The sequence below is a fragment of the Pelmatolapia mariae genome, linkage group LG14 (genome assembly GCF_036321145.2).
Source record: "Pelmatolapia mariae isolate MD_Pm_ZW linkage group LG14, Pm_UMD_F_2, whole genome shotgun sequence".
Taxonomy (NCBI): domain Eukaryota; kingdom Metazoa; phylum Chordata; class Actinopteri; order Cichliformes; family Cichlidae; genus Pelmatolapia; species Pelmatolapia mariae.
Genome location: NC_086239.1, coordinates 25,898,631 through 26,040,963, shown reverse-complemented (window position 1 = coordinate 26,040,963; position 142,333 = coordinate 25,898,631). Strand labels below are relative to the sequence as shown.

The following is a 142,333-nucleotide window of genomic DNA, read 5'->3' as shown; positions in this document are numbered from 1 at the left end:
TGCCAAGGCTCCAGTGATTGCAAAGTGCCACAGCTGTGCCCATTGAAAGGACCTCTTCCTGGCTTGCATTGCAGCATGTCATCAAGGGAATATGCCAGAGCATAAACAGCTTTGTACACATTATACTCAGGCCGGAGGTTGGAAATGTCCAAGAACTCAGTGTTCACATTTTCTAGATCTTCCTGTCCAGTGCATAATGTTCCTCCACCTTCCACCCAGCCTGGTGGAGCTGGCGCAAATCTACACTGAAATGTGAATTCCCAAAACTGATTCACCTGAAATATATGATTGAAATATATTATTAATAGCTGTGTTTGTGAATAGCTGTGTGTGTGTGTGTGTGTGTGTGTGTGTGTGTGTGTGTGTGTGTGTGTGTGTGTGTGTGTGTGTGTGTGTGTGTGTGTGTTAATAGCTGTTTTTTTTTTCCAGTAATGACAACATACAATTTTTGGAGCTAACACAGTAAAGTTTTGAACTATCACCATTGTCTTTCCATAGCTATTACTGTGAAGTAGATCAGGGCGTATCTGTAATAGGAATTCCCTGAGCCCTGGTATTTCTCCTCGGCGAATAGCAATGCCCAGTGTACCACCCAGGTATGGCATGAGCTGAGGTGTTTGGAGCACAGCAGCTGTTGCTGTCCAGCCTTCACTGGCCAACCACTGTAGGCCTGTTACATTCTGCCTTTCTATCTGTGCATTGTAAAAAGCAATAATGTAAATAGCAACGACTGACATCAGCATGACATTGAAGTACTTGCTTGACTTAAAATTAATTCTATATGATTATTTTTCTGTACTCATTCAAACCAAGATGTAATATATTTATTAACCAGTTTAGAGAAACAAATTCTATTAAAACTTCACCTCTTCCATAAGGTTTATCATGTGAGTCTCAAACACAAAGGCAATGACTACATGAGCTGTTGATTTTTTCATCACATTCACAATCCTTCTGAGTTCATCTGTGTCATTGTCAGTGGGTAAAACCTCAACATAGGCAAGGCAACCTTCTCCAGACACACTCAGCTCAGATTGTAAGGTTCTGGCTGCATGAAGTCCATAATCATCATCAGTGATAAGCAGACCTGCCCAAGTCCAGCCAAAATGTTTTAGAATGTGAATCATAGCACGCACCTAGGTGAATACAGATTAAAACATGAGTGCTGCTGATCAGCTGCTGTTGACTTTTTATATTTGTCCTGATTGATTTTTAACCTGGAAAGCATCACTTGGAATCGTCCTAAAGAAGGATGGATACTTTTGACGGTCACTCAAACAGGAACATGTGGCAAAATAACTCACCTGTGAAAAACACAGACTGTATATTGTACATTGTTTTAAACATTTAACTTACAATTAAGTTAATATAAACAAAAATAATATTAAACTGAAAACTTACCATAGGTACTCTGTACAAACCTAAGACGCTGGAGATAGCAATAGAAGGAGTAGAGGAAGAATCGCCAACAATCCCTACAACTGGAGGATTTCCAACACATGTATTGTGTAATATAATTTGTTCCTCTTGACCACTGACTAATGACAATGCTCCACGGAATCCAATTCCAAGTTCAACACAATTATCATAAAGAGTGTATCCCAACGTCACATTAGGTAGTAAGTTGGAGTTGTTGTTGATCTCATCAATAGCAAAAGCCATGGTTTGAGCTTGCCTAAATCCTTGTACATAGAAACTAACAAAAAACAGATTTGAAAAATACATCAGGATAATTAGAAAACAGCTGATCATTAATAATCAACACAAAATTAAAAAAAATAATAAAAATAATCAACACAACATAATTACTTTAGATATTACAATTATGTTTATATTAGCATTAGGTTTGTCCTGTTTCTCTCTTTTATTCTGTTGTTTCCCTGTCATATTCACCTATGGCAAGTAGGTTGTTGTGGCTGTGAGATAAAAGACAGGTCAGGAACGCTTGAGAAAAAGTGGACTGGAAACAATCCTCCCAGAATGACATCTCCACTCTTCTGCATTCTGTTTAGATGAAATTGCTCCTGTAGTTGGCACGAGGAGGGAAACAGAGAAGAGGGTATAGTATGAGAAAAATAAGAATACAGCAAAATGAACAAGAAAAAATTGCTTTGTAAAGATGAGCTCATGACAGCTTTCAGATTTTCTGACCCTAATCATTCCATTTTATTGCTTTGCCATTCCCTTTTATCAACATGCTGTGTTGATGAATTTTTGATACCACCCATCTGGGAAAAAGAAGGTGAAAGGGCAGGGCCTGAAATACATTTTGATTAGAGATTGGTTCCTCACAAGAAGTGCACAATCTATAGATCTATATATCGATCTGTGACTTGAGAGGGTGGAGTTAAGCACTTCTATTCACTGATTTGAAAGGAGGTTGTACCACTTACAACCACAGAGTTGTGGTTGTCAACAGTAAAAAAATAAATAAATATAAGTAAAACTTTGCAGGTCTCTGTATGTTAGTGTTAATATCAATATATACGCTTGTGAATCTTTGTCTGTAACTGTAAATTTTTTAAAAAGTGTCTGAAAAAATTTTACAGGTGTCGATTTTAAAATATAAGTTTACATTTTTTCTACACATTCTCACTTCCACATAGTTACCTTCATACAAATCCTTCTTGTGGCCAGGACCTTGGTCAGAGGCAGCAAGAAGGCGTGGTTATTTTTCGTTTCCCTCAGCTTGCTTCTTGTACATTGGGCCAGTGGAAGAGAGGGTGGTTTTGCTGCATCTGCAAAATCAATAGGTCAGAGAATTCAGCCCTCTTGAAGTTGCTGGGTGGGGTGCTCAAGGGTGCTCCATCTGGTGACTCTGCCATCCTACTGGGAGATTTCAATGCTCACATGGGTAATGACAGTGAGAACTGAAGGGGCATGATAAGGACGAATGGTTTGCCTGATATGATCACGAGTGCACTTTGACTTTGACTTTAACTCCTGAGAGTTATTGTACTTCTGTACAAATCACAGTTTGTCCATAATGAACACTATGTTTGAACATAAGAATGTGCATAAGTGTATGTGGCACCAGGACAACCTAGGGTACAGGTCAATGATCGATTTTGTAATGGAAAATTCAGGAAATTTGGGTGAAGAGAAGCTGAGCTCTCAACTGATCACCACCTGGCGTTGAGTTGGTTCAGGATGCTGGACAGACCTGGTACACCCAAATGTATAGTGATTGTGCGCTGGAAACACAAGGCAGTGGTCCGGGAGATTTTGAACACCCACCTCCAGCAGAATTCAGTAGCATTCCAAGGGAGGCTGGGAACATTGAGTGTGAATGGACCATGTTTCAGACCTCCACTGCTGGGGCTGCTGCAAGGAGCTGTGGCTGCAATCCTGCAAGAAACAAGCCAAGCAGTGCAGATGACTGCTTGAACAGATGTAAGGCACATAACTGTTCCTCCTTGCTGCATAGGACCAAACCACTTCAGACTGGCTCCCCCTCCTGGCTTGGAGGCTATGAACACAGCCAGAACAACCATGGTTTTTACTAGAATGCATGAGACACACAGCACAAAGCTGATCCCAAATGCTGCATGCCTGAGTTGGCATGTCCACAGCCTGCTTCGTCCAATGAACAGCAGTGAACACAGGAAACATAACTTGAGTGACAGCAATACCTGGAAACTGATTTCTGAATTGTTGGCACGTATTATAGGTGTTCTGCGATGGTAGATAAAGAATCCTAGAACAACAGCACATATAAATGTGCCCAGTAATGAGGTTGCTGTCAGACAAATACCCAGAGGCCCAAGGTAAGAGAGGAACTCTGTCTTCTTAGTTACACAGTGGTCACGTTGGGGGTTTGAGCAAAAATCCTCTGGACAACTGGTGCACTCCAAGGAGTCTGGCAAAAGGGAGAAAGATGATGAAAGGAGAAGATAATTAAATGCATACTATATTTAATGAAAATGAAATTAAATATGTCATGCTGACAAATTAAAAAAAAAAAAACCCTGAAAAAACACTTACTGCTTTTATTACTGACTTTTCCATCAGAACAAGGGATGCAGTCAAAACAGCATTTGGGTTCCCCCTTCTTTCTTATCATGTGGGTACCAGATGGACAGCTCTCACTACATATTGATCGAACTGGCTGTTGGACAAAATTAAATATTATCTAGCAGAATGACATTCATTGTAAATGTGACAAAAGTCTGAAAAGCCATATATAACCCTTTTGGATTTAAAGTTCCAGAAGATTTTGTCTTAATCAAGTAGGATTTCTTCACCTCTAAAACCAGACCTCTTAACCTTTCCCACATTTTGAACTTTAATGCTTCCATCAGGGAGCCACAACCGGTTCATCACATCGTAAATTGGCACCACATCACCATTTTCATCAAATGACACTTGATCACCAAATGGAGAGGAGAAATTTACCCTTTCCAAGTAATAGCTGTTAAAACATATAAATATATAAGAAATAAATTTCACAGTGCAGACAGTGGCACCCTATATCCAATAACCAAATTAAATCTAACACTTATTATACCTGTACACATAAATAAAGGTTTATCATGTGACTCTCATGTACAAAGGCAATGACCACATGAGCTGTTGATTTTTTCATCACTTTTACAATCCTCCTGAGTTCATCTGTGTCTTTGTCCCAGGCTAAAACCTCAATGTAGGTAGGCAAGGCAACCTTCTCCAGACACACTCAGCTCAGATTGTAAGGATCTGGCAGCATGAAGTCCATAATCATCGTCAGTGATGAGCAGGCTTGCTGAAGTCCAGCCAAAATGTTTTAGAATTTGAATCATAGCACGTACCTAAGTGAGTACAGATTAAAACATGAGTGCTGCTCATCAGCTGCTGTTGAGATTTTATATTTGGTCTGATTGATTTTAACCTGGAAAGCATCATTTGGGATTGTCCTAAAGAAGGACATATATTTTTGACGGAACAAACAGGAACATGTGGCAAAATAACTCACCTGTGAAAAACACAGACAATATATTGTACATTATTTTTGACATTAAATTTACAATTAAGTTATATAATTCTATGGTTATAATATTCTACGGTCAAACTGAAAACTTGCATGGGTACTCTGTACAAACCTAAGACGCTGGAGATAGCAATAGAACATGTAGAGCAAAGAAGGACTCAACCAGGCTGGAGAAACTAATCAGGAAGACTGGCTCTGTGGTCGGCATGAAACTGCACACTCTGGTGACAGTGGCAGAGAAAAGGACACTAAAGAAACTGCTGGACATCATGGACAATGCTGGGCATCCTCTGCACATGGTTGTAAACAATCAGAGGAGCCTATTCAGCGACAGGTTGCTTCTCCCAAAGTCAAAAACCAACAGACTTAAAAACTCCTTTGTCCCACACGCCATCAGACTGTTTAACTCCTCACTGGAGGGGAGAGGGAGGGGAAACAGGAAACAAAGGAGGGCGGGAACAACTGAGCTGTAGTGCTTTTTTACACTGTGCAGTATTTGCAATATTTTTTTCTTATATTCTGTGCAATAATCACTGTGCAATATACTCACTCAAATGTGCAATCCTATTTATCCATATTATATATTTTGTATTTATATATGTGTATATGTGTACATATGGTATATTTGTGCTTATATTCTTATTCTCATTCCCCTTATTTATCTGCAAAATGCAACTTCTGTCGGTGCTGTGCTACTGGAAACGTAATTTTCCACGAGAAACCCACCCGAGGGATTAATAAAGTTTCATCTAATCTAATCTAATCTAATCTAATCTAATCTAATCTAATCTGATCTAGAGGAAGAATCACACACAATCCCTACAACTGGAGGATTTCCAACACACGTACTATGTAATATAATCTGTTCCTCTTGACCACTGACTAATGACAATGCTCCACGGAATCCAATTCCAAGTTCAACACAATTATCATAAAGAGTGTATCCCAACGTCACATTAGGTAGCAAGCTGGAGTTGTTGTTGATCTCATCAATAGCAAAAGCCATGGTTTGTGCTTGCCTAAATCCTTGTACTACATCTCTCCTTGTTGAAACATCAGTATCACAAGGGACATAAAGCCAGCAAATCCAAGCTACAGCTTTGCAAGGAGCAGGTCACATTTTTAGGCCATGTGATCTCTCACAACTCCCACCAGATCTCTTCCAAAAGGGTGGAAGCGGTCACAAACATTCCAAAACTTCTCACCAAAACAGATGATGTCATTCCTGGAAAACACATCATTCTGTCAAAATTTCATTCCACACTTTTCCTCTGTGGAAGCTCTGCTGGCTGCGCTTGTGCATGGTAAGAACCTGTCTACACATTATTACATCCATTCCTGGACACCAGAGGCTGAGTTGGCTTTTGTGTCACTTAAGGAGTTGCTACAGACAGCACCTGTTTTAGCGCTTCCAGATGCGTCCAAACCATACATTCAAATGGTAGACGAGAAAAATGGTTTCATGTCTACTGTTCTTTTACAGCAACACGGTAATTTGCTTTGTCCTGCTGCCTATTATTCTTCTAAGCTAGACCCAGTGGCTGCAGGCCTTCCTGGTTGTCTGCGTGCAGTCACCGTGAGTGAAAAGGCTGTGCTTGCCTTCCGCAACATTGTTGGGTACTCCCCTCTGACGGTGCAGGTACCCCACGCAGTTTCTATTGTTTTTTGCTAGAGCAAAAAATATTTATAGATTACATTGAAATGTATGAAGGAAGAACTGTTTACTGGGAATACTTTGGTGATTTGCAGTGTAAAATGTCTGAATGGTCAAACTGACTATAAAGTTTGATCCATTTATTTTACATCTTCAAAACATAACTTTAAGTTTTTATATTTTAATGGGTAAAGAGGTTTACAATGAACGTTATCAAAAGAATGTGAAATTTAATTCAGTTTCATTTATATAGCACCAAATCAAAACACTGGCTTCAATGCATTTTATATAATAAGGTAAAGACCCTACAATAATATTGAGAAAATTATCTATAGCTAATATAAGGTAGGATAAACCTTTATTAGTTCCCCATGAGGGAAATTCTTTGGTCTCTGGTTTAGCCACCATTCTCCTGTCACTCACCACCTCCACCGGGTCCAGAGGGCATTCTAGAACCGATCTGGCCCTCCGGATCGGTCTGTTCAGTCTTTTCTGCCTCCCCAGCAGACCACACCGTAAAAGATGGCTGAGGCCACAACTGAGTTGTAGAAGGTCTTCAGGAGTGGGCCCTTCACTCCAAAAGACCTGAGTCTGCACAGCAGGTACAGCCTGCTCTGCCCTTTCCTGTAGAGGACATCTGAAGTTTGAGTCCAGTCCAGTTTCGAGGTTTCAAGAAGTTTATTGGAAATAATGTATCATAATTTCAGGAGCGGGACCACGCCTCCAAACATGCTCCTTCCAGTTCTCATCTATATAGGTTCCCATAGTTCTCCAAGCTGTTCAATTTCGTTTACGTGGCCCACCCATTAAGGTATTTAAACACATCAATGGTGGCTGGGCCCTTGAGTGTTGCCTTGAGGTTCACCCTGAGCTTCTGAGCACCAGAGGGTGTGCTAAAACTACAGGGGATCAGCCTACCCTAGCCCTCAGCCTACCTGGGAAGGTCTATGTCAAAGTTCTGGAGAGGAAAGTTCATTCTTAGTCAAGCGTCAGGTACACAGTTAGGAGGAACAATGCGGTTTTGTCCTACTCAATAAACAGCTGGACCAACTCTTTATCCTCTTACTGTCCAAGTTACTGTCCCAAAAGAGAGAGTATCTCAGGGTCTTGTTCATTAGTAAAGAGGCAGGAGTGACAGACAGGTTAGGCCACAGCTACAGTGATATGGATGCTGTAACAGTCCGTTGTGGTGAAGAGAACTAAGCACGTACCTAAGACAGTAACAGGACGACAGCTGCACATGATAGCGAAGTTCTCAACATACCAGTCAATCTATATCTCTACCCTCATCTATGGTCATGAGCTCTGGGTAGTGACACGAGCAACGGAAATGAGCTGTCTCTAAAGGGTGGCTGGCCTCTCCCTTAGAGATAGGGTGAGGAGTTCAGCCATTCAAAAGGGGCTCAGAATAGAGTGACTACTCCTCCACATTGAAAGCTGCCAGTTGTGGTGGTTCGGGGACCTGGCAATGATGCCTCCTGGGCGCCTCCTAGATAAAGTATTTTGGGCATATCACACTAGAAGGAGGTCACTTGGGGATACCCATAGCACACTGGAGAGATTATACCTCTAGACTATAAAGCATTCCCCCGCATAAGCTAGAGGAGGTGGCTGAAGGGAGGAAGGTCTGGGCATATTTCCTGATGTGACTGCCCCTGCAACCTGATCCAGATAAGTGGAAGAAAATGGATGAATAGATGGATAGACAGATGGATGGACAGAGGGATCAAGTGATTTGGTGTGATTTTGAATCCAGCTTTTAAAGGATTGATGATTATGGTTTTTACTGAGTGTTCATTTTGTTCTTAACAAATTACACAATGTATATCAGTAAAGACTGTCAACTTTAGTAATATTTCATTCATCAACATTCATTTGTTCATTCAAGGGTTCTCTTAATTTTCTGAGTAGTTTATTTGTATTCAAGATAAACATGAAGACTTCATCTATGAAAAATGATAGAATGATTTTAAGTGAAAATGCTCAGTGTGTACAATAAAAAAAATACTCACTGAACCTAAGGAGCTTGGAAAGAAAAGCGTCTGGACTTCTTTAAGTTGCTTGAAGACGTTTCACCTCTCATCTGAGAAGCTTCTTCAGTTCTATCTAGAACTGAAGAAGCTTCTCGGTTCTAGCTAGAACTGAAGCCTTTCCCATTTCTAATATACTGTAAAGCTACTTTTCTAATCTGTGAGGAAAAATGTTTATGACTGAGTGCCACGACCCATTATAGCTTTTTTCGTGTTCAATTCTGGTCTCAACAAGATTATGTAACATTTAGGTCCAAACAGTGTGATCAAAAGTCCAAAACTTGAGGCCAGGATAGCAAATACCTCCACTGCATCTGCATAATTTCCTGGTGAGCTGATATAGACAGGAACAAAGGCCACCCACACAGCACAGAAGATCAGCATGCTGAATGTGATGAGCTTGGCCTCATTAAAACTGTCAGGGAGATTCCTTGCGAAGAAAGCGATTAGAAAACTGAGGAAAGCTAGTATACCAATATAACCCAGTAATACTGCAAAACCCAGAGTGGACCCAACTGCACACTCATAAACAATCTTATCATTTTGGTATTGGGTGTTTTTATGTGGAGTTGGAGAGGAAGAAACAAGCCAGGTAGTGCAGATGGCTGCCTGAATAGATGTAAGGCACAGAACTGTTCCTCTCTGCTGCATAACACCAAACCACTTCAGACTGGTTCCCCCTCCTGGCTTAGAGGCTTTGAAAACAGCCAGAACAACCATGGTTTTTACCAGGATGCATGAGACACAAAGCACAAAGCTGATCCCAAATGCTGCATGTCTGAGTTGGCATGTCCACAGCCTGGGTCGTCCAATGAACAAAAGTGAACACAGGAAACATAACTTGAGTGACAGCAATACCTGGAAACTAAGTTCTGAATTGTTGGCACGTATTATAGGTGTTCTGTGATGGTAGATAAAGATCCCTAGAACACCAGCACATATACATGTGCCCAGCAGTGAGGTTGCTGTCAAACAAATACCCAGAGGCTCATGGTAGGAGAGGAACTCTGTCTTCTTGGGAACACAGTGGTCACGCTGGGGGTTTGACCAAAAATCCTCTGGACAACTGGTGCACTCCAAGGAGTCTGGCAAAAGGAGAAAGATGAAGAAACCGGAAGATGGTGAAATGCATACAATATTTAATATGAATGAAAATAAATATATCGTGCTGAAAAAAACCCAAAACACCTTACTGGTCTTATTAGTGACTTTTCCCTCAGAACAAGGTATGCAGTCAAAACAGCATTTGGGTTCCCCCTTCTTTCTAATCATGTGGGTACCAGGAGGACAGCTCTCACTGCATACTGATCGAGGAGGCTGTTGGATGAAATTAAATATTACATATAAATATACTGTATAACTGACAAAATATAAAAATCAGAAAAACACATAACCTTTTTTGAAATAAAGTTCCAGAAAATCTTGTCTTCATCAAGTATGAGTTCTTCACCTTTTAAAGCTGAACTCTTAACCTCACCCACATTCTGAACTTTAGTGCTTCCATCAGGGAGCCACAACCAGTTCATCACATCATAAATTGGCACCACATCACCATTTTCATCAAATGACACTTGATCCCCAAATGCAGTGGTGAAATTTACCCTTTCCAAGTAATAAAGAAGCTGTTAAAAAGGGATTCATAAGAAATAAATTATTTTTAACAGTCCAAAGAGTGGCACCCTCTATTTGATAGCGAAATGGAATATTATACCTATTATACCTATACATATAAATGTAATGAAATCGAATTCTAAATTAAGGATGACTCCTTAATATGTAACATCTTTAATAATTTCAAGAACTCTAATTATACATTACACACATACTTGTTAAAGTGCTCTGATCTAAATATATTAAACACTTCTGTTACTCAGAAATATTGAAAACCCATTCAGCTCTCTTCAACTTTTTCGTAATTCATTTAATCGCCCTGTTTTTAGTCATACGGGGTAAACTGTTTTCTGAAAGTAATTACAGAGCAAATGATTTACTCATAGATTGATATCTAATTGACATGGTGTGTAAATTCATATCACACCTGCCATGGCTGCATTGATTGCAAAGTGGCACAGCTTTTCTCACTGAAAGGCCCTCTTCCTGGCTTGCATCGCAGCATGTCATCAAGGGAATATGCCAGAGCATAAACAGCTTTATACACATTGTACTCAGGCCGGAGGTTGGAAATGTCCAAGATCTCAGTGTTCACATTTTCTAGATCTTCCTGTCCAGTGCATAGTGCACCTCCACCTTCCACCCAACCTGCTGGAGCTGGTGCAAATCTGCACTGAAATGTAAATTCCCAAAACTGATTCACCTGAAATATATTGTTGACAACTGTTTTTTCTTTTTTCTTTTCCATTTAAAAAAACATGACATAATGAAATTCTTGTCAATGTCACAGTAACATTTCAACTCCCACCATGCTATTTCCATTGTCATTGTTGTGGTGTAGGTCAGGACGTATTTGTAATAGGAATTCTCTGAGCCCTGTTATTTCTCCTCGACGAATAGCAATGCCCAGTGTACCACCCAGGTATGGCATGAACTGAGGTGTTTGGAGCACACCAGCTGTTGCTGTCCAGCCTTCACTGGCAATCCACTGTAGACCAGTTACATTCTCCTTTACTACCTGTGCATTATATTTTACCAAATGCAAAAAGTGATGTAACTATCACCTACTTTTGTGACATTAACATCCAACTTAGGTATTTGCTATCAATTGTTATATGTTATAAATTGTTTCTTTACGTTTCTGTAGTCATTCAATTAAAGATATAGTACATCTTTTACACAGTGCATAGATACAGATCTTTATAGCAAGAAATAATCAAGTTTTTTTTTAAACTTCACCTCTTCCATAAGGTTTATCATGTGACTCTCATGTACAAAGGCAATGACCACACGAGCTGTTGATTTTTTCATCACATTCACAATCCTTCTCAGTTCATCTGCATCTTTGTCCCAAGGTAAAACATCAGTGTAGTCTAGGCAACCTTCACCAGACAAACTTAGCTCGAATTGTAAGGATCTGGCAGCGTGGCGTCCATAATCATCATCACTGATAAGCAGACCTGCCCAAGTCCAGTCGAAATGTTTTAGAATTTTAATTATAGCACGTACCTAAGTGAAAGCAACATGAGAAACATGAGAAAACATGAGAGCATAGATAATAAGAAAACTTTCAGTGGATTAGCTGCTCATCATCTATTGGCAATTGTAATAATTCTGCTGATTGAATTTTACCTGGAAAGCATCACTTGGGATTGTCCTAAAGAAGGATGGATATTTTCGATGGTCACTCAAACAAGAACATGTGGCAAAATAACTCACCTGTGAAAGATACAGACAATATATTTTAGAAATATTGAAAGCCTTGACTGCCTCCTTTAAACTGGGTATTGGGTACAATGGTCTTGTCATTAAATTTACAATTAAATCAATAACTTTACTGACGGTCACTCAAACAGGAAAATGTGGCAAAATAACTCACGTGTGAAAAAGACAGACTGCATATTTTACATTGTTCTTGTCATTAAATTTACAATTAAGTCAGTATTTACAAACACTGAAAAAATATATAAAGTCATACAACAATAATACGGTATAGTTAAACTGAAAACTTACTATCGGTACTCTGTATAAACCTAAGACACTGGAGATGGCAATAGAAGGTGTAGAGGAAGAATCACCAACAATCCCAAGAACTGGAGGATTTCCAGTACATGTATCATTTGATATAATCTGCTCCTCTTGACCACCGGCTAATGATAATGCTCCACGGAATCCAATTCCAAGTTCAACACAATTGTCATAAAGAGTGTATCCCAGAGTCACATTGGGTAACATGTCGGTGTTTCTGTTGATTTCATCAATAGCAAAAGCCATGGTTTGTGCCTGCCTAAATCCTTGTACATAGAAACTAACAAAATAAATGTTAATTAAAAAATATATCAGGAAAAATGTTACAAAATGACTGATACAAAAAATTAAGGAAACTGAATAATAATTTAAGAGATATTTTATTTGAAAAATCAAGAAGATTCTCCATTCAATATACATGCCTTATTTCTGTATGCACTAATGCATAAAATTTATGCATTTTATGCATTAACCCACATATTGGCATTAAGCTGTTCTGGGTTTTCTTTGTGCTATTTTCCTGTCATACTTACCCATGGCAAGTAGGCTGTTGTGGCTGTGAGATAAAAGATGGATGAGGAACACTTGAGAAAAAGTGGACTGGAAACAGTCCACCCAGAATGATATCTCCAACCTTGTTCATTCCATTTAGATGAAATTGTCCCTGCAGCTGACATGAGGAGGGAAACAGAGAAGAGGATACAGTATAAGTGAAGTAGGAATACAGCAAAATGAACAGGACTAAATTGGTTTGTAAAAATGAAGACATGACAGCTTTCTGGTTTTCTGAGCCTAGTTGTGGTATTTTATTCCTTTGCCATTCCCTTTTAATGGCATGCTGTGTTGACTATTCTTTTATACCACCCATCAGGGAAAAAGATGAAGAAAGGGGTGGGCCTCAAATACATTTGGTCAGATACTGTTGTTGTATCCAGGTAGGCTTAGGTAACACCGTGAGCATGTTGTGTGTGTGGAATGTACTGTAGCAACAACAACCCAAACACACACACAAAACAAAAGAAACTGTTTTTTTGTGCTTTGTGCTAAGGCTCAAGACAAAGGCACCAGATATTCTCATTCAAGCTCCTTCCCCAGGCCTGGCTCCAGAGTTGGGCCCAGGCAGGGTAGACTGATCCCTTGATTCCTATCATAGAGGTCAACTGAATCACTCTTCATCTGGCATCTCACCCAGGACTAAAAAAAAAAAATAGGTTGCCTTGGGAAACCCTACCAGTGGGCAATAAAATAGCATAGCTCCTGAGTTCACTGGACCATACAAATCCCTCCATTGCAGCAAGCCAGTGATTCGCAGAGGGTTTTAGTTTTTATTTATTTATTTTTTTGAATGACACACTAAGTAAACTTAACTGTGCAAAAGTATTTGTTTCTGTTTCCTGAGCCCATCTGATGGATGAGTTAGACCAGGGGTGTCAAGCATAAGCCTTGGTGGCCATAATCAACCTGGCAAAGATTCCAATCAGCCCACTGGTCGGGGTTGGAAAACATGTAGGAATGTATACATTTATGGACTTTTAACAATACTTTTTTTATTGGTTTTACAGCTTTTCCTACTGATTAAAACCTCCCCGACAGCCATTCATACTATACCAAATTAATTAAGTAATAGATAGGTTTCTATATAGGTTCCTGTTTTTATCTCTCTAATATAGAAATTTTGATTTAAAAAAGACATCAATAAAGAAAACTGTTATGTGTCAAAAATACAGGACACTCTGGGCATTAAGCTACCAGAACCTTTTCTGTGATTTTACACATTTATCAATGTAAAATGATTTTGACATCCCTGAGTTAGAGGCTGACAAGGCATGACAGGTGGGTGGTAAGCAAGCAAGCAGTTAAGTTATATAGTTGTCTGAAAGTTATATATATACTTTCAGACAACTCCCAGCTGAAAACAAAGTGCTGAACACTTGACATGACAAAAAATATGATACATTAACAAAATAAAAATACATAAATAAATAATAATAATTAAAATTAAATTAAAACAATAAAATCAGCACATTAGATTAAATTTAAGCAGTAAAATGAGGGTTAAACTGTGTTAAAAGCCAAGTAACAAAAATAGATTTTCACACATGTTTCAAAAATGGACAATGAAGGGGCTTCTCTGATGTGCAGGGGGCAGGTTAGAAAGGTTCCTGTTTTTCACTCTCTGTGAGTGAGTGTCCTGGATGCGAGGGGTGCTTGATGATGATACTGGCTTTCCTCTGAAGTCTGCCAGTATAAATGTCTCTGAAGGGGGTTAGTGAAGTGCAAATTGTCCGCTCTGCCACCCTCACCATCCGCTGCAGTTTCCTCTTGTCCTCCATAGTACAGCAGTTAAACCAGAGTGTGCAGCAGTAGGTCAGTTCTCCCACTTCAAATCCAACACGTTCTCACTCCCAACTCGTCAAATGTGTGACGCATGGTCAGGCTCCCTCTGCTTCACTTATCGACGCGCAGGGTACCCCCCTGGCGTCGAGAATTGACGTGCAGGGTCCTCCTATTGAATACTATACTGCTCCCTAATCGTTGTTTATTGACGACAAGAGATTTCCGCGGAAGAGCCTGTTGTTCGTATATTTATACATTTCCGAAATCACATTGTAGTGACGTGTACTGAACACAATATATTATATAATGTAAGCAACTACCTGAGAAACAGCAGATACAGCAGATAAATTAATTATAGGCCATTACTTTTGTATCGTATATTGCATTTATGGAGGGAGAGGTGTATGCTGGGTAATGGCACAGCTAGCGACCGGGTGACTTTATTCACCCGCTTCGGCTGTTTTCAGTCCATACAATGGGCGTTATTAGCAGAAATCAGTCCCATAGATATGGGCCATCCACCTGCTAGATTGTTCAGAAGGTTGTTATCATCCATCCAGATGGAGGATCACTGACAGGAGCGTGGGAAGACTCCAGAATCCACTCTGGCTGGAATCCGGTGGATACAGCAGTGTTACAGGTAAGACCATTTAAACGGACAGCATTTATAGAATGACTATTAAAAGTCAGCGAGTGTCAATAATGTTAATGTGGTTATGTTAGTAATACAGCGAGTGCTAATATAACAGCTTTAAGATGCATTTGTAGATATTATTACGTGTTTTACCGTCTTTATGGTGCTAGCTTAAAGTTACGGTGTAAACGTTAGCTTATATTGTAGTAAAGCTGTTACTGTTTAAACGATGTTAGGACAGAAATATTAGCTTCTGTCATGACTGATGAAGTTACTAATTAATAAAGTTTCCATTAAAGTGATTAATCGCAGCCACAGATTGACAGTAAATATCCCGATTAGCTTCAATGCATCTGTAATAAATATGTGCAAGTTTCAGTGCTTCGTTTAAACTGTATGATACTTATACTGACCCAGGGTCAGTGTAAAATACAATCCTAGCTGTGTGAACAAAGCCTGGCTCCTTTAATCCTGCATGACAAACCTCAGGCTGCAGGTTATTATTACTCTTTCCTGCTGGCACACCTGTCACACCTGAGAGTCAGCTAGAAACTTACAGTGACGTGGACATCATGCAAAGACTGCCAGACTCTGTAATACTGTAAATGATCAGTGACTCAGGTTAACAGTAAACTTTAAACAGTCCCTCTGTGTCTCTGTGTGTGCTGAACATCTAGAATCAGATTGAGTCAGGCTGCATCAGCTGAATCTGTTATTTGTAAATATCAATATTTTTTATTCAGGTGTGGGGATAATTTGTAAGACTGCAGTGAAGCGATGTACCAGATTAATCCCTGGCCAAAGGTATCGTACTTAAATCAGACTACTGATCCAGCCACATCAGCCTTTTGTGAGGTCTGTTTAAAGTAGACTAAAAATGAACTCCAGGTTCCTGAGAGGTGGACTGAGAGCACAGAAACACATGTTCATACATACAGCTGTAGCAAGCTTACATTAATTTTAAATAGATTTGTTACTCTGATGTCTGTCTCTCTGTTAGTCCTCTGACAGACTGGTACCTGTCCAGGTGTGCTCTGCCTATGACTACTGGGACAGGCTCTAGCTCCTGTAATAGAAATTTTCTATTATTCTCATTTAAAGTATTTAAGTGCTTATGCATATGCTTAGTTGTGACACTGTTATAGACTGTTCAGTGAAAGTTTCTAAAACTAGATGAACTTACTTCAGCATCAGCAGTTTGAGAAAACAACTCCCTTTACAGGTGCTGATAAGACCAAGGGCACAAAACAGCATAACCATTGATCCGTTAGGTTTCATAGCGAGGCGTGTGAAGTGTGGTATGATCAGTTTGTAACTTCCTCCCTCTTCCTTGGAATGCATAAAGGAGTAGGAGCACAACTTCTGTGGCAGAGCTGACATGACTGTGAACTGTGATGTTTGATGTGTGTTGGCTCTCCTGCGCACAGTAATAAATAGCTTGATCACAGCTCTTTCTGTGTTGCAGACTTTATTTACAAAATTCCACGACACCCCCCCACCCTCCCACTGTGAACATGAATTGAATATTCAGAAGAAAATGAATCGATAGACTGACATTTGTTTAAATACTTCTAGAAATCTGAGCTGTTGGTGAGGTAATAATATTAGAGCTAGCAATCTTTCTTACTGAATCTCTACTATGAGTCATGTTACCTGAGATTAATTCTATGTTTACCTGACAGCCTGGACAAATGCACTCTGTGAAGGATGTAAATCAAATCAGATCTTAACTGCTTACATTTAAGGAGCCTGGTCATATTTAATTGTAATATGAACCAATGATTTTCTGATTGCTGATTCTAAGAGAGTCTTTGTGGAAATCCTGTTTGGCTTTTTGTCATTTTAATTCTCTTTTCCATTTTCCAGAACAGTTCTCCACAGTCGCTGTCCACATGGGTCAGTGGGACCAAGCAGCACTCTGCTAATGTGTGGACTCTGACCAGCAACATCCAGCAAGACCCAGGCAGTGTTTTCTATCTCCCAGCTGGAGTTTTTTGTTTGTCTGTGACTGGAGAGTCAGATTTTTGTTGAAGCTGGAGGAACAGCCTCACACTCGCAGAGGTAAGTCAGTTTGTAGAGATCCCTCCCACCCTTGCTTTTATGTGCTAGATTTCTTATCTGAAACAGTAACATTTCAGTGACTGCTGCTTATACCACAGGTTAATACACGCTACTGATCCCTGATGGGAGAATCATCACCTCTGCCAACAAAGAAGCCTGGTGGATATTTGTTTACAGTCTGATGATGGGACATCATGCTCTGCATCTTCACAGTTTGTCTCTTGATTATTATTCATACACAGTAATGTGAAGTATGCTTATATCTAGTATAACTGGACCAACGTGGTGCTCTTCATTTATGGAGGCTGTTGAGTCTGAATGTTGGATGTTGTGTATCTCTTGTTCTCTGGGCTTTGTTGTCCTCAGTCTTTTTGCAGGATCAGAAAACAAAACCAGGATGACCGTAAATGTTTCTTCTCCAATTGGATGATGATAAGACCGTGACACGGGATGCCACCTTTAGTCTTGTGATGAAGCAAAGCTCAGGAAGAAGTGTGATTCAATGGTACCCACATGTGTGCTGCTGAGAAGGATGTACAAGGGCACCTGCAGCCAAATCCAAGCCTCCTCAGGTTAGTTGTAGTTGCAGAATGCTATAGGACTGAGACAGCTGAGGCATCAAATGTTTGATTAAACGGATGAAAAAGAGAAGTTTCTTCCTTATAATTATCACTTTTTAAAATCTTTAGCAACTTCAAGTCTGTCAGCGTGCTGAGGTCACAGAAACAAGAAAAGAAGCTTCAGACTTCAGAGTGTTGTTTACAGTTTTCTGTCATCAATTATCTCCCCTGAAGTTTATCACTATTAGGCAAGCAGTAAGTCCACAGTACTGTAATGATGATTCTGACTTTGGTCACTGTTGCATAATATTTTAATAATATACAATTATTTTTTTTAATTCATATTTTTTCTGTTAATCAAAAATTTACTTTGCGAAATTTGTATTTGAGAATGCAGAATGTGACAATATATTTTTGTTCAATATGTAATTTCTTTCAGTTGCAATTGTTAAATGAAAAAAAAATAAAAATATATTCTAATTTAGCAAACTAATTTATCAAAAATATATATACATATATCTGTATTAGTTTTAATACATTAATTTGACACCTGTATTGAAAATACCATATTGTATTCATACAGAATCAGTATGGTATCATTGTTTGTCTGATTGCTGAGACTAAGAGCTACTTTGATCTGTTTAGATCTAAAGTATCCAAAGTTGAGCTCTAATGTTTCTTCACCCTTGTGTGTGTGATATGTGATTTCCTACATGCTGACAGAGCAGAGCGGCAGTTTGTGCTCACAGATGGTGACGGTGTGGAGAGACGGTGGTGTTTCCTCAGAAGAACTAGCAGAGTCACAAAGAGCACCAGTCCATCTCACCACCTTGACTTGCTGACTGATGCTCGTCTGCACTGCACAGAGGAAATCAACTGACCGAGGTTTGTCCAGTGACGTGTTATGAAATGTATATTTGTTTTATGCTTACAGATATGTTTTTCTTGACAGAGGCTCTGCAGAGGTTAGACAAAGCAGAGAAAACATGTGCTTTACATTTTACTGTGATTTACTGGGACATTTGTTGCCTGATGTTTAGCAGGAATGGAGTAATGGAATCAAAGGGAGATGTTTTTGATGTTTTTGTAATGTGAGTAAATCTTCAGTATTATTTATTTGCTTGGTTATTTTAGGAGTGTTTCTGGGTGAGGGAGAGAGGAGTCATCATCCAGGTAAAGTGACGTGGATCAGTGGACACACTTGTCTCCCCTTTAAAGGAGATACTCTTAGAGAGAGACGATCCGAGTCATCCCTAAATGTTAGTGCTTTCAAATACACAAACATTTTTAAAGGACAAAAACGAACATCCAACTTTGACTGTAATACAATTAAATCTTTGCATGTATGTTTTCAAACTCTCAGATGGGCAGGATGTCAGTCTTGGACTGTCTAACCTGCCGGAGCAGCACTGAATGACCACCACACATGAGCATGTTCCTGCAACATTCAGCAGCTTTGCTTTTGGTAAGTAGAGCTATCTAACTACAGTAACTATAAACACATGATATCCATTTCTAACGGCCTGGTTACTTCCTGTCAGTTTTTTTAGAAACCATGTGGTCACCTGACCTAACACTGTTTCTTCTTCTTCCCCTTAATGTTGAAGTGTCAAATGTCAAACAGCTGGAGAGGAAACTACACCAGTGTACTGGGATGTTTCACCAACACGTGCCAGATGGTGTTCCTTCATGGTTTCATCACCAGAGACAGCCCCGCCCACCTCAGGACCTCGCCATTGATCATGATGATTATAATGATGACAGCGAGCGGAACTAAGACTGTAAAAATCCACGACCAGAATGTTTAGATGCTTTCTAATTATTAATGAATACTGAGAGCCTCTTTCTGTGTTTTGTCTGTTTTGGGTTGTTTTTTTACCTCATTTGTTACTAACAAAGTTCACCAAACTCACACAGTTTACATTCTGTATGTTTCCATCTTTACCAGCCACACTCTACCTGCATTTAGAAATCAAACCTTAGAAATCGTCGTTTTTCTCTTTTGTAATTTTGTAATTCAGTGAATATACTGCACTGCTTCCTTTTATTGCATCACACATTGCTTTAAGTTTTTCAGTGTCCAGTTATTTTTTACTGCTGTTTAAATTCTCTGTATGTTTGACCCTGTAGACTGTTTGATGGACTGCTTGTCTTCCTGTTTGTAACCGACGCCTGTTTTTGACTAAAGATTTGGATTTCTGACTTTAACACAGCCTCTGCGTGTCCTCCCTTTGTGTCCTCTTCCTCTGTGAATGTGTTGCATGTGTCACAGATTCATTTTATTAACAGCTTTCCCACAGTGAATTGCATCAGCATTCATTCACAGCACATTTCAGAAGGATTCAGATTAATACAGTGATCTTACAGTCAGAATTATCCTGACAGATTGCCACTGTAAATTATCTTTCATCAGGTCAATTTTAAAGCTCAGTATTTCAAAGCAGGAGTTATGAAGAATCATATTGGCATTAGGACAGTAACAATATGTACTAACAAAGTCAAAGTTTTTTAATTATGCTAGAATATTGGAAGACAATCAACTTTTAGTGTTTTCTGCATATTAATTATACTGAAATAGAGATGGTGACCCTAACTGTACAGAAGTATACTAAACAACTGACAATCTAACAAACATTATTGGCCTGAGCCGTCATGCACAGTGAGTCTGATCCTGTGCTGTGAGAGTCTGACAAGCATGTTTCTGGTCAGTTTGGAAGAAATAATATCACAATGTAGATCTTTTTTTCAATATTCCTTCTCTTTTACAACATAAACTGTGATCAAAGCTACTTATGTTCACAGCATGTAATAATAGTGACAGTCCAGGGCATTGTGGTCTGTTGAGCTAGGGTTAGGGTTAGCAATTCAGACATATGTCTGACATATTACTCTTGCTGGATATAACAAACACCTAGGAATTCATATTATAATTTGATTTTCATGAAATATTCATATTCAGTATCAGTCATTTTATATTATAACCACGTATCCACCCAGGCTCATGGTGGGGCAGGGCTCTGTCCTGGGATGCTTGAGTGAAAGGTAATGTACACCCTGACCAGGTATCCAGTCTGTCGGAGTTGTTTTCAATATTTGGTTCTAAAATATGAGTGAAAACAAAAATCCAACTAGGATTCTTGCATATGATGGATGAAGTCTTTGACTGTATTGTCCAGCTGATCCATCAAACCCCCAGCAGGTAAACCTTATCATGACATAACACAGTAACAATGTAAAAAATTAAACAGCAACAGTCTAAATTTAAAGTGCATTCTAAACTCCTCTTCAATAAATTATTTGGATGTGCAGAGAGTCATTCAGGACTGTAAAACGTGAACTACAGAACCCAGAGTCTTCATCATTAAATTGCTTCATTTTTCTATCCTATATCAGATACTTTAAAGGTTTTAGTAAAGTTGCATTCTCATGGTGAGGCAAAGTGCTTTATGTGTGTGTGCGTGTGTGTCATGAACGGCTGTAAAAGCCCTTTAATTACAGAACAAAGCGGGGTTTGAGTTCGAGTTACGGCAGACTGCCGCTACTTCTAAATGGAACGCAGCCTTCCTACGGCGGACAGCTAATAACAGGAATCGGACGCGCGGTCCACCCTAGTCCACAGCAACCACCATAGCAACAGCCTAGCATGACTTTAAAAACATAAAAGCATGAAAGTGTTACAGCTGCAGAGAGCTATGGCGGTATCTTTGGAAGCTGTTTGCATAGCTAATAATATACGATGTAACCATGGAGACAGTCAGTCACGTGAGCTAGCGGTGCATGTTTACTACAGTGATTAAGGTGATTGTGTGCACAGCGTCCACACGCTGCACAGGGTAAAGACATTACTTCAGTATTGTTTTATATTTATATATATTTGTCTTGTGTTGACCATCACCTCAGGTTCACCATTACAGTTTCAGCATACAAATGCACACTGTCTAAATATGAACACATTCAAAAAAATCATGTCTCAGAAATAACCACAGCTGTTCATGTTTGTCATTATAGTTTTATTTGTAAGAAAATTGTGAACTTCAAATTGTTTATCAAGTCAAAGAACATTTGACACGTCTGAGTCATTCCTTTGCCCTATGAGAGCTGGAATAAATATATATCCTGCCAATTACAGTTGAAACAGTAGAGACAGGTAGAAATGGGATCAGATTAATCTTTGCTTAGTCAGACACGTCCTGTGTTGGCCTTAACCCGAATTTCCCTCGGGGTCAACCTTCAGGATCAATAAAGTTTTATTGAATTGAATTGAATTGAATCATATTAAATAACAAACAATAGCACAATTTTGCACCCATTTCCAAATTGTAGTCAAGCAGCCCAGTCTCATAAACAGATATGTCTCTAATGTAGACGTGTACAGTCTAGTGTAAGCATTAAAAGACCATAAAGGAAACACTACTATTTATGTGAAACTAATTGTAATAAAAAATGAGCAGGTGCTTTACAGATTTAAAAGAAAGAATCTGAAAACAACACTTTTTTGGTTTAAGTGGTCAAAGTAGAAAACAGAACTGATGTTCAAGAACAAACTGTAGCTGCACTAATATTACACATCTCGATTGTTGTGGTGAACAGACATGTTGCTTTTAAAACCACATGCAGTATGTGACCATGACTGTCCACTGAGACCATGAACGCCACTTCGCTGAAGTCTTCTTCTTCTTCTTCTTCTTGCCATCAAAATGGAAGCAGAAAGAGCACGAGCTGCTTTGATCTACAGAAAGGAAAAAGAACATATGAGCTGAAACCATTAAGATAGAAACAATCGTTCAATGCAGTCTCTCACGTAGCTTAGCCTGTTACAACTGTTGATATAAGCTCAGTACAGTTAACACAGTGTCAGGGAACTCCAGTGTGGGAACTAGTGGCTTTAGGTTTGTAGTCATTTAACTTTCATCCATTCATTCATTTAATTCAGGAGGAAGAAATGTTAGGTTGGTGCAGGCTGGTTACATGCATTTGGTCTGCAAGACATGCTGTCTTTAACCAAATGACTTGGTTCACTTTATGGCTGGGCTGTATGTGGGGTTATATCATGTTATTTGGGCAGGAGTACCTGTCCTCTGTTAGGCTTAGAAAGTTTCTCCAAGGGTTTCTCCACAAGCAGAGCTTCTAACTCTTTTAGCTTTTAGCACATCTGTAGCTGTGCAGGCTGTCAGGTTTTTGGTGGCTCTTTTTACCCCACACTGGTTGTGAGTGTGTAAATAGCCCCACTAGTTCTTTTGGGTTGCAGTTAACTTGGGAGAAAGGGGTGGGTCTGCCAGGACAAGATGAATAAAAATGATCTGGGATACATAAATTTCATAATGCATGCATATATCTCTATCAATTAAACCTGGTCTGAGGGCTGCCATTTTTACATTCAGTTCTTTCTCTTAGAAATGCTGGATCTAAATAATGAATGTGTTACAGTCAAACTGACACTGGTCAGTGTAAATGGCTCATTGGGACATAGAAACCTTTAAATTAAATACCATCACCTGATATCGAGTGTCAAACAATATCAAAGCTGTAAAAGCTGTTTACAGTCAGAATTTATAAAAACTATGATTGTAAATAAATTCAAACAAGTGAGCTTTTCTCTTTGTGTTGAATATCAACACTGTGACTTCTTAGACTGTAAGCTTTACATCAGCACAGTTGTAGAAGCCGTCATTCCAAATGTCTTTTGATAACAAGAAAAAAATACCTTGTCAGTACACGGCCTGAAGTTCTTCTCCAAACATCTTCTGCCATTGGCTTTGTCTGCTGGTTTGAAGACAATAGACCACAAAAAGATGATTTAGTCACTTTGTCTGCATCATGCAGCTCGAATGTGTTGTGCAACGATGTTAAATAGCCGTCGTTATCCCTCTGCTGTGTCAGTAGGATTGTATCTCATTGATATGTGAGGAATGCTTATGTAACACGATAACAGACGTCTGGTCATACATCATTAAAATATAAGGGGCAGGAGATATTTAGATATTTTTATATTTATATTACATTTTATAGCTAACAGATATTACTAAATAGATAGAATTTACTAAATGGTTGATGTACATGAAAAATATGTCCATAATCACAAATGACCATGAGAGCCAGTAGAATTAATTCAACTGGACACTCAAAAGACGTCCTTAAATGCTCTTTAAGTGGCAGAACAAACAAACAAACAGTTAATCGCTTACTTGAGATGAAATCTGCTCAGCTACTTTGAAAACAGCTTCTAACTGGTTCCTCCTTTAACAGGATGACTGCTCAGGGGTAAGGCCATCATGCAGTCCAGCAACCTTTATGGTTCTGCTTTGATTCACCAGGAACTATTAGGGAAACCTTTCAGCGCCTCCTGTGAAAGACACAGGGATAAACACAAACATTTATTAACATGTTCCACAGTCTTCCAGTTTGATTTTCTCATCCTGTGGACAACAGCATACAGAGATGCAGGTTTATTGTTAACCTTTGTAAGTTTTCTTTACTGAACATATCCAGCTGCAGCTCCACTGTGATCCTGAACTGGATAAGCACTTGAGAAAATGTGTCAATAAATGGACATAGATCAGTTTACTATATTTATCCAAACAGACGGGACCAATAATGCTTCACTGAGTTAGAGACTTTAACAGACTCTTCTATGTAAGAATGTCTCGTGCTGATGGACCTGCAAACTTGACAACAAAGGTTTTTCAGACTACATGTAGCTGTCCTCTATGTCAGCTAACACATTTACATTCATGTCACACTTATTTCTGCTTTCCCATTTTTAACATTATTACTTACATTTTGATTGGATACCTTGAGTTTGTAAATGATCAGATTACATAATTGGAATACAATTCAATATAATTCATGTATCCAATTCAAGGTCGCGGGAGGATGAAGCCTATCCCAGCTGATACAGGACAAAGACAAGCTGCCAGTTATCGCAGGGGTAAGACAATACGTGTAACAGAAAATCCACTTAAATGTTTGATATTTCTAATAATAATCATAATTATGACTATTATGTGAAATATTATTTAAAGGTTTCTTTATAAATACATTTCAATTTTTTTTATAACCCCTAGAATATAAACCTGAGCTGTTTCAGATTCTGACCTCTGACCTTAGTGACCAGGCTGTGTCCTCACTGCAGCTCCCTCTTGGAAGTACGTCTGCTTCTTTTCTTCCCCCAGTGATGACCGCCTGCCCTTAATATCACGTACTGTACCTGAGGAACAAAAAAGGACAAACACTTGCCTTCATTTAAGAAGTACATTCATACAGAGATAATCTATGGAAACACACTAGTTCACCCTTTGGGAGGAATCAGCTCCTGTGAAACATTTCTGTAAATCAACATCGTGGAGAATGAAATGAGTTCTTCAGGTGACTCAGCAGTCCCACACTGACAAATGAAACTTCTGTGGAAGAAGAATCTGGATTTTTTTGATTTCCAATCCAGTTAAACTATTAAGGATTAAGCAACAGTGCTCATCTTTGCTCTTCTGAAATCTGTGTTAAACAACAACAAACATAAATTAGTAACAAAAATACAGCTGAGTAGAGGCTTTACAAACCACCAGCCGCCATAATGCTAAATTTTAATCTTCAAATGTTTCTGAGCCGTCTTCAACCTGCTTTTAACACAGAAAAGTCCCACAGTCAATGCAGCCTGACTCAATCCTAAATGTTCAGCACACACAGAGACACAGAGGGACTGTTTAAAGTTTACTGTTAACCTGAGTCACACATCATTTACAGTATTACAGAGTCTGGCAGTCTTTGCATGATTTTCCACGTCACTGTAAGTTTCTAGCTGACTCTCAGGTGTGACAGGTGTGCCAGCAGGAAAGAGTAATAATAACCTGCATCCTGAGGTTTGTCATGCAGGATTAAAGGAGCCAGGCTTTGTTCACACAGCTAGGATTGTATTTTACACTGACCCTGGGTCAGTATACGTATCAACGAAGCACTGAAACTTGCACATATTTATTACAGATGCATTGAAGCTAATCTGGATATTTACTGTCAATCTGTGGCTGCGATTAATCACTTTAATGGAAACTTTATTAATTAGTAACTTCATCAGTCATGACAGAAGCTAATATTTCTGTGCTAACATCGTTTAAACAGTAACAGCTTTACTACAATATAAGCTAACGTTTACACCGTAACTTAAGCTAGCACCATAAAGACGGTAAAACACGTAATAATATCTACAAATGCATCTTAAAGCTGTTATATTAGCACTCGCTGTATTACTAACATAACCACATTAACATTATTGACACTCGCTGACTTTTAATAGTCATTCTATAAATGCTGTCCGTTTAAATGGTCTTACCTGTAACACTGCTGTATCCACCGGATTCCAGCCAGAGTGGATTCTGGAGTCTTCCCACGCTCCTGTCAGTGATCCTCCATCTGGATGGATGATAACAACCTTCTGAACAATCTAGCAGGTGGATGGCCCATATCTATGGGACTGATTTCTGCTAATAACGCCCATTGTATGGACTGATAACAGCCGAAGCGGGTGAATAAAGTCACCCGGTCGCTAGCTGTGCCATTACCCAGCATACACCTCTCCCTCCATAAATGCAATAAACGATACAAAAGTAATGGCCTATAATTTATTTATCTGCTGTATCTGCTGTTTCTCAGGTAGTTGCTTACATTATATAATATATTGTGTTCAGTACACGTCACTACAATGTGATTTCGGAAATGTATAAATATACGAACAACAGGCTCTTCCGCGGAAATCTCTTGTCGTCAATAAACAACGATTAGGGAGCAGTATAGTATTCAATAGGAGGACCCTGCACGTCAATTCTCGACGCCAGGGGTGTACCCTGCGCGTCGATAAGTGAAGCAGAGGGAGCCTGACCATGCGTCACACATTTGACGAGTTGGGAGTGAGAACGTGTTGTCAAATCATGGAGGGGTCTGAAATTCACATTGTAGGTGCATTGACACTGTGAGAGACAGCATTTAAAAAACAATTCAGGAAATCTCATTGTGTGATTTTTAACGAATTTATTTATATAGCACTGCTGCAAATAAGTATTTGAACACCTGGCAATCAGCAAGAATTCTGGCTCTCAAAGACCTGTTTCTATGCCTTTAAAAGTGGAGCAATTGTCAGAAAATGGAAGAGGCTAAAGACGACTGTCAGTCTCCCTCAGGCTGGGGCTCCATGCGAGATTTCACCTCAAGGAGTATCACTGATGATAAGAAAGGTGAGGAATCAGCCCAGAACTACACAGGTGGAGCTGGCCAATGACATGAAGAGAGCTGGGACCATAGTTTCAAAGGTCACTGTCGGTAGAACACTACGCCATCATGGTCTCAAATCATGCATTGCACGGAAGGTTCCCCTGCTCAAGACATCACATGTCCAGGCCCATCTGAAGTTTGCCAGTGACCATCTGGATGATCTAGAAGAGGCATGGGAGAAAGTCATGTGGTCAGATGAGACTAAAATAGAACTTTTTGGTATAAACTTCACTCGCCGTGTTTGAAGGAAAACGGATGAGTTGCATCCCAAGAACACCATTCCTTCTTTGAAGCATGGGGGTGGAAACATCATACTTTGGGGGTGCTTTTCTGTGAAGGGGACAGGACGACTGCACTGTATTAAGGAGAGGATGAATGGGGTCATGTATTGTGAGATTTTGAGCAACAACCTCCTTCCCTCAGTCAGAGCATTGAAGATGGGTCGTGGCTGGGTCTTCCAACATGACAATGACCCGAAGCACACGGCCAGGATAACCAAGGAGTGGCTCTATAAGAAGCATATCAAGGTTCTGGAGCGGCCTAGCCAGTTTCCAGACCTAAATCCAATAGAAAATCTTTGGAGGGAGCTGAAACTCCATGTTGCTCAGCAACAGGCCTGAAATATGACAGATTTAGAGGAGATCTGTGTGGAGGAGTGGGCCATAATTCTTGTTGCAGTGTGTGCAAACCTGGTCAAGTACAGGAAAAGTTTGACCTCTGTAACTGCAAACAAAGGCTTTTGTATCAAATATTAACACTGATTTTCTCAGGTGTTTAAATACTTATGTGCAGCAGTGCTAGTCTTTAAAAATCATACAATGTGATTTCCTGAATTGTTTTTTAAATGCTGTCTCTCACAGTCGGAATGCACCTACAATGTGAATTTCAGACCCCTCCATGATTTCTAAGAAGGACAACTTGCAAAATCTCAGAGTGTTTAAATACTTATGTTCCTCACTGTAGATTGCGCCAAACCCACGGTAGTGTTAGGAGAACTTGCAAATTATTAGACACATTAATTTAAATAAAATAACAGCCATATCACTGAGTCTAGACACTGGAAAAGCCTTTGAATCCATGAGATGGGAATTTCTATTCAGAGTAATGCTTAAATTTGGGTTTAATGGGTCGATTACTATGATATTGAGGGCTTTATATAACAGACCAACCACAAAATTGAAGATCATAGTGAACCTTTAGATGCTTTTGAGCTTGAAAAGTTCAAATAGAACAAAAAAATTGAGCACCAGATACAAAATACCTATTAAATATTTGGGCGTTCACTTATCAATGGATCTAATTAGTTTGGAAGAAATTAACTACTCTCCACTCAAAAAAAATATTATGGTCGATATTAGTAGATGGACATTAACTCGTTATCTAAACATCTCTTCTAGAGTGAATACCATTAAAATGAGTACGCTCCCAAAGATGTTACACTTGTTCCAGTCTGTTCCTATAGAAAACCCTGATCGATACTTTGCAGAATGGGATAAAAATCTTCTCCAGATATATATGGGCGGGTAAAAAGCCAAGACTTAAGTTTAAAACACTTCAGCTTCACAAAGATAAAGGAGGACTAGACCTTCCTTGCCTACATGACTATTATAGGGCAACCCAAATAAAGCCACTGGTGTAGTGATGGTAAATTCGATTCTTTTTACTGAATCAAGCTTGAATGAGTCACTCATCAAAATGAATCGGGTTTTTTGAGTCATTTGAGTCACTGAGTCAGTTTCCCAGAGAGTACAAAAAATTTACATTTTCACTCAAACTTAATTTGTTTCTCTTTTCATGTATATCCTACTGCTCAGATGAGTGATTGAAAAAGAAAAACAAGTATTTTTATAGAAAAAAAAAGATTTCTAAAGGGAAAATGTCTTTTCTTTTCTTTTCTTTTCTTTTCTTTTCTTTTCTTAGTATTTTCCTCAAATGTGTCAAATATATATTTTCTCATCTAAATGTCCACTGAGCTGTGAGCCAGGGGCCGGTAATGCGCCTTAACGTTGGTTGCCAACCAAGAAGAAGAAGAAGCTGTGAGCCAGGAGGGAGGGGGTGAGTGAGTGAGTGAGTGAGTGAGTGGGGGTGTCCAAATTCATGGGCTGCATCCTCCTGAGGACGCATTTGTAGACCGATTACGTCACAGCGACGCGCCGAAGGAAGTCCAAATTCGTAGACTCCTCAGCCGACAAATGCGTCCTCCTTTTCCCCGAATTTGAAGGATGGCTCGGGTGTGTCCTTCGTGGCCCACCATATCCCAGAATTCATAGCGTGGCCCAGCCAAACTCCAGTTTCTGGCAATGGCGGCCGCTACTAAGTTTTAAAATTACTCTTATTAATCTTTCTGGGTCACAAAATAAACTTTTAACATATTTTCAGGCGAGAATGTGGGTGTGTAAACTTCAAATATCTGCTCGGTTTATCAAGACATCGCATATTTGCAAAAGTGCTTCGACGTTTTTGGAGACGTCTGTTACCCACCAGCTCGATAGCTAGCCAAGAGCTCAGGGGTCACTAGAGCCACCGAGAACGGCACAGCTCCCGGCACATCATTTTCAGATCACCGCGGACTTTCGCTACTCAGGTTAAATGCAATATATAAGTCACTTAGACAACCTAAAAATGTTATTGTTTGGCTTTTTTCAGTGTTTTATTTGTTCGTGAGCAAATCGGTTTGGCTGAGATTAAAGTTATTAGATTGTTATTAGATTAGATTAGATAAAATAAAACTTTATTAATCCCCCGGTGGGTTCCTCCTTGGTTTTCACACAGCTGAATAAACGTCAAACAGAAAACTGATTAAACAGAAGTGTGGGATGGTCGAGAATTTATGCCAGTGTCCTGTTATATTTTAGATAGCAAGGAGCAGACAGCCGGGTTTATTAAACTCCACAAAGACAGCGGTGACGCTAATGAGAAGGCTAGACCGTCCAATTTCACAGCCGTTTACTTCCGGCCCACCCGACCTTCTGAGGACTCGGCTCACGTAAACCGCGAAAGCCGGGTCCTCAGGAGGATGCAGCCCATGAATTTGGACATGACTAGTGATTCGTTCATGCTACAATTCAGCACAGGAAGGGAGGGGGTGAATGAGTGAGTGAGTGATACGTTCATGCTAAGATTCAGCACAGGAAGGGAGGGGGTGAGTGAGTCCTGAGTGATTCGTTTATGCTATGACCAGCACAGGAAAGGAGGGGTGAGTGAGTCCTGAGTGATTTGTTCATCCTATGATTCCACACAGGAAGGGAGGGGGTGAGTAACTCAAATGTGCTGTTAGCATGTTAGCAGAGCGATGCTACTGTGAACTGATGAGCTATTGTCTTGATGTGAGCTTTCTATTCAGGAGTTTTTCTTCCAGTCCAGAGAAGAAATGTTTTTGTTAAGAAACTGGCTGTTGTTTTTTTCCACAATTTTAATTATAAGCTAGATATATTTCCAGGAATGAAATTAGTTTGCTAACAGTAACAGGGATGAGTCAGCGAATGAGTCGGTTGGGCTTGTGAATCATGATTCACGAGTCAGTAAAGTGATTCTCGAGTACTGAACGATTCGTTCATGATTTGCACATCACTACACTGGTGGGCTGGTGTAAGCCTGGGTATCGCTCAAGATGGACGGAAATTGAGTATTCCTTGCGAGGTAACTTTCCTGTTAGGGCACTGATAGGATGATGGGGGACCCCTTAATGTCAAGTCGTTTGGGAGACCCAGGTGCTAAGCTTGATAAAGACATGAATGGATTACTTAAAAAGTATCAATCAAGACAGGGGGCTGGACTCCTTAGGTGGGTCGCAGAGTTTTTGCCTAAAACGTGGGCTAATAAAGGTCTCACCACATACAGTACCTTGTTAAAAGAGAGAAAATTTATGAGTTTCCAAAACCTTAGGAATAAGTTTGGATTGCAAAATCAAGGTTTTTTTTTTTAGATATTTGCAATTGAGGGAATAAAAGATTAAAACCAATAAAACATAAATGAACAAAAGACAAAGAAATTTCAAACATTATATACCTGGCAACTGTAGTTAACCTGAGGGGGCTTAGGGCCAAAAGCATGGGACTACATTTATCCTTGTACATCTTTCTCAGAAGCAAACATGTGGGTACCATATAAAGGCTCAACCAGTCTTCCTGAGCTTTGCTTCCTCAGAAGACCAAAGGTGGCATCCCATGCTACAGTCATACCACTATCCACCAGGAAAAGAAATATTTTGTAATAGTTAAACAATCACATCAAGTATCTGTAGAGTGTGGTATGACTTCTGCAACCGGACTTACCTTTCCAAATTCTCCAGCACAGGGTGCTGCAAAAATTCCAATAAAACTAAAATAAAACATTTATTGTTGGAGTCAAATTGTTAAATGTTGTCATTGTGTTACTTAAATTTGTAAGTCTTGGTTCAAACTGTAGGATCAAAGACATTCCTTTGTTTCTGACCACCTCCCCAGCCAGTTTGTTGGTGGGGGAGGCTATAGTGTTTTATTACAGGCACATCTTATGTGAAGGTTCTGTTTTCTTGTTTAGTAAACTTCCTGCATTTATGACCCTTTTGTGGGCAGGAGGTCACACAAACGCACCCCCAAACACAAACACACACTCACATGCATACACACACACATTCTCGCACATGCATACACACACACACATACACACACATGCTTACACGTGCACACACATACACACACAATACCTTATCTTTTAGAACCATAGGGGGGTTTTACAATGGGCGGTGCTTGTGTGTACTGTAACTGTATTCAATAAAAGGTGGCAAGGAAGGCTGTTTATTTGAAGCTGGCTAGGAGACAGGTAAGGGGCGTTTAGCTCCAAGACCCTGGTTCCGACCAGCCTCCCTTGCTAGCAAGTAAAAATAAGTTTCTAAACCAGCAGGGCCTGTGGAAGCCCAGACCCAACATTTATAATTAAAACCTTTTGTTGACTGATGAAAATGTTGTTGTTTTTCTTAGTGTTTTTTTTTAACTGAAAACACAAACTTTTCTAAAATGTAACTGTTTTTCTATTACCTAACTATCTTAGAGTAGTATAAATGTCTGCAGGGAAGTCTTTATCAACACGAAAATCTATAAAATTATACAAATACAGTAAACGTCCAAAAATTTATGCCCTTCATATTTTCCAAAGCCATTGGAGTCTTTGATGGGTCAATCCTGGGCCCCAGGCCTTATGTTTGACATCCCTGCTTTAAAAGTCATGTTCTTCATTATGGATGTGGAAACCTTATAAAAACTGTCCAATATGTTTCTCAAAAGGTCAAATACATGTGGCTATATAATAAGACTGCTATATGAATGTAAGTTGAATGTTTAGTTTAATTAGATTTTAGACGACGCTTCTCCTCTGCAGCTCGGGCACGTGCAATGACCATTGCTTCCTTCACATCTTCCCTGAGGGAAACCACATACCTGTCATAACAGGTAACAGCAGGATCGCTCAGGACAGAGCGGAACAGAATGTCAACAAGCAACCGGGGCGTGCGGCCAAACATCAGGTAAAACGGTGCAAATCCAGTTGTCTCATGTGCGGTGCAGTTGTACATGAACGTCAAAGTCTGTAGCCGACGTGGCCAGTCCACTTTCGAGTCTGGTGGTAGGGCACGAATCATTCCACCCAGAGTCCGGTTGAAGCGCTCCACACTGCTGTTCCCCATCGGGTGGTAAGGCGTCGTGTGTGTCTTCTTCACACCAGAGACTCTGAGGAGCTCACTTATCAATTGGCTCTCAAAATTAGCACCCTGGTCGCTGTGTATCCTTTCCGGAAACCCGAATACACAGAAGTACCTGTCCCAGAGAAGCCTTGCAACCTGTTTAGCCGACTGGTCCTTGCATGGGAAGGCCTGCGCCCAGCCAGTGAAGTGGTCTGTGATGACCAAGACGTCGACGGACTTGTTGTGTGAGGCCTCAGCCGACCAAAAGTCGATGCAGACCAACTCCAACAGTCTGGACTAGGACACGCTGACCAAAGGAGCACACCCCTCTGGTTCGATAGTCTTACTGACTACACAGCGCTGGCATCCCCGTACATGGTCTCTCACGTCACGCCCAAGGTTCAACCAGAAAAATCTCTTTCTAGCCAGGTCTAAACTCCTGAACTGGCCCTGGTGACCAGCATCATCATGGATCCCTCGGAGGACCTCAGCCTTCAACGAGTCAGGAACCACGAACTGCAGTCGTCTGTTACCTGATATCTGGTCTCTGGAGACTCTGTACAACACACCGTTGTTGAGGACCAGCTTCTCCCAGTGGCTCAGGTATCTTTTAACAAGGACCGGGTCCCCTACCCGCTCTCTGCGTGCCTTGGGACATGATGGAAGCTCCACCATTCGCCTTGCAGTCGGTGGACGACCGAAACGCCCTCTGGATTGATGCATGTGAAACATCTTTTGCCTCATCAAGGAAGTCTGCATATCTCTCAGCCAGCAGTCTGTCACCTACATTATCCTTCACAAAAGGCAATCGGCTCAGGGCATCTGCCACAATGTTCTGACGGCCTGGGACATATTTAATGTCAAAGTCATAGCTTGTAAGTTTAGCCACCCAACGTTGTTCACAACAGTCCAGCTTTGGCTTGGTTAAAATGTGGGTCAAGGGGTTGTTATCAGTCCAGACGGTGAACTTGTGACCTTTGAGCCAATGACTGAACTTGTCGCAGACCGACCACTTTAACGCCAGAAACTCCAATCTGTGTGCTGGATAGTTTCTTTGAGACTGAGACAGTGATTTGCTGGCAAAAGCAATCGGTCTGGGCTTACTTCCACCGTCTTGGATTTGAGCCAACACTGCTCCAATGCCATCCAGTGATGCGTCTGTCGACAGCAAGAAGGGGCGAGAGAAGTCTGGGTGAGCCAAAACGACTGTATTTAATATCAAGCTCTTGAGCTTCTCAAAAGCCTCCTCTTCTCTGGATGTCCAATCCGAAGCACTCAACTTCCTGCATGGCTGCCTCACCTTAGTTGTTCCCTTGCCCTTCTTCACAGCACCTCTCAGGAGCTCGAACAGAGGTCTGGCAACAGCAGAGTACATGGGGACAAAGTGTTGGTAGTAATTAATCATCCCCAAAAATGATCTGACCTTTCGTTGGGAAGGAGTCACCCCATCAGTGTCCATGAGGTCCACGCTCCTCATGCTCGCAATAACTTCAACCTTGGATGGATCTGTTGAAACCCCATTTTGATCGATGATGTGACCGAGGAACTTCACGGATTTCCTCAGGAAGAAGCACTTTCTGGGAGCCAGCTTCAAGTTATGCCCACGCAGCCTCTCAAACACCATTTCCAGGCGCTGCAAGGCAGTGTCCTCGTCTGGAGCAAACACCAGGAGATCATCCAGGTAACACAACAGGCTCAAATAATTCTGGTCACCAAAGATGCTGGTCATCATGCGCATGAAGCTTGCAGGGCTGTTGCACAGACCCTGCGGCAGCCGATTATACTCATATAGACCCATGGGCGTGGTGAAGGCAGAGTATTTCCTGTCATCTTCATGCAGCGTCATGTTGTAGAAGCCAGACGTCAAGTCCATGGTACTGAACAGGCTGTTTCCCCCCAAGGCAGCCAGACAATCTGCTTGATGTGGAAGAGGATGGGCATCCTTCAGGGTTCTCTTGTTGAGCCAGCGGAAATCATTGCAAATGCGTAGATCGCCATTCTTCTTCCACACAAGCACCAATGGTGATGCATACTCACTGGTCGATTTCCTGATGATGTCCCTCTCCTCCATCTCAGTCAACACTTGTCTCAGCTTCTGGTACTGACTCAGGGGCACACGCCTGTAGGGAAGTCTGAAAGGCCTGTTATCTGAGAGGCAGATGCGATGCACAAAGTTTTTGGCTTCCTCACAGTCGAGATGATGGCGGGAAAAGACATCCTCATACTGCAAAACCAGGTCAGCCATCCTCTCTTTACACTGTCTCGATGTCTCACAGGACTCTATGTCAACATCACCAAGCCCAACAAGTTCGAGTTTCTCCTTCATGGAGGTGGGCGTGACTTGTGGCGACATGGCCGACTGATGGCTGCTAGCTAGAGTTGTCTCCTGGAGCGCTGAAGCATCAAAGTCCTCAAGCGCCACACAGGAGTACACGTCTGCTAGTTTGGCGTTACGTCGCACATGTACAGGCTGCTCAGACATATTGATCAGTTTCAATGGGACCCATCTGTCACCCCACAAGGGAGTAACCAATCTAGCAACCAAAATCCCTCTGGGTGCTGAGCGGGATGATGAGGGCTCTGTCATCACTGTGCTGCCAGGGGAGACATTGATGTTCTTTGGTAGTTTTCCCCATACCAGATATTCGCGACCCGGTTCAAGGGACACAGCTGAGTTACACCTAACCATGCCTACTCTGTCCGGGACGTCGGAATCTTTCCATGGGGTCAAACCAGAAAGCATCGACAGAAAGATTTCAGTCTCAAGGTTGGTCTTAGAGCAATTACTAGAGACCGTGTTCCAGTAGGGCGTAGGGCTCACAACGTTTAGACTGGTGTAATATGTGCTTTATGATGTTCGTCCCCAGTATCAGGTCATCAAGCTGCCCTTGAACCACCACACTCTCAGAAATAGAGGTACGAGAGAAGAACATTTTTGTACCTATAGGTACATTTTTTTTAAATGTTCCCTTAAAAGTACAATACTGGTCTTTAAAAGTCCAGAAATGCCCCTTTAAAGGTTCAATTTGAAATAAAGTACAAATCTGTACCATTTTGACCTGTACTGCAGTGACAGTGGCAGAATGTGGTAATGGGTCAGCATGGGAAAATCTGGATGGGCCTGGTTAATTGTAAAATTCATATGAGATGTGAGTGTGCTCATAAAAGCTACATGTTATAATCAAATCTGTTGGTCCTCTCCTCTGTACGTAAATTATCCTATGATGCAAAGAATATCTGTAACCTACCTTTGTGTAAGTTATGTTAAATTATATTAAAAACAAACACACACAACGACATGCAGGCACAACCAAATGATGTTAAAAAAAACTGGTCCATTTCCATTTTATTAAGTTCCAGTTATAATTTTTAATGTTTTAAATCTTGGTTGTAGCCTTCAAAAACGTGAAATCATTTTACTGTTATGTTTGGCCATTTACTTTTTCGCTTTTACTACATCCTAGAATTGTTCATTAATTGTGAGGTTTTTATGGAATTTGCAACATCAAGTTAAACCGAGGTTCTTTGGAAGTTAAAATGTCAAGCAGATTTTTATGTTACGGTGACTACATTTTGTAAGTTACAAATATAGTTCGCCAAGACAGCATAACGATTTCTAAACAACTGCGCATTAATACCGCAATGTTGTATTTTCACGTGTCAAGTTCTCAACGCGCATTAATCCCAAAGGCTGAAAAGCCAGCAGCGATGAGTGCTCCGCCTCCGCGCTGACTAGCGTTGACGCAGAAAATGACTCTCAGGGGGTTCTCGAGCTCCTTAAAAAGTTGATGGAAGAATGCATTGATGTGTCAGACGACGAGGCGCAAAGGTTTAGAGGTAAGTCGGGTGTGATTTTGTGTTTATATAAAAATTACAACGTGTAATTTTACAGTAGAGTTAGCAAAAGTCCGAAGAGCTAGGTTTAACATGGGTGAAAGCTAGCAGTTAGCTAAGTTTTTAACAAAGAAAGGTACAAATGTGGACTATTTAGACTGTTGGTGGAATGTTCAACGTCTGTCTGCCCGCCGTATTCGAGTGTTTTATCAATAAATAGTGACTAACCCTGTACAACAATGTAAAAAAATCAATAATTTCTCATAACATGCTAGTATGTAAATATAGCTATTAACAAAATCGTTTTCTAAGCAAAATTTATGGCATCTAACTTGTTTCCCGCTCAAAGGGATTTTAAACAATGGAAGGTACACATTTGTACCATTCCACCTACTTAGTGGGATTTTCGAATATGAGAGCCGTAAGCTCTGCGCAGGGACACTGTCTGCAAACACCTGTGATGCCAGCTAGCTGCTCGATCAGGGATCGATTTATAATTTCAAATGAACCAAAATCAAGGAGGCAAAATTGTGGGCAGCAAAAGCAGACAAGATAGCCTAGGATTCTATTCTATCCACAACTCGGATTATTGTTTTGGTTGCAATGAATAATGCCTACAGCCAACAGGCAATCGGCGCAAGGATTTCCCCCCAAAAGAAAAAAAATGTGTACTACAACATTTTATTGATGTTTTAAAATTCACTTCAGCAATGTATCCAGCTTGTTATTTTTTTCAAAGCATTTGGTGTACAAATTACCGCATTTCGAGTAACATTAATTTATCAGATTTTACTTATGATAATACTGATATCTGCTTTGACAAAGGATTCGAGCTTTGTGGGGGAAGATGCAGCCTCCGTTGATGCTCATATCAAGGTGCTAAATGATCAGCACAAGAAGCTACATCCTGACACAACACTGGTGAAAGACCGCATCACAAAAACCTTTGCATGGAGACATCGAGAGGTAGCTGAAGGAATGTGTACTGTGGACCTATTAAAGAGAGATCCATTCCTGTCTCTAAATCTGATTATTATTTTCTGTACTAACTGATTAATCAATCTGTTTATTATCTTTAGAATTTTTGTTCAAGGGTTAAAGCACTTTACATTTATCTCCAGTCTGTGTCTTTAAACATGTCAAAAGTTTAAATCCTCAATGTAAAATGTCATTCTTTTGTCTATTCTGCTCTTTTCATTTCCAGTTGTGTGATGAGGTTGATTTAATGCATCCCTGCCAAGACAACATCTGTCGCCGGTTTAGCGAAAACTTCACTGCTGTTCTTCAAAATGTTCTTCAAATGACCAAGGATTTGCCACTGAAGAAGGTCTACATGGAAGCAAGAGAGAATGCACTGGGTGAAGACATTACAGGTGCTAATTTGACCTCATACAAATAGTAAATTTTGTGACAATTCATTTGCTCTCTCTTCCAAAGATAATTCATGTACCATAGTGCCATGTCAAGAGCATGTTAATGGGAATTTGCATGCTATCAAAATCTAATGAAGTGCATTTGCATCTGTATGACCTAGGAATTGACTTCAAGGGGGCACTTCTCCTCTTGCCATCCATCTTCAAGGAGAAGATAGAAGATTTCATCATCCTTGGAGAGGTAAATGCATGATGCAATGCATAGGCTTTGGCCACAAGTTTCATTCTCGGTGTTTTGTTGTTGGCATGGAGCTGAATTCAGCTGCGGTTCAGCATCACAGCTAAGCTAATGTAGGGGAAACACTGCTGTTAATCCACAGTGCTGCTGTGCTCTTGGGTTTTGTCTGGTGTTTATATAGATAGATAGACCTTTATTGTCCCCTTAGGGAAATTCTTCTTCACAGGCACTGTCACTGTCAGGGGTGATTGCTTTTGCCCTTGAATATTATGTCAAACTTTAGCAGCTTATCAAACACTACCACAACAGTCATTGGTCAAGAAACTTTTTGTTTGGACTAGGGGCCATGTTTACAGGTTATCAGAATAGACAGTTTTGTTTTGCAGCAAAAAAAGAAGGTAATTTGAGGAATCTGTTGAAAATCCACTTGGCACATATTGCTTAAACATACTGTATACTAATGTTTTTCTTCCTCTTCTGCAGAATACTCCGACGAGTCCATACCCAACCATTCGAATGAAGGATAAGAGTTGGACAACTGCCCTCTCAAGACAGTGTCGCTGTGTTGTGACAGTTGAAGGAGTGGATGTTTGCTCGTGCCGCTCGCTGGATGAGGCCTACATCTCAGCATTCTCCACCTTCTTCGTGTTCAACATGACCTACCCTGCATACTTCAAGAAAACACTTGTCTTTCTTCAGAACTGCATTGTCAACATAGGAGACAAGGGAGACAAACCCCTGCTAGTAAGTGTCACCGGGGTACTTGACCAACTCTATTAAATATGCCCCCACTCTACAAATGTTCAAAATGTTCAAAAAGGGCATTTACTCTGCTTACCAAGTGGCAGTTGACAATGACTGGATCCTGTTCAATCCAGGAAATGAATTAGACTTTCAAGCTCTAGACACCAATTTAGTTGATGATAGGCTGTTTGTTGCCTTGAGGTATTCTGTGTGACGTGATTGCAAGCACATTTTCCACTTTGTCTATATATATGACATATATATATATATATATATTCTGGCTTGTTGAAGTAGAGCAAAACATTTGTGTGGACAGTTTTGTTTTGTTTTTTAAAATGCATGCCATCTCTGTGATCCGTCAAAACATTGTGTTCAGGTGTTTAATGTCTTTGTGATTGTTTACTTTTTTAAATGAATGTATTTTTCTTGACATGTCCTATGGCAATATACAAATGTAATCAAGGATGCATTCCTGTGGTTGTTTAAATGCTTTGATGTGATTCTATTATCGAAAATAAATGGTTAAATAACCAAATATTTTGGACTATTGGGGGTACATTTTTGTCTCTTTAGGTACAAAATAGGTTGTCGCTGGGGGGGTACCCTCATAGGTACCCTATTGTACCCTTTTCAAGGGAACATTTCTGTACTATAGTTTGAAGGTACATTTATGTCTTAGGAAAGTACATGATTGTACTTCAGATGGTACAACTTCATAAGGTACAAAAATGTACCAAGCCTAAAGGGTACAGAAATGTCCTTCAAAAAGGAACACCCCCAGCGACAAGCATTTGTACCCTTTTTGGTACACTTTGGTACCCCTATTTCTGAGAGTGCAGGATGGGAACTATCATTCTGCAGCCATACACCTCCATCTCCACATTGAGGGCATACTTAGGCTTTACACGTAGTCCTCCACACCCAACAAGAGTCACATCCACTTTGATAACATCTTGATCAGTTATCAGTCCAGACTCACACAGCGTCACCTCGGCTGCTTCATTCATGCTGCAGGCCATGGATCCACTGTCCAGCATACCACCCTGATAGGTTTGTAGCATAAACCTATTCGCTGGAACGTTCAGGACAATTTGCTACACAGCAAAGAACAAGACACAAGTAGGCAACGTCTTTGTGTTACTCATGCATGAGGAGGCCTGCCTGGAGCCAAGTGTCGTTCCACCCACTTGACCACCGTCAGACTCTCAGCCAGGTTCCCCATAGCACTCCTTTTATTGTGGTTACATGAATATGCATAGGTTCATTTACATATGACATCTTATAGGTATACATGTGAACAAAGAATACCTTGTGTGTGTGTGTGTGGGGTCAAGATGTGACCCCAAGAAGACTCCCAAGGCTGGTGCCAGGAGTCTAGCGGTACATCTGAACAAAAGGCTCTTATACTTAACCAGATATACGTGTGTTTGCTATACCATATATCAGCAAGAGAAGATACCCCTCTCCTAGGAGGAGTGTGATCTATGCCAGAACACTCTAAAGAGGAGTGGACGCACTCCCCTCTTCATGCTACACAGAGTTGTTACAGACCTCCTAGGATGAGACATTCTTTCAATATGCCATCAACTATATACTTCTAAACACAAATGATTACATGTTTCTGAATACAAATGACAATAATAAAACATAACCCCAACACACCCATTTTCAAAAGTCCACCGAAAGTGACTGGAGTGTAGAAAAGACTGTCACTATTGCCGACTTTGTGAATATTTTGAAAAATAACTTCAGAATCTTTGCATTTTTGTCTGGCCTCTTCATACACTGACTCCGCATCACAGATATCAACAGTTTGGGAGTATCCCGTAAGACCTGCACTGCCTCCCACCGAATACAGGTCGGCTAGTTTCCCTCCGGCTGGACCTGGGTAGACGTACTAGCCGGGCAGGACAACCAAACATGGCCAGGAGCAAAGCATGAAAAGCACAGTTTATCAGATAGGCAGTGTGATGCTGTGGTATGTCTCGGATCACTGCAGACTTTGCAGGCATCCTCCCTCCTCCGTCGATTTCGTGAGAACTGATTAAACGCCCCTCTCCTTGGTGTCTGAGTGTTGTGGTGCTGCATTCTCTCCATCATGGCCTGAAACATATCCACCATCTGACCCATGAGCCTTTCCTCTGACTGTTGAAGATTTTGGCTCACCGCAGTCGAAGGTGATCCAATAATTATCCAATAATCTACTGGGTTTTCACCTCTGGTAGGGAGTGTTGCATAGAAGTCAGCAAGAGGGAGACACGATGAAGAGTCACTGAAATAATGGCGAAGGACACCAAAGATCAGATCAGGTTTCTGTTTGACATCAAGACCTGGGTCACTACAAAGAGCCACTCTGACCACATCTCTGGCCTTCCCCATTAAGTGGCTAATAATTTCGTCAGCCTGGCCATGAATGGGGACCTCTTGCTTCCATAGATAAGTCGTTGCCATGTCAATCCAGTCCTGAACAGAACATCTGTCTGTGCCATCACCCCTAAAAATTTGAAGCTCCTTATTGGGCTTAACATGAACAGTTACATGTGGTACATCTCGAGCGGTACTGTTACATTGCTCAGTTTGAGTCTTAGAGTCACCAGTCAGATTCACAACACCAGCTGACAACAGTTTAGTAACAATGGATTCACCTATCTGGGCTCCTATTTGCTCAACCATGTCAGTAAAGCTGTGTACAGCATCACTGTCTCTAATTGGAGTGGAAACTTGAGGCAAATCACCCATACCCCTACCGATGGGAATAAAACTCGGGCTTTGGCCTAGCCCAGTGTCACTGCTCACAGGACCAAACTGTGTGACATTACTGGTGTCAACTGCATGAACTAGTCCGGCACCTCTAGCCTTAGGTAGTACTGGAGTGACAAATTTATCCATCCTCAAGTCACACACTCAAGATAATACCTGCACGTGCACTCCGTTAGGGAGAGAAAAAAAAAACAGAGATAAAAATAAGAAAAATAACAGTATAATAGCAGCAAAACGAGGGAAAGAAAAAAATATATAATAATAATGTCCAAATAATTTGAGCGTATAACCACACGTTGTGTATCAAAACACAGGCACTTTCACCATTGTCTTATTTCAATCACACCCCTCACCTTTTTGTTTGTTTTTGGGGGTTTTTGTTTATCTGTTTGTTTGTCTAAACTCACTTGGTTACAACAACCCACATTCAACTTGTGAACAGCACGGGAGCAGAACAGCAGCCACGGCGATGAGCATCAAGCTGATCTGAAGATCCGAATGGTCACGCCACCAGTGTAACGCTTCCGTTCTTCATGAATCACAGACGCTCAGAAAGGTTGGCTTTTCACAGTTTATTCCCGCAGAAGACAAAACACACTCAACAGGTGTCTTCTGATGGTACCAGCAATTGTAGCTCCCTCACAGTGCAAACGCGCGCTGTCTTAACAGACTTACAATTAACTTTTTAATAAAGAAAAGATGGAAAACAATAATTTCTCCTATTTTACAGTCTGTCACACCATACTTGAATACAAAAAGAAATCTTATCACTTATAAAAATACATTTCACAACTGTATAAAACAAAATAACAGAATAACAGAAGTATCACCGGCTAAACTGTTTAAACTTTTACCGTCAGGCCGACGATACAGGTCACATAAAACCAGGACAAACAGATTCAGGGATAGCTTCTTTCCCAGAGCTATCACCGTTGTAAATAAGCACAAAAACAATTGAACCTGCTTAGCCATACCATACTGTCACTGTCATTATATTATGCTGCTATTCATACTGCAATACTGTCATTATACTAATGCTGCTATCCTGTAAATATCATACTTACTTTTGTTGAGTACTTACGTTTGTTTTATTGTACCTTTTATATTTTACATTTATATTTATTATTGCATTTTGCACCAAGGGAGTGGCACTCCAATTTCGTTGTACCCTGTACAATGACAATAAAGGCTATTCTATTCTATTCTAAACATTTCCCTCTAGTGGACAAATTAACAGTAGCACATTACATTTTCACTTGCTTGTGCTTTGCAGACAAAATGACTGTTAACAAGCTCACGTACCCGCAGAAGACAAAACACACTCAACAGGTGTCTTCTGATGGTACCAGCAATTGTAGCTCCTACAATATAAAACAACATCACAAAAAGCACAGAAAAACAGTAAATCCAAACACATTTCCTGCTATGCGCAGCAACCACTAGGGGGCCGACAAAAGCTTACTGCCAAAGAGCATAAATACGGCAGAAACACTGTTTAACAGCAACCAGCCTTTGTTTCGGTTACACAGTAACATTCTAACATCAATATAAACCTATATACATCGACATGTACAACTTATGTAACAACATTCACACCAGAAACCATAAAAATGCCAGAGCCTTTCATTACAGAACTTACCCTCACAGTGCAAACGCGCGCTGTGAGGAGCGGAAGCCTTAGCAGCTTCCAAACCAGTGTTGCCAACTCCTCAGTAAGGAAAATCGCTATTGGCTGTCCTAAAAGTCACTAGAAGTCGCTAAATGACGTCATCGCCTAATTTGCATAATTGGTCGTGCTAATGTAATCGTAAACTACGTTGTTGGAGAGAGAAATAACATCGTGGAAGAGACATAAAGTGAGTAAAAAACGTCCTAAATGCATTTAGAATTTATTTAGAACTACAAATTAAATTTCTTTTAGCAATTATTGTTTTTTTTAATGTCACAATTCCAACCCTGCTCCTTTATCCGGGCTTGGACTGGCAAAAGTGACCCGAAATAGGCACTCTGGTGGAGTTACTTTGTGTGTGTGTGTTTATAAGTAGTTTTAAACCTTGTGATCCACAAAACAGCATAAGAGTAAAAGAAGAACTGACTGCGTTACAGTCAGTGCGGAGCAGCGGCTTCGCTCATGCGCGATTCATTTGCAGTTTGGACGCATAGGTGTGAACATCTTCTGCCCTGATAGCAGCTGGGGGAGGACTATCCTCTGCCCGTGAGCGCTTTGGCACGGGTGAGGTGCCCACGGCAGAACCCGCTGCTTGTTGAGAGTAAAAGCGATATGTGCTTTCACGTGAAAAAGTCGTCATAAATAAGTCTCCAATAACACCAGAAAAAGTCGCCAGATTTGTCGCTAGTCGCTTTTTAGAAAAAAAGTCGCTAAGGGGGTCTGAAAACTCGCTAAATATAGCGACAAAGTCGCTAAGTTGGCAACACTGTTCCAAACGCTAGAGTGAGATCCGGTTTCTGGGTTTTCAAAATAAAATACAACAAAAATGATAAAATTCACACTTAAAATAATAATTAAGACCAGGTAAGTGCATGTTTTTCAGATGTCTTTTTAACTCCGTTACATATACAACAAGAGGAATATAAGAAACTGCCTTTTTGCCCTCACATTTTTGTTTGTTAACATATGTTTTTATGTGCAACTCCGCATTTAATTATTTATTATTATTAATCTCTGTCTCTTTTCCACAGTATGTCTTTGTTCTGTCTCCCTTCCCTCACCTCTAAACAGTTGCAGCAGATGGCTGCCCCTCCCTAAGCCTGATTCTGCCAAAGGTTTCTTCCTGTTAACACTAGAATTACTGAGCCTTTTTTCCCTGGTCCAAGTCCCTACTACTAGATTTACTAGCCTGCGCAGATTTGCGTAAATCCCCCCCGACCTTAACACCTCTTGGCACCCCGCTGAGATTTTCACAGGTCTTCAGCTCCATTGTTCTCCTGCTTTTGTTGTGCAAACACACCCTCCCCCAACCCCTAACCATGAGAGATTCAGGTCTTTCCTTCCCTGCAAGGCTACTTTCCTTCCTTACCTGCAGCGTACTATACCCCATGGTAGTTTCTATGTGCAATATTTCTCATATGCAATATTAGTTCTTGTCAATCCTTGTAACTACATTGGATGTCTGGCCATATCATATATGTATACATATATATATACATACGTATACATACACACATATATATACATACGTATACATACACACATACACACATATACATATATACACACATATACATATATACAGACAGACAGATGTGTGTGTATACATACACCAATATTTTTGAATAATAGTGTCCATATATATGTTTCCAGATTGTTTGTATAGTGCTTTCTATACCATGCTCTGTCCACTTTTTTGCAATGACAATGCAGATTTTCCACTTGTGGGACAAATAAATGCAGATTTGCTGTGTGTGTGTGTGTTTGTGCAACATTGGCATTTGTTTACTCAGATCCAAGGCAGGCCAAACCTCTGTGTTACAACCTACATACAAAAGAAACACATTCACAATATATGGATACACAAGTCTGTTTTATTTCAAAGTGTTTCAAACTTTACAGCGTTTGCAGACCCAGTGTCCATCATCCCTGCATTTGGCACAGGTGAATTTCTGACATGTTGCACAGGTAAACCTGCTGCGATTCCTGTTGCAGCTCTCTTGCACCTGGCACTGCGTTGTCTTTACAGTCCCTGGCACAGCAGCTGCAGCAGCCTGCCTCTGTGCTAATATTTCCTTGTGCTGCATGAATCGGCAACGAAGTTGCTGAGCTAGAAGACTCAGAAACAATCTTCTTTTGCCTGTCCACTCTGTACATGCCTTGTACAAAATGCAGGCATTCACTGCCGCCAGGTCCAGCATATTGTAGAAAACCGCTACTGGCCACCTGCGTGTTGCTGATCTTACGGAATACATCCGTGCCATTTGGTCCAACACGTCTACACCACACTGTAAAAGCAGAGAGAGAGAGTCATGAGTATATGTTTTTTTCTATAGGCCTGTGTAGCACACATCAGAAAACATTGTAGCACTGGTGTAAAATTGTACACACATTCACATACCTTCATGTGGTTATAGTCTGTTATCGTGTTGGTTTCCTCCTTCTGCCGTCACCGATCGTCACGTCTTGGTGCATGGAACTTAGAACACACACAGTCTTTTTTTTTTTTTTGTTTTTTTTAGGTGCATAAATTGTCAAGGAGACACTGCCACTTCTAAGCACTGAAGTGGAGAATACCTCTTCCTTTGCAGTATATTTTGCAAGTTGAGGAAGTTCACGCCGGACTTTATTCACCGTGCCCAGTAACGGGCACGGTGAATAAATGCTGGAAATGATGCTGGAAAGACCAGCTTTCCAGCATCATTTTTTTTTTTTTTTTAGGAATTTTTTGTTCTTGAATTCCAGATTTTTCTGTAATTTTGGAGCATTACTTTAGCATCCCCCCATGACAGTTTTTTCATTTTGTTAGACATGGCACAGTTGAAAGTAAAAGCTGACCACTCTGATTTGTCATGTGTTTGATATATTTTGATGACAAGTACTTTTTGTTGGTCATATTATATCGGGTAAAAATCACCCGGCATTAGTGATTGTGTTACTATTTATAGCGATAGTGTTCTAGGGTTAAATGATCTGCTAGAGGGTGTGGGTCCCCGTGTTTTAACAGGCCGGCATGATTGCGGATGCCATGCAGGTACGTCCGCACCGTACCGCCGCCGACGCCTCACCACACACCCCCATCGCCTGATTGAGGCCGGGGAGCCATCTGGGTGAACCTACTCCTCCCAACCGGCTTCCAACCTGGCGACAGGGCTAGGTCTTCTCTGGAGGCTGCCCACGCCTCCAGCGGTGGTGGCCTGCAGGCACGGTCGTGAGCCCCTGCTCACAGGCGGCTGGGCCGACATCCTTTGCTCCGGAGCAGCTCGTGCCTCAACCTCGGACCTGGCATGGGGACATCGGTCTCCCCACACGTTCCTCCACCGCTCCCGGCTGGAGCGGACCCTCATACACCTCCTCCATCTCTGGCTGGAGCGGCTCCTCCACCTCCAGTGGGCACGGACCCTCTGGCACCTTGTCCACCACTGGCTGGAGCAGCTCCTCCACCACTCCCAACTGGAGCAGCCCTTCACCCGTCTGTTCCCCCTCCTCTGGCAGGCGCGGACCCCCGCGCGCCTCGTCCACCACCTCCGGCTGCTGAGGTGCCCCAAGTGGCTCCTCCACCGCTTCCCCACCGTCAGGTTACACCGGTGGGGGTGGCGGCGGCGATGCTGATCAGGCTTGAAGCAGCATCGCCAGGTTCGCCAGGTTCGCCATTCTCTCCAGGCCAGCCAGCGGCGCGCCTCCGCGGGCCGCCATCTCGGCCATCCTCTGGGCCAGCTCCTCCCTCTGGCTCGGTTGTAGGTGCGTCCAGACGGCACCGCCGACCACGCCTCACTACAAACATAAAACAGACTAGCTGACTGACTGAATGGCTGGTTGGCTGAACAGAAAACACAGCCACAGAATTCACGATGACAAGACAGACTTAAATACACTGACTGATGATGATGATTAGAGAGTCCTGAGTCCAGAGTCCCAAAAGAAATAGTTCTGGCAGGCGACCGCGTGGCCAGTGGCTGAGCCGAATCAGTTCTGGAGGGCAACTGCATAGCCAGCAACTGAGGATAAACAGTTCAGGAGGGCAGTGGTGTAGGAGCCGCAAGCAGTGGCGCTGCAAACGAGGCAAGGCCAGCAGGTGCGGAAACCTCTGGCTGAGACGAGGCAGGGCCAGCAGGTGCGGAAATCTCTGGCTGAGACGAGGCAGGGCCAGCAGGTGCGGAAATCTCTGGCTGAGACGAGGCAGGGCCAGCAGGTGCGGAAACCTCTGGCTGAGACGAGGCAGGGCCAGCAGGTGCGGAAATCTCTGGCTGAGACGAGGCAGGGCCAGCAGGTGCGGAAACCTCTGGCTGAGACGAGGCAGGGCCAGCAGGTGCGGAAACCTCTGGCTGAGACGAGGCAGGGCCAGCAGGTGCGGAAACCTCTGGCTGAGACGAGGCAGGGCCAGCAGGTGCGGAAACCTCTGGCTGAGACGAGGCAGGGCCAGCAGGTGCGGAAACCTCTGGCTGAGACGAGGCAGGGCCAGCAGGTGAGGAAACCTCTGGCTGAGACGAGGCAGGGCCAGCAGGTGAGGAAACCTCTGGCTGAGACGAGTCAGGGCCAGCAGGTGTGGAAACTTCTGTCTGGGACGAGGAAGAGCTCACAGCCGGCTCTGGATGCTATGGCTGCAGGTCAGGTGATTGAGCTAGAGCCTGAACTGGTGGCTGAATAAAAGGCAAGTGATTGAGCTAATGGCTAAAGTATAGGTTGTAGAGGTGGATAAAGTGGTAGACTAGCAGGTTGCTGAGCTAACTCTTCCCAGCCTCCAGAACATGAGGAAAATGGCTGGACAAGCTCACCTGAGCCTCCAGCGAGGTCAGGTTGAGGAATTGGCCAAACCCTGGCCTTCCCCACCCGAGAAACAGGAACAGGTGCAGGGACGGGTTGGGTCCTGGTTGCCCTCACCCTGGGAGCTGGCAAAGGAACAGGTGATGGCTGGACGTAAGCTGCCCCATCACCCAAGGAACTGGCACGGGTGCAGGGACGTGCTGAGCCCTAGCTGCCCGAGGATCTGGTGTGGGGACAGGCTGAGCCTTAGCCACCCTCACCCGAGTAACTGGAACAGGTGAAGGGGGAGGAAGGGTTTGAGCCGCACTTCCAGCAGGAAAAGGCTGAGAGATTGATGTGGAAATAATGACAGGATGAGAAATGTTATCAGACTTAGCAGCATGAATGTCCTTAATGGGAGCCTCAGAGGGCAAAAAAGTCTTTATGGGTGCAGGTCTCAATTAATATTGATCGGATAGCCCAAAATATGATTACAGTACACAGTCTGGATTAGGTGGACGATGAACAGCGGCCATTAAAGTATTGGGAGGATTAATAGTCTCTGGGTTATGGTGAGGAGGAAGAAAAAGTCAGTTTCACTCACCACTGGATATTGCTGCACCGAACAGTAAGAGCGACGGTGAAATGAGCCTTGCCTCCCCTTAGCTGTGACAGCAGGAAGCCTTCATCGAGCCGAGATGGGAGTTGGAGCCACTGTGCCACGGCGAGGTGGAAGCGCCGCTGAGAGAAGTGGCTGGTGGGTGGAGCGGAGCTGCGAGAGTGTGAGCAGCTGAAGCCTACTCTCTGTGGCAAATGCTCGCGTGCAGGTAAGGCAGCAGGTGGGGGGCCGTTGCGTCTCCAAGGTCCACTGAGAGCCAGATGAGTCCCCACGAAGACGTGCTCATACTCCGAGAAGAGCTGCTGTTTCCGCCTGAGCTTTCCCACCAAAAGGGAAAGCGCTGCTTCCTGCCGCTCAATTAAATCAGAGTCCGCTGGGTCCATTGCGTGTCTTCGCGCCCCACGGGTCTTGTCATTCTGTCAGGCATCGCGGTGTGGAGAGAAGGAAGAGAGAACCCAAACGCAGGACTCACGGGTTAGTGTGGAATGAAGATGATGTTTATTTTAAGGACAGAGAGAACAGTATATGAAACGGACTAGCTGACTGGCTGAATGGTTGGCTGGCTGAACAGAAAACACACTCACGGAATCGAAAATGACAAGACAGTGGACAGGAAGAAACTGAGGGCTTAAATACACTGACTGATGATGATTAGAGACCAGTGAGTACACAGCTGAACATAATCTGACTAATAACACATAGGAAGTAGAACTAGACATGATGCACATAGAAAAAGCTGGCACAGTAAAACAGGAAACATGAACATGTGGAAAATAAACAGAACATGAGCAAACTTACAACACTGGGTCAATGACCCAGGAACCCTGACAGATATAGCTAAATTATGTATAAGGTTAAATTTAACAATGTAGTGTCACAGAATCAATACTTGCACATTCTAGCATACACAGTAAAGGAGAAATCCAAACTTTCTTTATATGTTCTCACTTTTATATTTTATTTAATATATTTATATAAATGTATTATTTATATTTATTCACCATGTATATTTTTCTACTGCATGCGGAAAACTTTTTTTTATGATTCAGTGTCACGGCCCATTATAACTTTTTTTGTGTTCATCTCTGGTCTCAACAGGATGATGTAACATTTGGGTCCAAACAGTGCGACCAACAGGCCAAAGCTTGAGGCCAAGATGGCAAATACCTCCACTGCATCTGCATGGTTTCCAGGTGAGCTGATATAAGCAGGAACAAAGGCCACCCACACAGCACAGAAAATCAGCATGCTGAATGTGATGAGCTTGGCCTCATTAAAACTGTCAGGGAGATTCCTTGCCAGGAAAGCAATTAAAAAACTGAGGAAAGCCAGTATGCCAATATAGCCCAATAACACTCCAAAACCAACACTAGACCCAATTGAACACTCATAAATGATCTTATCATTGTGGTATTGGGTGTTTTTATGTGGAGTTGGAGAGGAAGAAACAAGCCAGGTAGTGCAGATGACTGCTTGAATACAAGTAAGAAACAGAACTGTTCCTCTCTGCTGCATAGCACCAAACCACTTCAGACTGGCTCCCCCTCCTGGCTTGGAGGCTTTGAACACAGCCAGAACAACCATGGTTTTTACCAGGATGCATGAGACACACAGCACAAAGCTGATCCCAAATGCTGCATGTCTGAGTTGGCATGTCCACAGCCTGGGTCGTCCAATGAACAGCAGTGAACAAAGGAAACACAACTTGAGTGACAGCAATAGCTGGAAACTGAGTTCTGAATTGCTGGCACGTATTATAGGTGTTCTGCGATGGTAGAAAAAGATCCCAAGAACAACAGCACATATGAATGTGCCCAGCAGTGAGGTTGCTGCCAAACAAAATCCCAAAGGCTCATGGTAGGAGAGGAACTCTGTCTTCTTGGGAACACAGTGGTCACGCTGGGGGTTTGACCAAAAATCTTCTGGACAACTGGTACACTCAAAGGAGTCTTAAAAAAAGATGATGGTGAAATGCATTTTATATTTCCAAGAAAGAAACAGAATATATGATGTTGAAAGATAAACACCTACCTGTCTTATTAGTAATTTTTCCCTCAGAACAAGGGATGCAGTCGAAACAGCATTTGGGTTCCCCCTTCCTTCTCACCATGTGGGTACCAGGAGGACAGTTCTCACTGCATACTGATCGAGGTGGCTATAGGATAAAATTAGATATTACCTGCCAGAAGGATATATACTATACATATGGCAAAATATAAAAATCAGAAAAAACATATTTAACCTTTTTGGATTTAAAGTTCCAGAAGATTTTATTTTCATCAAGTATGAGTTCTTCACCTTTGAAAGCTGACCCCTTAACCTCACCCACATTCTGAACTTTAGTGCTTCCATCAGAGAGCCACAACCAGTTCATCACATCGTAAATTGGTACCACATCACCATTTTCATCAAAGGACACTTGATCGCCAAATGGAGTGGTAAAGTTAACCCTTTCCAAGTAATAAAGAAGCTGTTAAAAGGGGGATTCATAAGAAATAAAAAAAATTCACATTAAAATAGTGGGATTTGGTATTAAATAGTGAAATAAAATATTACACCTATTAGATTTAAATATAAACTCCATTAACTAAACAAGGTATGGTACTAATAAAATTATATACAAATGCAGGTCTGATTTAAATGGACGAAGTACTACTATTTGTTTCGAGTGCCATAAATCCTTATAGCTCCTTCCAGTTGTGTAACCAGTAAAACATATGGCATTGTGTTTAATCCCACAGAATGAAGTTCACCCTGAAAGTAATCACAAGCAAACGATTTTTTCGTTTAGGCGGTCTGTAAACTGATATCACACCTGCCATGGCTCCAGTGACTTCAAAGCAGCACAGCTGTTCCCTCTGAAAGGCCCTCTTCCTGGCTTGCACCGCAGCATGTCATCAAGGGAATGTGCAAGAGCATAAACAGCTTTGTACACGTTGTACTCAGGCCGAAGGCTGGAAATGTCCAAGAACTCAGTGTCTACATTTTCTAGATCTTCCTTTCCAGTGCATAGCATGCCTCCGCCTTGCAGCCAGCCTGATGGAACTGGTGAAAATTTGCACTGAAATGTGAATTCCCAAAACTGATTCACCTGAAATATTTAGATTGTTTAAAATATAAGTTATGATAACATGGGGTTCTCACACATACCATAGCAAAGGATAAAGGCTCACCATGCTATTTCCATAGCTACTGTTTTGATGTAGATTGGGACGTATTTTTAACAGAAATTCCCTGAGCCCTGGTATTTCCCCATGACGAATGGCAATGCCCAGTGTACCACCCAGGTATGGCATAAGCTGAGGTGTTTGGAGCACAGCAGCTGCTGACCAGGCTTCACTTGCCATCCACTGTAGGCCTGTTACATTTTGCCTCACCACCTGTGCATTGTAATATACCAAATATTGAAACTAGCAAACACTTTAGGGACATCATGCCAATGAACTTCTTGCAGATCTTGCAAAATAATTCCACATGATTAAATTTCTTTACCCATTCACACAAACATGCAAGATGTTTTACACACTATAGTTATTCAAGTCTTTGCATTATTAATAAGAAAAGTTAGTAAGTAGTAATAATAAAATTGTTTTAAAGCCAAACCTCTTCCATAAGATTTAGTATGCGACTCTCATATGCAAAGACTATGACCACATGAGCTGTGGATTTTTTCATCACATTCACAATCCTCCTGAGCTCATCTGCGTCTTTGTCCCAAGGTAAAACTTCAGTGTAGTCTAGGCAACCTTCACCAGACAAACTTAGCTCGAATTGTAAGGATCTGGCAGCGTGGCGTCCATAATCATCATCACTGATAAGCAGACCTGCCCAAGTCCAGTCGAAATGTTTTAGAATTTTAATTATAGCACGAACCTAAGTGAATACAGATTAAAACATAAGAGCATAGGTAAGAAGAAAACTTTCAGTGGATTAGCTGCTCATCATCTACTGGCAATAATTCCGTTAATTGAATTTTACTTGGAAAGCATCACTTGGGATTGTCCTAAAGAAGGATGGATACTTTTCACGGTCAGTCAGACAGGAACATGTGGCAAAATAACTCACCTGTAAAAGACAAAGACTATATTTTGTTAAAATATGCAAAGCCTTCATTGCCTCCTTTAAATTTTTCAGATGGGGTACATTGGTCTTGTCACTAAATTTACAATTAAGTCAATATAAACAAACAGTGAACAGTCATACAACAAAAATATGGTATAGTTAAACTGAAAACTTACTATCGGTACTCTGTATAAACCTAAGACACTGGAGATGGCAATAGAAGCTGTAGAGGAAGAATCACCAACAATCCCTAGAACAGGAGGATTTCCAGTACATGTATCATCTAATATAATTTGCTCCTCCTGACCACTGGCTAATGACAATACTCCACGGAATCCAATTCCAAGTTCATTGCAGTTGTCATAAAGAGTGTATCCCAGAGTCACATTAGGTAACATGTTGGTGTTTCTGTTGATTTCATCAATAGCAAAAGCCATGGTTTGTGCCAGTCTAAATCCTAGTTCATAAAAACTAACAAGAAACATTTCAATTGAAAAATACATCAGGAAAAATGTTGCAAAATAAGTGATACAAAAAATGAAGGAAACTGAATAATGCATTTTATGCATTAACACAAATATTTATATTTGTATTAGGTTTTTCTGGTGGGGGGTTGTGCTATTTTCCTATTTTTTCGTACTTACCCACTGCAAGTAGGTTGTTGTTGCTCTGAGGTAAAAGATGGATAAGGAACACTTGAGTAAAAGTGGACTGGAAACAGTCCTCCCAGAATCACATCTCCACTCTTGTGCATTTCATTGAGATGAAACTGTCCCCGTAGCTGACACGAGGATGGAAACAGAGAAGAGGATAAAACATAAGAAAAGTTGGAATACAGCAAAATGACCAGGACCAAATTGGTTTGTAAAAATGAACACATGACAGCTTTCTGGTTTTTTGAGCCTAGTTGTGGCATTTTATTCCTTTGCCATTCCCTTTTAATAGCATGCTGTGTTCACTGTTTTTGTATACCACCCATCAGGGAAAAGGATGAAGAAAGGGCAGGGCCTAAAATACATTTGGTCAGAGACTGTTGTATCCAAGTAGGCTTAGGTAACACTGTGAGCATGTTGTGTGTGTGGAATGTACTGTAGCAACAAGCCCTCAAACACACACACAAAACAAAAGAAAGAAAGGCTTTTTTGTGCTTTCTGTTTCCTGAGCCCATCTGGTGGATGAGTTAGACCAGGCATGTCAAAGTTAAGGCTTGATGGTCATAATCAACCTGGCAAAGGCTTCAATCAGCCCACTGCTCGGGGTTGGAAAATTTGAATGAGTCTATAACTTTGTGGACTTTTAAAGGTATTTTTTATTGGTTTTACAGCTTTTCCTACTGATTAAAACCTCCCCGACAGCCATTCATATTACACCAAGTAATTACAAGTAATTGAGTTATAGATAAAAAATTACATGACAGAAAGGTTCCTGCTTTTCTCTCTCTGATATAGAAATTTTGATTAAAAAAATACATCAGTAAACAAAAAGGTTATGTGTCATAAATACGGGACAGTCTGGGCATTAAGCTACCAGAATCTTTTCTGTAATTTTACACATTTATCAGTGTAAAATGAGTTTGACATCCCTGAGTTAGAGGCTGACAAGGCAAAACAGGTGGGTGGTAAGCAAGCAAGCAAGTAATTTATACAGCACTTTCAGACAACTCCCAGCTGAAAACAAAGTGCTATACACTTGACATGACAAAAAATGTTACATTAATAAATAAATACATAAACATAATTACATTAATACATAAATAAATTAAAACAATATAATCAACACATTGGATTAAATTGAAACATTAATACTGTGTCAAAAGCCAAGGAATAAAAATGGGTTTTACGACCCGTTTTTAAAAATGGACAATGAAAAGGCCTCTCTAATGTGCAGGGGCAGGCTATTCCAGAGGTTAGGAGCACCATAGAAAAGGCCTTATCACCTCTGAGCCTCCTCTTGGAGCAGCTTGTCAGCTGACCTGAAAAACCTGGGGGGTGGGCCAGTTCTAGACAGGCATATATGAGGGGGCAAACAGAAATGTAAAAGGGGGCACATGGAGGTAGGAAAAGGATGGATTGTGGTGGGGTGCTCTGGATAACTGTTTTTGTCATGTAATTGGATTACACTTTTGTCAGGAGTCTACCCTAAGACCTGGCCAACTTGAAGGCTAAGCTTCTGCTGGTCTAGGTCTTAGGGTCACTGAGACACACAAATGCCCTGACCACGGTGAGGTGGCAATCCCTCAGGGTGAAACCTGAAAAACAAAACAATAAAATAAAATAAAATACTGTATTGTATTTAGATGTGGATGGTTTACCTTCTGCCTCCCAAAATTTCAAACATTTTATACCTGGCAACTATTAACCAGAGGGGGCTTGGAGCCAAAAGCATGGGACTACATTTATCCATGTACATCTTTCTCAGAAGCAAACATGTGGGTACCATATGAAGGCGAGCTTTGCTTCCTCACAAGACAAAAGGTGGCATCCCATGCTACAGTCATATCACTATCCACCTGGAAAAGAAATATTTACAGTAATCCTGGTTTTGTTTTCTAATCCTGCAAAAAGATTGAGGTCAGCAAAAGCCAGAGAACACAGATACACAAGGTCCAAGGTTCAGACGCAACCAGACTTTATAAATGAAGAGGATCAGGTTGACCAAATTTTACCATCACTAAATATCACATTACTATGTATGAGTTAATATTAAACAAGCTCTATACACAGCAACAATAAACAATGACATCAAGTATCTGTAGATTGTATTTTGACCTCTGCAAATGGACTTACCTTTCCAAATTCTCCAGCAAAGGCTGCTGCAAAAATCCCTCAAAAAAAATCTGACTCTCCAGTCACAGACAAACAAGAAAACATTAGCAGAGTGCTTCTTGTTCCTATTGACCCATTTGGACAGTGACTGTGCGGCACTGCCCTGGCAAACTGAAAAAGAGAAATCAAGTTAAAAACCACAAACAGGATTTCCATAAAGACCACAATGACATTTAAGAATCAATAAACAGTAATGCATCACAAATGTATCACTCATCATTGATTCATTTTTCAATTAAATATGAATAGGTTCCTTAACAGCCTGCACAACACTGGCAGTCAGTCTAGGATTTACCACGCCTCTGTCCCTGCTTCAGCTGGGATACACTCCACTCAGTTAGGTAAGCAGTTAAGAGAAAAGATGGATGGATTGGCCGGACAAGAGAAACTTCTTTTTCTGGCACTGTATAGACATTTAACTACACATTTAATCCCCCTGATATCTTAATAGAAGATGAAGAAGTACAATTTCAAAAGCACATCCCATTATTTCTATATGATAAGTGTGGAAAATTACAGAAAATCATCTGTCCCACATGTATAATAAAAAGTTTTTGTTGAATTATAAACTTGTTGTTGTTTTTCTTTGTTTTTTAACCAAAGGCAGGGAACTTTTCTGAAATGTAATTGTTTTTCTATTACTTAACTACTTTGGTGTAGTATGAGTGCCCGTGGGGAAGTCTTTATCACCAGGAAAATCTATAAAATTATACAAATACAGTTAAAAGTCCAAAAATTTATGCCCTTCATATTTTCCAAAGCCATTGGAGTCTTTGATGGGTCAATCCTGGGCCCCAGGCCTTATGTTTGACATCCCTGCTTTAAAAGTCATGTTCTTCATTGTGGATGTGGAAACCATATAAAAACTGTCCAATGTGTTTCTTAAAAGGTCAAATACATGTGGCTATATAATAAGACTGCTATATGAATGTAAGCTGAATGTTTAGTTTATTTAGACTTTAGAGCAAAGTAGCCTTTTATTGTCATTGTACATGTACATTGACATTGTAGGTGCTCTGCACCAACTGTGCATGGAATAGAAATACAAATAGTAGAAGATCAAGAATAAATACCAGAAAGAGAATATATATAAAACAGGGGGAAGCCACACAATAGAAAGGCACATATTAGATTTCATGATTTTTTAATTCAATATATTTATATAAATGTATTATTTATATTTATTTTTCCACATGTATTTTTCTACTCGTTTTTTTATGATTTAGTTCCACGGCCCATTATGAATGTTTTTGTGTTCATCTCTGGTCTCAACAGGATTATGTAACATTTGGGTCCAAACAGTGCGACCAACAGGCCAAAGCTTGAGGCCAAGATGGCAAATACCTCCACTGCAGCTGCATGGTTTCCAGGTGAGCTGATATAAGCAGGAACAAAGGCCACCCACACAGCACAGAAGATCAGCATGCTGAATGTGATGAGCTTGGCCTCATTAAAACTGTCAGGGAGATTCCTTGCCAGGAAAGCAATTAAAAAACTGAGGAAAGCCAGCATGCCAATATAACCCAATAACACTCCAAAACCAACACTAGACCCAGTTGAACACTCATAAATGATCTTATCATTGTGGTATTGGGTGTTTTTATGTGGAGTAGGAGAAGCAGAAACAAGCCAGGTAGTGCAGATGACTGCTTGAATACAAGTAAGAAACAGAACTGTTCCTCTCTGCTGCATTGCACCAAACCACTTCAGACTGGCTCCCCCTCCTGGCTTGGAGGCTTTGAACACAGCCAGAACAACCATGGTTTTTACCAGGATGCACGAGACACAAAGTACAAAGCTGATCCCAAATGCTGCATGCCTGAGTTGGCATGTCCACAGCCTGGGTCGTCCGATGAACAGCAATGAACAAAGGAAACATAACTTAAGTGACAACAATAGCTGGAAACTAAGTTCCGAATTGTTGGCAAGTACTATAGGTGTTCTGCGATGGTAGAAAAAGATCCCTATAACAACAGCACATATAATTGTTCCCAGCAGTGAGGTTGCTGTTAAACAAAATCCCAGAGGCTCATGGTAGGAGAGAAACTCTGTCTTCTTGGGAACACAGTGGTCACGCTGATGGTTTGACCAAAAATCGTCTGGACAACTGGTGCACTCCAAGGAATCTGACAATAAAAGCTAAGATGGTGAAATGCATTTTACATTTAATATAAATTAAGTAAAATATGCAAAGACAAGCACTTACTGCTCTTATTGTTTATTTTTCCCTCAGAGCAAGGGATACAGTCAAAACAGCATTTGGGTTCTCCCTTCTGTCTCACCATGTGGGTACCAGGAGGACAGTTCTCACTGCATACTGATCGAACTGGCTGTTAGACAAAATTAATATTACCTGCTAGAATTACATATATTGTGCACATGAGAAAAATGAAAAATGTACATATGGGAAAAGATAAAAGTATGCAATATCGGTTTAAACCTTTTTGGATTCAAAGTTCCAGAAGATTTTGTCTTCATCAAGTATGAGTTCTTCACCTTTGAAAGCTGACCTCTTAACCTCACCCACATTCTGAACTTTAGTGCTTCCATCAGGGAGCCACAACCAGTTCATCACATCATAAATTGGCACAACATCACCATTCTCATCAAATGACACTTGATCGCCAAATTGAGTGGTGAAGTTTACCCTTTCCAAGTAATAAACATGCTGTTAAAAACAGATGTATAAGAATTAAATTACTTTTAACAATGTAAACTGTGGCCCTGCTGTTCAGTATTCAAATATTAGAGCTATTAAATTTGAATATAGGAATTCATTACTTTTAAACAAGGCCTCTAGTAATGTGTCATACTTATTCCATTAATGGGTTCTCTGATCTAATTACAGTAACCACTACTTTTGCCCAGGAGAAAAGATAATCCTCAATCCAGGTTTTTCATAGTTAATCTTATAACACTGAATTTTGCCTTACAGGGTAAATTTTTTTTCTAAATGTAATTACAGACCAATCAATTTAGACAAAAAGTGTAACCTGATATCACACCTGCCATGGTTCCAGTGTTTGTAATGTGGCACAGCTGTTCCCTCTGAAAGGCCCTCTTCCTAGCTTGCATCGCAGCATGTCATCAAGGGAATATGCCAGAGCATAAACAGCTTTGTACACATTGTACTCAGGCCGGAGGTCGGAAATGTCCAAAAACTCAGTGTTCACATTTTCCAAATCTTCCTTTCCAGTGCATAATGTACCACCCCCTTCCACCCAGCCTGCTGGAGCTGGTTCAAATCTGCACTTAAATGTGAATTCCCAAAATTGATTCACCTGAAATATTATGAAAACTATCTTAGATGTTATACATAATAAAATATGCAATTCCTGCAAATACCACAGGAAATGGTTTAACTCTCACCATGCTATTTCCATAGCTATTATTGTGATGCAGGTCAGGACGTATTTGTAACAGGAATTCCCTGAGCCCTGGTATTTCTCCTCGACGAATAGCGATGCCCAGTGTACCACCCAGGTATGGCATAAGGTGAGGTGTTTGGAGCACAACAGCAGCTGTCCAGGCTTCACTGGCCATCCACTGTAGGCCTGTTACATTTTGCCTTACCACCTGTGCATTATGTTTGACCAAATGTATAAACTCATATTGTAAGTAGCAACTCTTTTAGTGACATTATGAATTCTTCATTACTAGTTTTCTCTACTCATTCAATATATAAAGACATAATACATCTGTTACACAGCGTAGTGATGCAAATCTATATAGCTAGTAAAAATTTAAAACTTTTAAATCCAAACCTCTTCCATAAGGTTTATCATGTGACTCTCATGTGCAAAGACAATGACAACTTGAGCTGTGGATTTTTTCATCACATTTACAATCCTCCTGAGTTCATCTGTTTCTTTGTGCAAGGACAAAATTTCAGTGTAAGCCAGGCAACCTTCACCAGACTGACTTAACGCAGACTGGAAGGATCTTGCTGCATGGAGTCCATAATCATCATCACTGACAAGCAGACCTGCCCAAGTCCAGTTGAAATGTTTTAGAATCCGAATCAAAGCAAGAACCTAAGTGAATACAGATTAAAACATGAATGCATAGACAAAACAAAACTTAGTTACTCATTAGTTACACATGAATGTTTATAATTGTGCTAATCGATTTTCACCTGGAAAGCATCACTTGGGATTGTCCTAAAGAAGGATGGATACTTTTTACGGTCACTCAGACAGGAACATGTGGCAAAATAACTCACCTGTGAAAGATACAGGCTGTATATTGTAGAAATATTCAAAGCCTTGACTGCCTCCTTACCTTTTTTAAGCTTCTATCTTGTCATTAAACTTACAATTAGGTCTATATATTTATATTAAATATAACCAAAAATAATATTTTATTTTTAAACTGGAAACTTACCATAGGTATGCTGTACAAACCTAAGACAGTGGAGATGGCAATTGAACGTGTAGAGGATGAATCACCCACAATTCCTATGACTGGAGAATTTCCAACACATGTATTATGTAATATAATTTGCTCCTCTTGACCACTGACTAATGACAATGCTGCACGGAATCCAATTCCAAGTTCAACGCAGTTATCATAAAGAGTGAATCCCAGAGTCACATTTGGCAGTAGGTTGGTGTTTCTGTTGATTTCATCAATAGCAAAGGCCATGGTTTTTGCCTGCCTAAATCCTAGAACATCAAAACTAACAAAAAAACACAGTCTGCTGTTGAAACATATAGCAGGATACCTGGAAAACATTTTGCAACCATACACGTTTGCAACTACTCAAATGAAAAGAACAGAAACAATTAAAGTAACATGCTAAATGAGAAAAATAAAGAAAATTCATATTGCAAGATGTGTGTATTTGTTCTTAATGCCACTGTTGGCAAAGATTTCCCAAAGTCTTTTGTGCTGTTTCACTGTCATACTTACCCATGGCAAGTAGGCTGTTGTGGCTCTGAGGTAAATGACAGGTCAGGGAATCTTGAAAAGAAGTGAACTTCAAACAGTCCTCCTAGGATCAGATCTCCACTCTTTTGCATGCTATTTAGATGAAACTGTCCACGTGACTGGCAGGAGGAGGAAGACAGAGAAGAGGCTGCAGTAAAAGAAAAGTAACAATACAACAAAATGAACAAGAGCAAATTGGCTTGTACAAGTGACGACATGACTATTATCTGCTTTTCCCCTTTTTTCAGCCCAGTCATTAGGTTTCATGGCTTTGCAATTCCTTCTTATTGACATGCAGTACTGTAAATAACCTATCAGAGCAGACAGCAGAGTATGGGCAGGGCCTATAATACGTTTCATTTGAGATCAGTTTTTATTGATGCAGATGCTATGATTGAACATACACTCACTTGTGACTATGCAGGTTAGAGAGTTAGAAAGTTAAAAATAATTTTTGTGTTTTGTTTTCATATTTATCAAGTGCAATAAAAGGGGGGAGAAATATTCTTGTGGTTAAATCATTGAGACATATAGTGAGCAAATGAATAAATAAATAGATTCAAGATGATAATCTGAATAAATGTACAAGAACCTTCTATATTAACCCTTTAAGACCTACCATAGAACCAAGTCCGCAAGTTGATATACATCAATACAAACATTATATTCCAAATTTTAATAATATGTATGCATTAAGTCCATAGTAACTACATAAATTGCAAAAACGTGCAATAAACTACAAAAAATTTGAAAATTGATTTTGTTTTTTTAACACATATTTCTAGTTAGAGAAATTTCAGAGGTTTATCCCTCAAAACTGTAAATGCAAAGAAGCTGCACAAAATAGTTTCCAACCACAGGAAATTTATTTTGAGTGTCTTTATAGTTTTATTTTTTGAGATACACCAATTTTTATATACTGCAGGAAAAACAAAAATAAATATTATAATGTGAATTTGCAAAAAAAACAGCATGTGCATCAAAATAAATAATTTCCAACAGTGTAATTGAGTTCTAAGTATCCCAGAAACTATACAGAAAGGCATAAACTCAAACAATAATTTTAAAAACACCAGCATATCTTTGTTTTCCGCGAAAATGACATCCCTTCCGTTTTCGGGCAGGTAATGACGGACATCAGATAGATTGTGCTGATGTTTATTCCAACATAGGAAGTGTTATGAACAGCTGATCAGTTGGCAAAGCGTGTTTCTGGAATATTGTGTTTTTGTTGCTTCAAATGTTTTTTATGCAATTTTTGCAAAGCCATATGTGGAAGGAAACCCTGACGTAGGATAAGCTGAATGCATAAGATTTAAGTACAATTCCTCTGGTTTCATATATTCATATACTTTTCAGTTAGCTGTGAATAAGACCTAAGATACTTTAAACAAATTTGATAATTGTATTCTTTAAAGGCTATACTCTGTGTAAAAAAAGGAGTGGGGTGGATCATTTAACTTGTCTGAGTATAATATGATGACATCACTTCCTGTTTTGAGAATTAGCATAGCAGCCATGGCGAGTATGTGCTGAACACAATTTGCTTTCATCTGCATTGAAGCATCGTGGAAGTATTGGCTAAAGTTAGTTTATTTTACATGATATGTTAGATATTAAACCTGAAGTATTTTATTGACAGGTTAATTCACAACTGTGAGCAAGTCAAGGGTAATAGTACCACTTATTGTTAATTTGAGTTAGGAGTGCAGATGCTAACTATTTTTGTATTGTTTTTTTACATTGTTTATTTGACGTTTTCATCAGAATATCTGTGAAGAATAGATTAAGATTCAGTAGATGTTTAGTCTTACTGTGACTCTGCATCTTTATTGGACCTGATTTACCTAGGTGTTTAGACAGTGTTCTACACTCCCTGAAACCACTACTAATTTTGCCCAATAAAGAAAGAAGCATATGTATTATTGCTTTTTTAATAGTACCCCTACCTAAATTTGTCAACAGGCATAGACACACACAAGCACACAAACACAGGAGCTTTAATTAATTATTTACCTCAATATGAATTTCACCCTTTACATTCATGTTCTCTAGGCAGAAACACATTTTATCACATCGATTTATTGTGAGAAACAATAGACCTATATTAAGATTATAATACTGAGGACAACCAAAATGTTACAACACATTTAAGGCAAATGGCCAGTTTCTGTTTTCTGTTTGCGTCTGTCTCTGTTTTTGTGTCTGTGTGTGTCTGGTCATTGCTTTCAGGAGCAGGTAGGAGCTCAAACTAGGTCAGTTTTTTTTACAATGGCAGCATTCTTTTTTTTTTTTTTTTTTTTCTTTGTTTGTTTGTTTGTTTGTTTTCTCATGTAGCCTTTAAGGATAAATTTACAAAAAATCATCAGCTCTGAATGGAATATCTTTAGCTTACAGCTCCAACTCTTTTGAATATTAGAATTTGTAAATTCATTTCTTGTACATTCTTTTGGTTGAGATCCAAAAGTTTCTGGCACAACTTGAGGGGGGAAACAATCTGGTGAGGCGAACAATCCAGCAACACTTGAAACATTGGTGAGCAACTTTATTAGCCTGATGAAAGACAGCTGAAAGACTCAACTTTAAAATGATCAAAGAACAGGTTGGGAATAAGTTTGTGTTTCTTCCAGTAGGATCATATCAGTTGCATAAGCAATAAGTTCAGATTTCTCTAAGATAACATTTTGCCATGATAACACTCATAAAAAAATCTATTAGCCATGCTATTGTTCGATAAAAGATTTAAGATTTTAGCGACCTTAAATTATTACTGTTGAAGACAAAATGTGAAATGAATTCAACTGATTAAGGGATTAATTTAAATAACCCAAATGATATTAATTCTATTCATTTATAGTGAGCCGACCCATGATTGCTTTCTTTGTGTTTCTCTCTGGTTTCAGCAGAATTATGTAACATTTGGGTCCAAACAGTGCCACCAAAAGGCCAAAACTTGAAGCCAAAATAGCAAATACTTCCACTGCATCTGCATATTTACCTGGAGAGTTGACATAAGCAGGGACAAAGGCCACCCACACGGCACAGAAACTTAGCATGCTGAAAGTGATGAGTCGGGCCTCATTGAAATTATCTGGAAGATTCCTGGCTAGAAATGCTAGCAAAAAGCTAAGGACAGCCAGCACACCAATGTAACCCAGTAACACTGCAAAGCCAATTGTAGACCCAACTGCACACTCATACACTATCTTGTCATTGTGGTATTGCATGTTTTTATGTGGAGCTGGAGAGGAAGAGACAAGCCAGGCAGTGCAGATTCCTGCCTGAATACAAGTAAGAGCCAGAACTGTCCCTCTCTGTTGCATCGACCCAAACCACTTAAGAATGGTTCCCCCTCCTGGCTTGGAGGCTTTGAACACAGCCACAACAACCATGGTTTTTACCAGGATGCATGAGACGCAAAGCACAAAGCTGATCCCAAATGCTGCATGCCTCAGCTGGCATGTCCATACCCTGGGTCTTCCGATGAATAACAGTGAACACAGGAAGCATAGTTTCAGTGATACTAAGAGCAAGAAGCTCAGCTCTGAATTGTTTGCACGTACCATGGGTGTTCTGCGATGGTAGAAAAAGATCCCTAAAACAACTGCACAGATAAATGTGCCCAACAAAGAGGCAGTTGTCAAACAAATACCCAGAGGCTCATGGTAGGAGAGGAACTCTGTCTTCTTTGGAACACAGTGGTCATTCTGAGGGTTTGACCAAAAATCCTCTGGACAACTGGTGCACTCCAAGGAATCTGACAATAATGGGAAGGCATATAATCAACGATATAAATTGTATATAACTATGTATAATTTCTCAAAATTAAAATAAAAACATCCTTGAATTACAAATACCCACTGTTGTTTTTGCTGATTTTTCCCTTTGAACATGGAATGCAACTAAAACAGCACTCTGGTTGTCCTTTGTTTCTAGCCATCCGGGTGCCTGGAGGACAGCTCTCACTACACACTGATCGGGGTGGCTAGAGAAAGACAAACTGATTACATACAAGGTTCAATATACACTACTTCACTCAGTATTTTTCTAAAATAAGTTATTTAGAAAAGTAGAAATAACCTTTCCTGATTCAAAATTCCAGAAGATTTTGTCTTCATCAATGGTGAGTTCCTCACTTTTAAAGCCTGACCTTTTAACCTCACCAACATTCTGAACTTTAATTTGTCCATCAGGGAGGTGTAACCAGTTCATGACATCATATATTGGCAATGCATCACCATTTTCATCAAAAGATACTTGATCACCAAATGGAGTGGTGAAGTTGACATTTTGTACATAATGTATGAGCTAATTAAGGTTAATGGGAAAAAAAGAAGAAACAGAATCAAGGTAGACTGTAATTCAGAATTTTGTTTCATCTAATTTTTCTTAATTATTTAAAAAAAATACTACTTCTACCATTTCAAAGAAAATAATGGAAATTCATTGCAAACATATCAGTGCCCTTATAGGATAATGGGCCCTTTTCAATAACAAAATCTTCAGTGACACAGTAGCTTTTCAAACAAAAATGTGTAAATTGATACCACACCTGCCATGACTCCATTGTTTGCAAAGTAGCACAGCTGTGCCCTCTGAAGGGTCCTGTCCCTGGCTTGCAATGCAACATGTCATTAAGAGCATATGCGAGAGAATACACGGCCTTGTACACATTGTAGTCAGGCCTGAGATTAGAAAGATCAAAAAACTCAGTGTCCACATTTTCAATATGCTCCTGCCCAGTGCATAGTGCTCCTCCAGCTTCCAACCAGCCTGCAGGAGCTGGCGCAAATCTGCACTGAAATGTGAATTCCCAAAACTGATTTACCTTTAATGGAATAAACGTATTGAGAGATAATACAAAATATTTATTTATTTCATGTCTCATTCATTTTAGATATACTTTCAAATCAGAATTATTACCAAATTATTGTTGTATCTGCCATTGTCACTTTGGTCTGGCTGTATTTTTAACAGGAATTCCCTCAGCCCTGGTAATTCACCTCTGCGGATGGCAATGCCCAATGTGCCACGCAGGTACGGCGTGAGGTGGGCTGTTTGGAGCACTGACGCTGTTGTCCATGTTTCACTTGCAATCCACTGGCGACCTATCACATTCTGCTTCGCTACCTATGATAATACATGTAGAATACAAAATTTATGTAGGTTCTCACTATAGCTATTAATGATCAAGTTATTGATATGAAGTTAGTTAAATAAACAATGTTTATTTTTCTTGCACATTTGGGGCATTTTGATAACATAAAACTGTTTAAGTTTCATTGTGATGTTTCTGCTTTTTAATGTTATCAGTTTAATCTAATTATTAGAATACCTATTTTTACCTTCAATGGCAGTCATTTTTGTCTAGACAAATAAGTTACAATGCTGCAATAAAAATTATCTATATGAACATTTTTTATTTCCAACCTCTTCCATTAGTTGAATCAAGTGTATCTCATGTGCAAACACTATGACCACACGAGCTGTTGATGTCTTTATCAAATGTACAATCCTCTTCAGTTCACTTGGGTCACTGTCCCAGGGCAAAATCTCTAAGTAGGCCAGACAACCGTCACCAGACTTAGCCAGGTCAGATTGGAAGGATTGGGCAACATGGAGTCCGTAATCGTCATCACTGACTAGAAGACCTATCCAAGTCCAGCCAAAGTGTCTTAGAATCTGAATCATAGCACGTACCTAAGTGGATAGTTTGGTGTAAATGGATTAGTGTGCAGATGAGTGTATTATTTAAAAAAAATTATAAATATACCTCTGAAACCAATTAATGCAACCTCTATAAGTTATATTAGTCACCAAATACACCAAAGTCATTAGAAATAATTTCAAAGTCCTTTCCTGAAACAATGGTATATTTCATTTAACTTGGTAACTAAGTTTTACCTGGAAAGCATCACTTGGGATGGTTCTGAAAAAAGTTGGAAAACGCTGACGATCACTGAGGCAGGAGCATGTGGCAAAATAACTCACCTATTACAAATATACGAGAGACATATTAACACATCATACAAGTAAAAGCCAGTCCAAATGCTATTATAAGTAGCGGTACAATGTACCGCAGGGGATCAATACTACACTTAAAAGAAACGTACAGTGCAAGCATAAAAATATGAAACTTAAAACTTACAATAGGTATATTGTATAAACTTAGCACACTGGAAATAGCAATAGAAAATGTTGAGTAGTGATCACCAACAATCCCAAGGACTGGAGGGATCCCTGAACAGTTCTCCTGAAGCAGAAACTGCTCCTCCTGGCCACCGGCTAGTGATAAGGCACCGCTGAGTGCAACAACAAGGGCACCACAGTTGTCATAAAGACTGTATCCAAGAGTCACATTAGGTAGCAAAATTAAATTCTTGTTGATCTCTTCAACAGCAAATGCCATAGTCATTGCATTCCTGAACCCTACAATATCAAAGCTAACAAACAAACAAACGTTACGTCAGTATTGTTCACTAAAAGAGATCTGCAAACATGAAAACAAGTAGAGATATACAAAATGAACCCTAAAATGAATGTATGTTAATATAAAATAATAAGTCTAATTAATATTTTGACATATGTACGCTAAGATAGAGAAGTTATCTTGTATGTATATATATATATTTATATATTTATATATATATTTATATATTTATATATATATATATATATATATATATATATATATATATATATATATATATATATATATATACATATATAATTTAGATCTGTCATGAATATTTTGAATAGTTATTATTTGTACACGTCTCTGCTGATGTCGTATTTGTGTGTGTGTGTGTGTGTGACACTTACCCAGTGCACTGAGGCTGTTGAGGCTCTGAGGTAAATGTTCTCTCTGGGTAGACAGAAGTGTAATGGACCTCAAACAACCCACCCAGTACTACATCGCCAGGCTTGTGCATTTCATTGAGATGAAACTTTCTTTCTAACTTACAAGATAAAGAAAGTGAAGAAGACACAAAGCATAAAAAGAAAAAAGAAAAAATAAGTAAGACGAAAGAGACACCTGTGAAAATATATGAGACCTGGAAACCCCCCATAACTGATTTCCACCTTCAGTACCATTGTTTCTTTTATAAGGTCTCTCTACTTTATATGAGGGGTGTGTTATCCCTTTAGCATGCTTTCCGTCATTGTTTAATTTTTTTCAGCACTCTCAAGGGTATGGTTACAGACATGTCACCACACCGAAACAAATATGAATATATAAACATAATCTGAATGCTGTGCTGTATTAATGAATGTATAAAAGCACTGAACCATATATTTTGTAAAATGTACTTTAAAGATTTTGTACTTTTGGAATTGGAAAATGAATGTAAATCTTGCTTAATATTCAAATACATTTTTGATGTGTTTAATGACAAAAAGCCTAGCAGGGTCTTTTGTTTGAGTACATCCTATTTGTATGAATAAACCTACATATATCTACTTGTGCTATCACTATATTTGACTATTTGACTATTGGGTATTTGTTTTGGTAGAGCATGTCACTCAGGTGGTAGAGCAGATCACCTACTTATCGGAAGGTTGGTTTGATCCCCGTCTGTTTTAGTCTGCTTGCAAAATATCCTTGGGCAAGATACTAACCCCAAGTTCCTCTCTGATGCATCCACCGGAGTATGAATGAGTATGAATGTGAACTTTAGATGGAAAGAGGCATGTTGTGTCTCTGTACCACTCTGAGCTTTGAGTGCTCAGAGTAGGAAAGCACTATTTAAGAACCAGCCCATTTTCCTTTACCATTAGACAGATCGATATTTGGTTTAATTATCAGGAAGGGATATGTAACTGGTTCCATTTGCTTGTCAGTTTTTAGGGACATTTTCAAACTTAACAATGATATACTAGGCGTTGGGGGACATGACTTCACTCTTCATTGTTAGAGCCCGAGGAAAGAATTGACCTTGAAAAAACTTTCAAGAAAACAATACTGAGTTTCTTGAAAATTTTTTCACAGATAAAAAAAAAACTTTACAACACACTTTTTTTTTAAATATAATACCCAATGCATCACAATGATGCCACAAAGTTTTGCAAAATTACCCACTGCATGAATATATCTTAAAATATCAATATACAAGCCAAATATACCGACAACCCGGTTCTGTGGTAAAGAAATTAAACCATTTAATATTTAATGAGTCAAATCATAGGTCAAAGGTCAGACACCAGCATAATAAAAACAACATAAAACAAAGTTTTAGTATAGACCTTGGCCTTCACGGAGAATTGTGCTCTCTGAGTGCTCTGGCTAGCCATATTTTAAGAAAGAAAGGGGTTATTCTAATTAAATACCATTCTTGTGGCAATGGAATTATTCAAGTTGAGATGTCCTCATTTAATATTAACATTTTTCATTGCTGAAAATTTACATTTAAAATGGTGAAAATGAGTCACCTTTTGATATAGTCATCTTTTTCTAAAATCAAAGCATATGTGAATTCTGTGACAATAGGTTCTCTTCTTTGAAAAGGCTATACTGACAGATATATATCTGTCATCTATATCGGTATATATTGCTGTAGACCATAATAAGTGGGCTTGATAAAAGCTGTGAAGTATTCAACCAGTTAACTATTATAATAGCTATTAGAGACACTAAACAAGAGGTCACTGCACTTAAAGAATCATGGGTGGGATTCATTAGAAGAATTCTGACCATGAAGATGGTAGATGTTTACATAAAAAGCTAAGCAGCAGCCAAAATTGACGAACAGCGCCAATAATTTTGTGCACTGACAGATATTCAGAGATGTTTTCAATGATGTGGGAGCTATGCATGGGTACTTGTTATAGAACAAATAAAGGGAAATTTTAGTTTTAATTTTTCTTGGCAACATGTTGGACTATGGAAAAGCTTCCATAAGCACTTTGAGACTGTAATGACTCCCAAAGAGAATAACAAACAAATAAGGAATTAATTATTATATGTTCTTCTAAAGGTATTGTGTGCAGTAAAAGCAAATCTGATGAAAACAATACCAATGTGTAAAACTGTATAAAAACATTTAAAGGACAAATTATGGCTGCATTAATATGAATATACTTTTCCTCATTATGCTACACGTGCTACATGTTGGTTTTATGGCTTGGTGGTCTCTCGACTCATGATTGCATTTTTTGTGTTTCTCTCTGGTTTCAGCAGAATTATGTAACATTTGGGTCCAAACAGTGCCACCAATAGCCCAAAACTTGAGGCCAAGATGGCAAATACTTCTACTGCATCTGCATATTTGCCAGGAGAATTTACATAAGCAGGAACAAAGGCCACCCACACGGCACAGAAGATCAGCATGCTGAATGTGATGAATTTGGCCTCATTAAAGTTGTCTGGAAGATTCCTGGCTAGAAATGCTAGCAGAAAGCTAAGGATAGCCAGCACACCAATGTAACCCAGTAACACTGCAAAGCCAATCGTAGACCCAACTGCACACTCATACACTATCTTGTCATTGTGGTATTGGGTGTTTTTATGTGGAGTTGGAGAGGAAGAGACAAGCCAGGCAGTGCAGATTGCAGCTTGAATGGAAGTAAGAACCAGAACTGCTCCTCTCTGCTGTATAGCACCAAACCACTTAAGATTGGTTCCCCCTCCTGGCTTGGAGGCTTTGAACACAGCCACAACAACCATAGTTTTCACCAGGATACATGAGACACAAAGCACAAAGCTGATCCCAAATGCTGCATGTCTCAGTTGGCACGTCCAAAGTCTGGGTCTTCCGATGAATAACAGTGAACACAGGAAACACAGCTTAAGTGACACTAAAAGCAGAAAGCTCAATTCTGAATTGTTTGCACGCACCATAGGTGTGCTGCGATGATATGTGAAAATTCCTAGAACAACAGTACAGATAAATGTGCCCAGCAGTGAGGTGGTTGTCAAGCAGATTCCCAGAGGCTCATGGTAGGAGAGGAACTCTGTTCTCTTAAGAACACAGTGATCTCTCTGGGGGCTTGACCAGAAGTCTTCTGGACAACTGGTGCACTCTAAGGAGTCTAAACAAATGGGAAAAATTGAGATTGTTTTCTTCATTTAGTTTCACACTGTTTTGTCCTATTATGAGTGTCTTGTACAATGAAATGGACAGTCAGTATTTTCATCTAGTAATATTTTCATTAATTTGTAACTGGAACCCACTCTCACAATAATTTTGGCTCGGTGTTAATAAAAGCCACCATAATACCATACACTGCTAAACACAAAGTAACACTGCACATCTCATGCATTATAATGTCAAATGATACAAACCAGTGTTATTGCTGATCTTTCCCTCAGAGCAAGGGATGCAGTCATAGCAACACACAGGCTTTCCCCGCTTCCTTGCTATATGTGTTCCTGGAGGGCAGCTTTTACTGCAAACTGATGCAGGTGGCTTAAGGGGAAAAATTATTTTTTTAAAAAAGTTATTCAACACCAGTTATACATGCATTGTGTACTTTGTTATTGCTTTTATATTAAAGCAAATGCTATAAATAGGAGAAATTACCTCTTCTGATTTAAAGTTCCAGAAGATTTTGTTTTCATCAAGTGTGAGTTCTTCACCTTTGAAAACTGACCTCTTAACCTCACCCACATTCTGAACTTTAGTGCTTCCATCAGGGAGCCACAGCCAGTTCATGATATCATAGATAGGTAAGGCATCACCATTCTCATCAAAAAATACTTGATCACCAAATGGAGTTGTGAAGTTGACTTTTTCCAAGTAATACATCAGCTATAAAAGTGATAGATAAAGGCTTATGAATTTTTTTCTTCTTTTATACACCAATTATTGGAGCAACCTGGAATTAAGTCTATTACTTAGTTCATCAATGTACAATCATACATTAATTAAAAGCAAAACGTCTTGCTATTGTCTCTTTAAAGCAGTGAGACATGAAACTATATTATTAGTTGCTACACAATTATCTTTCTTCCATAATAATGTTATCTCACAAAATAGTTTTTGTTTGTTTGTGTTTTTGTAAAATATAAATTGACTGGAGTATAAAATGACATCAAACCTGCCATGGCTCTAATTTTTGCAAAGTGGCACAGCTGTGCCCAATAAAAGGTCCTCTCCCTGGAACACAGTGCAGCATGTCATCAAGGGCATGTGCAAGAGCATACACAGCTTTATAAATATTATACTCAGGTCTGAGTTCAGTCACATCCAAAAGTTCAGTCTCAGCATTCCTAAGCTCTTCTTCTCCAGTGCAAAGTGTCCCACCATCTTCCAACCAGTCTGCTGAAAATCTACAGTGAAATGTATCTTCCCAAAACTGCTTCACCTAAAATGCACAACAACCAGAGAAACAAAAACATGTCAACAAAAATAACCAACAGAAAATTTGACTTGAAGTTCATTAAGTTACCCACTCACCATGTTGTTATCACTGTTCTGTTCTTCGGGATTAATTTTTAACAAGTACTCTCTAAAGCCTGGTATTTCTCCTCGTTGGATGGCAATGCCCAGTGTTCCACCAAGGAATGGCATAAATTCAGGGGTATGGAGTCCACCAACTAATGTCCAAGCTTCACTGGCAATCCACTGCAAGCCTGTCACATTTTGTTTCACCACCTGTGGATTGCATTGCAGTTGTGTTTTTACTCTCTTGTAATACATTATCTGCAGCATGGTTTGTGACATTTTCCCTAACCTCTGTCATGAGATAAATCAGGTGTATTTGATGTGCAAACACAATGACAACACGAGCTGTGGATCTGGCCATCAGATCCACAATTTTCTTGTATTCATTTGGATGATCTTCCCAAGGTAAAATCTCTGAGTAGGCCAAACAACCTCCACTTAATTGAAGAAAGTCAGACTTGAAGGATCTGGAAACATGGAGTCCATAATCATCATCACTGACTAGTAGACCTACCCATGTCCAGCCAAAGTGTTTTAGAATCTGAATCATAGCACGGACCTACATGACAAGAGATTGAAGTTGTTAGTGTACATGTGCAAATATTCTTTTATTGAAAATTTGCTTGTTCATATCTAATATCAAAAAGTTAATTTAATGAAAGTTTAAAAAAATAACATTAAATAAAAGTTAACTTCTCATGATAACACTTTTTACCTAAATACATTGTATTTTAATTAAAAATGTTCAAAGCAAATATGCAAAATTTTGCAAAAAGTATTTCTTTGACTGGAATGGCTCATGTCTAAGTTTTCTGTCAGTAATTAAAAACTTAATTCTTATTGTGCATATTTCTACCTGGAAAGCATCACTTGGGATTGTTCTAAAGAAGGATGGAAACCTCTGTCGATCACTCAGACAGGAGCAAGTGGCAAAATAACTCACCTGTCAAGAAACATATGTTATAAAATCCAGTTGTGCAAATTGCAATGGACATTCAGATAATCTTATTTAACCATTTAGATCAATTAAAATGCAGTATGTCAGAAGCACACAAATAAGTAGAATTGGGAAACTCACAATAGGAAGCTTGAATAAACCAAGAACACTTGAGGCAGCAATAGAAAATGTGGAGAAAGGATCACCCACAATCCCCACAACTGAAGGGGTCCCTGAACAGTTCTCCAGAAGCCTAAATTGCTCCTCTTGACCGCTGGCTAATGACAATGCTGCACTGAACCCAATATCAAGTGTAGCACAATTGTCATAAAGCCTGTATCCCAGAGTCACATTAGGAAGTATCTTTGAATTCTTGTTAATCTCATCAATAGCAAAGGCCATGGTCATGGCATGTCTGAATCCAGGGGTGTCAAATCTAAAATACACAAAAAATGAAAAAGAGCAACTAAATTCTAAGCAATAATAGTAATGAGAGAATATTTGTCAGCTACACGGATGAGACTTACCCATGGCATTTAGGCTGATCTGGCTCTGAGGTGAACGTCCGCTCAGGGAATACAGAACTGTAATGGACTTCAAATAACCCTCCCAGAATTACATCCCCAGGCCTGTGTATGCCATTGAGATTAAATTTCTTTTGCAATTTACAGGATGAAGGTGGAAAGGAGGACTCCAAAAAGGAAGACAACAAAATCATTAACAGACAGATAAACATAAGCAAATATCTGACAAGAAAGCCCCCCATAACTGCCTCATTTTTTCTTATTTGTATTCATGGCTCCTTGATTTTATATAGAAGCCTATGTCAACCCCTTTCATCACTTTTTGATCCACACCCACCAGGGCATGGACAGTAATGTGGGATGGGCATAATAGATGTTTCATAACAACTGTGCTACATCAGCAGATATTGTGTAAAATCCAAGCTCTTAGAAATATAATGTTTAAAAACTGTTGCTCTGGATTCCAGTAACTGCTAATTATCAACACTTCACCGGGTTCTTTTGATTCCTCATAGGCACCCGGTGGAAAATAAAACACTGCTCAGTAGACCATTTCACACTTTATTCTCTTACACAATACTTCTAGAAGGGAGATGTGTCCTGCATGACATGTTGCCGCGAATCTCAAAAAGCGGTGTACGCCAAACAATTTTATTAGAAACTGTCCCACTCTAGTCTAAACAACAGTGTTTCACAGGCATTCAGTAGTCACGTTGCATAGTGTGCTCAGAGTTTATTGTCTATTAGCTGCAACACACCTTTCTCAGCTCCGGCGAGGCTGCAACCTTGCCCTACTTCTCCTTTAACCGTTTCCCGTTATTTCTACTTTTTGCAGCCAAGCGTGGGAAAGAGTCTCCTGCAAATTTTCTTCTAAGAGAGTGACATGCTATAAGAGCCTTTATTATTCAGGGCCGTGTCCACTTAATACTACACTATATAACTTTATAACACTTATTAATAAAAAACAGCATTATTGAGACACTTCAAATAATCTCATCTCAATAATCCCCCTTTGATCTGCCCCCATGGCAGATCAACACTACTGAAAGTCATCAAGCATCATCATGTTGTGTGCCTTGGTATCAGATCCCCAACAGCCCTGTTAACCAACCTTACCAATAATCCTTGGATAGAAGGCACACAACAACCGCAAATTACCAAAATAGCTATAAAAATGGATAAGGAAACCCTAATGGACATGAAACACTTCCATTGCCCAGAGACAGAGGTCATCCCCTCCAGCGGATTGTCGACTCCCGAGTGCTCATTCAGGATGTTAGACAAGGTCTTCCAGCTCTCTGGTCACAGTTTTATCCCGGGGAGTATTGTTGAGAATAGAAGTGGGTCCTAATTGCTCTGCTAATCCTTCTACTGCATCACAAGTTAAATTTGCCCACCTAAACACATTGTAGTGGACGTAATTAATACGGTCCACATTCTAATTTGGAGTAATTGGAATAATTGATATAATCCCCACAACTACTGGTAAATTTGAAACCCAGCCACAATTTTGTCAGCCAATTTATATTCGTTTGGAAACCCTCTAGGCACCCCAATAGCATCTATATACATTGGTGAACCCACAGAAAGGTCAAATGAGCCTGTCGAGCGCTTCCTCAAAACATGGCGTCTGCACCTTGCTGTTAATTGGGCAGTGCAGGGTTTACCCAGTCGCACCCCCTTTTCCCCCCACGAAAACTAAAGGTGCCCCGACACATACCATGGCACACAGGCCAGAAGTCCCGCTAGGGATTCTGACGTATAGTCTGTATTCACCGCAATAGTAGTACAAACCTGCACACGCCCACGGGCCTATGTAGGTGCCGTTTTCTCGATTTACCTTTCCTCTGGCCGGATACGTCACAGCGCATCAGTCAGAGTCAACATCGCCCGCGTCATGCTTGTCGGTTCCCTGATTGCTTACTGTAAAATTAAAACAAGTATAGTTAACTTTTCTCGGGGTGAAAAGTCCTGGACCTGTTTTATTGTCAATTTGTGGAATTGACTGGCCAAAGTGGAGCAGTTTCCTGCTGCGCACGCCACACAGCCTAACACCTTTTGCTCTTTTGTATTTTAAATTAGTCAATCTAGCCACAGATTGCTATCTTTATACCCACTAGGTGTCAGTTCTCTTAGTTGTCACACTTCTTTTCCCTCTGTGGGTCCTCTGTCCCCCTTTAACGGGTGGACCAGACGTTCATAGGCCCAACTGCGACTCCTGCAATGGCCACATAGCAGGGTGGCAATGCTGGCAAGATCCCTCATGCAACCTGCCGTGGTTTCGGCAGCAGTAGCGAGACAGTTCTGGTGGCCAGCCTGGCAGGTGGTAACTGTAGTGAAACAGTTCAGGTGGCATGCCCCGGGTCCGTGGCAACAGTGTTGCAGCTCAGGCGGCCTGCCGAGGGTCCTGTGAGAGAGAAGCAGTTCAGGTGGTTGGTGCCGTAGTAGCTCTGGTGGGGAACAACATAGCATGGCAAACAATCCATGATGTGTAGGCCGTGCTGGACATGGATGCCGTGTAGGGTAGGACAAAGCACGTCTGGTAGCGTGACGTCCTCGGGTGCAGGTGTGGGTGGCTCGCAGACCCCCGACACACTGATCTCTGTTAAATTTAATAAATTCTGCTTTCATGGATGCCTGGATGTTAAACTGAATTGTTACACCTGGTAAAGCAACAAAGCTGCTCATTTTATTAAAGAGGAAAGAATTTAGACAGTTTTTAACTCTCAGTGAAGCCACGGTGTTTGTTTGACTTTGGGACCTGAAGCGGACAGGTTTTGGACCCAGATTACTCAGAGTCCGCGAGGCTCCTGACTATGTTAACCGTAATGCTCCAACAATCCATCAAGTGGTGCAACTTTGTAGCTTACCGAAGTCGTAGTAAAACATTTTTTGACAGATTTTTGAGCGCCGTGTACCACATAAAATCGGTTCAAGGTCAGATAAGTACAACCAGAATTCATACATAAGGCAAACCAGATTATAAGGCGAACTGTTGATTTTTGAGAAAATTAAAGGATTTTAACTGTGCTTTATAGTGCAGAAAATATGGTAGCAAAAGCTAAAAAAAATACAATAATAAAAAAGTGACAAAACACAACGGAACTTTGGGAAGACAATAACGTGATAGACCAGCTGCTGAAGTGAGAAGCTAATAGTAAATGCTTAATAGCAAAAATGTCTTTGCGGTATTGTGTGACTCATGAAATTGAAATGGATGTTGCAGTGACTCTTTCTTCCCCACAAACCGAAGAATTATCTACTTTATTAAAGCATGTCTCAGCATAATCTTTCAAATGTTTTGGATTCTGTCACTTCTGCAGTTGTTTCGTCATGTTACTGTTCCCCCAAAAACACTTGCATTAACCTCCAATGAGGAACCCATCAGGGCATCCCTGACGGGTTCCTCTTCTTTTCAATCTGGCTATAGAGCCACTTACCATCGCACTCCGCAGCTGTGGGGAGATCAATGGGATCTGGGGGAGTTCAACACAAAGTATCCCTGCATGCAGATGACCTTTTAATCTTTATTTCAAACCCCAAAATATCTATACCCGTATTGCTAGCCATACAGCCAATTTGGTCAGTTTCCAGGGTACAAGCTCAACCCATATAAAAGTGAGTTGTTTCTTGTGGAAGGAGGAGCACCAGTGTATGACTATACTACCCTCTCCTTTAAGATAGCAGGGAATCAAATTACATATCTAGGTGTAACAGTTACAAGAAAGCATTATTGTCTCTTCAAAGCGAACCTCCTTCCTCTATTAAATAATACAAAACCGCACCTGGCACAGGTCCCCTCTCTCTACCTCTTTGGTGGGAAGAATCAACTCAATCAAAATGAATACACACCCTAAATTTTTGTATCTCTTTCAGTTGTTACCAGTATTTATCCCCAAATCTTTGGATTCAATTATTACATCGTATATATGGAGAGATAAACGCCCCCAATTGAACAAGGTCGAGCTCCAAAAATCCAGGAGTCTTGGAGGCCTGGTACCGCCTAACTTTCGATATTACTATTGGGCAGCAAATATATGCTACATTATATCTAGGTTCTATTTCCAAAACAAAGATAATTATCCTTGCTGGGTATTCATGGAGTTGAACTCAGCCACAGGCTTATCTGTCCTGGCCCTGATTGGATCTTCACTCCCCCTGTCCTCAAACAAGATAATTGATAATCCAGTTGTCTGGAATACGGTGAGGGTGTGGGGTCAGACGTGGAAGCATTTTGGCTTAACAGGTTTCTCCCTTCTGAGTCCAGTTTTTTCTAATCCTCTTTTTTTTCAGCCATCATTATCCGATCCTATATTTTGAGATTGGCATGATAGGAGCATTATATGTTTCAATGACTAGTTTCTTGACAATAACTTTGCATGTTTTGCACAGCTTTCTGAAAAGTTTAATCTCCCACATACACATTTTTTCAGATAGCTGCAGATCAGACATTTTCTCCAATCTCAGACACCAAACTTTCCAGTAGCACCAGCTGCAAGCTCAGGGGATATGCTCCTTACTCCAGTTCCAAAACGTAAAGGGTTTATCTCTCTTATATACAACACTGGTGAGCATGAAAGGTTCTTCAATCGATCGGATTAAAATGGCCTGGGAACAAGATTTAAATCAGTCATTGTCTGTGATACATGGGACTTAATACTCAGGTTAGTTAATTCTACATTAACTATTTCTGTGAAGGTTCTCAGGTCATCGTAATCTAAGGAGCTTGGAAAGAAAAGCTCCCTATGTAGCCGGTGTATCAGAGAAACTCAGGAGAGTTTTCTTCAAGCACGACATCCCAGTGTACTTCAGACCCAGCAACACACTCAGACAAAAACTGGTTCATCCGAAAGACAAAACTCCTAAACACAAACTTAACAATGTAGTGTATGTTGTACAGTATAGCGAGGAATGCCCAGACCTCTAGATTGGAGAGACCAAACAGCCACTTCACAAACACATGGCACAACATAGAAGAGGCACCTCCACGGGACAAGACTCAGGAGTCCATCTGCATCTAAAGGTCAAAGGTCACTCTTTCGAGGATGCCAATGTTCACATTTTGGACAGAGAATACAGATGGTTTGAAAGAGGAGTAAAAGAGGCCATTTATGTCCACTGTGAGTGACCATCTTTGAACAGAGGCGGTGGCTTACGACACCAACTGTCTGCCATCTATAATCCAGTTTTGAGATCCCTTCCCAGACGCCTTAACGCCCACTCACATCCTGGGCCATCTGACCTCAGGAAATCACATGACAAGGTGGGGCTAGGTTGAGCTCACCCGAAACCTTGGCTGATTGTGACCTACACCCATTTTCACACCTTGGCTCATGTGATTAGGTAGAGGATCCCCCAAGAGGTCCTTTTATCCCTCTTGGGGGGATACTCTCAACCATTTGACCCTAGAACTGAAGAAGCTTCTCCGATGAGAGGTGAAACGTCTTCAAGCCACTTAAAGAAGTCCAGACGCTTTTCTTTCCAAGCTCTTTAGACTCTACATTAACTAATTTCTACAAATATTCTGGAGAGACATATTTCAAACCTTGTCCCTAATTCTTGGATACGATATGGATCCTAATCCATTAGTTGAGCATTTTGGCACCACTGGGGAGGCTGATGCATGGTTGACCTTGTCACAGTGTTGCACATTCTCTTTCGCCCCCCTTGTGGCTAGACGTGCAATCCTACTAAAATGGTGGGGTGCTCCTTTGCCCACTCATGCTCAATGGCTGAGGGACCTTATGTACTATCTGAGCCTTGAAAAGATCCGTTATGCAATTAGTAACACCAGTGGTAAGTTTTACAAGGTGTGGGGGCAATTCCTGAAATACTTTTGCAGCCTTCAGGTTGCGAACCCGACTTCCAAGCATTACTCAGTATACCCCCCCCCCCCCCCCCCCCCTTTCTTCTTTTCTTTTTAAAAAATGTATTTGTGTGTTTGTTTTATTTTGTTCTGTTTTGCCCTGTTGTATTTGTGGTGGTGTTTGTTTTTTGTTGTTGTTGGGGGTTTTTTTGTCTTGTTTTTTTAACCTGGCTTGAGGGATAGGGCTACTGTGTGGTATGGGTGGGGACTCAAACAATGATCGTGAAAACTACGTGCTTGTCGTATAATAATTCTGTATGTATCTCTTTTTCTTTGTTGCTTCAATCTAATAAAAATATCTCAGAAAAAAAACCTGCATTGTGTTTTCTATTTCAATTGTGTTTTATTCTACTTTAATTATGGTTTGTGTGCTTTTGCAGCATTTTTCTATTTGCTGACATTTTCTTAAGTTGCAGTGTGTTTAACCTCTCAGGTCTACCAAAGAAAAACACCAGTAATAAAAAGTCATGAAGTAAACAAGAAAACTGTTTATTTAAATCACAAATCCTCTAGTTTAAGAATAATATTTTTTTTGTTTGTTTGTTTCTACTGTCTGAAACAACTCTAAAAGCCTTCATGAACTGTCATAGAGTTTTTACATTTAAATGGGATCAACACAATGTCTGTCTCATCTTGGACCCCGTAAGTTTTTTTTTTTTTTTTTTTTTTTTTTTTTTTCAGTCTTTGCATAAGGTCATTTTCACTATTATTCGGTTATATTTAAACATGGGAACTACATGGCTAAGGTTAGGCACAAAAATTGAGAAACTATTGAGAAACTCATCGTTTACACATAGACATTGACTCTATAGAAAGCTGGTACCCTCTTCAACCTCTCTGATTTTATGTGGCCTACCACTTTGTAGTTGACTTGTTATCATTTCCAGTCACGTCCACGTTGTCATAATACCACCCAGCAGTTGACTGTGGAATATCTAGTAGCTAGAAAATTTAATGACTGGACTGGTTGCACAAGTGGCAACCTGTGCAACCAGTCATGCTACCAGTGAGCTCTTGAGAGAGACGCATTTTTTCACAAATGGCCATGACCTGTGGCCATAGAAGTGATTGGAACATGGCCATTTGTATATATATGTTATGGCTTGGTGGTCTCTCGACCCATGATTGCATTTTTTGTGTTTCTCTCTGGTTTCAGCAGAATTATGTAACATTTGGGTCCAAACAGTGCCACCAATAGCCCAAAACTTGAGGCCAAGATGGCAAATACTTCTACTGCATCTGCATATTTGCCAGGAGAATTTACATAAGCAGGAACAAAGGCCACCCACACGGAACAGAAGATCAGCATGCTGAATGTGATGAATTTGGCCTCATTAAAGTTGTCTGGAAGATTCCTGGCTAGAAATGCTAGCAGAAAGCTAAGGATAGCCAGCACACCAATGTAACCCAGTAATACTCCAAAGCCAATTGTAGACCCAACAGCACACTCATACACCACTTTGTCATTGTAGTATTGGGTGTTTTTATGTGGAGTTGGAGAGGAAGAGACAAGCCAGGCAGTGCAGATTGCAGCTTGAATGGAAGTAAGAACCAGAACTGTCCCTCTCTGCTGTATAGCACCAAACCACTTAAGATTGGTTCCCCCTCCTGGCTTGGAGGCTTTGAACACAGCCACAACAACCATAGTTTTCACCAGGATACATGAGACACAAAGCACAAAGCTGATCCCAAATGCTGCATGTCTCAGTTGGCATGTCCAAAGTCTGGGTCTTCCGATGAATAACAGTGAACACAGGAAACACAGCTTAAGTGACACTAAAAGCAGAAAGCTCAATTCTGAATTGTTTGCACGCACCATAGGTGTGCTGCGATGATATGTGAAAATTCCTAGAACAACAGTACAGATAAATGTGCCCAGCAGTGAGGTGGTTGTCAAGCAGATTCCCAGAGGCTCATGGTAGGAGAGGAACTCTGTTCTCTTAAGAACACAGTGATCTCTCTGGGGGCTTGACCAGAAGTCTTCTGGACAACTGGTGCACTCTAAGGAGTCTAAAAAAATGGGAAGAATTGAGATTGTTTTCTTCATTTAGTTTCACACTGTTTTGTCCTATTATGAGTGTCTTGTACAATGAAATGGACAGTCAGTATTTTCATCTAGTAATATTTTCATTAATTTGTAACTGGAACCCACTCTCGCAATAATTTTGGCTCGGTGTTAATAAAAGCCACCATAGGACCATACACTGCTAAACACAACAAAATATTGCACATCTCATGCATTATAATGTCAAATGATACAAACCAGTGTTATTGCTGATCTTTCCCTCAGAGCAAGGGATGCAGTCATAGCAACACACAGGCTTTCCCCGCTTCCTTGCTATATGTGTTCCTGGAGGGCAGCTTTTACTGCAAACTGATGCAGGTGGCTTAAGGGGAAAAATTATTTTTTTAAAAAAGTTATTCAACACCAGTTATACATGCATTGTGTACTTTGTTATTGCTTTTATATTAAAGCAAATGCTATAAATAGGAGAAATTACCTCTTCTGATTTAAAGTTCCAGAAGATTTTGTTTTCATCAAGTGTGAGTTCTTCACCTTTGAAAACTGACCTCTTAACCTCACCCACATTCTGAACTTTAGTGCTTCCATCAGGGAGCCACAGCCAGTTCATGATATCATAGATAGGTAAGGCATCACCATTCTCATCAAAAAATACTTGATCACCAAATGGAGTTGTGAAGTTGACTTTTTCCAAGTAATACATCAGCTATAAAAGTGATAGATAAAGGCTTATGAATTTTTTTCTTCTTTTATACACCAATTATTGGAGCAACCTGGAATTAAGTCTATTACTTAGTTCATCAATGTACAATCATACATTAATTAAAAGCAAAACGTCTTGCTATTGTCTCTTTAAAGCAGTGAGACATGAAACTATATTATTAGTTGCTACACAATTATCTTTCTTCCATAATAATGTTATCTCACAAAATAGTTTTTGTTTGTTTGTGTTTTTGTAAAATATAAATTGACTGGAGTATAAAATGACATCAAACCTGCCATGGCTCTAATTTTTGCAAAGTGGCACAGCTGTGCCCAATAAAAGGTCCTCTCCCTGGAACACAGTGCAGCATGTCATCAAGGGCATGTGCAAGAGCATACACAGCTTTATAAATATTATACTCAGGCCTGAGTTCAGTCACATCCAAAAGTTCAGTCTCAGCATTCCTAAGCTCTTCTTCTCCAGTGCAAAGTGTCCCACCATCTTCCAACCAGTCTGCTGAAAATCTACAGTGAAATGTATCTTCCCAAAACTGCTTCACCTAAAATGCACAACAACCAGAGAAACAAAAACATGTCAACAAAAATAACCAACAGAAAATTTGACTTGAAGTTCATTAAGTTACCCACTCACCATGTTGTTATCACTGTTCTGTTCTTCGGGATTAATTTTTAACAAGTACTCTCTAAAGCCTGGTATTTCTCCTCGTCGGATGGCAATGCCCAGTGTTCCACCAAGGAATGGCATAAATTCAGGGGTATGGAGTCCACCAACTAATGTCCAAGCTTCACTGGCAATCCACTACAAGCCTGTCACATTTTGTTTCACCACCTGTGGATTGCATTGCAGTTGTGTTTTTGCTCTCTTGTAATACATTACCTGCAGCATGGTTTGTGACATTTTCCCTAACCTCTGTCATGAGATGAATCAGGTGTATTTTAAGTGCAAACACAATGACAACACGAGCTGTGGATCTGGCCATCAGATCCACAATTTTCTTGTATTCATTTGGATGATCTTCCCAAGGTAAAATCTCTGAGTAGGCCAAACAACCTCCACTTAATTGAAGAAAGTCAGACTTGAAGGATCTGGAAACATGGAGTCCATAATCATCATCACTGACTAGTAGACCTACCCATGTCCAGCCAAAGTGTTTTAGAATCTGAATCATAGCACGGACCTACATGAAAAGAGATTGAAGTTGTTAGTGTACATGTGTAAATATTCTTTTATTGAAAATTTGCTTGTTCATATCTAATATCAAAAAGTTAATTTAATGAAAGTTTAAAAAATAACATTAAATAAAAGTTAACTTCTCATGATAACACTTTTTACCTAAATACATTGTATTTTAATTAAAAATGTTCAAAGCAAATATGCAAAATTTTTCAAAAAGTATTTATTTGACTGGTTTGGCTCATTTCTAAGTTTTCTATCAATAATTAACCTCAGATAACAACTTAATTCTTATTGTGCATATTTCTACCTGGAAAGCATCACTTGGGATTGTTCTGAAGAAGGATGGAAACCTCTGTCGATCACTCAGACAGGAGCAAGTGGCAAAATAACTCACCTGTCAAGAAACATATGTTATAAAATCCAGTTGTGCAAATTGCAATGGACATTCAGATAATCTTATTTAACCATTTAGATCAATTAAAATGCAGTATGTCAGAAGCACACAAATAAGTAGAATTGGGAAACTCACAATAGGAAGCTTGAATAAACCAAGAACACTTGAGGCAGCAATAGAAAATGTGGAGAAAGGATCACCCACAATCCCCACAACTGAAGGGGTCCCTGAACAGTTCTCCAGAAGCCTAAATTGCTCCTCTTGACCGCTGGCTAATGACAATGCTGCACTGAACCCAATATCAAGTGTAGCACAATTGTCATAAAGCCTGTATCCCAGAGTCACATTAGGAAGTATCTTTGAATTCTTGTTAATCTCATCAATGGCAAAGGCCATGGTCATGGCATGTCTGAATCCAGGGGTGTCAATGCTAAAAAACACAAATAATGAAAAAGAGCAACTAAATCATTATTATTATTATTATTAATAATAATAATAATAATAATATCATCATCATCATCATCATCATCATTATTATTATTATTATCACAATAATAATAATAATAATAATAATAATTATTATTATTATTATTATTATTAATATTACAAAATAATAATAATATTCATGTGAGAATATTTGTCAGCTACACGGATGAGACTTACCCTTGGCAGGTAGGCTGATCGGGCTCTGAGGTGAACGTCCGCTCAGGGAATACAGAACTGTAATGGACTTCAAATAACCCTCCCAGAATTACATCCCCAGGCCTGTGTATGCCATTGAGATTAAATTTCTTTTGCAATTTACAGGATGAAGGTGGAAAGGAAGACTCCAAAAAGGAAGACAACAAAATCATTAACAGACAGATAAACATAAGCAAATATCTGACAAGAAAGCCCCCCATAACTGCCTCATTTTTTCTTATTTGTATTCATGGCTCCTTGATTTTATAAAGAAGCCTATGTCAACCCCTTACGTCACTTTTTCATTATGCACACCACCCACCAGGGCATGGACAGCAATGTGGGATGGGCATAATAGAAATTTCATAATAACTGTGCTACATCAGCAGATATTGTGAAAAATCCGAGCTCTTAGCAATATTACACATTTTATAAATAAGGTTAATGTTTAAAAACTGTTGCTTTGAAAATCAAAAGACTATTCTTAATCTAAGAAAATCTTTCTTGCATTGCCAAGGAAATGCACACTACAATGAATTTTGAAAATGATGACATACTTATTTTCAGTAAATAAAAAAATCACTTTATTTACTACTACATTTACTGCAATTCCCCTAACCAAAATAATCTAATCAAATCTATAAAAATTCCCCTCTCGCACCCTGAGGTGGAATAACCTTCAAGCTTAGGTCCTCTACCAGAGGCCTAGGAGCTTGAGGGTCTTGTGCAGTATCTTAGCTGTTTCTAAAACAACGCTGTTTTGCCCAGCAATCTCAAATGTTTTTCCTGGGATCTGCTGGAGCCACTCACCGAGCTTGGGAGTCACTGCACCTAGTGCTCCGATTACCACTGGGACCACTGTTATTCTCACCCTCCAAATCTTCTCAAGTTTGACACTTATTCAGCTTCTTGTCTTTCTTCTATGTTGCTTTCATTTTGGATCACTATGTCTGTATTTACAGCTGTCTTCTTCTGCTTGTCTACCACTACTATGTCCGGTTAGTTAGCCACCACCATTTTGTTTTTTGGGTTTGGTTTTTTTTGGGGGTTTTGGTTTTTGGTTTGTTTGGGGGCTTTTTGCCTTTCCCCATGAAGCAGGGAGCCAGTTAGCGGGAGATAGCGCTGAGTGGAATGTCTCTAGCCAGTGACACAATGAAGGGTAGTCTTGAGTTCTTGGTGTTCTGTCTGCCCGTTAGTTTGGGGGTGGTAACCGGAGCTTAAACAGGCTTTGCCTCGTAAGGCAGTACAGAACATTTGCTGCAAGTGGGAGGTAAACTGGGGGCCCCAGTCAGAAACAATCTCAGCCAGAATGCCATGTAGTTTAAAAACATGTTCAACTAAAAGCTTGGCAGTCTCGGACGCTGTGGGCAATTTTTCCAAGGCATTGAAAGGGGCGGCTTTTTATTTTATCTCACAACTTAGACATTCACATTACTCACACTCTCATAACACATACATATAGGATCTTGGGGGTGGGCTCACAACACGGACTCCAAATTACCATCAGGGTGTACACCTCACCCCTGGCGTCGTTGCCCACCTCTCAATTTTAAATACACGTAGACATTGAGGGCTATCAGGAGGGGCTATGCGCTTACCTGCTGCTCTCTGGCAGGTAGCTCCATGCCCTCCTGGGTTTTAATTGCACCTTAGAACACATACACATCAACACTACATATGAGCGGATAGAGGGAGGTTTGGAGTCTTCTCACACCCCCGGTCTCTGCGGCCTGCTGGAGCGGGGGGGCTAGGAGGAGGAGTTGGCCGTCCGACTGGGGTCTGGGGTGTGGGGCCTCCCTGCTGCTGCGGAGTCGGGGCAGTCTGCTTCTCCCTACTGCAGGGAAAAGGGTAACACCACCTGGGTCTGGGTGCAGTTTCCCCCTCCAGGGGCAAGGGTACCTAGACCCGGTTCTTAGAGTACGCTTGGGGAGTGTGATTGTGTGTACAGCGTCTCTTTATGTCTGTCTCCACGTTGGTTGAGTGTGGAGTAATTGCCTATGAGAGCATGAGGGTGGGAATGGATGTTTGTATTTGAGTGTGCCTGTATGTCTGTGTCTATATGTCAGGTTGGGTATCAGACGCCACCTCTCTGGGGACATCTCAGGCCCTCCAAGGTTTGGAGGCCTATCTCCCCCCACCACTTCCCCTGCCGGTGGCAGACGCCCTCAGACATCGATGCGTTGGTGGTTCTTTGTGTCCGGGGGTGGGCGTCCGGGTACACACCGGCTCACTCCTTGGTGGCTGCTTATCGGGGCCTGGAACCTGGGGCTCGCTCGGGCCACTTCGGGGGTGGGGTGCCCTCGGCCTCTCGGCCTGGGGCTCGGTCACTCAGGCACAGCTGGCTGCCGGCGGGGCTCACGGGCACGTCACTGCAACCCCCCCTGGCTTCTGCTCCGCGGCTGCTGAGTGATCCCTCATCTGGGACTCTCCTCAGCTCTTTCTGGGACAGTGGTGCGGCTGCCCCTCTGTTGGTCTTCCTTGGTCTCTTGTGTTCTGGGGGCCTCTGGATGTCTGGAGTTTTGATCTCCTCCATACCTGCTTCATGCCCTGGAGGATGGGACTGTGGCCCCCCACACCCTCTAGCAGATCATTACATTAAGGAACCTTTTAAATACAAGCGCGCTCATGCTCACAGGTGTACACACAGGTGATCACACACACAAACTACACCCTTTTTGGCTCCTACCTCAAAGCACACTGTGCGCTGTCGATCTTACGTGCTGCACAATAATTTTTAATATTAAGTATGTAGTGTTATATTCCCATATATCATTGTGATGTTGTTTATTCTATTACTCTCGTTTTCTTCTGCTTGTTTTCTTTTTTCTTTCTCAACAGGTGATCCAGGTGATCGATATATGTATTTTTTGTCTGCTTATTTTGTTGGTTTTTGTTTTTGCCCTTTATCCCCGTCCCTTTTCTGCTGTTTTTTTTTTTGTTTTGTTTTTTCCCCCCTCTTTCTTTCTCCCTTTTCTTTTCCCCTGTCCCGTATCTAGCAAGTAAAAAAAAAAAATAAAAATAAAATAAACAATAAAAGGTAAATCAAATGGACCATTACGGCAAGGCTCTGATGGTCCATTTGGTAAAGTAAATCCGTTGGCCATCTTTCTTCGCCTTTAGACAATAATTCTGATGGCAAAAGAACCAAACGGGACAGGTTTAAAAAAGAAGAAAAAAAAAAAAAAAAAAAAAGAAAGGGGCGGCTTTGAAGAAATGGTCTATGATAATGAGTATGACTATATCTTTCCTGAAAAAACTCGGAATCCTGTGACAAAATCTAAGGCGATGTGCGATCACGGGCGATGTGGGATGGATAGTGGTTGTAACAGACCAGCCTGGGGTTGATTTTGGGCTTTATTTCTGGATCAGACGGTGCAAACTGCCACAGTCTCTTGCATATCTCTCTAATGTCTCCCACCAAAAATACCTCTTGAGTAGGGTGGCAGTCTTCCCACTTCCTGGGTGGCATGCGAACCGGGCTGTATGAACCCACTCTAACACTTTGGATCAAGCTGACCTGCGGACATGCTGCCGGTTAGCTGGACCCATGCCGGGATCTGGTTCTATCTATAAAGTCCATGTGATGGTGTCCTGCACCTCCTACGTTACTGCCCCCACTTCACAGTTAGCGGGGAGAATGGGTGGCACCTCCATGGTTTCTTCACCTGACTCAAACTGCTGAGAAAGAGCATCTTGTTTAATATTTCTTGAACCTGGGCGATATGAAATGAAAAAATTAAAATAAGCGAAAAACAGTGACCACCTTGCTTGCCAAGCATTTAGTCTTTTAACACTATGTAAATATGTTAAGCTTTTATGATCTGTCCATACTATGAAGGGTTGTTCCGAACCCTCTAGTAAGTGTCACCACTCCTCCAGGGTGAGTTTGATCGCTACCAGCTCCCGGTCTCCCACTGCGCGATTTCTCTTGGATGGAGTCAAGCGGCGCGAAAAGAAAGTACAGGGTTGTAATCTGGCAGAGGTCCCAGACCGCTACGACAGGATTGTTCCCACATCGATGTTAGAGGCATCCACCCCAGCAACAAACTGTTTGTTCTGATCTGCCTGAATTAAAATTGGGGCAGTGGCAAATAGATGCTTAAGTTTTTTAAAAGTTGTTTCTGCTTCAGGTGACCAGGTGAACAGGCTTTTGGTGGAAGTGAGGCAAGTGAGCGGGGAATACTTGGCTGTAATTCCTAATGAAACGCCTGTAGAAATTGGCAAATCCTAGAAACCTTTGTAATAGTTTACATGTGCTAGGCACTTCTGTGACAGCTTTGACTTTTATGGTGTCAGTCTTCACCTGTCATCCAGACAACATATATCCCAGAAAAGCAACTGTGTGTGTAGAAATAAGAATAAAGACAAAAACAAAACAATCAAGAAAGTCCCCTAGGAAGTCATTAACCAAGGCCTAAAAGATTGCGGGGGCATTAGTTAGCCCAAAGGGCAGGACAAGGAATTCGAAATTTCCAAGGGGTGTATTAAGAGCAGTCTTCCATTTGCCCCCTTCTCTGATGTGTACTAGATGTAACGCATTGCAAAGATCTAACTTAGTGAAAACAGTGGTGCCATGCAGTGTCTCAAAACAAGTTAACAAGAGGTAAAGGGTACTTACTCTTTACCATGATCAAGTTGAGGCCGCAGAAATCGATGCAAGGTCGCAGCGCCCCAACCTTCCTTCTTCACAACAAAAAAGAAACCTTCCCCCACTGGGGAAGAGGATGGCTGTATGATGCCCGACGCTAGAGACTTCTGGATGTATTTCTCCATAGCTAAACGTTCAGGTTTGGATGGATTATACAACCTGCACTAGCAGGTTGTATAATCTGCACTAGCCAGGATTCTGTTTCCATCTCTGAACCGCCCACCTGTATCCCCGAGACTATTGTTGGGCGACTGTGTTTCCCTTTTTGCGCCCGCGAAGGAAAACATGTGAACATGCACTAGGGTCTGTGGCCTCGCTCTCTCTCTTTTTCTCTCTCAGAGAGAGAGAGAGAGAGGCAAGCACCTAGGAGGAAGCGGCCCCATCCTGGGAAGCAAGCTGATCCTTCAAAGCACCATTTAACGACTGCAGGAAATTTAACTGCAGGTTAAATTCACCTGCCTCAGTGGCAGCGGTACGGAAATCAATCAAATAGCTTATATACAGAAAACACAGGATTACACAAATGCAGAAATGAATACCGCAGAGTGTGCATAAAGTGCAGTTGCACTCCAGCAGTGTGAAGCAGCGTGACAGTTCAACTGTTTAGGAGGGAGATGGCGAGGGGAAAGAAACTGTTCCTGTGTCGGGTGGTCCTGGACTGCAGGCTTCTATACCGTCTGCCAGAGGGCAGCAGATCAAAAAGTCTGCTTTTGAGGGGTCTGTGAGGGGTCAGTGATTATTTTCCCTGCACCTCTTGGTTCTTGAGAGGTGCAGGGAGTAGAAGTTTTTGATATGGGTGACATGGGCAGTTGCCCAGGGCAGCATCGTGGTGGGGGCGCCATCATGGCATCGGCAAAAAAAAATAAATAAAAGTTTCTCGCACCCATACTGCCTCGACAACATGCCAGCGCATTTTGGGAATTGCATGGGCACCGATCGGTTTTCTATTGCCCATGTGCGGGAAGTAAAGGCACCCTCCCTTTGTGAGGTGCGCCTGCTGCTTGCCACACAGGGAGGAGAGGGCCGGGATTGCTGCGTGGAGCGGCATCTAATAACCAGCTCGCAAAATAAAACAAAATAAAAACACAGCAACAAACTAGGGCTGTCAACATTAATGTTGTCGTCACGATTAACGCAATTAATCCATTTGGAGTGCAGAATGACTCAAAATCCCTGAAATATCTCTGTCAACGCATTTCGGGAAGTTTGTCCAAAGCTTGTCCATTCTGCGCTCCAGATGGATTGATTGTGTAAAAAATTGTAATCATGTCAATCGTGATGACACCGTTAATGTGTTAATGTTGACAGCCCTACAAAAAACACAAAAACTGCAGACATTATGATATAGACTCATAATTTGCACCAGTGTGTTTTTAAATTCTATCACATACATATACGCGAAAAGTGAGCGCGAGGGCCCTCGGTGCCTGCTTGCTGCTGATGCTGTGCCGAAGTCTCACACACAACTTGTAGAAAGGGGAGGGGGCGGGCTGAGTCCAAATAGTGCACATGTCATTCATAATATTGTCAATCCAAGTCCATTATGTATTAATTATTTTTCCTGGGTTGTGTGAAATCCCAGGAAAAAAATATACAAGGTGTAGGTCTATTACTCTATTAGTTTATGTTGTGGGTGTTGATACTGGAGTGCAAAATTACTGATGGAAGATGGACAAGGAAAGGTCAAAGTTATCAGGTCCTCGGTTTAGAAAAAAAGAGAAAAGGAGAGGAGATGGATGGAGTGTTTGCCCAGGGCACCAAACTGACTAGGACCGCCCCTGGGTGCAGGTCCTGGATGAAGGGCAGGAGGGCGCCAATGATCTTTTTTGCTGCAGTCTGCTCCTGTCCTGTTTAGTGGCTGCTCCATTCCAGACTGTGATGGAAGAGCAGAGGACAGACTCAATGAATGCAGTGTAGAACTGGATCAGCAGCTCCTGTGGAAGACTGTACTTCCCCAGATTAGTCAGCTGTGCTTCGCCACCCCTGACGGAGGCTGAGTAATCTCCAAGCAGCAAAGTCTTCTTAAATTAACCCAAAACACATCATAGCGGCAGGTAGACAAAGGATTATGGAGCAAAAACGCCTCTGCCCATTTCAATGCCCGCTTGCGCAATTTACCAACCCAGAATGAGATCCGGGTTGTGTCATTAACAATCATGTGGAGAACATCCAAACACGAGCTCGCACTGAAGCAACAAGCCACTACAGCTCCCAGGGTCACCGGTGAAAGGCTCCGGCTCTGCCCCCAGGGAGGCTGCATCACGAAACACCGGCATCAGCTGGTGTTTCGTGATAGCAGCTGGTTGCGGTTTGCTGGGCGTAGAATCAGATTCATCACTGGACTGAAATGTTTGAATTGAGGACTGCATCTTAGCCTGCTGATCAGAAAGGGTCTGACACTGGCTCCCTGCTTTACTATGGCTGTCAGTGTAGGATCCGCTGAGTCCATGTATGGCCAAGTGTAACTGTCACAGCCGAGGCCGGCAACACGGATAGACTCAGTAGCGGAAACTCACACGGAGGTACAGGTAGCATGATGAACAAAAAACCTTTATTTATGTCTTTCATTTTCTTTTTTTACAATGTACGAAGTTGCAAGGTAAACTAGACTGAACTATGAACTCAGGAGTACTCAATTTGTGAATATAACATTCAGAATCCTGGGAATAAACACAGTTACACTGACAGGCAATTTAACCAAGAACTATGAACTAAGAATCATTAAGCCTGTTAAACAGTTAAACATGAAACTATGATTAGACACAAATGCAACCAGATTTAACATGAGAGAACTTAAATTCTCTTGGCAGGTTTAAACTCAGGAGTGTGAAGGAAAGGCACAGGTCACGGGAAATGCACCCAGGAGTCTCAGTACACTGCAAAGGGTAGAGTATAGTGGCTGAGCCCACATGATGCAGAGGACATAAAGTCACAGCAGGTTTTATCTTACGGTTTGCGGGGGGAGGTCTGGAAACAGGGGAGGTAGGAGATCTGGGTGAAGTGACAGGATTCCCAGAGTGATGCATCTGCGGAATGCAACAACAATGGCGGGAGGACAGGCATGTCAATCCGGCTGACTGGAGAGGAAAGGTACAGCGCTGCCAAGAGCGAGTCAGCGACAGGTGATGGTAAATATTGTTTTGGATGAAGTGTGGAGGTTGGCGACGCTGCTGCGGAGAAAACACAGAGTTTCTTTCTATGAGAAAATCTCTCTCTAAACACAAGCTGTTGGATGCGTAAATGTTGGCAGGTGTGGAGATATGCCAGTGCGTGGCGACTCCGCCCAGAGGTTGAGACAGTGCTTGAGTGGCACACTACCACACTCACCCAGACCACGACATACTTCCTTTATCTGCTGGTGGTACATACTGTGCAGGGGCCTATCCTTCCATGATGGTTCCTTCTCTTTCTTGGCTTTCTGCTGCCTGAGGTATTCACTGAGCACGCGTACAGTTTGGGGCCATCTTTCTGATGTATTCGTGGATGTTTGTTGTCTCATTCTGGACTGTGATGCTGACATACACCAGTCCCCGGCCTCCTTCCTTCCACTTAGCATACAGCCTCAGGGTGCTGGATTTGGGGGATTTGGGGTCAGTGGCTTCTATCTCCTCCTTTGGCCAGCTTATTATCCCAGCAGGGTACCTGATCATGGGCAGGGTGTAGGTGTTGATAGCCCAGATGTTGTTCTTACCGTTCAACTGACTCCTCGGGGATGGCCTGACCCTCTACAGCAGGGGTGTCAAACTCATTTTAGTTCAGGGGCCACAAGTCTATTCTCAAGTGGGCCGGACTGGTAAAATCATTGTATATATAACTTAAAAACAACAACTTCAGATTGTTTTCTTTGTTTTAATACGATCAACATAAAAATAAAGCTAGAGCCTGTGGACAGTATGTTCAAAATAGTACAGGCACAACATATCTATTAATCATAAAACACCTCAAGTTATTTGAAATGAGGACAAAGAACACACAGTGCCTCAGTGATTCACAGAACTGTTTCACAGATCACAGAACTATATCAGGGTGTCATTTCGCAGGCAGCAATGTAGATAAAAATAATGAAATCCTGTTCCCCAAACAAGTACAAGAACCACAGAATAGGTTAAATATATAAATCAAATATAATCAATTAGAAACAGTAGCACATCAACATAAAAACATATAAACATCAAGCTGGAGCCTGAGGACAGTGTGTCCAAAAGCACAACATAGCTATTAATTACAAAACAACTCAAGTTATTTGAAAATTCTGAGGACAAAGAACACACAAGCACACAGTGCCTCAGTGATTCACAGAAGTATATCACAGATCACAGAACTATATCAAGGTGTCTCATGCAGCACTTTCAGTGGGGTTGCATAGTTTATTTGACTCCTGATACCTGGGATATTTTAGCTTTCACCAGCTCATCAATATCAGGCTTCACATCCTGAGCGGCAGCTAACTTCAGGATGTGATTCAAGTGCTTGTGCGTGAGCCTTGAGCGCAGTTTTGTTTTATTTATGCTCATTACAGAGAAAACTTGCTCACAAAGATATGTGATTCCTAACATGCACAACTGTTTTGCAGCAAGGGCTGTCAAGTTGGGGTAACCTGGCAAGAGATTCTGATAAAATGTGTTCAAGCCAGCTGCGGCAAATTTGCCCTTCAAATCCGAGTCACACTGCAAGTCTATTATTTCAAGTTGGATCCTGACGGGCAGATCAAAGGGGTTCACGGTGAACGGCGAGCAAAAAATTTTGAAGTCTTTCTCCAGTTCACCAAAAATCTGAAATCGTTGCTCAAACTCTAGTAACAGTCCCGTTATTTTATCTTTGAACCGCTTCATACCTGCCACACTTTGGATCGTGCACACATTTTTCAGACAGGGAAAGTGAGTTGCATCACCACCAGCGAGCTGCGTCTCCTACAATAACAGCTTCAACTTGAAAGAACGTATGCTGTCATAATACTGCGTGACAACTTTGTTGCGTCCTTGCAGCTGTTTGTTCAAGTTATTCAGGTGCTCTGTAACATCCACTATAAATACAAGGTCCTGCATCCATTCTGCGGAATGAAATTCTAACACTGGTTTGCCCTTTTCTTCCATAAACTGTTCAATTTCTTCTCGTAAATCAAAGAAACAGCACCTCGGCTCAACCATCTTACCTCAGTGTGGTATGGCAGGTCATAGATGTGGTCTTTCTCTCTGAGAAGGCTGTCAAACTGACGGTGATTGACGCTTCTGGATCGGATGAAATTAACAGTTTGGATGACCACCTTCATGACGTTATCCCTTTTCAGTGACTTGCAACACAAAGCCTCCTGGTGCAAAATAAAGTGAAAAGTCCAAAAATCACGTCCTCCATTTGCAGATTGCACTTTATCTCTGAACTTTTTTACAACGCCTGCTTTCTTCCCGATCATTGAGGGCGCAACATCTGTAGCCAGGCTGACAACGCGGGACCAGTCCACTCCAACCCTGTCCAGCGCGCCGACGAGTGCGGTGAAAATATCAGCTGCGGTCGTTGTATCTGTCATCGGTACCAACTCCACGAACTCCTCGGTGACGGTCAATGTGTCATCAACTCCGCGGATGAAAATTGCCAGTTGTGCAACATCTGTAATGTCCGTGCCTTCATCAATTGCAACTGAAAACGCAATAAATGACTTTACTTTTTGCTTCAACTGGCTGTCCAAATCCGCTGAAAGATCAGAAATTCTGTCGGCAACTGTGTTTCTTGTCAGGCTGATATTTGCAAAGGCCTGGCGCTTTTCAGGGCACACAATCTCTGCATCATACATGTTTTTACAAATTCACCCTCACTAAATGGTTTTGAAGCTAGTGCAATTTCGTTAGCAATGAGGTAGCTAGCTTTCACTGCAGCGTCACTGATGTCTCAGCTCTGAGTAAACACAGACTGCTGTTTCTTCAGACCCGCCAACAGTTCATTCACCTCCTCTCTTCTCCGCTGTCCTTGAAAGTTGTCATATTTGTCGGCATGAAGACTCACATAGTGACGACGGAGGTTATATTCTTTCAGCACTGCAACATGCTGGGAACACACCAAACATACAGCTTTCCCATTCACTTCTGTGAATAAATAGGAGGATGACCATTTTTCTTGGAACACTCTGCACTCTGCATCCACTTTTCTCTTTTTTGACAGAGACATACTGGGGCAATGAGGGTGCCAAAGCACATCAGGTTTAAATTTCGCGGGCAAAACAAAGTAGCTCACAATTGCTATTGCGCCATCCAATGGACACAATTGGAACAGCAGTTTCTTTATTGAAAAATTGCAGCTCATTTTTATGCTTTACAAAATCATCTCACGGGCCGGATTAAACCCGTTTGTGGGCCTGATCCGGCCCGCGGGCCATACGTTTGACACCCCTGCTCTACAGGTACTTGGTGGTTGCAAATTTTCTAGCAGTTCTGAGTGGTTTCTATTTGCCTGTGGGCAGATACCTGTAGCTGTCCTGTGGCTGATGATTGTTCCATTCCATAGTTGGTATCCGTAGCCAGTCTTGTTAGTGATCTCACTGAGGGGGGTTTAGGCCTATGCAGAACAGCAGTGGGGACAGAGCATCTCCTTGGTAGATCCCTCACTTGATGGTGAAATTGGCCTCTAGTTTTGTACGCCACGTCCCAACTGAGTTCCTGATGAAGGCTCTCAAGGTCCTGTTGATCTTGTACAGTTCTAGGCATTCCAGGATCCAGTTGTGGTGCATTGAGTCATAGGCCTTCTTGTAGTAAATCCAGACAGGTTGCAAAACCACACACATCCCAATTAAAGCTGAACAGAACACAACTGAAATAAAAAAAAAAAAAACCACAATTCCATGGATTACATGGCGGCCTTTTCCTGTTTCATATGTTAGGCTATGCCCTCTCTATTTTTGGTAATTCCACACCGGTGGAAACCCAAACAAAACATGCATTAAGAAGCCCTAATTCCTGTGTCTCAATCTCGTGTCCTATGTCACCTCTACTTGCGTCCACATAATGAAGTGAAGAATTTTTTTTTTTTAATTATTACTCAAAAATGTATTTAATATGAAGTCAATAGTGTTACAGGCATAGACCTAAAGAATGTAGCCTCATGGGCATTGTATGCCATACACGTTATGTGTCTGTGAGCGTGAGGGAGGGAGAAAAAGAAGAGTCGAAAAGTACGAGTTGTCACCGATCAGAAACGGGAGATGGAAGCATGTAAATATAATAATAACGACAGCAGCCACAAAGAGTGCCTGACGAGCCCAGTTGTAAGAAAGCTGTCAAGACTCGACTGTTTACTGTGTTCGTGTTATTCTCCAAAACAATAAGTTCTGTTGGAACAGCCTTTCAACGCCTCTCTCTGTCTCTCGCTAGCAAAGTTGACCCAGACAACAAAGTAAAGCTAGTTTTTGGCAACGAGCCCGACACGGAACCCGACGTATTAGCCAGAGGTCCCTTTACTATGGTTCAAAGACGCTGACCTGTTTTATACGCACGGAATAGTTTTCTATACGAGATCACTGCAAAAAGTGCAGCCTTACCTAATGTCCACCCTACCTACTGTTACTCATTTTATATTAAAATTTAAAAATCTAGTTGGTATTGGTATGGTGAGTAGCCTTCAGTAATAGTAATAAATAACACAGCAATAGTACATTCATACATTTTTTTTCCTTAGACACAAAATCAGCAGAGACAAATGATTTTTTTTTTCATATATTTCAAACCCTCGCAAATGCGATCAGGCAAATAACAATAAATAATAGTAATACAAAGAATAACAAGTATAACAACAATTACAACAATAAGTTAATCATTAATGTAATAATTTAATTCTTGAAACACTTCTACAAAGCCAACATTTCAATATACTGGTTCTTCTTCAGGGAGGAAGCAATCCAGTATATGCTATGGTTAAAAAAAAGCAAGAATGCAAATACAAAGCAACAGTGATGCTAATACCTATGCACTTAAAAAGGGTGCATTCATTTGAGTTAAGACTGCTGAAAACGGATACCTTATGACTTTGCCGAGCCACGACCCATTATTTCCTTTTTTGTGTTTCTCTCTGGTTTCAGCAGGATTATGTAACATTTTGGTCCAAACAGTGCCACCAATAGGCCAAAACTTGAGGCCAAAATGGCAAATACCTCTACTGCATCTGCATATTTACCTGGAGAGTTGACATAAGCAGGAACAAAGGCCACCCACACAGCACAGAAGATCAGCATGCTGAAAGTGATGAGTTTGGCCTCGTTGAAGTTGTCTGGAAGATTCCTGGCTAGAAATGCTAGCAGAAAGCTAAGGATAGCCAGTACACCAATGTAACCCAGTAGCACTGCAAAGCCAATTGTAGACCCAACTACACACTCAAAAACTATTTTGTCATTGTAGTACTGAGTGTTTTTATAAGGAAATGGTGAGGAGGATATCAGCCAAGCAGTACATATAGCTGCTTGGATTGAAGTAAGAACTAATATTGTCCCTCTCTGCTGTACAGCACCAAACCACTTAAGATTGGTTCCCCCTCCTGGCTTTGAAGCTTTAAACACTGCCACAACAACCATTGTTTTCACCAGGATGCATGAGACACAAAGCACAAAGCTGATCCCAAATGCTGCATGTCTCAGTCGACATGTCCATAGCCTTGGTCGTCCAATGAATAACAGTGAACACAGGAAGCATAGTTTCAGTGATACTAAAAGCAGGAAGCTCAATTCTGAATTGTTGGCACGGACGATAGGTGTGCTGCGATAATGAGTGAAGATCACCAAGACCACAGCACAGATAAATGTACCCAGCAATGAAGCAGTTGTCAAGCAGATACCCAGAGGTTCATGGTAGGAGAGGAACTCTGTTTTCTTAGGAACACAGCGATCACGTTGAGGGCTTGACCAGAAGTCTTCAGGACAACTGGTGCACTCCAAAGAATCTAGTATAAAGTGGAAGATACATTTTTTTGTATTTTCAGCATTCACCCTAGTGAACCAACTGCTTCTATCAGAAAATTTTTATGATACTAACCTGTTTCATTACTGAACTTTCTTTCAGAACAACGCACACAGTCGAAACAGCACGCAGGTTGCCCATTTTTTCTAGCCATGCGAGTACCTGGGGGACAGCTTACACTGCACACTGACTGCACTGGCTGCAAGGTTAGTTATACCACATATATTGTACACAACATTATTGTATTGTACTGTGTCGCACAGAACTATATAAAAACAACATTAAACAGAAGTAACCTGTTTAGAGTCAGAGTTCCAGAAGATTTTGTCTTCATCAAGTCTGAGTTCTTCACCTTTCAAGGCTGTCTTCTTAACCATGCCCACATTCTGAACCTTCGTACTTCCATCAGGTAGCCATTGCCAATTCATGATATCATATATTGGCAAGGCATCACCATTTTCATCAAATGACACTTCATCTCCAAATGGAGTAGTGAAGTGAACTTTTTCCAAATAATGCATCAACTAAAAAAAACAAGATCAAGAGATTAACATTGAAAGGGACGTGAAAAGGAGACTTGATTATAGACTCAACTGATCATTCTTAATTCTCAACTGATTTTATTACAGCAACTAAGCGTAGTTTAGTGTGGCATTGCAACTTTCAACTTCAATAACAGAATTTGCACCATTGTTAATTTCAGTAAATTGAAATAAAAAACAATCTTTAGTCACCACAATGTAGAGTCAAATGTGCAGTTTTTCATTTTTATTTTGCAAATAACTTTGCTCATCTCACACATGTAAAATAACTATGTTCTAATGACAATGTTAATAAAATCTTGTGTTTCCAAAATCTGTCTTTAACACCAATTACTCATGTGAAAAAGAAGTTCACAGGAACACTCTTACTATTTCCATAGGAATTAGAAGGGTAAGTAGCAGAAAGGTATTGCTACTCACATGTACTTTATTTACTGATCATCAGCAAGTGCGACCACCTCTATAAAAATAGAAGATTCAGGAGTTTGGTTTTCTAGAGCATTCACGTGTGTTAACACAATGCCAAATTCTTCCCAGGAGAGTGCGTCCCAGCAAGGTTGCCTGAAAGTCAGACTATGCACTGCTTACAGAATTTCCAAAAACCCAAGATCTACATTACAGATTCTACAAGATTAAATTATCATGTTAAATGTGTAAGTTTGTGACAGTACAATTAGAGTTGCAATTAGTGTTGCAATGGGCGAAGTGCTGTACATAAACACATACCCACAAAATTAAAATAACCAAAGCAATGTTGTAAAAAAAAAAAAAAAAAGAGACAGTCTTCTGCAACAATGTGAGACATTGATAAATCATACAGAAATTGATTGCTCCAGGTTAATGCTACTGAAGGTGGTTCTCCAAGCTATTGAATCAAAAGAGAGAGGGCTTACTTGTGGTTCCCAGAGTATTTAAGAGTAGGATGGGAGGCAGAGCCTTCAGCTTTCAGATCCATCTTCTGTGGAACCAGCTTCCGAATTGGATTCAGGAGATAGACAGACACAATCTCTACTTTTAAAATTAGGCTTAAAACTGTCCTTTTTGCTAAAGCATATAGAGGGATGGATCAGGTGAACCCGAATCCTCCTGTAGTTATGCTGCAATTGGTCTAGGCTGCTGGGGGATTCCCATAATGCAATGAGTGTTTCTTCTTCAGTCACATTTCTCACTCACTATGTGTTAGTAGACCTTTCTGCATTGAATCATACTTGTTATTAATCTCTGACTCTCTTCCACAGCATGTCTTTTGTCCTGTTTTCCTTCTCTCTCCCCAACCGGTTGCGGCAGATGGCCGACCCTTGCTGAGCCTGGTTCTGCCTGAGGTTTCTTCCTATTAAAAGGGAGTTTTTCCTTCCCACTGTCACCAAAGTGCTTGCTCATATGGGGTCATATGATTGTTGGGTTTTTCTCTGTATGTATTATTGTAGGGTCTACCTTATAATATAAAGGGCCTTGATGCGACTGTTGTTGTGATTTGACGCTATATAGATAAAACTGAACTGAACTGAATCGAATTGAAAGAGTGTACTTAGTTTTTCACAGTATTGTATAACGTCCCATTTAAACATTCTTTTTCACATGAGTGTAGGAGCTGAATTTTAAAACAATAAAAATAAATGTTAGTGCGTTAACCAATACCACACCTGCCATGGCACTAATTTTTGCAAAGTAGCACAGCTGTGCCCACTGAAAGGCCCCCTCCCAGGTGCACAGCGTAGCATGTCATCAAGGGCATATGCAAGAGCATACACAGCCTTGTAAATATTATACTCAGGCCTGAGGTTAGAAACATCCAAAAACTCAGTCTCCACATTTGCTAGTTCTTCTTGTCCAGTGCAGAGTGCTCCCCCACCTTGTAACCAACCTGATGGAGGTGGAGCAAATCTACACTGAAAGGTGTATTCCCAAAACTGTCTTACCTGAAAAATATTTCAAACAGTCTTAAAAAAGATATTTTCATTTTTTTAAATTTTGTGAGTACAATTGTATTTTAAAGTTACAATCTTACCATGCTATTTCCATTGTTATTGCTGTCATAAATGTCAGGATGCATTTTCATTAGAAAATCCCTGAACCCTGGTATTTCTCCTCGACGGATGGCAATGCCCAGAGTGCCACTCAGATATGGCATGTGTCGGGTTGTTTGGAGTACAGCTGCTGTTGTCCAGGCTTCACTAGCCATCCACTGCAGCCCTGTTACATTCTGCTTTATCACCTATTTAGAAATATAAGGAACAAAAAGAATCTGTACATAGTCTAGGATTGAATCATTACAAATCTTGAAATCATTACATACAGGGATGGAAATTGAGATCCCAGTAGTGGTAGGAAATGTTGGTTTACTTGCTATGCATTATGCTTATTGGTTTTTTGCACATGTGCAACAACCAGCTGATTTCGGTTCATGTGCCGGAGGAGGAAGATAGTGGCACAGGTTGATGAAAGTAATACTCATATCCACTATGGACATTACTTTTATTTTTTTGCCCAAAAGGACATGAGCATGATGGTAAAGTGCAAACTTCAACCTGAGCAAAAACAAGTGCCTCATCCTGCTAACACAACTTCAGATCTTTACAAGCATCTGCAAAGATAGCATGCTAATGCTAAACTAGCCAAGAATCAAGCATGATGTTAAAACTGAGGGAATGATGACCCCAGCCCAGCAACCAGACCTTGAACTTCAAAGGGTAACAAAACCAGTCACGAGCAGGCTGTAGCCTCCTATTCTATCTGTTCATGTTTCTAAAGTAGAATCTCTGTGGCAATCACTTTGAAGTCTCTTTGTGCTGGTTTTCATCTTTGCTTTGTGTTGTGGGCTTTGTTTTCCTACCCTAAATACAAAGAGAAACATTATATGTGTGTCCTAATTTGGATAGGGAGTTGTGCTGGTGAGTGGGGCTGTAGCCTAAAATGCTAATTATGAAACAATGCGTTTCAGGTCATTTTACAGAGAAACGCAAAAGTAATGTAGCAAGTAGTATAAAGAATTACTTTCTACTGAGAGTAACTAAGTAGCATACTACATTACTTTAAGAAAAGTAAGCTGGAAAATATGTGTAATAAATTACTTTTTTTGACTAATGACCCCATCACTGATCACAACAAAGGATGGAAATACCTCCAACATCCATAAACATTTGACCACACAGCATGCAATTCATTTGCATGAATATAATGTCTGTAATATAATTTACATCCCTAATTACTAAGCAAGAGGCGGCTGATGAATACAATTTGATTTAGATAGATAAATAGATAGATTTAGATATACCTCCTCCATTAGTTGAATCATGTGGATTTGATGTGCAAAGACAATTACCACACGTGCTGTGGACTTCTTCATCACCTCAACAATCCTCCTTACTTCAGCTGAGTTTTCACCCCAGGGCAAAATCTCTGAGTAGGCTAGACAACTTCCACCAGACTGAGCCAACGCTTGTCGAAATGATCTCGCTACATGGACTCCATAATCATCATCACTTACCAGCAGACCAGCCCATGTCCACCCAAAGTGTTTTAGAATTCGAATCATTGCATGAACCTACATAAATACCAGTGAAATTCTTAGTTTAGGCTTGAATTATATTTCAGTGCAAACAATATAATTACATAATCACAGTTTTTCTTTCTAATCAATTTGCACAGTATGTAATCCAGAAAAAAATGAAAAATTGAAAAAAAAAATTAAAAAATAAATAAACTGCGTTGTTTAGTTCGGGGTAACTTACATCAATTCACTTGCTGTAAAATACATTTGCTCTTTGTAGAAGAAAGTTTTACCTGAAAGGCATCACTTGGAATGGTTCTAAAGAAAGACGGAAACTTATGACGGTCACTTAGACAAGAGCATGTTGCAAAATAGCTCACCTATCAAAAAACACAATTGAAATCAAAACAGATTGATGCTGAGAAGCTGGAACTAATATACAATGTATATTTCCTATTTTTTCATTTTGTCATTTCTCACCCTAGTGAGAAACATTAACTTTAATACAGCATGCCAAAAGCACATGTAAAATACAGGAGAGGAAACTTACAATTGGCATTTTAAATAAACCTATTACATCAGAGGTTGCAATAGAAAATGTTGAGAAGGAATCACCCACGATCCCCACAACTGGAGGGGTCCCCAAACAGTTCTCGTGAAGCAGAAACTTTTCCTCCTGACCACTGACTAATGATAATGCAGCACTGAATCCAATTACAAGTGTGGCACAGTTGTCATAAAGACTGTATCCAAGAGTCACATTAGGTAGCAGATTGGAGTTTTTGTTGATTTCATCTATAGCAAAGGCCATTGTCATGGCATGCCTGAATCCAGGAGGGTCAAACCTTGTAAAAAACAAAACAAAAAAACCCCAAAAACTCAATATTGAAAATTAACAGAAAGTATAAAAATCTGCACTAATGTTTGCTTTCATGAATCGGTGCATTTAATGCATGAATATAGTACTTACCCTTGGCAACTCAACATGTTTGGCTCTGAGGTAAACGTTAGCTCAGGGAAAACAGAGGTGTAGTGAACTTCAAACAGCCCCCCCAAAATCACATCTCCAGGTTTGTGCATCCCATTAAGATAAAACTGTCTCCTTAACTTGCAGGCTGAGAAAAGAGACTCTGAGATGAAAAAGTAGGATGAGAAGTAAATCATGATGACATAGAAATACAAGAATTTCAGTGTGTCAAAAAATGGCCCCATAGTGACTCTTTCTCTTTACACCACTTTTCTTATCTTAATGAATGCTTACCTCATTTTATATTTCCTCTGGTTTCTTTTTCATTGTAGTATAGCACCACCCACATGCATATTTTATGACAGGGCATCCACTTTCTAGGTACATATTAGCTCATTAGATAAAGAATACCCTAATGACAATTTTAACTTCTGGACAACTTCCAGACTATGCAAGATTTAGTGCAAGTCAAGTAGAGTAGTAAAGCAAGTAGTAGAATCAATAAATTCGGCATTACTAACTTAATATATTTTCTGCTGCTGCCCCTGCGGCATTTTTGTAGAGAAGACATAGTTGCTATTTTTGTAAAAAAACAAAAAAAAACAAAACAAAAAAAAAACTAAAGGCCTTATTAGTGCTGTCAAAATTAACACGTTAACACAGATTAATCAGTGATAAATAAAAATAAATAAATAACGCAATTAATGCATCTGGAGTGCAGAATGACTCAAAATCCCTGAAATGTTTCTGTCAACGCATTTCGGGCAGTTTGTCCAAGTAGAGTTACCTTCGCACATGTGCAAATGGGCAGTAGGTCTGGTAGTGATGAGCAGCTAAACCAATCAACTCAATTTCAAAGATGATAAATGCACATTGGCCCTCTTGATGGGAAATTTGAGTATTAAAAAAATAACAAGACTGAACAGTTGACTGACATAAAGTCTTATGCACATTGTGGAAGAAGGAATTTTCTTCTTCAGCTTAAAATATCACATTGAGGCGATGCATACATTAGCCGGGCCTGCTGCTAGCACATTGGCTAACGCGTCACTCAGCTTGCAACAAACCACTCACAGAGTATCGGGGGCTCAGTACGTCTACCTCACACATTTTGACTGACACAATTGGCAAGTGGATTGCAACAAACTGCAGAGCTATTAATATCGTTGAGAACACGCGGTTTAAATAGCTTTGGTTCTTATTACTATTATTTATTTGTTTCTTACTGTATTACTATTTATATTTCATTCCTGCACAGCTGGTGTGGAGCTTCCATAATTTCGCTGTATATGTACAATGACACAAAGTGCTGTTCCATTCTATTTTATTCTATTTTTTTTTTCACAGGAAAACTACTGCCTATAAAAAGATTATCAAAAACATAGAAGAAAATTGGCAATGTAAATAAATCAAGTTTCTTTACTTACTTGTCTACCTTTTCATTTTTAGTACTGTTAACACTATGGAGACCAAGACTCATGCGTAGACATGTATCTTGTTGATTGTATGTTAAGCTTATTCTGTACAGCTGGCTCTGAAGTCAGTGACCACTCAGAGAAATCTAAGGAGTGCTGGCCCTTATACATGCCCGTGGAACCTAAATCTCAAGTTCAGTCACCCATTCTTGCTGATGTCTGCTTCCATGTTTTTACTTTGCTTTTTTTGTATAGCAACAACAACGCTGATCAGAGCACCTTAAATTGTGATTGTGATTCCAGTTAAAGTAAGAGCAATTCTATCTGAGCAAGTACTGGCTGACACTGAAGAGAAAAGGTCTTTTTAACCAGAAGAGGAAAAACAGCAGAGAATATAATAGAAACAGTGATGGTTATGTTTTTCGTTTTTGGTGTATATATTAGTATTAGCATCTTTTTTTAAGTTGTTAGTATTTTATGATGTGTTTTTGTGATTAGGCTATATTACAAATGTCTTTAGTTTAGAATATTAAAGTAATAAAAGATGAAGTACTCATATTTTATTTAATCATGTTGTCCACTAGGTGGTAGTAGCAGAGTGAGACTTTACAATTGTAGCTTCTTTTAATATTTCTTAGTGGATTGTCAGTATTCTTTTACCAAACACTGGATGTATTGAAAATTAAATGAAGACATACTGAATGATAAGATAACTTAAGGATATTTCCAGGGCTTGTCAAGGACAAAGTTTTTTTTGTTTGTTTGTTTTTTGAATCCAATTAAACTCATATTATATGTCAAGGCTGTGTATAATATACACTCCTTTTTAGAGTAATGAACGACCTTAATCAAAGACCACTGTGTAAGGTCATGTCCTCTTTAAGGCGCAGAACAGAGCCCTCTGTCTAAAACCCTATATAAATACCACTTAGACACATACCCGACATCAGGGAGAGATGGCACTCTCAGTTCTTTTAATTGGTCTGGTATCTGCTCTGTGTTTGTTTCAGCTGAACTCAGTTTTTGCCTTGGGTGTGTCTCTGGATAGTCTGAATCAAAGGAGTAGCTTTACAGGTGCTTGGGCTGGTACTGAAGCTTCATCTGTGAAATGTAAGTTGCAGGGTAGCACTCATCTACCTGCATTCTCAATGGATGGGGACTTCATTATTGGGGGTGCTTTCTCTCTTCACTCCTACACGCTAACAGTGAGCCATGATTATACCATCATGCCTGAGCCAGTAAGATGCAAAGGGAGGTCAGTATGGAAAAAAGTTATGAACATGTTGCATGTATTGTAATGGTAATCTTTCTTACTGTGTGTTATCTGTATGAAATTTCATCTTAACAAAATCTATGTAGCCTACAATTTTAACAGTGAGTTGACTGTCTGTCTGCAGCATAAATGCCGATGAGCTGCAGTTGTCACATGCAATGGTATTTGCCATAGAAGAGATTAACAACAATACAGAGCTGCTGCCCGGAATCAGGCTTGGGTATCAGATCTATGACTCATGTGCATCAGTTTCCATGACAGTGCATTTGGCATTTCAGTTTTTGAATAGCTTGGACCTTGTGTTTCACACTGGCAAAAACTGCTCCCAGTCAGGTGTGGTGATGGCTGTTGTTGGTGAGTCTGGGTCTACGCCATCCATCAGCATGTCACGAATCATCAGTCCCTTTAACATTCCTCAAGTAAATACTTAAAGTTTTTGTCAAACTAGGAGTAGTAGTAAATATGCATGCACATCTGCAGTTCTTATAGGATTACCTTGTCTTCTTTTGTTTTAGGTGAGCCCGTCTGCCACATGTGCATGCTTGTCTGACAAGCAGCAGTACCCAAGTTTTTTCAGAACAATCCCCAGTGACCAGTTTCAAGCTGCTGCTCTAGCTAAGCTGGTAAAACAGTTTGGCTGGACTTGGATAGGTGCTGTTCGGTCAGATACAGATTATGGAAATAACGGCATGGCATCTTTTCTAGAAGCAGCAAAGAAAGAGGGGATCTGTGTGGAATACTCTGTATCTTTCTATCGGACCCACCCACGTAGCAGGATTCAGAAAGTTGCAGATGTTATCCGCAGGTTCTTACATCAAAGATTTTCATTCTGGGATTTATTTTAATGATTTTTTTACAAGGTTTTTTTGTTTGTTTGTTGGATTGATATACAAAAATAAGTTTCTGACTAAACATTTTACATAGCTGAAAAAATTCTTCTAATACGTTGTACTTTTTTCACAAGTTCTACATGTATGGTAGTGGTGGCATTTGCACCATCTGGAGACATGAGGATCCTGCTGGCAGAACTTTCACGTGAGCCTTTCCCACCTCGACAGTGGATAGGCAGTGAGTCATGGGTAACCAACCCGGGATTAAGGAAGTACAGTTTTCTTGCTGGGACCATTGGATTTGGAATTCAGAAATCTGTAATCCCAGGTTTCAGAAACTTCCTGTTGAATCTCTCTTTTGCTCAAGTGGCTGTATCACCATTGCTTACTGAGTTCTGGGAGGATTCCTTCAACTGCACAATAAACGAAAGTGAGAAACATTTTTCGTTTTTTGTTTTTCTTGGTTGTTAGAGTTTCTTGTAAAATGTCTGGTCTTAAAAAGTCCAGACATGTTCTTTTTTATAATCTAAGCAATTTCAAATCCAACATAATCAAAAAGGTCCATTACTGCAAAAAATCACAATCTATATGTTTAACCTTTAGGTCAAGTTTAGGCAGTCAGCCAACACTATTACTGTGGCCCCTTTTCTCACATGTGACTCTTTGTTTGTTGAGTGATGTGTTCAAAGATATGATGTTAAATGCATGAATTCAATTGTCTGTCATTTTGGTGCCTTTTTTATTTTTAGGTAATTCTGCAGGAAAGAAAGTATGTAATGGAACTGAAGATATAAAGACTCTCCAAACCCCATACACTGATACATCTCAGCTTAGAATTAGTAACATGGTGTACAAGGCTGTGTATGCAATTGCACATGCCATTCATAATGCATTATGTCAGGGAAGAAATGTCACAGCTCAGTGTGACAAACTAACCAAATTACAGTCCAAGCAGGTCAGTAAAAACGAATCAGTCATTGCCAACATGCTTCACTGTCTCTAAGAAACCTTAAGTGAAACATTACTTTTAGTTGTTCGAATATTGTTTTATTTTTTCTTTCCACTCCCTTTATGTCTCAATTCATCCTTACAGATTCTAACTGAGCTGAAGAAAGTAAATTTTTCCCGAAATGGATATGATGTGTCATTCGATACTAATGGGGATCCTGTGGCTATTTATGAGCTGGTTAACTGGCAGAAAACTATGGCTGGCATAACTGACATAGTGACTGTAGGGCTGTATGATGCATCACTGCCAGAGGGCCAGGAGTTCCAGATTAACAAAAACATCATCTGGATGGAGGGCAGCACGAAAGTAAAAAGTCAAAGGACAAATTAATGTAATCTTTTCAGTTTTATAGCAAACATTTACATATGTTACGCTGCCTTTTTACATTACACAGGTGCCAGTGTCAGTGTGCAGTGGGAGTTGTCCTCCAGGAACTCGTAAAGTGCTGCAAAAAGGAAAACCCATTTGCTGCTATGACTGTACCGCATGTCCTGAGGGAGAGATTAGTAATACTACAGGTAAAGTAAAATGCTTGTCTGTGCATGTAAAATGTCTTTATGATGCAAATCTGCAACATCAAATACATTACAAGAATACATTTGTAATCTATAAAGCCAATATTACAAGAAGCACTTTAACTCTTTTTTTTTCTCCCATTCAGATTCTGCTGATTGTTTACCCTGCCACATAGAATTCCAGCCTAATGCAAAGAGAGACACTTGTATCCCTAAACCCATAGAGTTTCTTTCTTTTCAAGACATCCTAGGAATCATCCTGGCTACATTCTCAGTTCTTGGTGCCTGTCTGACTATTATCACGACTGCTATATTCTTACGTCACAGGACATCTCCAATTGTCCGAGCCAACAACTCTGAGCTGAGCTTCCTGCTGCTCATCTCTCTCACTCTGTGTTTCTTATGTTCAATAACTTTCATTGGAGCACCATCTGAGTGGTCCTGCATGCTGCGCCACACTGCATTTGGGATTACCTTTGTACTCTGTATCTCCTGTGTACTTGGGAAAACTATAGTGGTTTTAATGGCTTTTAAAGCCAGACTTCCAGGAAGCAATGTCATGAAATGGTTTGGTCCTCCACAACAAAGAATGACTGTTATGTCTTTCACCTTTATTCAAGTTTTAATATGTACTATTTGGTTGGTAATGAGCCCTCCAGTCCCAATAAAAAATCTAACCGCATACAAGGACAAAATCATCCTGGAATGTGCATTAGGCTCTGCTGTAGGCTTCTGGGCTGTGCTTGGTTATATAGGCCTGCTTGCTTCCTTTTGCTTTGTTTTAGCTGTTTTAGCCCGCAAATTACCTGATAATTTCAATGAAGCCAAGCTTATCACCTTCAGCATGCTGATATTTTGTGCAGTGTGGATCACCTTTATCCCAGCATATGTCAGCTCTCCTGGAAAATTTACAGTGGTTGTGGAAATTTTTGCCATTCTGGCCTCCAGCTTTGGCCTAGTCCTTTGTATATTTGCTCCAAAATGTTTTATCATATTGTTTAAGCCTGAGAAGAACACCAAGAAATATTTAATGTGCAAAAATTAATAATAGTATATCAGTTTTTTGGAAATGATTATTGTTGCAATTCCAAGTGGAAAATGGATACTTTATATTTCTTTCTAAATCAGTTTCTGGATACTGACTACACATAGCAGACAACTGCCTAACTGCGCATATGCATGTGCACACATCGACACACACACACACACACACACACACACACACACACACACACACACAAACTTCTGGTATTTTTTCCTAACAGCTACTCGTACATGGTATTCATCAGCAATATTTTCATTTTTGTTTGATATTATCATTGTTTCCCCATTATTGTATTATTATTATTATTATTATTATTATTATTATTATTATTATTGTTGTTGTTGTTGTTGTTGTTGTTGAGTGTTCCAGATTGTCCCACTCTGGAACACTCAGGGTTCCAGGGTATGTCACTAGATGGGTTGGGGCTGTGGTGGGACCTCTGGGTTGGCCTGGACCTCCATCCACTGCGCCCAATCTCTCCTACTATGAGCCAATTAATGACATTGGGTTTTTTTTATGGCATCACATCAGGAAACAATTTTTTTAGGAATAAATATAAATTATTAAAAAAACACATGAAAAGATAACTGGAATTTGCATCCCACATTACTATGTCTTTGCTATGTCTTTTTTTTTCATCACACAAGATTAGGGCTTTTAATATAACAAGAAAATAATAGGGCAGCTATGTCAGTAGGTGCCACTGGGTCTGTGGATGATTAGGGTATGCCTAAGGTACCTGGGCTGCACCCTCAGCACCTTTGGTGGCTTGCTGTGGACCATTTCAAGTGGTTAAAATGAAAAACATTCCATTTAAAATTTCATTTTAATTTTTAATTCTAACAGTGACATAATTGGCTATTTTAATTTTGCTATTTATACTATTATTGTCAATATTATCATTATGGGCATTATTGTATTTGAGAGCATTTTTATTTCTTTATATAGTTGAAAAGGTTTTCATGACTATTAAATTATTTCATTTACCATTTCAATCAACACACATAATGCTCTATACATAGTTATTAGACTATACTATAATAATATATTTGATGAATTTACTTGTCTTTTTATTTATTTGTCTGTCATTACTGATCATTTTTGTCTTATTTACCTTACAATAAAAATATAAAAAGTGTATTGCACACTTTCAAGCACATAGCAGAGTTGTTTACTTTTGTTACTGAGAAAACTTTTTTAAATAATTGTACATTTTTTATTGTTGTTGTACATGTTAATCTATGAATATGTAACTCAGTGTTAAGTGCATAAATAAATTTAAAATCACATTTCACAATAACACTAAATAGCTCTGAATTATTTTTCAGTGGTTTCATACAATGAAATCTAACATTTCCATTTGTATCAAGCATCAAGTCCAAGACTGCAAATGTAAATTTAATGTGAGCTGAGTGAGCTCTCTCATCTATATAGCAGTCATGCAATAGCAGTTTTCAACTGTTGTTCAAAAATTCCTGTTCTGAAAAGTTACCAAAGCAATATTTTCAATACGTAATAACAGCAACAAAATCCAAAATATTAGGATTTAATCTTCAGCATCTGGTAAAAATATTTCAAACTTTCATTAATTTCATGCATGTCTAGTAGACGTGGCGAAAATACCAGCAAGAACATAAAACAAACAGACAAGAAAAACTATTATAAATAAAGTAATTGGAATGGTGTACTGAAACATACATTTTTTGTTAAATTTACAGAAATTTGAAGAATAGATTGGCAATTTTAGGGACGGGAGGATCTGATGCTCTCAACTGAGGAGTGGTAAAAAGGCCAAAGGCAGCCTCTGGTCCAGGTCATTCCTTTTCAGGACACGGGCCTGATGGGCCTTCATTAGTGTTGTTGGTCAAGGCGAGATTAATCGAGATGTGCGTGACTAGAAACCTAAATGTGGAGACAGATTCCACCCATTCTCTATTTATGAGAGGAGACTTGTGAAATCCATGATGAGTTCTTTTGTTTTATGGACATTCAGCTTCAAGTTTTCTTTGGAGCACCAGCACGACAAATTCTCTATTTCCACTCTGTACACTGTCTCATCTCCATCAGAAGTGAGCCCAACCACAGTGGTTACAATGAGTTGGTTGGGTGGATTGGTGTACAGCAATATACTGGGTGTACAGTACAGGGCTAAGAATGCAGGCCTGCAGGGATCCGCTGCTGAGTGAGAGTTTGGTGGAGAGGTAGGGGATGAGTCTGACTGATCGGTTCCGTTGGTGAGGAAATCTTTGATCGAGGAGCGGGTGGCAGGGGGGATGTGAAGATGGTCCAGTTTGTTGATAAGGATGGGATTATGGTGTTGAACACTGAGCTGTAGTTCACAAAGAGCATCCTCACCTAGCTGTTCCTGTTCTCCAGATGACTCAGCCCTCTGTGAAGGGTGATAATGATGGCATCCTCCATGTACTGAATTTATCTGTAAGCCTTTTTGTGTTATTTATGCCATTTTGTTATGTTGTCCTGCAATGCACTGATAACTTTCAGGTGATGTCTGTTAGTTACAGGAACTAATAGTTACAAGAACTAATAGATATCAGCCTCAGCCTGAACTGGGATTTTAATTTGGATAGGACTGACAGTATCCCACCCAAGATTGTGAGTGCACCATGGGTTATTTTGGGGAAAAACAAGCAACACAGATGGTGCAGGGAGAATAAACAAAAGCTGGCATGCAGAGCTGGCTATTATCTCCAGCTGCAAAAACAACAACACAAACAGCCCACTTCCATTCATCTTCCTCAGCAATGCCAGATCCCCAGCAAACAAAACGGAAGAGCTACAGTCAGAGATTTACTACAGCTGATTTGTCAGGAGTGTTGTCTACTGATTGTAACTGAATCTTGGCTCCATCCAAACATTTCTAATGCCTCAGTAGAGGTACTAGGCCAGACATTACACCACCAGGACCACAACCAAGACTCCAGTAAGGGAAGGGTTGGTGGGCTCTATGCTTATGTGCTTCAGGACTGGTGCCATAACAGTAGAATAAAAGACGGTCACTGTTCACTGGACTTGGAGGCGATGTCCATTTAGCGCAGACCTTTATCTCTACCCCACGAACTAACAATAGCCATAATTACCATTGTTTACATTTCTCCTCAATGCTAACGTTAGCGCAGCACTCAACCACATCTAACTTATTATCAGTAAACAGTAGAGAGTGCACATGTCCATATTGTTCCTGGGGACTTTAATAAGACATGTTTGAAATCTGCAATCCCCAATTCCACCAATTTGTTAAATGTCCTTCAAGAGGAAAATAGGGAACACTATGGTACTACGGTTACGGTACACTGGACCATGTGCACCGTAACATCCAGCATCATAAGGTTGCAAGTCACAGAGGTGTCCCTGCAGCCCAAAGAAACGGCATAACTCACTCTACTGTAGGGCCATAAACAGCAGGAGGCGGTGTAGGGGCTGTGTCCAGCGGCAGTCAGGGAAGAGGCCCTGGCTGTCCCATTTCTGGCTATCGAAGCTGGCTACTGGGACCACTGAATCAGTCTCCTAGAGAAGGGCTGGACTCTGGTCTGAGTTGGATCAGGTGATGGTGGAGCATGCACTACAAGCCTGGTGCACCTAAACAAATAATCTGGGTGCACTGGGAAAGCCTGGCAGGACCAAGGGATGCAAGGGACCAAAATGGTCCATGTTCTGCACCTCCATTGCTGAGGCAGCTGCAAAGAGCTGCAAGGTGCTTGGTGCCTGTTGTGGTGCTAACCCCTAATCCCTGAGTTAGATGGTGGTTACCAGAGAGGAAGGGAGCCATCGAGCGCAAGAAGGAGTCCTATTGGGCTTGGTTAGCCTGTGAGAGTTTAGAGGTAGCTGTGGAGTGTGGCTCGGGCAGTCGTTGAAGGAACAACTCGGGTGTTGGATGGTTTCAGTGAGGGTATAGAACAAGACTTTCAGACTGCCTTGAATAATTCTGGCAAACAATCAGGTGGCTCAAGCAGGGAAACCGGTGCTCCACTCTGAACATGTACACTGGATGTGGGGTGCTGATGACATTCAACTGAGGTTATAGACAGGCGGCGAAAGGAATACTTTAAAGAACTTTCTGAGTCCCACTAACATACATTTTGTTGAGAAAGCAGAGTATGCGGACGAGGAGGACGACCAGTGATGGGAATAACGGCGTTATACCTAACGGCGTTACACCTAACGGCGTTACTAACGGCGTTATTTTTTTCAGTAACTAGTAATCTAACTAATTTCTATTTCTATCGTTACAACACTGTTACCATTACTAACAAGAAAATACGGTGCGGTCGTGTTACTATTTTTCAACAAACAGACGGTTGAAGCTGTGTTCAGCTTACTGCATCTTATATCAGTTGCATGAAGTAATCTGGGCACTACAGCTTTAAGCAGCTCCCGCGGATGGCAATCACTTTCTGCCCGACGACCACTTTTTGGCACAACACCTGGAGCCAAGGGTGCAAAACAATCGCATGAGTGCTGCTGTTTGACTTAGGAAGAATAAAGTAGTCATGGTAAGCCAATCACATGACCACTTCAAGATGACAAAGCAACAATGTGATATATACCAGTTTTTAAATTGTGTTGATAGGCCACGTAAAATCAGAGTCATGATAAACAATATATACGCGTGTTTTTTCGTCAATAGTTTCGTCATGTTTACTGTCTAAGGACAGCGCTAGCAAGCACTCTCTGCTTATGACCAAAAACAAAAAAAACCCCTGTTCTTTCGTGTTGGTGGAAAAATGCACCATGTCAACCAATCAAAAATGATATGGCAACATGACATTTGGTTGCTTAGGAAGAGAGGGAAGTTTTAGGAGTGACGGCGAGAGAGAGAGAGAAAGAAAGACAGCAGAAAAAGCGAGAGAGAGCGAGTTTTGAGATGTGAAAGATTTGTGAGGTTTAGTGTGTTTGGAGTGTGTAGTTAATGTGTTGTCTCGTGTAGTTAGTGTGTAATGTTGTGGATAGTTTTGTGTTGTGTGTCAGAACAATGAGGTGACTGCTGTCTCCAGGTAGAGAACAGGAGTGATACACCTGCTGCTGTCAACCCTGCAGGTATCAGGCTTGTGATGTTCTACTTTATAGTGGACAGAAATATTTGGAGTGGCACAAATAATTTGTGTGGCATTTTATTGAATGCAGAACACCTGATTGTTATGTAAATAGTTTGAAATGGTTATTTAAAAAAAGGGGTAAAAGGTAAATGGCTGCAAATAACTTTGTTGTTTGCAAACTTGTGCATATGATTTTAAACTTGACAATTTATATTTCGATTTAAAGTTATGAAATATGATTAATTAAACATGTCAAGAGATTTATTCTAAAGACACTTCTTCAGCTGAGAGTCTAAGAGGAGAAACACACACAGACGCTGCAGCATTTACATGTATACAAGGGCGATCACAGAACGCTCACACCAGAGTGGGGGCCCTGCGATGCGCGCTCTGCTCTTGCACTTGTCTTTATTTATACACAAGAAAAATGAATACATTTGACGTGAGCATGTGCGTATGTGATTGTGTGTGTGTGAGTGTGTGTGTGTGTATGCGTGTGTGTGTGTGTGTGTGTGTGTTCGAGGTCAGAACTGCTTGTTTGTCTTCTTACTATCGCTGTGAGAAGACTCAGATACAAATATCAGAACACGTGTTATGAAGAAGAATCAGTCCTGAACAATGAAAAGAACAATCAGTTCTAAGCAAGGAAATGATCATCATGCAGCATTCTATCACAAGCAAACTTATATCATTAAAAGCTTATACTGACTAAAAAATACAATTTTCTATTGACATTCCCTCCTGTTGTCAGTTTAACCTTTAAGTGAGATATCAGTATGTAACATCTTGTTGTACATTTTCTGTCACATCATCATTAATCACACAAAGTCTTCACATTTCAACAGGTCGGGATCATCATCATTTGTCACAGCTATGTATGCAGCTACAGTGGAAACGATTATGCGGTCAATCATGAGTTTTAGACATGGCAGGATACATGTTACAAAAACACAAAATAAAAGTAAAAATACTCCAACTCCGATGAGTAGTCTCTTTAGCACCTGTAGCCAGGAGCCAGTGTAAAACCAAGAAAACCAGTCACTTGTATTACTCACATAGTCCTGACTTTGGGCCTGCTGGATCTGTCTCAAGGCGTTCAGGGCATCAGTCATGTTTGATGAGTGTACATTGTCTGGTATGTAAGTGCAGCAGGTGTTGTTGAAGAGGACGCAAAGTCCTCCTTTTTCAGCCAGAATCATGTCCAGTGCGACTTGGTGTTGCATCACAGTTATGCGCAGGGCATCAATCTCTTCATTTTGTTGATTGTTGATTTTGCACGAGGCATTCAGGAACAGTCCAAAGCGGTAGTCCAAAGTTTCAATTCTTAACATGTTCTTTCCGGTGCCCACCCATGGAAACAGTGAGTGGAGGACCTTTTGTCCGGTGGTCCAAAGCTTAAATTCCTCTGGCACATCACTGCCATAGATGGGGTCATGTGGTTGTAGTGTGGAGACGTCTCGTCGTCGTCTTGTAGTCTGAGAGTCATTTACAGCTGACATCCTGAAGGTGTGGTCTGAGATGAAGATTGGGGCACAGGTGCCCGTCCATCCGGGTGGCAGTATGAAGTAGGCACGTTGTCCACACAGCCAGGCCATTCCCTGCACCCAGTAGGTGCCGTTGCTGGGCGCGGACGTGTTTACAGGTGCGCCCTCTCCGTTGGCTGCAGTGTGGTTACAGTTGGTGGTGTTGCCTAGGGGTCTGTTACCGTTGTCTTGTCGGTAGCACATGGAGTGGTTCTTCCCTGGGGTTTGGTCCAAGAACACTGGGAAGTGAATGGACGTGTTCCGATTCGTCACGTTGAAGTTGATCCAGAAGAGCCGGTCACACGTTCCGTTGTCAAGTCCAGCGTTTTCGACGATGATTACCTCGTGTCGGGGTGGTCCCTGAAAGATACTAAGAAGGTTAAGCGAATAGATGATAGAGCTTGTCTCATCAATGATGATTTTCTTATGTTGATAGCCAATGCCCGCGAAGCTGGCAGCGCACTTGGCTTGTGTTTTATTCATGTAGTTTCCATAAAAATGGGATGTGTTGATGTGCTGGGCATATAAGAGCAGACATAACAGTCTGTATTTTCCGATTCTGCTCTGGTCCTGTCGTGGATGTAGCGGTACCAGGCATTGTTCATCCAAAGGTGTATGTGGTCTTGCGTCATATCTCTTAGGTGAGAGTTGTCGTGCGTCCATCTTCTCTGTCTGCCTTGTGGTTCAGCTGTTGTTGGCGTCAGCTGGGGTCCTGTAAGGGTGAGCGTCGTAGTCAAGGTAACCAAGAGGGTCCACATTCCCATGGTTGCACACAGGTACGTCACACCTCGCACTTGGTTGCCCTAGAGTTGATCAGAGGCTGGAGGTTGAAGTGCGAGCTTACCCGACGGGGGCCCAATCAGCACTCCCCCCTCACCACTGAAGCAACCAAGTGTGGGCGAGATTTCCCTAATGTGCTGTCTTGGGGGTGCCGGGGTTTCCTGGGACCTCAACCTTCTTGCAGTGGCTCTGATGTATCCAGGAGGGTCTCTCTGCTATTTTGCAGGCAGTTGGAGTGGTGATGAGCACTTGGTAGGGACCTTCCCAGCGGGGCGAGCTCCAATTTTTCCTTTGGAGTACTCGGACAAGGATCCAATCACCTGGCTTCAACCTGCAGGAAATAGATGAAAAAGAGTCTTGCGGCAGTTTATTGTTCAAAACGACTTCTCTGTTTGTCAACAATTGAGTCATCCAATCTGCCAGAGTGGTTTCACGGATTGACTTATCTAGTGGCTCGCTAATAACTGGCAATGGAAAAGGTCGCCCATGTATGATTTCAAATGGGGACAGTTTGTTATTTCCTTGTGTTATTCTCATCCACATTTTGACTGGGCCTACACATTCTGGCCACGGCCTGCCAGTTTCTTCCATTGTTTTCCTGAGCCTTTGTTTTATAGTGCCATTTGTTCTCTCCACCAATCCTGCACTCTGTGGATGGTAGGCACAATGGTGTTTTAACCTGAAACCTAGTGCTTCAGATACTTTGCTGATCACATCGTTTACAAAATGGGTTCCATTATCTGATCTTATCAGAGCAGGAATACCATAAGTTGGAATGAAATGGTTGCATAGACACTTTGCAACTGAGATTGCATCTGCTTTTTTCACTGGGTAGATTTCTGGCCATTTTGAGAAAACATCTATAATTACTAGAGCGTATTTTGAACCCTGTCACTCATTCAATTCAATGAAGTCCATGTGAATTGTATGAAATGGGTGAGGTGGTGTAGGAAAATGTCCTCTTTTTGGCCTTAAGTTACCTTGGCTATTGTGTTTTTGGCAGGTCATACATGTTTTCACATATTCTTTTGCTGAAGTTTCAAAATTAATAGTGTAAAATTGTCGGTTTCTAATAAGGACCATTCCTTGGATCACCCCTCCTGATGAGCCATGGCTCAAAACTAGGACTCACTAGAGCGGCTGTTTTGTGTAATGATTTGGGAAGAATGGGCTTTCCTGCTATTTTCAATATGTCATCAGTGTCTAGTACTGCTCTGTGTTCTAGCCATTGTTTTCTGTTCTCTAGGTGATGCTGCTTTTTGTCGAATGGTCTGATTTTCACGAGTTGTTAATAAAACTGTGTTTTTTTTTTGGCTGCTGCTGTTTTTTCAGCTTTGTCAGCAAAATTGTTTCCCTTTCTAATTTCAGAGTCATCCTTCATCAGAAGCATATTGCTAAACGTCGTATCACATGACGAGTTTTCTCCCATGTAAACAGATGTGTGCCATGATAAAATCTTCCTCCACACACTAGAAATAAGAAACTAATTTCAACCGTTGTTACATTTTATTCATTTATTTATAATCCAGTCATTCCTTCGAATCTAGTATCAATCAACTAATTTGCATATCAGAATGCACTAAGTTGATAGGTCAACAGAAATGCACGTTCAAAATATTATCACAAAAGAGAATTTCCTTCATACATTAAATTACTTGTTTTGCATCAATCAAACAGAAAGCATTTCACAATTTATTGTATTACCAACTAAATGTATTGTCTGATTACTGCTTGGTCATACCAGGCTCTCTCTGTCTTTATTTATGCTTCTCTGTTTTCACAAACGTTTCACCTATTGTCAAGCTGAAGAGTTAAATGTCAGCGGTGGATAAGTTCAGCATTTGATAAAAAAACTCTGTTAAGTTTTTCCTGCTTTAACACCAATGAGAGATATAGAGGCGCATGTATATAGTTTGTGCTATAGTGTAAGCTGTTCTTCATGTGTGTTAGTACGCTTGCATGCAGGGCCTCTGGGCCTATTTCACCCATAAGGGCATTTTCTTAACAGTTGCCTTTCTCTCATGTGTGTTACAAAAAGGCAAATGTGCTATTAGCAGCTGTGAGATTATTATGCTGCTATATATTACATTATACCTGTGATCAAAATGAGTGAATCATGACACCGCTGTAGGCCACATCAGACTTCTTGTGTAATCAGTATGTAGTTTTAGTTTGCATCATACTTCTGAGTTAAAAGAATGTGAAAATCATTAGATTAATTAGATAGGTTGGTATTATCCTATACTGCTGATTTACTGTGAGTGAGTTAGACTATTTCATGACATTTCATACTGCTGAGTTATAAAGAGAATATTGTGTTCAGAGAGTCAGGGCCTTTTTTTCCCCATTGTAGAGACAACAGAGCACATTGCACGGGAGCAGAAAAACAGTGGGCCAAGGTCATAACTCAGGCTCACTGGGAGTTAGAAAGAATGTAAATGCTTAGTTTTGTGGCTGTGGCGCATTTTGTATGGCTTCTTTTCTTTTGTTTAATATATTTCTGCCTTCACCTGAGAGGGTGTACCCTAAGTATGTTACTTCAGGTCTCCATAATTGGAGTTTATTCAGAGACACTTTGTGGCCTTGTCCTGCTAGGTGACGTAACACAGCCATAGTATTTTGTTTACACCCTTCCTCTGTGTGGCCAGTCACTAAAATGTCATCTACGTAAAGTAGAAACTGTCCTCCTGCTGGCAGGAGGCAGGACATCATTGATTTCTTTAAAGCTTCTGCATAGAGAGTGGGGCTGTTTTGAAAACCCTGAGGTAACCTAGTGTAGGTGTATCTCCGTCCCTCAAAAGTGAAGCCAAACAGATGCTCTGAGTTAGGATGTAAAGGCACTGAGAAAAAGGCGTTTGATAAATCTATAACTGAGAACCATTGTTCTTTTGGGGTGACTTGATTTCATTTATTGCTCGTAGATCATGTACCAAATGATACTTTCCAGTATTAGCTTTATTCACCACTTAAACAAAACATCACTCCTTGTTTGCTCATTATTATTATTATTATTATTATTATTATTATTTTAAATTCTCCTTTCTCAAAAACAGAAAATGAAATTGTAGTTGTTCTTGGCTGAGAAACTCAAACCCCCTTTGTTTTTGTATTTTTATTGTTTTTTTCAGGACAAGAAACTAAGTTTGAACTTTTCTGCCTTATCACCTAAAACAAAGTAAACAACCCAGCTCTCAGCTGGCTCTGAACTTATCATCATCAAGGTCGCATGGTGAGAGCTACTACAGAAGTCACAGTACTCCTCACTCAAGCAACACGTCAAAACAAAAAACAAAAAACAAAATGCAGCACATTACACAGAGAACAACTGAAGATGTTGTTCTTGTTTGTTCTCCTTGGATTTTAGAATAAACTTACTACATCTGCATTAGTAAATCATATGCCTAATCATTATGTGTCACTGTGATCCCTGAGTGTGATCACAAATTTAATTAATTTTCAAACCAACAAAACAAAACAAAAACAAAACAAAACAAAAACAAGTTGCTGATGGTATCAACGTTTTATACACATGAGTCAGGATGCAAAAAGGCTGCTGCCAAAGACAAATCAGAAGTGTGAGGGAAAAAAACTGAGCCCACAGACAGCTGCATGTTTGAGCTTTAATAGCTGTTTCCCTCCCTCTGATGTGTTCTTATGTAACTCCTGCTGTAAAAAATGTGTAACCTGCTCATTAGCTTAGCAGTGACCACATATTTAATTCAGCTTCTCAATTTTGTAGCTTTAGCTATTGTATACAGGTTTTGGCTTATTAGTTGTTAGTATAGGTGTGCTCTATATTTCAGCAATATCTCATCTAGGATGACAGGTTTTCAATCAGGTCAAGTGCCTCTATGCACTTAATTAGTTTAGATATTTTCTTTATTTTCCTCATCTCATATGTCATTGTACTGAATTTGAGCAACCTTAAGCTTGATGCAGACTACTTCTAACAATTATCCACCTCACATCATAACTGACTGAGGTGCCTCTTCATATTAATATTATTTCATTATCAATGCTATTATCTTTATATAACAGCAATAGCATATTACAATATTTTATTTATATTTTATTTTGTATCCACCATGGGCTGGGGGTGATCTGCAGTTTCACCCCCTCCCAAGCTGGAGACATTTACCTTTTCACACACTGGCTGAGCAATGACACAACCTTAATATACCTTATGCATCTCTCTATTTCATTTAATATGTGTTTGTGTGAATTATCTGCTTTCATTCATTACATTCATGAATGCTATTCATGCTGGGCATGGTCTTCGTCCTAACTATGTGTCATTGTTAATACCAGTTTACAGGTTGTTATCCTTGCTATTATCAGTTTGAATACATTACAGTTAGGCTCCAATTTAATTTAGCCTTTTGTTTATTTTACTTTATTCCTCTTGTATCTATATGCATTCAGTCGGGTCTGTTTCCAGCACTTTTTAAAACTTCTACTTTGATCTTGAATTTTTCACTTGGTGAGGGATTATTATGTTCTTCCTGATCTGAACTATTCTCTTCACCTGAGCTGCTATCCTGTTCTGAGTCACTGTCTTCTTTGTTTGTTAATGCTTTTACTCTTTGTCGCCTGTCTTCCTCTCCATTCCTCTCTCCTTCTTTTGGATTATTCCTGCTCCGGCTTGTTGTTTGTCTAACCATCCCTCATCAGGTGTTAATTTTGCTTGTTTATTCCCCATTTTTAAAGATTTTGCTGGGCCGTCACTGGCACGCTCGACTTCAGAGTGGTTACTGATACGGCCTTCGACTTGACCCTAAAGGTCAAGCGGTATCAGTGTTACGAGACGAAGCCCAACCGTTCTCCAATGTCACCAGTACGTGAGCCTCAGCAAAGAAAACAAAATAAAATAGAAGTAGTTCAGCAGCGTATTGTGCTGTAAAATCAACTTACTTCTAGACACATACACACATAGACATTTGCGCGCTTTTACAATTTGTTATGAAGTAATTACGGCTACTTCTAAAACCTAAGTCTAATTCGGTTCATTTCGGCGAATCCTAACCTATTTTAATTTGTTATGAAGTAATTGCGGCTACTTCTAAAACCTAAATCCAATTCGGTTCATTTCGGCGAATCCTAACCTATTTTATTTTTCTATTTTGTTTGTTATTCGGTTCATTACGGCGAATCCTAACCAAAATAGTGTTTCTCTCACCCTCAGACGTCTCACTGGTGGTTCGGATTGCCAGACTGAATCCCACCGCCGTGGACCAGAATAAAAACACCGGCCTGGACCCGAATTTTAGCGTCCCAGGTCTTTCGGCCTCGTCTAAAGAGGGCTGTGCGCAGACTTCGGTGCTGGCTTCCCACGGCGTCAGGAATCAGTGCTGGATCCTGGAACAGAGTCACAGATAACAGTTCTGATGTTTCTGCCCCGGCTTCGAAGGACCAAAATAAATGTCAAGAGATTTATTCTAAAGACACTTCTTCAGCTGAGAGTCTAAGAGGAGAAACACACACAGACGCTGCAGCATTTACATGTATACAAGGGCGATCACAGAACGCTCACACCAGAGTGGGGGCCCTGCGATGCGCGCTCTGCTCTTGCACTTGTCTTTATTTATACACAAGAAAAATGAATACATTTGACGTGAGCATGTGCGTATGTGATTGTGTGTGTGTGAGTGTGTGTGTGTCTGTATGCGTGTGTGTGTGTGTGTGTGTGTGTGTGTGTGTGTGTGTTCGAGGTCAGAACTGCTTGTTTGTCTTCTTACTATCGCTGTGAGAAGACTCAGATACAAATATCAGAACACGTGTTATGAAGAAGAATCAGTCCTGAACAATGAAAAGAACAATCAGTTCTAAGCAAGGAAATGATCATCATGCAGCATTCTATCACAAGCAAACTTATATCATTAAAAGCTTATACTGACTAAAAAATACAATTTTCTATTGACAAAACATGTTTGTGGTTGTTACACTAGAAAATTGTCATGTTTCGGCTGTGTGCAGGCAGGAGAAGGACACAAACGCAAAACTCACCACGCAGGAATTAAACTCAAAAAACTGCTTTATTGCAGAATGGTATGAAAACCATAACAAAACTAAACTGGGACATAGATAAACTGACACACAGGAAAACACAGCCATGAGGGAGACTACGACACTAACAAAGAGAAAACACAGGGCTTAAATACACAGAGGGATAACGAGGGAATTAGACACAGAAGGAGAGCACAGCTGGGAGTAATCTCGCTGGACGAGACAAGGGAAGCAAAACTAGAATCACTCACATGAGACACGGACCTTCAAAGTAAAACAGGAAACACTGACTGAACTCTAGACATGCAAACTTAACAGCAACCGAGGAGACAGACATAGGGACCTGAAACATGGGACAGAAAGGCACAGTAGACACAACACGGACATAACGCCACAGGGAAAGAGTAAAACAAAACACAGAACCTCTTAGAAAATAAAATAGGAAACATAATGAAACGCAGACATGACTACATTAACTTGACAACAAAACAGACATGAAACATGAAGGGCAAGGGAGACTAAACAGGGGTTGGAAGACACAAGGGGAATCTAATAACAAAGAACTAGAAAAACTCGTGAGCTTAATCATAAAAACATCCTAATAACCTAAACTCAAAACACTGGGTCATAAAACCCAGGATCGTGACAAAAATATAACTTTTTCTACTTGGATTTTATGTTTTTTTGTCTGATTTTAGATCAATTGTGTTAATACAGTATGTCAAAATGAAAACATAACTGTAAATTCAGACACGTGAGGTTGTGCTGAAAAGCATGATACCAAACAAGGCAAATCAACAGTTTTTAAAGGTGAAATGTAGAGGTAAAATCAAAAGTAGTCGAAAATGGCCAATTATTCCCCTGGACCCCAGAGGGTTAAACTTTTTTTTTTTTTAAAGTAACACAATAATTACGTTTCAATTAATTCATTACTTTTAGAATCTTGCAACTCAGTTACTAACTCAGTTACTTTTTTGAAGAAGTAACTAGTAACTGTAATTAATTACTTTTCCAAAGTAACTTGCCCAACACTGGGGACGACTTACCCATCATTGTTGGTGAGGTCACTGAGTTTATTAACTCCTTGGTTGCTAGACCCCTGGGATGGTTCCTAAAGGCTCTGGATTTTCTTGATGATCTTGATTGACATAACTTCGAGGAGTATCAGAAAATCAGAAATCACATTTAAACACTTTTGCTCAGTAACACAGATGTACCCATCAAGCAAAAACTGTACCACCACTCTGAATTGGAAGGTGAAGGAATTCATTGAGGATATGATGCAGGATGATGTAAATTGTTTTGTTTTCATATTACAGGTTGCTTGGAAACCCCAAAGTTGAGGTTTGTTTTGTGTGTTTTGGGGGTTTTCTTTTCATTTAATGAACTTGAAAATTAGTAGACAAAAACTAAGACTTGTGTTTCTATATCATTAAGTTTGTGTTGTTAGACTTTACTTTCCATTTTACAAAATGCAAAACAGTTATAAAATGCAAAAAGTAATAACCAAACAGCATTTTGGTTATTAAAAATAAAGTGCCATACAAAATACCATACATACTATTTAACATTGTTACTTTTAAATAAAGAAAAAAATCTGGGGACATAAGGTAGGACATAAGCAGTAGAAATTATATTAAAGACTTATTCGAAGGCTATTACATAAGGGTATGTCCTTTTGAAAAAAACAAAAAAACAGCCTTTGTCAAAATACCTATATAAATGAGTGTAAAAACCACTCATATGTAAACACCTGACATCAGGCAGGGATGAAGGTAGCAGGTCTTATAATTGGTCTGATATTGGCACTGTATTTTTTTCAGTTAAAATCAGCTGCTGACTTGGCTGTGTGTATAGATTGTCTGAATCAAAGGACTAGGCTTACTGGAGCTCATCCTCGTACTGAGGCTTCATCTGTGACATGTAAGCTGCAGGGTAGCACTCGTCTACCTGCATTCTCAATGGATGGAGATTTTATCATTGGCGGATCGTTCTCCCTTCATGCCTACATGCACACAGTTTACAATGACTACACCAGCATGCCTGAGGCTGTGAAATGCAAAGGGAGGTCAGTAAAAGCAGTATGTGGGTGAGCAAAGAAGAGAACAAAAACAAGAAGTTTCTCTCTCTCTCTCATATATATATATATATATATATATATATATATAGATAGATAGATAGATATATATAGATATATATGTATGTGTGCATATGAATAAAATGAAGATATATGCATATCTTTATTTTATTAGCCTTTTGTCCTTGTCACTTGATCAATCTTGAAATTGATCTTATTCTTTGTAGAATAATTCTAACAGTGACATAATTGTCTGCAGCATTGATACCCGTGAACTGCGCTTTTCACGTGCGATGGTCTTTGCCATAGAAGAGATCAATAACAGTACAGAACTACTACCTGGAATTAAGCTTGGATACCAGATCTATGATTCATGTGCATTAGTACCTGTTGCAGTGCACGTGGCATTTCAGTTTTTGAATAGCCTGGACCCTACATTTTCAACTGGTAACAGCTGCTCTCAAACTGGTATGGTGATGGCTGTTGTCGGGGACTCTGGATCTTCACCTTCCATCAGTATCTCACGTCTCATCAGTCCCTTTAACATTCCTCTTGTAAATAATTTGAATTTCTAGCAGATTTCTTACATTTAAGATATGCATGTTCATGATTTTTGATTGTATAGCTGTTTCAGAGGTACAATATTTTATTTTATTTATATATGTGTATATATTTTTTTGTATTTATTAGGTGAGCTATTTTTCCACATGTGCGTGCTTGTCTAACAAGCAGCAGTACCCAAATTTCTTCAGAACAATTCCCAGTGACCAGTTTCAAGCAGCTGCTCTAGCCAAGTTGATAAAACACTTTGGCTGGACTTGGATAGGTGCTGTTCGGTCGGATGGGGATTATGGAAATAATGGCATGGCATCTTTTCTAGAAGCAGCTCAGAAAGAGGGGATCTGTGTGGAATACTCTGTATCTTTCTCTCGGACATACCCACAGAGCAGGATCCAAAAAGTAGCAGATGTTATCCGCAGGTTTCTATATCATTACATGTGAATTACTGTATGTGTGGAAATTAGTGTTCTTTTTTTAAGTAAATTTTTATGTCATGTTATGAGACAGTCAAAAAATGTTTTTAATGCATTATTTTGTATCTCAAGGTCTAAAGCTGTAGTTGTTGTGGCATTTGCATCTTTTGGAAACATGAAGATTCTGTTGGAGGAGCTTTCACGTGAGCCTTTCCCACCTCGACAGTGGATAGGCAGTGAGTCATGGGTAACCAACACAGAATTAACGAGGTACAGTTTCTGTGCTGGGGCCATTGGATTTGGTATTCCGAAGTCTGTAATCCCAGGTCTCAGAGAATTCCTGCTGAATCTCTCTTTCTCTGAAGTCACTGCTTCATCAGTGCTCACTGAGTTTTGGGAGGATGCATTCAACTGTAGACTGAAAAAAAGTAAGAAAGTTTTCTTGCTTACAGAAAACCCTTTGGTGTTACAAAGGCTACTGCTGCTTCATCAACCGAGACATCCTCGTACCCTAACAATTATGATGATGAATATGAGATTAACAAAGGCTGAATGTCTTTGATTTAATTACTTCTAAGGTTTAATTTGGGTGGCTTGTTATCTGTTATGCTTAGAATTTGTCAGATTTATCAAATAGAATGTAGGAAATCTAGATCAAACTTCAATGGTGAAAACATATGTTTATGTTTGTTTGTTTTTCTGTAGATACTGCTACTGTAGACGAGAAAGTGTGCGATGGAACTGAAGACATACAAAACCTCAAAAGCCAATACACTGACACGTCTCAGCTCAGAATTACTAACATGGTGTACAAGGCTGTGTATGCAATAGCACATGCCATTCATAATGCAGTGTGTCATGGAAAAAATGTCACAGCTCAGTGTGACAAACTAACCAAGTTAGAGCCCAAACAGGTAAGATTAAACAAAGGCCATTTTCCTTCATTATCTCTGATCTTACATGGATGAAGTGCGGTATTGTTATTAATTTTTTTTAATTTTAAACATTTTTCTTTCTTTCCCCTCCCTTTCTGTCTTAACTAATCCTTTCAGGTTTTAACTGAATTGAAGAAAGTACATTTTTCACAAAATGGTTATGATGTGTCTTTTAATGCTAATGGGGATCCTGTGGCTAACTATGGGCTGGTAAACTGGCAAAAACACGAGAGTGGCATCACTGAGATAGTAACTGTAGGACTGTATGATGCGTCACTACCAGTGGGCAAGGAATTTAGAATTAACAGAAACATAACCTGGATGGAAAATAGCACAAACGTAAGTCTATGGACAAGAATCTAAATATTTAAATTTTGGAGCATGGGATGCTTACACTTATATAGCAAACATTTAAATCTATTATGGTTCCTTTATGTCGTTCACAGGTGCCAGTGTCAGTGTGCAGTGGCAGTTGTCCTCTAGGAACTCGGAAAGTACTGCAGAAAGGAAAACCCATCTGCTGTTATGACTGTATAGCATGTCCTGAAGGAGAGATCAGTAATATTACAGGTAAAATCTAATATGTGTCCATGTATTTAAAATCATTTTATACTGAAAAATACAATTTACAATGAATAAATTCCTAGCAGCCTCTCCTTCTTTTTTCTTTATTTAGATTCAGCTGATTGTTTACCCTGCCACAAAGAGTTCTGGCCTAATGCAAAGAGAGACACTTGCATCCCTAAGCCTGTAGAGTTTCTTTCCTTTCAAGACATCCTTGGAATCATCTTAGCTACATTCTCAGTTCTAGGTGCCTTTCTTGCCATTATGACTGCGGCTATATTCTTTTATCACAGGACATCTCCAATTGTCCGAGCCAACAACTCTGAGCTGAGCTTCCTGCTGCTCATCTCTCTCACTCTGTGTTTCTTATGTTCATTAACTTTCATTGGAGCACCATCTGAGTGGTCCTGCATGCTGCGTCACACTGCATTTGGGATCACCTTTGTACTCTGTATCTCCTGTGTACTTGGGAAAACTATAGTGGTTTTAATGGCTTTTAAAGCGACACTTCCTGGTAGTAATGTGATGAAATGGTTTGGTCCTCCACAACAAAGAATGACTGTTGTGTCTTTCACCTTTATTCAAGTTTTAATATGTACTGTATGGTTGGTAATGAGCCCTCCATTCCCAATAAAAAATCTAACCACGTACAAGGAGAAAATCATCCTGGAATGTGCATTAGGCTCTGCTGTTGGCTTCTGGGTTGTGCTCGGTTATATAGGCCTGCTTGCTTCCTTTTGCTTTGTTTTAGCTGTTTTAGCCCGCAAATTACCTGATAATTTCAATGAAGCCAAGCTTATCACCTTCAGCATGCTGATATTTTGTGCAGTGTGGATCACCTTTATCCCAGCATATGTCAGCTCTCCTGGGAAATTCACTGTGGTTGTGGAAATTTTTGCCATTCTGGCCTCCAGCTTTGGACTAATGTTGTGTGTATTTGCTCCCAAATGCTTTATCATATTGTTTAAACCTGAGAAGAACACGAAAAAATGTTTAATGAACAAAAACCAATCATAATTTATCAAAGCTTTGGTAATTATTACTCTTCCTACAGCAGGCTGAAATTGTACGTATTCAGTGCACATAACAAAGATTTTCATTTTCTGATGTTATTTAAATAAAGGATTTCCATTATCCAATGTCTGCCAATTGTTGTTTAATGTACAAATACTTAATTTAAGTGAATAAATAAATATAAGTTTACATTTCTTAATAAAACCAGATTATTCTGAGGTAGTAGTTTGACACAGCTGCTGTTAATTATTCTATTTTACTACAAAGCAAGTTTAAAATTGCAGATGTCAGTTCAATGTCAACTGCGTGAGCTTGGTATTATGATCGTCTTATCCACCTATTTTTCACACTTTTAAACACATATTCATGCAGTGTTCTCCTCGGAAATATGTGTCACTGAAATTCATGTTGATGCTACTTTGAGGTGTAGCCGACATATAAATGCAGTTAATCAAGCACAAATGATTGCACCTCCCCAAGCAGACCAATAACCTACCAAGTAAGCCAGCAGGTCAAGATCAGAGTGCTCTACTCTGGTGATATGGTATCATGAGGTAGGGTCATCCCATTTAGCCCTAACTATAAGCTTTATCAAAAAGGAAACTTTAAAAGATTATCTGAAAGGTAGAGGGGTTAGCTGTCTCTGAATCCAAACTGAAAGCTGTTTCCACAGAAAAGGGCACTGAAAGCTGAAGGTTCTGCATCCAATTCTACTTTTAAATAACCTAGAAACTGCAAATAAGCCTGTAGTTCAAGTGCAAAGTGGTTTATATGGGTGTTATGGTACTATGAGGTCTCTAAGATAAGTAAAACCTGATTATTCAACATCTTGTATTTAATGAGATGGATTTAACCCTGGTGACCTGTCCAGGGTGTACCCCGCCTCTCGCCCTATGACAGCTGGGATAGGCTCCAGCACCCCCCGCGACCCTGAAAAGGATAAGCGGATTCAAATGGATGGATGGATGGATGGATGGATGGATTTAAATTTGATTTGGATTGAACAGGAAGCCAATGTAGAGAAGCTAATGTGTGATACTCTATTTCAATACATTTGTTGCAGCATTCTGGCTCAACCCTGGGGAACTCCATAGTTCATGTTAGTGTATAAAGAAGACACCCCATTTACATGAAAAAACTGGACTTTAGATAAGAGTAAAACCACTGAACGGTACAGGAAAATTAGTCCATTAGTCAAACCTCAGATGCAGGAGGAACAATACAGTTTACATGGTCCAATACATGGTCCTTTGTTAGTCCAGTATAGGACAATGTCTCTGATATATGTATCATATCAAATATATGTCAGTTGTTGTTGTTTCAGTTTTTCACAGGTGTTTCCTGTCAGCTGGTCAACCTCACTCAGGTGGACATCCATATCAGCCAACCAAACGACAAGCTCCACCCTTTGTGCTTCAAATCCCTCCCACTCTGAGACAAGGAGCTGCGAGAGAGAGAAAAGACTCAAATATAAAGAAAAGAGAAAAGTGAAATCCTCCACATTGCCTTACTTTGTACAAGCCTGCTATTAAAGTTCTCCTCTATGCAGACAAAGTTCCTGTTTTCAAGGCACAACTTGGATCTGCTGTACAAATCTTATGGATACACGCTAAATGAAACAATAGTGTGCACAACTCCAGATTTTGATCCCTCATCCTAATATGGTCCCAAAAGGCTCACAAAAAAACATAGCAATAGCAATAAAGCAAAAGTTGAGGCTTCAAAGTGCAAAATCCATAAACCAATGGCTGACATGGGTTTTATCATAAGGATGATAAATATACAACATATGGTCTTAAGACTAAAAGTATAATACAGATTTTAGTCTGAGAGATTTGATATTCATTTACCTGCAGGTGCACTATACTCCGTGGTTTTCCACAATGTTTTACACATCACTATTTAATACAAAAACTAGGTGAACTAAAACAAGTCATCTTTCTTTGTGAGAGGACTATCTCCAGAAAGTTGATTCTGTTCATCTGGACGTAGCGTTTTGTGGGAGAAACAAAACGCTACAAAACGCATCCATGGATGAGTGACGAAACGTTTCTCCCACAAAACGCTACGTCCAGATGAACAGAATCAACTTTTTGGAGATTTACTTTCCTTGATGATTGAGAATGCATCAAGACATGACAGGACTATATTAATGAAAGCAAACCTCAATGACATCATAGAGATCATTAAAGATGCTCCTGCTGCTTTTTCTTCCTCCTCATCCTAAGCTTCCTTATCCTTGTCCTCGACTTCCATCCAATTGTAATTCCATCAAAGGCTTCGCTCACACTGCAGGCGAAAGTGCATCAAATCCGACTTTTTTGACCCTATGCAACCCATATCCGATCATGGTATGACAGTGTGAACAGCACAAATCCGATATTTTCAAATCCGACCTGGGTCACTTTCATATGTGCTACTGAATCCAATACATATCTGATATTTTAGAAAGCGAGTGCTGTTTGAATGGTCATGTCACATTAAATCCATCTTTTACGTCACTGACACAAGACAGACGCCATTTATCAGCGCTGGAGAAGTGCCAGAGAAGAAATCGTGAATGCTTCCTGGCCATCCAGTGTAGATGTTAGTGAAACTGTTGGGAAGACAACGTTGGAGAAACGTGAATATTTTATTTGTACTGTATAATCTGCAGATTCTGACAATAATCTGCAACTATCCTTTGAAGCACCGCTCCTCTCTAAAACAGCAATAAGGATCACTATTAGGCCATATGTAAATAACAAAATAACTTTATAACTTAAAGCAAAATTGGGAAACGTAAAGTCTGAAACAAGTCTTTATATTAAGAGCCATCAGTCAAATAATACTTTTTGGTCTGGGTCTAAACAGAGCGTGTTGTGTGTGACGTCTTCTTTTGTGCAGGTGGGCCGCTTTGAGGGTTCACACTAGAGCGCATTTGCTGTCACATTTTATTTGTAGTGTGAACAAGCAGACAAAAAAATCGGATTTGATCAAAAAATCGGAATTGAGCACTAAGACTTGCAGTGTGAACGTAGCCTAAGTGTGTTTCTCCCCCTCCACTTCCTCATTTTGTTGGAGCTGTGAACAGAATTAGTGTGAATCTGAATTAATTTGTGCAAACAAGAAAAATCTACAGCTTTTTGGTCAGAGGTACTCTTGTGATTTAAGCTGGGTAGAGTAGATTTATGTTTTGATGCTACCTGCTTCATCTCTTCTATGACTGGCTGCTGAGTGATATTTACACCCTGGCTGGATTACAAACTTTAACCACGTGCTGAACTTTGGCCCAGCGTTGATAGCTGTGGAGTGTGGCTCGGGCAGTCGTTGAAAGAACAACTCGGGTGTTGGATGGGTTCAGTAGGGGTATAGAACAAGACTTTCAGACTGCCTTGAATAATTCTGGCAACGCATCAGGTAGCTCAAGCAGGGAAACCGGTCCTCCACTCTGAACATGTACAGTCGATGTGGGGTGCTGATGACATTCAACTGAGGTTATAGACAGGTGGCGAAAGGAATACTTCAAAGAACTTTCTGAGTCCCACTAACATGCATTCTGTTGAGAAAGGAGAGTATGCGGACGAGGAGGACGACCAGTGATGGGAATAACGGCGTTATACGTAACGGCGTTACTAACGGCGTTACTTTTTTCAGTAACTAGTAATCTAACTAATTTCTATTTCTATCGTTACAACACTGTTACCATTACTAACAAGAAAATATGGTGCGGTCGCGTTACTATTTTTCAACAAACAGACAGTTGAAGCTGTGTTCAGCTTACTGCATCTTATATCAGTTGCATGGAAGTAGCTGACTACGTAAGTAATCTGGGCGCTACAGCTTTAAGCAGCTCCCGCGTACGGCAATCACGTTCTGCCAGACGACCATTTTTTGGCACAATACCTGGGGCTAAGGGTGCAAAACAATCGCATGAGTGCTGCTGTTTGACTTAGGAAGAATAAAGTAGTCGTGGTAAGCCAATCACATGACCACTTTAAGATGACAAAGCAACAATGTGATATATACCAGTTTTTAAATTGTGTTGATAGGCCACGTAAAATCAGAGTCATGATAAACAATATATACGCGTTTTTTCGTCAATAGTTTCGTCACATTTACTGTCTAAGGACGGAGCTAGCAAGCACTCTCTGCTTATGACCAAAGACAAAAAAAACCCTGTTCTTTCGTGTTGGTGGAAAAATGCACCATGTCAACCAATCAAAAATGATATGGCAACATGACATTTGGTTGTTTAGGAACAGATGGAAGTTTTAGGAGTGACGGCGAGAGAGAGAGAGAAAGAAAGACAGCAGAAAAAGCGAGAGAGAGCGAGTTTTGAGATGTGAAAGATTTGTGAGGTTTAGCATGTGTGTGTAGTTAATGTGTTGTCTCGTGTAGTTAGTGTGTAATGTTGTGGATAGTTTTGTGTTGTGTGTCAGAACAATGAGGTGACTGCTGTCTCCAGGTAGAGAACAGGAGTGATACACCTACTGCTGTCAGCCCTGCAGGTATCAGGCTGTGATGTTCTCCTTTATAGTGGACAGAAATATTTGGAGTGGCACAAATAATCTGTGTGGCATTTTATTGAATGCAGAACACCTGATTTTTATGTAAATAGTTTGAAATGGTTATTTAAAAAAAGGGATAAAAGGTAAATGGCTGCAAATAACTTTGTTGTTTGCAAAACTTGTGCATATGATTTTAAACTTGACAATTTATATTTGCATTTAAAGTTATGAAATATGATTAATTAAACATGTTTGTGGTTGTTACAGTAGAAAATATAACTTTTTCTACTTGGATTTTATGTTTTTTTGTCTGATTTTAGATCAATTGTGTTAATACAGTATGTCAAAATGAAAACATAACTGTAAATTCAGACATGTGAGGTTGTGCTGAAAAGCATGATACCAAACAAGGCAAATCAACAGTTTTTAAAGGTGAAATGTTGAGGTAAATTTATACCCTGGACCCCAGAGGGTTAAACTTTTTTTTTTTAAGTAACACAATAATTACGTTTCAATTAATTCATTACTTTTAGAATCTTGCAACTCAGTTACTAACTCAGTTACTTTTTTGAAGAAGTAACTAGTAACTGTAATTAATTACTTTTCCAAAGTAACTTGCCCAACACTGGGGACGACTTACCCATCATTGTTGGTGAGGTCACTGAGTTTATTAACTCCTTGGTTGCTAGACCCCTCGGATGGCTCCTAAAGGCTCTGGATTTTCTTGATGATCTTGATTGACATAACTTCGAGGAGTATCAGAAAATCAGAAATCACATTTAAACACTTTTGCTCAGTAACACAGATGTACCCATCAAGCAAAAACTGTACCACCACTCTGAATTGGAAGGTGAAGGAATTCATTGAGGATATGATGCAGGATGATGTAAATTGTTTTGTTTTCATATTACAGGTTGCTTGGAAACCCCAAAGTTGAGGTTTGTTTTGTTTGTTTTGGGGGTTTTCTTTTCATTTAATGAACTTGAAAATTAGTAGACAAAAACTAAGACTTGTGTTTCTATATCATTAAGTTTGTGTTGTTAGACTTTACTTTCCATTTTACAAAATGCAAAACAGTTATAAAATGCAAAAAGTAATAACCAAACAGCATTTTGGTTATTAAAAATTAAGTGCCATTCAAAATACCATACATACTATTTAGCATTGTTACTTTTAAATAAAGAAAAAAATCTGGGGACATAAGGTAGGACATAAGCAGTAGAAATTATATTAAAGACTTATTCGAAGGCTATTACATAAGGGTATGTCCTTTTGAAAAAAACAAAAAAACAGCCTTTGTCAAAATACCTATATAAATGAGTGTAAAAACCACTCATATGTAAACACCTGACATCAGGCAGGGATGAAGGTAGCAGGTCTTATAATTGGTCTGATATTGGCACTGTATTTTTTTCAGTTACAATCAGCTGCTGACTTGGCTGTGTGTCTAGATTGTCTGAATCAAAGGACTAGGCTTACTGGAGCTCGTCCTCGTACTGAGGCTTCATCTGTGACATGTAAGCTTCAGGGTAGCACTCGTCTACCTGCATTCTCAATGGATGGAGATTTTATCATTGGCGGATCGTTCTCCCTTCATGCCTACATGCACACAGTTTACAATGACTACACCAGCATGCCTGAGGCTGTGAAATGCAAAGGGAGGTCAGTAAAAGCAGTATGTGGGTGAGCAAAGATGAGAACAAAAACAAGAAGTTTCTCTCTCTCTCTCATATATATATATATATATATATATATATATATATATATATATATATATATACATATATATATATATATATATATATATGTGCATATGAATAAAATGAAGATATATGCATATCTTTATTTTATTAGCCTTTTGTCCTTGTCACTTGATCAATCTTGAAATTGATCTTATTCTTTGTAGAATAATTCTAACAGTGACATAATTGTCTGCAGCATTGATACCCGTGAACTGCGCTTTTCACGTGCGATGGTCTTTGCCATAGAAGAGATCAATAACAGTACAGAACTACTACCTGGAATTAAGCTTGGATACCAGATCTATGATTCATGTGCATTAGTACCTGTTGCAGTGCACGTGGCATTTCAGTTTTTGAATAGCCTGGACCCTACATTTTCAACTGGTAACAGCTGCTCTCAAACTGGTATGGTGATGGCTGTTGTCGGGGACTCTGGATCTTCACCTTCCATCAGTATCTCACGTCTCATCAGTCCCTTTAACATTCCTCTTGTAAATAATTTGAATTTCTAGCAGATTTCTTACATTTAAGATATGCATGTTCATGATTTTTGATTGTATAGCTTTTTCAGAGGTACAATATTTTATTTTATTTATATATGTGTATATATTTTTTTTGTATTTATTAGGTGAGCTATTTTTCCACATGTGCATGCTTGTCTAACAAGCAGCAGTACCCGAATTTCTTCAGAACAATTCCCAGTGACCAGTTTCAAGCAGCTGCTCTAGCCAAGTTGATAAAACACTTTGGCTGGACTTGGATAGGTGCTGTTCGGTCGGATTCGGATTATGGAAATAATGGCATGGCATCTTTTCTAGAAGCAGCTCAGAATGAGGGGATCTGTGTGGAATACTCTGTATCTTTCTCTCGGATAAACCCACAGAGCAGGATCCAAAAAGTAGCAGATGTTATCCGCAGGTTTCTATATCATAACATGTGAATTACTGTATGTGTGGAAATTAGGTTCCTTTTTTCAGTAAATTTTTATGTCATGTTATGAGACAGTCAAAAAATGTTTTTAATGCATTATTTTGTATCTCAAGGTCTAAAGCTGTAGTTGTTGTGGCATTTGCATCTTTTGGAAACATGAAGATTCTGTTGGAGGAGCTTTCACGTGAGCATTTCCCACCTCGACAGTGGATAGGCAGTGAGTCATGGGTAACCAACACAGAATTAACGAGATACAGTTTCTGTGCTGGGGCCATTGGATTTGGTATTCCGAAGTCTGTAATCCCAGGTCTCAGAGAATTCCTGCTGAATCTCTCTTTCTCTGAAGTCACTGCTTCATCAGTGCTCACTGAGTTTTGGGAGGATGCATTCAACTGTAGACTGAAAAAAAGTAAGAAAGTTTTCTTGCTTACAGAAAACCCTTTGGTGTTACAAAGGCTACTGCTGCTGCTTCATCAACCAAGACATCCTTATACTCTAAACAATTATGATGATGAATATGAGATTAACAAAGGTTGAATGTCTTTGATTTAATTACTTCTAAGGTTTAATTTGGTGGCTTTGTTTGGATGGTATAGATTTTATGTATATAAATCTGTTACGTTTAGAATTTGTCAGATTTATCAAATAAAATGTAGGAAATTTAGATCAAACTTCAATGGTGAAAACATATGTTTATGTTTGTTTGTTTTTTCTGTAGGTACTGTTACTGTAAACGAGAAAGTGTGCGATGGAACTGAAGACATACAAAACCTCAAAAGCCAATATACTGACACGTCTCAGCTCAGAATTACTAACATGGTGTACAAGGCTGTGTATGCAATAGCACATGCCATTCATAATGCAGTGTGTCATGGAAAAAATGTCACAGCTCAGTGTGACAAACTAACCAAGTTAGAGCCCAAACAGGTAAGATTAAACACAGGCCATTTTCCTTCATTACCTCTGATCTTACATGGATGAAGTGCAGTATTGTTATTAATTTTTTAAATTTTAAACATTTTTCTTTCTTTCCCCACCCTTTCTGTGTAACTCATCCTTTCAGGTTTTAACTGAATTGAAGAAAGTATATTTTTCACAAAATGGTTATGATGTGTCTTTTAATGCTAATGGGGATCCTGTGGCTAACTATGAGCTGGTAAACTGGCAAAAACACGAGAGTGGCATCACTGAGATAGTAACTGTAGGACTGTATGATGCGTCACTACCAGTGGGCAAGGAATTTAGAATTAACAGAAACATAACCTGGATGGAAAATAGCACAAACGTAAGTCTATGGACAAGATTCTAAATATTTAAATTTTGGAGCATGGGATGCTTACACTTATATAGCAAACATTTAAATCTATTATGGTTCCTTTATGTCGTTCACAGGTGCCAGTGTCAGTGTGCAGTGGCAGTTGTCCTCTAGGAACTCGGAAAGTACTGCAGAAAGGAAAACCCATCTGCTGTTATGACTGTATAGCATGTCCTGAAGGAGAGATCAGTAATATTACAGGTAAAATCTAATATGTGTCCATTTAAAATCATTTTATACTGAAAAATACAATTTACAATGAATAAATTCCTAGCAGCCTCTCCTTCTTTTTTCTTTATTTAGATTCAGCTGATTGTTTACCCTGCCACAAAGAGTTCTGGCCTAATGCAAAGAGAGACACTTGTATCCCTAAGCCTGTAGAGTTTCTTTCCTTTCAAGACATCCTTGGAATCATCTTAGCTACATTCTCAGTTCTTGGTGCCTTTCTTGCCATTATGACTGCGGCTGTATTCTTTCATCACAGGACATCTCCAATTGTCCGAGCCAACAACTCTGAGCTGAGCTTCCTGCTGCTCATCTCTCTCACTCTGTGTTTCTTATGTTCAATAACTTTCATTGGAGCACCATCTGAGTGGTCCTGCATGCTGCGCCACACTGCATTTGGGATCACCTTTGTACTCTGTATCTCCTGTGTACTTGGGAAAACTATAGTGGTTTTAATGGCTTTTAAAGCAACACTTCCAGGTAGTAATGTGATGAAATGGTTTGGTCCTCCACAACAAAGAATGACTGTTGTGTCTTTCACCTTTATTCAAGTTTTAATATGTACTGTATGGTTGGTAATGAGCCCTCCATTCCCAATAAAAAATTTAACCACGTACAAGGAGAAAATCATCCTGGAATGTGCATTAGGCTCTGCTGTTGGCTTCTGGGTTGTGCTCGGTTATATAGGCCTGCTTGCTTCCTTTTGCTTTGTTTTAGCTGTTTTAGCCCGCAAATTACCTGATAATTTCAATGAAGCCAAGCTTATCACTTTCAGCATGCTGATATTTTGTGCAGTGTGGATCACCTTTATCCCAGCATATGTCAGCTCTCCTGGGAAATTCACTGTGGTTGTGGAAATTTTTGCCATTCTGGCCTCCAGCTTTGGACTAATGTTGTGTGTATTTGCTCCCAAGTGCTTTATCATATTGTTTAAACCTGAGAAGAACACGAAAAAATGTTTAATGAACAAAAACCAATCATAATTTATCAAAGCTTTGGTAATTATTACTCTTCCTACAGCAGGCTGAAATTGTACGTATTCAGTGCACGTAACAAAGATTTTCATTTTCTGATGTTATTTAAATAAAGGATTTCCATTATCCAATGTCTGCCAATTGTTGTTTAATGTACAAATACTTAATTTAAGTGAATAAATAAATATAAGTTTACATTTCTTAATAAAACCAGATTATTCTGAGGTAGTAGTTTGACACAGCTGCTGTTAATTATTCTATTTTACTACAAAGCAAGTTTAAAATTGCAGATGTCAGTTCAATGTCAACTGCGTGAGCTTGGTATTATGATCCACCTATTTTTCACAATTTTAAACACATATTCATGCAGTGTTCTCCTCGGAAATATGTGTCACTGAAATTCATGTTGATGCTACTTTGAGGTGTAGCCGACATATAAATGCAGTTAATCAAGCACAAATGATTGCACCTCCCCAAGCAGACCAATAACCTACCAAGTAAGCCAGCAGGCCAAGGTCAAGGTGCTCTACTCTGGTGATATGGTATTATGAGGTAGGGTCATCCCATTTAGCCCTAACTATAAGCTTTATCAAAAAGGAAACTTTAAAAGATTATCTGAAAGATTGAGGGGTTGTCTGTCTTCTGAATCCAAACTGAAAGCTGTTTCCACAGAAAAGGGCCCTGAAAGCTGAAGGTTCTGCCTCCGATTCTACTTTTAAATAACCTAGAAACTGCAAATAAGCCTGTAGTCCAAGTGCAAAGTGGTTTATATGGGTGTTATGGTACTATGAGGTCTCTAAGATAAGTAAAACCTGATTATTCAACATCTTGTATTTAATGAGATGGATTTAACCCTGGTGACCTGTCCAGGGTGTACCCCGCCTCTCGCCCTATGACAGCTGGGATAGGCTCCAGCACCCCCCGTGACCCTGAAAAGGATAAGCGGATGCAAATGGATGGATGGATGGATGGATGGATTTAAATTTGATTTGGATTTAACAGGAAGCCAATGTAGAGAAGCTAATGTGTGATACTCTATTTCAATACATTTGTTGCAGCATTCTGGCTCAACCCTGGGGAACTCCATAGTTCATGTTAGTGTATAAAGAAGACACCCCATTTACATGAAAAAACTGGACTTTAGATAAGAGTAAAACCACTGAACGGTACAGGAAAATTAGTCCATTAGTCAAACCTCAGATGCAGGAGGAACAATACAGTTTACATGGTCCAATACATGGTCCTTTGTTAGTCCAGTATAGGACAATGTCTCTGATATATGTATCATATCAAATATATGTCAGTTGTTGTTGTTTCAGTTTTTCACAGGTGTTTCCTGTCAGCTGGTCAACCTCACTCCCTTTGTGCTTCAAATCCCTCCCACTCTGAGACAAGGAGCTGAGAGAGAGAGAAAAGAGTCAAATATGAAGAAAAGAGAAAAGTGTACAAAGCCTTACTTTGTACAAGCCTGCTATTAAAGTTCTCCTCTATGCAGACAGCTTTCCTGTTTTCAAGGCACAACTTGGATCTGCTGTACAAATCTTATGGATACACGCTAAATGAAACAATAGTGTGCACAACTCCAGATTCTGATCCCTCATCCTAATATGGTCCCAAAAGGCTCACAAAAATCCACATAGCAATAGCAATAAAGCAAATGTTGAGGCTTCAAAGTACAAAATCCATAAACCAATGGCTGACATGGGTTTTATCATAAGGATGATAAATATACAACATATGGTCTTAAGACTAAAAGTATAATACAGATTTTAGTCTGAGAGATTTGATATTCATTTACCTGCAGGTGCACTATACTCCGTGATTTTCCACAACATTTTGCACATCACTATTTAATACAAGAACTAGGTGAACTAAAACAAGTCATCTTTCTTTGTGAGAGGACTATCTCCAGAAAGTTGATTCTGTTCATCTGGACGTAGCGTTTTGTGGGAGAAACGTTTCGTCACTCATCCAAGTGACTTCTTCCTGAGACTGAAGAAGTCACTTTTTGGAGATTTACTTTCCTTGATGATTGAGAATGCATCAAGACATGACAGGACTATATTAATGAAAGCAAACCTCAATGACATCATAGAGATCATTAAAGATGCTCCTACTGCTTTTTCTTCCTCCTCATCCTAAGCTTCCTTATCCTTGTCCTCGACTTCCATCCAATTGTAATTCCATCAAAGGCTTCGCTCACACTGCAGGCAAAAGTGCATCAAATCCGACTTTTTTGACCCTATGCAACCCATATCCGATCATGGTATGACAGTGTGAACAGCACAAATCCGATATTTTCAAATCCGACCTGGGTCACTTTCATATGTGCTACTGAATCCAATACATATCTGATATTTTAGAAAGCGAGTGCTGTTTGAATGGTCATGTCACATTAAATCCATCTTTTACGTCACTGACACAAGACAGACGCCATTTATCAGCGCTGGAGAAGTGCCAGAGAAGAAATCGTGAATGCTTCCTGGCCATCCAGTGTAGATGTTAGTGAAACTGTTGGGAGGACAACGTTGGAGAAACGTGAATATTTTATTTGTACTGTATAATCTGCAGATTCTGACAGGAATCTGCAACTATCCTTTGAAGCACCGCTCCTCTCTAAAACAGCAATAAGGATCATTATTAGGCCATATGTAAATAACAAAATAACTTTATAACTTAAAGCAAAATTGGGAAACGTAAAGTCCGAAACAAGTCTTTATATTAACAGACATCAGTCAAATAATACTTTTTGGTCTGGGTCTAAACAGAGCGTGTTGTGTGTGACGTCTTCTTTTGTGCATGCGGGCCGCTTTGAGGGTTCACACTAGAGCGCGTTTGCTGTCACATTTTATTTGTAGTGTGAACAAGCAGACAAAAAAATCGGATTTGATCAAAAAATTCGAATTGAGCATTAAGACTTGCAGTGTGAACGTAGCCTAAGTGTGTTTCTCCTCTTCCTCATTTTGTTGGAGCTGTGAACAGAATTAGTGTGAATCTGAATTAATTTGTGCAAACAAGAAAAATCTACAGCTTTTTGGTCAGAGGTAGTCTTGTGATTTAAGCCGGGTAGAGTAGATTTATGTTTTGATGCTACCTGCTTCATCTCTACGACTGGCTGCTGAGTGATATTTACACCCTGGCTGGATTACAAACTTTAACCGCGTGCTGAACTTTAGCCCAGCGTTGATGCGACTTTTTAGTATAACGACCTCTTCTTGGCTTAATGCAGTGGTTCCCAAACTTTTTTTGCTGGGCCCCCCAGTGTGGACGTGTGGACCAAACGCAGCTGTTTCGTTCACGGGTAAACGGCGTTTCGAATCACCGAAAACTGAGATTTTTTAAAACTTCCTTTTTGCGTTTACGCGTGGACGAGGAATACAGAGTTCATCACGCAACATCAAAGGTATGTGCCTTTTTTCACGTCACGCTGTGCGCCACGTTATTGTTTACATGAGATGATTTGCAGAATGGCAGATAGAGACAAAATACTGTTAATCTGACTGTCTGCAGGTTTTACACGCTTACATACACACACGCAGTTACTGTCCCTCCATTTAGAAAGGCAGAGGCGTCACGGTGTAATTATTTTACGTGTAGTTGTTTTTTTCATGTGCAATAATATTCAACATTGCTATCAATACATTTTTCAAAAAATGCCTCTCTGTGCAAAATGGGTTCAAAAACATAAACAGCTGTGGGATACTGTTTGTCCGTGATTTGGAGAGCCCAGCGCTGCTCCCGACACAAGGAAAACCAATTCTGCAGGGGAGACCTACCTCAGCACTTGTGCAGGTGAAGCCAAAGGGAAGATATGCTTCACCATATTTTTTAGTCTTTGGCTTAGAATGAAGTTGGTTTGGAAACATATTCAGCGATGCTTCATCTCCTGCTTTGCGTTTCTGTGGCCGCCCCGTGCTAGCAGTGTCCAAGCGTTTTGTTCCCCCCCCCTCTTTCATGCCGCGCCTCCCCTGCAATGGCTCTGCGGCCCCCCTAGAGGGCGGGCCCCACACTTTGGGAAGGTCTGGCTTAATGTATGATGGTGGATAAATGAAATGTACAAAGAAAATTTAACTATATTACAAAAGGACATCTATCTTGGAAACATCAAATGACCGGAGCATAATTTTCAACTAGTCCAAAAATAAGTTATACAGGAACAGTCAAAGACATATAGAGGAGACACCCCCCCCCCCTCTGTCCCCTTCTGGCTGCCTCTGCCTCAATTTTATCCCACAACTTAGACATTCACATTACTCACACTCTCATTACACATACATATAGGATCTTGGAGGTGGGCACGCTACACGGATTCCAAACTACCATCAGGGTGTACACCTCACCCCTGGCGTCGTTGCCCACCTCTCAATTTTAAATACATGTAGACATTGAGGGCTAGCAGGAGGGGCTATATGCTTACCTGCTGCTCTGGCAGGTGGCTCCATGCCCTCCTGGGTTTTAAATGCACCTTAGAACACACATACATCAACAGTACATATGAGCGGGTGGAGGGAGGTTTGGAGTCTTCCTACACCCCCGTTCTCTGCGGCCTGCTGGAGCAGGGGGGCTAGGAGGAGGAGTTGGCCGTCCGACTGGGGTCTGGTGTATGGGGCCTCCCTGCTGCTGCGGAGTCGGGGCGGTCTGCTTCTCCCCACCGCAGGGAAAAGGGTTACACCACCTGAGTCTGGGTGCAGTTTCCCCCTCCAGGGGCAAGGGTACCTAGACTCGGGGCTTAGAGTACGCTTGGGGAGTGTGATTGTGTGTAC

The 142,333-nt window shown here is 40.3% G+C and overlaps 11 protein-coding genes and 2 long non-coding RNA genes across 14 annotated transcripts in view; 4 read left to right on the top strand and 9 right to left on the bottom strand.

Moving 5' to 3' along the window:
• Positions 1-2,033, bottom strand: part of LOC134641327 (extracellular calcium-sensing receptor-like) — a 3,875-nt gene extending 1,842 nt beyond the window's left edge. The window contains exons 1-6 of the mRNA XM_063493707.1: positions 1,894-2,033; positions 1,402-1,696; positions 1,218-1,304; positions 867-1,136; positions 483-692; positions 1-275 (exon numbers count right to left, since the gene is read on the bottom strand). The exon at positions 1-275 is cut by the window's left edge and continues 1 nt beyond it. Coding sequence (XP_063349777.1) covers positions 1-275; positions 483-692; positions 867-1,136; positions 1,218-1,304; positions 1,402-1,696; positions 1,894-2,003 — 1,247 coding nt within the window. The 5' untranslated portion in view covers positions 2,004-2,033. The remainder of the gene's footprint in view (positions 276-482; positions 693-866; positions 1,137-1,217; positions 1,305-1,401; positions 1,697-1,893) is intronic.
• A 6,791-nt stretch (positions 2,034-8,824) lies between these two features.
• On the bottom strand, positions 8,825-12,986 carry LOC134641534 (extracellular calcium-sensing receptor-like). Its single transcript, XM_063494008.1, has 9 exons — positions 12,823-12,986; positions 12,275-12,569; positions 11,894-11,980; positions 11,501-11,770; positions 11,070-11,279; positions 10,689-10,964; positions 10,045-10,272; positions 9,844-9,967; positions 8,825-9,735 (listed from the first exon to the last, which is right to left on the bottom strand). The coding sequence occupies exons 1-9, from the start codon at positions 12,930-12,932 to the stop codon at positions 8,825-8,827; spliced, it is 2,511 nt and encodes an 836-aa protein (XP_063350078.1). The 5' UTR covers positions 12,933-12,986.
• Positions 12,987-15,099: 2,113 nt separating this feature from the next.
• On the top strand, positions 15,100-19,963 carry LOC134641448 (uncharacterized). Of its 2 annotated transcripts, none has more exons than XR_010095534.1 (7): positions 15,100-15,266; positions 17,127-17,321; positions 17,420-17,893; positions 18,605-18,766; positions 19,016-19,140; positions 19,245-19,346; positions 19,489-19,963. It is a non-coding gene; the product is annotated as an uncharacterized LOC134641448 (long non-coding RNA). The 2 variants fall into 2 exon arrangements; XR_010095535.1 differs by lacking the exon at positions 15,100-15,266 and adding an exon at positions 16,019-16,064.
• Positions 19,964-22,411: 2,448 nt separating this feature from the next.
• On the bottom strand, positions 22,412-24,224 carry LOC134641672 (uncharacterized). Its single transcript, XR_010095557.1, has 3 exons — positions 24,067-24,224; positions 23,586-23,644; positions 22,412-22,610 (listed from the first exon to the last, which is right to left on the bottom strand). It is a non-coding gene; the product is annotated as an uncharacterized LOC134641672 (long non-coding RNA).
• A 25,592-nt stretch (positions 24,225-49,816) lies between these two features.
• Positions 49,817-53,594, bottom strand: LOC134640878 (extracellular calcium-sensing receptor-like). Its single transcript, XM_063492935.2, has 9 exons — positions 53,485-53,594; positions 53,017-53,311; positions 52,757-52,843; positions 52,382-52,651; positions 51,952-52,158; positions 51,594-51,869; positions 51,021-51,248; positions 50,810-50,933; positions 49,817-50,727 (listed from the first exon to the last, which is right to left on the bottom strand). Exons 1-9 carry the CDS (start codon positions 53,592-53,594, stop codon positions 49,817-49,819), a joined length of 2,508 nt encoding a protein of 835 aa, XP_063349005.1.
• A 3,286-nt stretch (positions 53,595-56,880) lies between these two features.
• Positions 56,881-60,782, bottom strand: LOC134640877 (extracellular calcium-sensing receptor-like). The gene is made up of 9 exons (XM_063492934.1): positions 60,577-60,782; positions 60,049-60,343; positions 59,801-59,887; positions 59,430-59,699; positions 59,035-59,241; positions 58,671-58,946; positions 58,106-58,333; positions 57,872-57,995; positions 56,881-57,791 (listed from the first exon to the last, which is right to left on the bottom strand). Exons 1-9 carry the CDS (start codon positions 60,684-60,686, stop codon positions 56,881-56,883), a joined length of 2,508 nt encoding a protein of 835 aa, XP_063349004.1. The 5' UTR covers positions 60,687-60,782.
• A 2,655-nt stretch (positions 60,783-63,437) lies between these two features.
• LOC134640879 (extracellular calcium-sensing receptor-like) lies at positions 63,438-67,526 on the bottom strand. Its single transcript, XM_063492936.2, has 9 exons — positions 67,417-67,526; positions 66,743-67,037; positions 66,499-66,585; positions 66,025-66,294; positions 65,518-65,724; positions 65,147-65,422; positions 64,675-64,902; positions 64,456-64,579; positions 63,438-64,351 (listed from the first exon to the last, which is right to left on the bottom strand). Exons 1-9 carry the CDS (start codon positions 67,524-67,526, stop codon positions 63,438-63,440), a joined length of 2,511 nt encoding a protein of 836 aa, XP_063349006.1.
• Positions 67,527-69,709: 2,183 nt separating this feature from the next.
• On the bottom strand, positions 69,710-73,651 carry LOC134640623 (extracellular calcium-sensing receptor-like). The gene is made up of 9 exons (XM_063492530.1): positions 73,443-73,651; positions 73,057-73,351; positions 72,835-72,921; positions 72,268-72,537; positions 71,991-72,188; positions 71,632-71,898; positions 71,115-71,342; positions 70,877-71,000; positions 69,710-70,623 (listed from the first exon to the last, which is right to left on the bottom strand). Exons 1-9 carry the CDS (start codon positions 73,649-73,651, stop codon positions 69,710-69,712), a joined length of 2,592 nt encoding a protein of 863 aa, XP_063348600.1.
• Positions 73,652-80,401: 6,750 nt separating this feature from the next.
• LOC134640621 (extracellular calcium-sensing receptor-like) lies at positions 80,402-94,739 on the bottom strand. Its single transcript, XM_065471909.1, has 11 exons — positions 94,104-94,739; positions 92,510-92,676; positions 91,902-91,977; positions 84,286-84,449; positions 83,758-84,052; positions 83,536-83,622; positions 82,960-83,229; positions 82,324-82,590; positions 81,807-82,034; positions 81,569-81,692; positions 80,402-81,315 (listed from the first exon to the last, which is right to left on the bottom strand). The coding sequence occupies exons 1-11, from the start codon at positions 94,737-94,739 to the stop codon at positions 80,402-80,404; spliced, it is 3,228 nt and encodes a 1,075-aa protein (XP_065327981.1).
• Positions 94,740-96,953: 2,214 nt separating this feature from the next.
• LOC134641113 (extracellular calcium-sensing receptor-like) lies at positions 96,954-103,038 on the bottom strand. The gene is made up of 9 exons (XM_063493338.1): positions 102,887-103,038; positions 102,467-102,761; positions 102,210-102,296; positions 101,701-101,970; positions 100,435-100,641; positions 100,070-100,345; positions 98,181-98,408; positions 97,960-98,083; positions 96,954-97,867 (listed from the first exon to the last, which is right to left on the bottom strand). The coding sequence occupies exons 1-9, from the start codon at positions 102,994-102,996 to the stop codon at positions 96,954-96,956; spliced, it is 2,511 nt and encodes an 836-aa protein (XP_063349408.1). The 5' UTR covers positions 102,997-103,038.
• A 2,366-nt stretch (positions 103,039-105,404) lies between these two features.
• LOC134641114 (extracellular calcium-sensing receptor-like) lies at positions 105,405-108,970 on the top strand. The gene is made up of 8 exons (XM_063493339.1): positions 105,405-105,553; positions 105,696-105,990; positions 106,087-106,376; positions 106,536-106,831; positions 107,151-107,356; positions 107,495-107,716; positions 107,805-107,928; positions 108,072-108,970. Exons 1-8 carry the CDS (start codon positions 105,447-105,449, stop codon positions 108,968-108,970), a joined length of 2,439 nt encoding a protein of 812 aa, XP_063349409.1. The 5' UTR covers positions 105,405-105,446.
• Positions 108,971-124,249: 15,279 nt separating this feature from the next.
• LOC134641355 (extracellular calcium-sensing receptor-like) lies at positions 124,250-127,897 on the top strand. Its single transcript, XM_063493741.1, has 8 exons — positions 124,250-124,398; positions 124,667-124,961; positions 125,098-125,387; positions 125,514-125,809; positions 126,087-126,295; positions 126,434-126,655; positions 126,763-126,886; positions 126,993-127,897. Exons 1-8 carry the CDS (start codon positions 124,292-124,294, stop codon positions 127,895-127,897), a joined length of 2,448 nt encoding a protein of 815 aa, XP_063349811.1. The 5' UTR covers positions 124,250-124,291.
• Positions 127,898-133,897: 6,000 nt separating this feature from the next.
• LOC134641332 (extracellular calcium-sensing receptor-like) lies at positions 133,898-137,579 on the top strand. Its single transcript, XM_063493714.1, has 8 exons — positions 133,898-134,046; positions 134,323-134,617; positions 134,755-135,044; positions 135,170-135,465; positions 135,775-135,983; positions 136,120-136,341; positions 136,449-136,572; positions 136,675-137,579. The coding sequence occupies exons 1-8, from the start codon at positions 133,940-133,942 to the stop codon at positions 137,577-137,579; spliced, it is 2,448 nt and encodes an 815-aa protein (XP_063349784.1). The 5' UTR covers positions 133,898-133,939.
• The last annotated feature ends 4,754 nt before the right edge of the window (positions 137,580-142,333 follow it).

Coding starts and splice junctions, on each gene's coding strand:
- LOC134641534 (XM_063494008.1), bottom strand. CDS start 12,932: ATGAACAAGGTTGGAGATATCATTCTGGGTGGACTGTTTCCAGTCCAC. Junction 12,570..12,822: donor CAACAGCCTACTTGCCATGG/GTAAGTATGACA, acceptor TTATTTTGTTAG/TTTCTATGTACAAGGATTTA. Junction 11,771..11,893: donor TCCCAAGTGATGCTTTCCAG/GTAAAATTCAAT, acceptor GCTTTCACTTAG/GTACGTGCTATAATTAAAAT.
- LOC134640878 (XM_063492935.2), bottom strand. CDS start 53,594: ATGCACAAGAGTGGAGATGTGATTCTGGGAGGACTGTTTCCAGTCCAC. Junction 53,312..53,484: donor CAACAACCTACTTGCAGTGG/GTAAGTACGAAA, acceptor GTTTCTTGTTAG/TTTTTATGAACTAGGATTTA. Junction 50,728..50,809: donor AAAAATTACTAATAAGACAG/GTAGGTGTTTAT, acceptor TCTTTTTTTAAG/ACTCCTTTGAGTGTACCAGT.
- LOC134640877 (XM_063492934.1), bottom strand. CDS start 60,686: ATGCAAAAGAGTGGAGATCTGATCCTAGGAGGACTGTTTGAAGTTCAC. Junction 60,344..60,576: donor CAACAGCCTACTTGCCATGG/GTAAGTATGACA, acceptor TTTTTTTGTTAG/TTTTGATGTTCTAGGATTTA. Junction 58,947..59,034: donor ATAGCTATGGAAATAGCATG/GTGAGAGTTAAA, acceptor ATAATATTTCAG/GTGAATCAATTTTGGGAATT.
- LOC134640879 (XM_063492936.2), bottom strand. CDS start 67,526: ATGCACAAGCCTGGCGATGTAGTACTGGGTGGGTTGTTTGAGGTCCAT. Junction 67,038..67,416: donor CAACAGCCTCAGTGCACTGG/GTAAGTGTCACA, acceptor TTTGTTTGTTAG/CTTTGATATTGTAGGGTTCA. Junction 64,903..65,146: donor AAACAATGGAGTCATGGCAG/GTGTGGTATCAA, acceptor AACCTTAATTAG/CTCATACATTATGTACAAAA.
- LOC134640623 (XM_063492530.1), bottom strand. CDS start 73,651: ATGTTTATCTGTCTGTTAATGATTTTGTTGTCTTCCTTTTTGGAGTCC. Junction 72,538..72,834: donor TCCCAAGTGATGCTTTCCAG/GTAGAAATATGC, acceptor CTTGTCATGTAG/GTCCGTGCTATGATTCAGAT. Junction 71,899..71,990: donor AGAACAGTGATAACAACATG/GTGAGTGGGTAA, acceptor TGTGCATTTTAG/GTGAAGCAGTTTTGGGAAGA.
- LOC134640621 (XM_065471909.1), bottom strand. CDS start 94,739: ATGTATGATGCAGAGATTGTGTGCCCTGAAAAGCGCCAGGCCTTTGCA. Junction 92,677..94,103: donor ACCTGCCATACCACACTGAG/GTAAGATGGTTG, acceptor CCCCTGCTGTAG/AGGGTCAGGCCATCCCCGAG. Junction 84,450..91,901: donor CAGACCTCCCCCCGCAAACC/GTAAGATAAAAC, acceptor TCCTTTTTGGAG/TCTTCCTTTCCACCTTCATC.
- LOC134641113 (XM_063493338.1), bottom strand. CDS start 102,996: ATGCACAAACCTGGAGATGTGATTTTGGGGGGGCTGTTTGAAGTTCAC. Junction 98,409..100,069: donor AAAAATTAGTGCCATGGCAG/GTGTGGTATTGG, acceptor TGTTTTTTTTAG/TTGATGCATTATTTGGAAAA. Junction 98,084..98,180: donor GGAACTCTGACTCTAAACAG/GTTACTTCTGTT, acceptor CTAACCTTGCAG/CCAGTGCAGTCAGTGTGCAG.
- LOC134641114 (XM_063493339.1), top strand. CDS start 105,447: ATGGATGGGGACTTCATTATTGGGGGTGCTTTCTCTCTTCACTCCTAC. Junction 105,554..105,695: donor CCAGTAAGATGCAAAGGGAG/GTCAGTATGGAA, acceptor GTCTGTCTGCAG/CATAAATGCCGATGAGCTGC. Junction 107,929..108,071: donor AGAGATTAGTAATACTACAG/GTAAAGTAAAAT, acceptor TCTCCCATTCAG/ATTCTGCTGATTGTTTACCC.
- LOC134641355 (XM_063493741.1), top strand. CDS start 124,292: ATGGATGGAGATTTTATCATTGGCGGATCGTTCTCCCTTCATGCCTAC. Junction 124,962..125,097: donor GTCCCTTTAACATTCCTCTT/GTAAATAATTTG, acceptor TGTATTTATTAG/GTGAGCTATTTTTCCACATG. Junction 125,810..126,086: donor CAACTGTAGACTGAAAAAAA/GTAAGAAAGTTT, acceptor GTTTTTCTGTAG/ATACTGCTACTGTAGACGAG.
- LOC134641332 (XM_063493714.1), top strand. CDS start 133,940: ATGGATGGAGATTTTATCATTGGCGGATCGTTCTCCCTTCATGCCTAC. Junction 135,984..136,119: donor CCAAGTTAGAGCCCAAACAG/GTAAGATTAAAC, acceptor TCATCCTTTCAG/GTTTTAACTGAATTGAAGAA. Junction 136,342..136,448: donor GGATGGAAAATAGCACAAAC/GTAAGTCTATGG, acceptor TGTCGTTCACAG/GTGCCAGTGTCAGTGTGCAG.